The 141,028-nt window shown below is 36.8% G+C and overlaps 1 protein-coding gene and 1 long non-coding RNA gene across 3 annotated transcripts; one reads left to right on the plus strand and one right to left on the minus strand.

Moving 5' to 3' along the window:
* Positions 1 to 29,123: 29,123 nt before the first annotated feature.
* Positions 29,124 to 97,488, minus strand: MEI4 (meiotic double-stranded break formation protein 4). Of its 2 annotated transcripts, XM_053973704.1 has the most exons (5): positions 97,408 to 97,488; positions 88,143 to 88,391; positions 76,381 to 76,940; positions 65,610 to 65,741; positions 29,124 to 29,877 (listed from the first exon to the last, which is right to left on the minus strand). In XM_053973704.1, the coding sequence occupies exons 1-5, from the start codon at positions 97,457 to 97,459 to the stop codon at positions 29,626 to 29,628; spliced, it is 1,245 nt and encodes a 414-aa protein (XP_053829679.1). In that variant the 5' UTR covers positions 97,460 to 97,488; the 3' UTR covers positions 29,124 to 29,625. The 2 variants fall into 2 exon arrangements, with proteins under 2 accessions (XP_053829679.1, XP_053829681.1); XM_053973706.1 differs by lacking the exon at positions 65,610 to 65,741.
* Positions 97,489 to 97,893: 405 nt separating this feature from the next.
* Positions 97,894 to 109,069, plus strand: LOC128805178 (uncharacterized). Its single transcript, XR_008436314.1, has 3 exons — positions 97,894 to 97,942; positions 107,069 to 107,148; positions 108,923 to 109,069. It is a non-coding gene; the product is annotated as an uncharacterized LOC128805178 (long non-coding RNA).
* The last annotated feature ends 31,959 nt before the right edge of the window (positions 109,070 to 141,028 follow it).

Consider the following 141,028-nt stretch of genomic DNA (forward strand, 5'->3'; position numbering starts at 1 on the left):
GCTCAAGAATGTCCATGTAACTGTGGACACCTTCTCAGGGGCAGTTTTTGCTTCAGCACACATAGGGGAGAGGGCCACAGACGTCAGGAAACATCTTGTCCAGGCCTTTGCTACCTTAGGGGTCCCAACCACGATTAAAACAGACAATGGTCCAGCCTATACTTCCAAGGTGTTCCGCAACTTCCTGCAAGATTGGGGGGTTCAGCATAAGACTGGGATTCCCCACTCCCCCACTGGCCAGGCCATAATAGAGAGAACCCACCAGACTCTAAAGCAAGTCCTCAAAAAGCAGCGAAAGGATGTGCGAGTGCTGTCACCGCACGAGAGGCTCTGTAAAGCATTGTTTACCATCAATTTCCTAAACTGTTCCTTTGACAGACCAGAACCACCAGCCCTGAGACATTTCAAACAACATCAGGAGCTCCAGCCAGAGGAGCAGCCTCCAGTGTTAGTGAGGGATCCGGACTCTAAAGAAATCCAGGGTCCATTTCCACTTTTGACTTGGGGACGGGGATACGCCTGCGTGTCTACGCCTTCAGGAGTCAGGTGGATCCCCAGGAGGCATGTTAAACCCTACACAGCAGAGCAGTCAGTGAGTCAGAGTGATACGGTGCCAGTGGATGCAACCTGTGATCCCACCAACTTAGGGGTTGCATCCAATCGCAGACGCCGCAAAGAAGGAAAAGATTCTACCTCTCCCTAACCAATGCTTCCCTTACAGCTACCTCAGCCCAGTTACACCCCCAGTTCCTGTGTTTGTAATAAAGTTGTCCCAGTTTCCCTATCCCTAAACACCCTAAGAAGAACCAGCCCCAGCACCATCTCCAGGCCCTCTCCACCTGCGTAGCAGTCACTGCAGCTGCAGCACCAGAAGAAGCTGGGAGAAGAGGCCACCGCTTGAGAGACTGAATCAACACCACTGCTTTCTTTTTATATTTTATTAAGCGGGGAGATGTTGCATCCCGGAGTTTGGGTTTAGATTAGGGTTTTTAATTTATGTTAAAATAAGTCAAGTTCTGTAATCCCGCGTTTCCCCCGCGTTGCTCCCCCCCGCGGTTTCTGCCCCCATGTTGCCTGCTGCCGGCTCTTACCCCTGTGCTGCTCCTGTAACCACCCTGCCGTCCGGCCCCGGGAAACCCCGCGCTGGCCACACGATCCCGCTCAGCCCGCTCTGGCTCGGCGCCCGCCCCTGCGGGGTTCTCTGGTTGGTCGCTGTTGCTGGCGTCACCGCCACGGCAGCCGCCCCTATTGGGCGGCAGGCCGTGGATCCTCTCGCCCCGCCCCTCCATAAAGCCCTATCCCGCCGGCAGTCAGGCGCCATTTTCTCCCATGCGAGTGCCGGGAGCGGTCGCGTCTTTCCATCGAACCGCGCCACGTGACCAATAAACCGTTCCTGCCAAGCACGGAGTGAATGGACAAATTCCTTACCTCTTTGCCGGATCCCTAGCGCACGGTAACAGCGGTTGGCCAGCCCACGCTCCCGAGACACGGAGCCGTGTCCGGGAACCCGCGGCAGCAAACCCCGGCAGCACGTGGAAGCTACGCCACAGCCGGGCTCCCAAGAGCCGCGTGCGGCCGGGGAGAGCAAAAACCCACGCCGCACAAAACCAACTTTGTTTAGATTACAGACAGAAAAGACACATCCCCTGTGTGACACCTTCAATGACACCTTTCAATATCTGAGCACAACTTCGAATGTGAAAATACCTTTGCATTGCCATTTATTCCATCTTGCATGCGTCAAATGAACATTTTAAAGTATTAATATGCTTTAAAATAGGTCAACAACCAGTTGACAGGGACTTCAAGTGAGAGTCTCATTGTCCCTATGATCAAGATCAGAATAAAAAAAGTCTTACCCTAAGTTCTTAGATAAGAAAATTGAGATCAGAATGAGTATTTGGCAATCATTTTTAAAATAATAAATAAGCTAAACAAGCTGACAAAAAAAGATTATGAGGGAGGGAAAGTGGAAACATATCTCAGTGACAGTCCTTCACAGCAACACTAGCTGGTCTGATTGAGACTCTCTTGAATGTTTTCTGCCATGTGTAAGGCAAATTATCCTTCCATCTCTGTAATCATTACTTTAGTCCTTTTTGTCAGAGAACTAGTTACATAAGCCTTGAGATTTTCAAGTCTTATTCAATGATTTTTGGTTGGCAGAATCTTTTGTAGCCTGTATAAATTCTGTGCACCTTCTTCATTAAAAACAGACAGGCAGAACTATCTGCACTTTGTACCATATCTCCTCTGATGAATTTGGATGACAAACACTACCAACCCATGGATTGCCTCATTGAGAAGGATCCTGGATTGGCTCCTCACCTGGTGCAAGTGGCAGTACCACCTGGCCCATGGATAACAAGCCCCAGAACACCATGCACCAGTCTCCTCAACAGAATAAGCAAACAGTGCATGGGTACATATAAAGTTCACAAAAGTAACTTTTTCATGTATTATTTTCAATAAGCTGAATTCTTTTCCACTAGGTGCCTCCAGATGAAAACCCTAACAACAAGAAATCACATCTAATACTTTTATATGTACCTATGACAAAGGATGACATTCAATATTAAACTCATTCCTTGCTGCCTATTTTATTTGCTTTTTCCACTTGATAATAAACCTGGTAGGTTACAGGGGAAAAGAGATTTAAGGTAAAAAAAAAAAAATCTATAGCTCTGCTGCCCAGAAGTTCCTACTTCTAACCACATGACTCTTAATATTAAATATTCTTTCATTCATCTTTCAAAAGATTTTAAACTGTTTATATTTTTCTAACTTGATTAGAATGTGTTGCCAGAAAATCCTGACTTGTATGTTAAATTGAACTGTCAGAGACAGTTTATAGCTGGTGTGTGATAACTTTAATCAAGGAGGTGGCTATTCCAGTTCAAAAGCAAGATTTATTTCCCAAAAAACTGAAGCACCTGTATTTTCCATTGGTATTATGTAGCACTTATACCGGTATTCACAACACAAAAATTCTGAATTCCTCAGGTAACTTAATCTTCTTGTTAGTGTCCATTCTTGCCATTCAAGCACTGGCTTGCCTGTTAGACAATCTCATTTTTTAGAGAAATGGTATTGTCCAGATAATGTAACATTTCTACTAATGTGAATTAGTAGAGATCTTATGTGAATAACAGTAACCAGAATAATGGGTTATGTGACTAAAGAGTGACAACAGATTATACTCAGTACAGCAAACATGGACTGCATTTCATTTGCCAGGACTCCTTGTATCAACACAGTGCAGGTGATCCTTTGGAGTTACCCAGCTGTGGCTGTTACCTGCTCAGCTCCTGCTTGCTTGGCATCATCAGTATTAACCACAAAGCTGATATTCCACTTATTTTGTAATGCTCTTTTTTGAAGTACACCATAGGCCAACTAACATCTCATAAATTACCTTGTTATTTTCAATCTGTATTCACCATTGTGGCTTAAATTTTGATTATTATACACTCCCAGCAAAGTGAGTTTGAGTCAGCAGAGCTGCTCTGCTGTGATTGCACCTGATGGACCCTGTAGAATGGGGCTTCTCCTAGAAAAGGGTGACTGCCTTGGCTACCATGACAACCCTTGTGCTGTCTGACAATGAATTTCCTGCTCCTTTCAGTTTTAAAGAAGTACCTCTCTACCCTGTCTACTGTAACCTCTGAATTGGTAGTTAAGATAATCTTCAGGACTACAGCCAGGAATACAGGGGTTAAGGAGAATTTTGAACCCAAGACTTCTTTCTTTGAATATCAAACTTTTTGAATGTATAGAAGAAGTAAGCAGTACCACCACATATCTATCCTTTAAAAGAAAAGGGTAAGCCTTGCCCCCTATTAATAAATAATCATAGTCGTGCTCTGAGAAGAGGGCTACAGATGGGGTGACCAGACCAGAAAGAAGGGCTTCCATATAGGTATTTGTAAGCTGTCTGCTCTGGAATATCAGTGTGGGTCTTCAAACTACATTTAGGCTTCTTCTTAACCTTCCCGGATATCCAGCTTCAAACAACCACTCATCCAGTGTTTTACCCATTTGGATCTCATTCTGACATGCCTGATGGTCCTCACACAAAGATTACTATGATTGTGTACTGAAGTGAGCTGCAGGTTGCTTTGTCAGAAACAAAATCCAGACTAAGTGATTACAGTATCTTCATACAGCACATCAATATTTAAGTATTTTATTTGGTCTGTTCCTAATTTAGAGACATCTGGATTAAAGGGAGCTGATTCTACTTCTGCCATAGTGCTATTGGCTTCCACAGAGAGCAGCTGTTCCATTTGATTCCAGTAATCTCCAACTTTTTCTTAAATAACTGTATAATTCCTAGATCCTTTTGTCATCTCATTTCAGATGGTGAATGAAGAAACATCTGTGATAGCTGTGTGTCTTTGCCTTTAGCACCTACTCCAGACACATGGAGAAAAGACTCTCTTTAAAATGCAAGGCAAAAGATAGTACAAATTACTCATGCTGCTGAGACTAGAAAACCTCTTAGCAACTAGAACACTGGGGAGAGATAGTAAAAGGACAAATTAAACATCCTTTGGGAAAATCTGAATTATTGTTCTGTTCCTATTATTCTGCATGAAACTTAAAAGATAATAAAAAAGACACCTCAAACTCCACAGTTGAGACAGAGCTATCCAGCATGGCTAAAGTTTGAAGTTTGCCTGGTGTTGGTGTAGAATAGCTTTCATGCATCTGAGGGATCCCTCCTCAGTTCTTTGAAAAAAGGACATACAGGATAAAGATAGTGTTCAAGCCATGTATCCCAAAGTGATGAATGGGTCAGCAGCACTGAGCTTATTTACATCATCTCCCTGTTTTATTCAGCTGTGCTTTCCTCTAACTCTTGGTGACTCCACACCTCACCTGCTTAAATTTTAAAACTATGTTCCTCTTGCACTGCATTTGGGAGTGAACTATCTAAATCTAGGTCTATTTTGAGTGGCAGGAACTTGCAGAAACAAGAGAGCACTTATTTTATCTTCTATAAGCTGATTTACTCTGTTATATCTCCTTCCCAACTAAATTTTGTTCTTGTTTATGCATCTCAACCAGATGAACTAGAGGGGTAGTCAGTCACAGCATATTATTATGACTTTTTCTTTGCTGAGCACCTTGATTAGGCACTGAATTTCAGGCACTGACTTTCTTCTTAAAGCCCAATTATTAGGAAAACATTGAGAGGCTTTCACAGCTAATATATGCTCTTCTTTCATGTGATTTTTGCTATGAGAAAACCTATCCTCATCCTTGAAACCATACTACAATTAATTCCTGCATTCCCACTGTCTGCTTTAACCATCTCCTGGAACACTTTCAGATTTGAAGTCCTCTTGTCTTGACTGTTGCTCTTAATCTCTCTAAGTCTTTGCAGTAAGTACATCCCTTATGTCAGGTGGCGTATATTTTATATTCCAGAAGCTGCACTTTGTCACTCGCTTTCCTTAGCCTTTGTGGTATTTTTAAATCAAATTAAAACTTTTCCCTCTTCTCTTAAGAATCTCCAGTAGACTTTCTGACCTTCCTTCTATACTCTCCTCCATGCTTATTCTACACCTCTGATCTTGCCCTCCCCTCCCGCGTCTCTATTTGCACCATCCTGTATATCCTGAAGATTTTTCTCCTTAGCTGAACCTCTGATTTGTATTAGAAACCTGCTTTACAATTTAGCCTTTGATATTGAAACACTTTTTACTTTCCCTTTTGTTTCTCATCATGCAAGTCCACTCTCACTAGCTCACTTCTGAAAGTTTCCACCACTGACTCAGAAGCTGTTGAATTCCATCCTACTGTTCTGCTCCTTGCTGTGTCCCTATACTGCCAGAACCTTTCTGCTGGCATAGGGCTCCATCACAGCACACATTTAAACACACGATGTATGTTGCTCTATGCACACAACACAAGGACAATATGTCACTAACACAACACATACTTTCTCATTAACCAGAGAGAAACATCATAGCATGGGATAGTAAATCCTCTCACTATGGCTGAATGATATCCATAAATAATTATGCTGGAACAAGTGACATTCACATAGAAAGCCTGTATGAATTCTACATCTGCAGACAAAAGCAAACAAACAAAAAACCCCCAACCAACCAAACAAATGAAATTAAAAAAAAATAATAAAGCACTAGCTTTTTCAGCACAGGAAAATCTATTTATCTGTAGCAGCTCTTCAATTTTACAGAAATGCAAGCTCTCTTTTACCTTACTAGACTTCCATGATACACTACGTGGTATACCCAGTATTATTTTAAAATTCACCAGAGCCAATGCAAAAATCCCTGGGGTCTGATGGTCATTTCTTAACCAATTTGCCCCTTTATTGAGAGTTTTAGTGAGAGTTTGGAACATGCAATAAACATAAAGTGGGTCTTCTAAAGCACAGTGAATTTTTTTTTGCCTACAAAATTTGGCAGTAGCTCTCAAACATAACTAGGTGAGCTCTTATACACACACAGTTCACTGTAATTTGCATGCATGCTTCATATTGAATCTCAGTTTCCATTGCCACATAGGACAGTATTTCTGTAATTAAACAATGGCCTTTTATGACTTAGAAAACAAAATAAGCATCACATACACTGGCTTCTGTGCAGACACAGTTAGAATAAAAACAAGAAAAAATACTATCCAAGGAAACTGAGTTGTAAAACAATCCTGTTGGTGAACGTATTGCAGTTTTACTCTGTATTTTAAGAAGACAAATAGATTTTAGTAACGTTTTTAAAAGCACATTTGTTTATCCTGTGGGAGATGAAAGTTATTTTTTTTTGGTTGTTCCTTTGATTCTGTTTAAAGGATAAAATAGAAATGGCGAGACATAATTACTGAACAATAGCTTTGCCTGTATGGAATTTTTACCTGGTTGTGTTTCTCTCTCTGATGTGTCACGTGATGTGTTTCTCTCTCTGATGTGTCTCTGATGCCACAGGTCAGAGAAACACTAGACTCATTTAAGCTATGTACAATTGAGCTCCCTCCTGTGACTCGCTAGTGGGCTCTGGAGATACTTTAGTATCTGTTCAGATCCATTGCAAAGCCTGTATAATCACAGCTTAGAAAACTCTATTTCCCCTTTCTCCCCATCAGATGCCACATAGGGCAAGCCCTGGCAGAGCAGCAGCAGGGGTTCAAGGGAGGGCTCGTGGGCTGGGGCTCCCACTGCCCTCCTGTGCCAGGGGCAAGGAGCCAGCAGCAAAAGCAGCAGAAGGGTGCATGGCAAATCAGTACACGACAGCCTGTGACCTCTTTTTCTCTACCATCCATCCACAGCTGGTTCTTTACATCTTTTTCTTGGCTCAGCAGACGGTACCTAGCTGTGATGTCAAGCACTGCAATAGCCTGCCCAGGGAAGTGGTTGAGCACCATCCCTGAAGGTATTTAGAAGACATGTAGGCCATGGTGCTCAGGGAATGGTTTAGTGGTGGACATGGCAGTGTCAGGCTCATGGTTGATCTTGATCTTAAAGGTCTTTTCCAGTCTAAATGATTCCATGATTTGCTGTGGCTTCTGGGGCTTAAAAAGGTCTGGAAGAGAAGTTTACAGTTAGATGCAGGTGCTGCTGCCTCCACAAGTTCATTATAGGCCAAAGACACCTCCATTTTAATTTTTCAACAAATTTGCTGTGGCATTATAATCTCCACTGTCTCAAAAAATCATCTCTTCTCCATTTTTAAAACACAGTTTCCACAGAAGCATTAATGATAACAGACAAACAGAAAAGGAAATATCTATTGATATGTGCCACTAAGTCACAGGCAAAACACAGACTTAGTTAAATGATAGCATTTGAAATGGTTTCAAATGTTAGCATTTGAAATTTGCAAATGCAGTCACTAGAAAACTAAGACTAATGAAGTAGGGCTACAGTAATTAGGAATTCTGAAACAGCTCTACTAAAATATTTGAGAAAAAGACATAATGTTTATTTGCTTTTCTTTGTAAGCCTGATCATGTTTCATCTTCCACCAAAAAGGCAAATTTATACAATTTCCCGTGATGAGGAAGAAAGGGTAAATGAAGTTAAATGAATAAATAAATTTCCCTATTGAAAATCCCATAATTAATTTAGTGGAAATAATTAAGAACATGGTGGTTTAAAAAAAAAAGTATATATATGCTGTTGGAAGAGATAGACAGAGATATATGTTGAGATTCTGCATTATATAGAAAGGTTTGGGGGTTGAGTGTGTTTGGAGTTTTTCCCCCTCTTCCCATGGTATTCAACTTATTGACTCAGTAACAAGACAGTTTTCCAGGTGACAAGCATACTAGATGCCATTCCCTAGAAGAGTGCCTACAGTTGTATCATTAATTGTGAATTAATTTCTGAAGTAATAGAGCTTGTTAAGCTACTCATCAGATACCAGTCCTTCCAATTCTGAACTGCGCTACTGCAGTTTCTGACATCAGTCACAAAATCCATGTGGCTCTTGCAAGGGACACAAATAACAATACCTTTGTTTTGCAATGTTTCCTAATGTGCACATTTATGTGAAGCATAATTTAAGGGTTTTATTCTTTTTGTCTCTTAATTCAATGCCTTTCAGAAATAGAATGGCTTCCCTGTAAAATACACCAGTTTAGCAACCATTCTAAAGCACTTCATGCGTAACATTGTATAGAACACTTAGAAAAGCCTATTTGTTCTACTACAAAACCTTTTTACTGCAGAAAGAAGGGGAAATTGGTTAAGCTTTTGTGATTTCTGCCATTAAAATTGCTCCTATCAAAGCCTGCTAAATAAAATATGTCAGTGTTCCAACACAAATGAGTTTTGCTCCAATAATCACAACATATCCCAGGTGGAACATACTGGAAATGCCTAGAACCAAAAATTATCCAAACCTTTTGAAGATTACTATTTGCCCTAGATTTGCCACATAAAAGATTAAGAAATAAGTTGATATTGACAGGTGCATTTTTCTAAGACTGAAAGGAAAGGAAGTTTTTAAGAGAAAGAAACTTTTTCTTACTTCAGACAGAAGTAACCTATTTCAATTTTATCAAGAACCTATTTCAATATTATCAAGAAAAAAGAAAATCTTAACTAGTGTTTCCCAGCAATGCCCAGAGGAATTAGAATTTATAAATGAACATGTGGCTTGATTACCACTTCTAAGCCAAAAATCATTAAAACTTAAATTTAGATCCAGTTTTTTAAATTCAGATGTTAGTTTTGGGACTGGAAAAAAAAATTAGAGTTATCTTTGTTACATGAGCTTAACCATGCAAAGTTATTTCAAACCCAGCCTAGTAGGAGTAAATTATGCTATTTAAATACAGTTTAAACCATATAATCTATTACAAGCTTTTGAAGCACTAGTTTATGTAAAATTTATTCCAAATCCCTCAACCATCACACTAATAGAGAAACTTAATGCCCTGCAATGTCTCCAGAAAACATTTCCTTATTCCCTCCAAGTAAATAACCACACCTATCTTTACAGAACACCCTGCACCAGAGCATCCCTTCCTTTCTCAAGGCAAGAGTTTTGATTTCAGCCTATTGGAGATCTTATTCTCCAATCATATGGGCATTTGTGGTGATTAGTATTAATTTTTTTTTTAATTTTCTGAGGCCCTTGAAGAGTTGCAGTGTCTCATTTTCTCTGTAGGCACATAGTGCTGACTGGTAATGAGAAGGACAGGTTTGGCCCTTCTTAGCATTAATAATTAGAGCTTTGCTTAAAATACCTCATCACCAGATGATGTTAAGAGGAGACAAGATGTAATTCTCATTTCTTATTTCACACAAAACGTGAAGTGTATTGTTAATTTTAGGTGCATACCCTCCTATAACAGGTTTACAATCCACCAAATGTAACACAAAATATCCCAGTGCTTAAAATTCCTGTTTTTTTTCAAACACATTGAAGTGTGATTGAAATATTAAGAAGAAGACATCAGAGGTGAAAAAGGCTGTACAATTGATACAATAGTAAAAAATAAAAGTACACCTTAAAATAAAATACCAAAATGCTTTTGCATGCATAATTTAATGAAAATCCTATTCAATTTCACTGAATTTTATGCATTCAGTAAATCTACCATGGAAAGGCCATAAGTCAAAACATTTTACCCGAATGTTTCCAATAAACTTGTCATATAAAGTCAGGAATAATATGCCTAGACAATATCACAGAATTGTTTCAGTGCTTTTGAGTCAGGCCAGATCTCCAGGTTTATTTGTTTTCTCAGAGGAAAGAAAAAAAAGCAATTCAGCATTTCTCAGAAATCATAAACAAGTAAATGTCCTTGCATAATAACAATAAAAAAGTAGTTAATGTATTAATGAAGTTGGGTTCCCGTGATATTTCTTTAAAGCAAAGCCACAGCTATTGACCATTCCTCTTCCCTAATTATGACTGTTGAAAAATGGGAATTAGGAACAATGTCATATTTTTTGAATCACATGTAGTAAAACAAGCACAGTTGTGTGCAATCCAAATAAGCCATCAATAGCTGGATAGAAGGAAATCATTGCAGTTGGACTAAAAGGACAGGTGAGGATTTCCTCTGAAGGTTGCTTTCTGGACAAAACTTCCTTGAGGGTTAGACTAGATGTTAAAGGATTTGTTAAAAGTCCCTTCCAACCCAAACCATTCTATGATTATTTAAGAATAGAAGTATTTTTCACAGATTATGAAAGGTGAAATAAATCAACAACAGACACAATGTTCGGAAGCATTGTCACAACAGAGGAATGTACCAAAATTAGAAGAACAGAGGCAGCCTTACACTTGGAATACTGTGCTAAAATGCAGCTAAACCAGCTGGAAACCACAGAGGAGCCCCAGACATTAATTCATGATGACTTGATTTGGCCCAAATGCGGAGTCTCTTACTTCCATAACTTCCTCAAGACACCTCACACCACTCAGCGGGCACCAACAGACTCTGACTGACACAAAGCCATGGTCGTTCAGCTTTGTATTCACCTATGGTATATCTTTCCCTCAAAACATACTCCTTATTTGCTTTTAATTGCTGACTTTATAGTTCATTTGTGGGGGACACAGCATTAATTTAGAAAAAATGGCTTAAGTAACTGAAGTTATTTGCCAGTTTATTGACAAACTTGGAGTTAATGATGCAATTTGAAAGACCAAGTCTCTTCTGTGTGTAGGGATTATGATCAAATAAGAAGTGAAGTACTGAATAACAATAACAATGACTGGGGTTAAATGACTGTAAATTGTTCAGCTAATTAAAAATAAACAATGAATATACCAAATCAAAGACTGAGTGAATCAATCAATGAATCAATAATAATTTGCTCCTGAATTTTGAAATTATCAAGTCACTGAATTAAAACAGAGAATAAATCAGGAAGCTGACATAAGGAAAAAATGTCTTTTTAAAAACCCCAACAATTCATGCATAGAGATACTGCTGGAAGATGTATTACATCCCTTGCTTCAGAAAACATGAAAGCTAAAGACCTGTCCATCTGTCTCGGTTCTGCCCAATAACTAATGCCTTGTCTGCTACTATGGCCTTGACTTAATAGTAGAAAAACTTGAATGTTCATTCTTAATGTAGCTCTTTTACTCAGGGAGTTTACCCAAAAGGGCAGCTAATTGCAGAGAAATAATGAGATTTAAGCACTTCCTCTTCATTCAAATGCTAAAATCTCACTGCAGCTAAAATGAGTTTTTCCTCCTGCTTCCTTCACAGAAATTAACAGAAGTCTTAAAAAATAGAAGTAACTACTGAAAAATTAACAACTTTCACAATTCTTTCATCTTAACTACATGAATTTAGACAGCAGCCAGCATGAAATTATAAAAAACCTCAAACCAATAGAAGAACAGGACAAGTAGATGTTTAAGATCTGAGATCCTGCTTGTTGTTGTTCATGGAAGTTGTTAGGTGCAGGTTCATGGGATCCTGTGCTGTTGCTCATGGGAGTTGTTAGGTACAGATAGGAGGAAGACCTTGAGGCCAAGATGAGAGTGGAGCCAGAAGAGGCAAAGAACATAGGAGATGCATGATCAAGCAGGAGTCTAGGCCAAGAAAATGAGAAAAGAAGGCACTCGCCTAAAGACTAAGGCAAGAGAGGATCCAGAGGCTGAGATGAAGATTGGCCAACTTTCTACCAGTCTAAATTCTACCAGGAAAGAGTGTGGGCCAAAACCCAGACATGATTAATGGAACAGAACCCAGAGAGACACTGTCTAAAAAAGCATCAGACACCTTTATAGATGTGGATGGGAAATTTACTGTGATTTTTGCTTAGGAATTTACACTGCAAAATATAACCTCACTCAGACTGCCTTCTTATTGTCTATCAAAATTGTTGTTCCCTTAAATCAGACTTGAGAGATATATTGCCAGTGGAGCAGTCCACAGAGACACACACGACTGTGGCCTCACTGTGAATGCTCTAATACGCACTCAAGCACAATTCAGTTTTTTTAAAAGTCTGTAAGGAAAAGCACAGAAGGGCATATAATCTTGAATGTGCCAAATAATCTTTTTGCTGTAACTTGGAGTCATTGCTTGTAGGCAACTCTTCCCTGACGTGTCAGGCTCAGAGTTGAACCAAAAGAAAGCACAAAGTACAGCTACAAAGTAGGTCACCCAAGGTCCTGAGGGATTATAATGCCTGATAAACTGCACTTGGGTGGAAGCACCATCGTGGTATGTGTCAGTAATACACCTCCTGTATCATAAATACCCATGGCTATCTCTTAATGGAAACAGCTTTTATTGAATTCTAGGGAGTGCTGAGGATAGCCCTCTTCCTGCTACTCTTATACCAGACCTTGACATAACTCATTTATCTAGTTTAAGAACCTCTAGCAGGAGATAATCCTACATTTACTGCTCCCAATTACCAGCAGAAACAATCTTGGGGACTGACTTCTGTGGTGAAAAGCAATGGGCTTTTGACAAAGGAGGTGCTGAAGAATGAGTCCACTTTTGGGATAAGAAGTTCTTGATAGAATACAGGTAGATTAGCCCTCTGAATTAGATAAATCTTAGAAACTGCAGGGAACCCATGTATTTGCAGAGAGATGATGAACAGCAGAACTCAAACCTTTTCTCCCTTCCTGATGATAATACCAAAAATAGAAAGACACTTAAGAATCAGATGCAATGTTAACCTTGCCAAGGGGTAGAAAAATGGGCTCTCAGAGTCCCCTATGTCTTGAAAGAGTCCCCAGAAAGGGGAAGGCTGCCAGACTGCAAAAGAACAATATAGATAATACATCCTCAGGCCATGGGATTTGTGAATTCATGGGACTATGCTGAAAAAGCTCTGGCTAGAGTGTTACTCAGAGAAACTGAAGGGGGTCCTGATGCAAAGGGGCTCTCAGGACTTGGAACTTGGCTGGTGCTCAAAGTATGACACATTCCAGACAAGGAGCTGAAGACTCATGGCCTCTAGCCCTTCCAGTCAGAGGAAAACTCCAAAAGCTGCTTGTGCAGCATTTTTTTTGAGTTTAGTCTCATTTTCCTGAGAAAATGTTTCTTTCTTTGGCAAAACACGCATAACACAGTGCATATGTTCAGCCACTCTAGATGGAGGCTGGTGGTTGATGACAACACAACAGAACAAAAAAAGATAATCAATGAAACTTTTATGGCCAAGGCAAACCAGTAAGTGATGAAACAGAAACTACACTGACAAGAACAGAAGTGCTACATAGGAAATGTTACATCTGTCTTGAGCCACTGCTGACAAAAGGAAATGAGAAGCACCACAGTTTTTGAATGGCAGTCTTACAAAGAACATTAGAGAAAGGAATGTTTGAGAAATAAACTAAAATATCACAGAAGTCAACAATCCTTCAGTCAGGCATGATTTGGCATAATTATCCAGAAATTTAATGAGAGTAGAAGGTCCACTCTGCAGAATTGAAAATGTCACTTTAAGTAATTTTAATATTGCAGAACTGAGGGTTTTTTTTATTCTGAACATGTACATACTACATCATATCTTCCCTCTGGACATTTTTCAAACAATTTTTAATTCTAAAAATCTGAAAAAAAAACCACCCACTTTTTATTATGTCATCTGCTGTTACAACTGGTCTTCCAGTATTAAATTTAATTTAAAGTCAGAATTATTTATGGCAGAAATGTACATTTTTATTTTTCTGTAAATTCAATGTTAACTTGCAGTGAAGTCTAGTAAGAGATGGTGATACAATTGAGAAGAAGAAATGGAAATTCTGAGTGAAGTTGTGTAGAAATCTATTACCCAAGTAATTGTCTGCTGACCTGGGGTTTTTCATATTTTACTTCTATTGTAGCTGTAAAGGTTAAAAGAAGAAGTGGTGTTTTTCACTCCTACAGGAAAACAGTGTCAGCCAAAATATTAGACTACTCAGTTGAAGCCTGAAATGAGAAATTAAATACACTTTCAACATGGACATCTGGGAATCGAGTGTACTGCTACAGAGATGAATTACTTCTGTTTCTCTCAAGAATGCAGCAAGAAAAAAAAATGACACAAATGCTACCATTCTTGAATAGCCTGTTCAGTAGACAGAGAGGTCTTCTCTTCCAGCCTTCACTTTCTCACTAAAACATGAAGATGCCAAATATAAATTAGAAGTTTGGATATTTTCTCTGAACGGGCCTTATTCTCATTCAATTTTTATGTCTTTTAAAAACAGTGGGTCAAACAGAACAAATACCTCAAACTACTTTCTGCTTTTTTCCTTTTTTTTTTTTTAATTTCAGCTGAAAGATCAAGTTCCTGACAGAGAGTGATGCATGCCTTAGTTCTGTCTGTACTTTAAACCAATCCTTTTTAAGATGGAGTTCAGCTAGTGTATGCTACATCTGAGCACTCTGTTCTGCCATGCTGATTCTTGCAAGCCACTTTTTAAGTTTCAGTGTACATATGAACCAGAAATTCAGAATCAGATGTAATATTTAAGTACACCTTTTATGTACTTTAAAGCTTCTATTAATTGCTCCCCTAAGTTTACTCCTTATTAGGCTAAAGAATTCTACTTTTCCAATGTTCCCACAAACATCATGGTAGACATCATGGTAGATGTCTAATCATGAAGTGTAAAAAAACAACAACCCCACCACCAATTCTTTGCCTACAGAGAGATTATCAAGAGGCCAAAGCCAGGCTTTTCACAGTGATTCCTGAAAAGAAGAGAGATAACAAGAATAAAAGAAATAATAGAAATAAATAATAGAAATAAAAGGCATTAAGACTGAGTAAGGAGCAACCTTACCATTCTCACCATGAGGCCAAACAAGTAGCAGAATGTGCTGACCAGAGTGGTCAGCTGAGCATCCTTGGAATTTTTCAAAACTCAACTGGATAAATCACTGACCAACCTGGTTTGTCCTTCTAGTTGATGCTGCTTTGAGCAGAAGGCAGGGCTAGACATTTTGAGATCCTTCCAACCCAAATTTTCCTCCAGTCCTAAAAATCACAAGGCTTCCTTTTGAAGAGTCACTAAAACTCTGAAAAAAACCAGGTGTATCCAATGCTATTTTGTGATGTTCACAAGTTTAGCATGTAGTGCTTTTTTACTTAACTATAACCCAGTATATTTACCATTCATGCATGAAGTTGCATTTAAACTGTCAGACAACTATATGAAATGAAATGGGTTTTCTGAGCTCTTATTTTTGTTCCAGGGAAGGCTAGAAAAACAAGAGCTGAGTAAACAAAAAAAGCCCTACTCATAAAGAACTCTTTGGACATCTTATTTGTCCCTTAATCTGCCCTTTATTGCTTGCCAGTTGCATTTTTCTTTACATTTAACAAGCTCACTTGCAAGGGCAAACAAGTATTCTCCTAATGATGTTCTGATGGAAGAAACATAATTGCACACCATAAAAACTTAGTAGCTACTTTAATTGCTCCACAAATTATCTTTAAGTGCTGTGGATGATTTATAAAAGCAAAACGTTCCCCTTTTCAGCAGCTAAATAGACCTGACTGGAAACTTTCAAGAAAACTTTTTTTTTTTTTTTTTTGTAGAAAAATACCCACCAGACAAGCCTATTTTTCAAGGCAGTTTTAATTAAAAAATAACTTTTGCTGAGTAAGTTTTCTTAAATTTAAGTAGAATTTTAAATCAGATTTAAAAATACCAAGTAAATGAGATTTTAATCACACCAAGAATATCCAAGTTGTAAGAGACAGAGAGATAGAAAATTTGTAAGCTAAGGCAGACAAAATGATAGAAACAGATTCAAGACCTTTATTCAACCAGACTGCAGAGAAGATAAAAGCTTGAAATTTGGTCTAGGTGAGGGATTTTTCTTGGTTGAAGGTTTGTCTTTTCTACTGTACTGGAAGGAATTTAATGTGAAAGAAAAAAAATTCAGTAAATCAAGTTTTTGTTTGCTGATGAGCCCTATCTTCAAATAACACTTAGGCAGCTGTGAGACAATAAGAAAACACAAATACTTGCATAATTACAGCAATTTCCACAGTTCTCATCACCTCAGCATTTTATAACAGTAAATGAAGTGGCAACTTTGATACAGAGCTGCATCATTTTTAGACAGAAAATACTGCTGAAAGAACTATGAAAAGATCAACATTTTAAAAAGTGAAAACTGTTTCTCTACAACAAAGCTCTACACTAATTAGGCCATAATTTAATGAGTAGGAAATGGAAATCAGTGAGGCATTAGGAAAGCTTTTAGAAACAGACAAACTTTCTAACTGTTCCATCAGAGGACTACATACTGCTATAATTGCAGCTTATGTTTTCAAAGAGGTGTATACTAGGGGTTCCAGCTCATTAATGAAAAATGTTTGTTTCTATAGAATTAATTGTTGATATGTCTAAACAACTTTGAGCTGAACTTAATGCAATCTGATATGCTGAATGAAATCCTTAATTATTCTCACTTTATTGAGCCACTTGCAGTCTAAAACCTTTTCAAACACAAAGTACTGGAACAATCTTGCTGTACACTTATGTTGGATATAATTATTTTCTGAATGAGACAAATCGACTGTGATGTGAAACACACCTACAGAGTTTAAGCTGGAATTATATACAAATGCTAAAACAAAACAATCCTGAAAGGTAATAGGTAACAGGAAATCTAGAAATCCAAGTAAGCTGTGCAAACTTTGTGAGCATAAACTTTATGTGAGAACAAACACTTATGGATAGCAGATCTCTAATCTCTAACAACTGCTACTGAAAAAAAAAATCAAACTTAGAGGCTTTTCTTCTGTGCCCCAGACGTGTCTGAGGAGACAATGACTGCAGAAACATCTCAAGTTTCAAACTGGAGGCACCACAGACAAAATGACAAACATATTTTAAGAAGAACTCAGAAACAGCTGCTTATAAGGTTTAAACCAAAGATGAAGCAACAATTCAAATCATAGAAGTTTCAGTTGCTATGGCATATCAATAGCCATTAATATGTTTGCATAATTTATTACAAAATTACAGCACGTAAAAGAAATAAGTCTAAAATAAAATTAAATATACAAGTAAGGTATATATAAAACATAAGTATATATGCATATACACTTAAAACCAGAAATAAATCCAGTCTATAATTAAAAAGTGAATGTCAAATCTAAGATTCCAATACCAAAAAAAAAAAAAAAAAAAAAAAGGAGAAACTGGTGAATTGCAGAAATTATATTTCATGCAAAGTGAGGACTATCAAAATTTCATAATTCACAGAATCACAGAATCACTGGGTTGGAAGAGACCTTCAAGATCATCCAGTCCAACCCCTGCCCCAACACCTCAACTAAACCATGGCACCGAGTGCCACATCCAGTCTTTTTTTAAACACATCCAGGGGTGGTGACTCCACCACCTCCCCAGGCAGACCATTCCAGTACTTTATCACTCTTTCCATAAAAATTTTTTTCCTGGTGTCCAACCTATGTTTCCCTTGGTGCAGCTTAGCACTGTGTCCTCTCATTCTGTCAGCTGCTGCCTGGAGAAAGAGACCGACCCCCACCTGACTACAGCCTCCTTTCAGGGAGCTGGAGAGAGTGCTGAGGTCACCCCTGAGCCTCCTTTTCTCCAGGCTGAGCACCCCCAGCTCCCTCAGCAGTTCCTCACAGGGTTTGGGCTCCAAGCCCCTCTCCAGCCTCATTGCCTCCTCTGGACACGCTCAAGCATTTCAATGCCCTTCCCAAACTGAGGGGCCCAGAACTAAAAACAGTACTCAAGTTTACAATTCTAAAGCAAATTTTTCTATCAGCACTTTCAATTCATTGCAGATCCATCTTATGCTCAACCTTTTTTCTTTGAAATCATTCACAAGTCAAGTTTGTGTGTTCACAGTTTTTGTCTTTGTAATTTACAGAGTTTCTGTGCTAGAGGAGGATTATCTTTAAAATTTTGGGCAATCTGAAGACTTCAATATGTGAAAGTTGTTACTGGGTGTAGCTGGCCTCAGTTTTTAGAATTTAAAATGAAATTTTCAAAATCTGCTTACTTCCATGTCCTAATCTCATGAAGCTAATTGGTTTTGAAAAAAAATTCTGTAAAACCAGATAAAAATAGAAACAGAATTCTTCTAATAAAGTCTAGATAATTCTAATAAAGTCCAGAATACATTCGTTTCATTACAAGAAATCCACTACTAACTCTAATGTATCTACCTTAATCTCAACATCTGTAAATGAAAACTTGCCCCTCCTGCTTTCCTGATGATATCAGCACTGTAAAGGTTAATCTTGACAGTGCTGTGAAGAGAAATCTACATACATAACATAACATAACATAACATAACATAACATACATTCACAACAATCACAATCACAATTTTATCATAACTCCTAATGAATGAATTAAAGCTGAAGAAGTCAATATAACTTACACTATTAGACTTTTTATTTTTTATTGTTTATTTACTTTCTTAATTTCTTGCACACTACTGAATCCATCTTCACTTTCAGCTTCTCTCTTTTGTAATAATTCAGCTGCAGCTATTTCAGGAGAAAGCCTTTATTGAAAAACGGGTACCTCCTATTGCAACTTTTTGAATTGTTACAGATTTTTATAAAAGTTTCTTTTTTCCATCATATACTTTGAGGCTCTATTCCCACTAAAGCTATCTTTTTGAAGGTCAAACCAAGATACTCTTATTTTCTGAGTGATTTACCCTCCCCTGAGTCTTAATTTCTTTACTGTCAGCTGCTCCCACTTACAGTTACTATTTCCTTCAGGATGATAAACACTGGAGTTGATAAATGGGTAAGATCAGTGGTGTTATCAAAGATTTAAACAGCTGCTGGAGATGGAATCTGAATATATAACAGGACTCTTAGTGTTGATGATTCCCCCCCTCTTAAGCCTGGCTTGTAGTCCTCTACCTTGGGGACCTTATGTGGACTGTCATTTAAATTTCCCCTTGCAAGCTTGCCCGTGGCTCAGATATGCTACTACTTGAGCAAAAAAACCAACAGAAGCAGCATTAGCATCTCTCTCTGCAGAGAGCTATCCTGGAGTGTATTGTGGAGGATGGTGATAGGACTGACAGTGTTCGATACTGTCAGAAGTGATCTGCAAGAAGGAGCAGAGATTTTATTAGTGACACTCTCAAACATCGGGAGGGCATAAGTAGAGACCTTGCAAATCACAAATGTTGCAGAAATCAATCAGAGGAATAAATAAAACACAGAAAATTTCAATTAACAGAAAAAAACCAATGTCCCCAGGAAGAAAATAATCTCGTATATACTAGTGATTTCAGCCCATGACAGTATCTTGTCTCCAGCTGCTGATTTATGCTCTAGCTGTCACATGCTACCTGCTTCAGAATCACAGGCACTAGCTCTACTTTTCAGGAATCAATTTACTCTGACTTCCCTTTGTTCTCCTTCCTGGAAGTTCAGGCCCCATGGCTTGTTACCCATCTAATGCTCTACTCCCCTGCTACCTCTAGGACTTTTCCTGACACCCTCTGCAGATCTGAGAACCTCTGCTGACATTTCCTTTGGGGTAAGGTGATATTTAAAGCAAAGGGCACAAACTCTGCAGTGGAATTGGTAAATACACATAAGTAAATAATAGGAAAAGCATAACACATCTACACAAATTTCTGGCAACAGTCACATCTGTGCAAAAAACATATTTCAGTTTCTGCATGACCTTTGAAACCTGAGGACTTTGTCTGTACTGGTGAATTAGAGAGTGTCAGGACAGAGAGGTTAAATCACCTATTGCTGAAATGTCAGACTGAACAGGGATCACTGATTTTCCACACTTGAATGGGTGACCCACCTAGATACTGCATTAGAAGAACACACAAATATTCTCACTGCTGCCTTCTGGGGCCACCTTTTGAACCAGGAGACTGCAAATGCATTTTGTGAGAAGCCCTACAGGTCATATTGGCTTAAGATAATTCTTTGATAAATCTGTGTGGTGAGTGATGCAAATAGTACAGGATCTATAACAAGAAGAAAATGAAAAAGAGGAAGGGGAAAGAGAAAACTGTTAAGCGTGCAAAGAAGAAAGGAGAGCCCAGGAATCAGTAAGGTTGCAGACACACTTACTTTTTCCTGACTGCAGCTGAACTGTCTGAAAAGGCCACTTCCCAAAATTACTTCTGGACTGGTGCCTGGGATCATGGCAGCCTATTGAACTGATCTTCTTCATACATCAAAACCATCTCAGTTGAAATGAAGAGCACATTTGTGCCAGACTGAGCCATCCTAACCAAACACCAATACCAGTGTGATCAGAGATTGGTTAGAAGAGTTTAGCCACTTCTTCCACTGAAAAAAAAAAAAAAAACCAAACAAACCTCCATGTCTAAATGTTAATGCACAAACCTGTCCAGTAGAGTTAGTGCACTTAAGTGTCTAATGTATCTAGCATGATGTACAGTGTTTTTGTACAAGCAGCTGCAACATACTGAAGGAAGATTGCAATTACACAAAGCAGACCAAGTACAGTCTCAGCTAGAATTACCACTCACCAAGCAGAATAACGTTATCAGAGAGTTATTATCAAATCAGTTCAGGATATCAACACAAATAATGCTGCCTGGAAAGACTGAATCAATAGGGGAGAGCATAGAGAGTTAAATGAAAGCCAGTGAAGAATGTAAGATCTGTCAGGGACGTGGAATATTAAATGGATGTATTCCTGTTTATCAACACTTCGTAGCACATTACCAAGACAACATGTAAAATGTTCTGATATATTTATCAGCCTGGAAATCAGTAAGATATTTTTTCACTTATAATTTCTCATCTTCCTTTAAAGTGCTACTGATGTGAATTCAGTCACTGAGCTTTAAAGTGGATTTGATGGTTTGGTTATAATAAGCCCTTTTCTTCAAATGTTTTTGAAAATAATCCGTCCAGAAGAAATACATAAAGCCCCCCTAAAAACTACACAGGCTTCTTCATCAGCATAATTTATAAGGTTTTTGTCTTTTCTGCACTTTGGGACAAGCTATGGGAGCTTAGGATTCATGTTTCTGCTTTTCTATTAATTCCTGCATCATGGGTGCATCCTGAAATTAAAATTAATAAACCAGGAACAGGAACAAAAAAACCCACTCTAAGTTACCCAGAGTAAAGAATATAGAATCTAACCCTTAGTTAGGTCTATGTGGCTGCAGCCACCAAAACAGAAGTGAAGATTTTGCAAAAATAAAATAGGTAAGAAGACCTTGGGATTGTTTCATTTTAAAGGTGATCACACAATTTCAGAATTTCTTCCTTCTCATTAAATGCCAACCAGCTCTCACTGTATGGGCCGCCTAAGCAAGGCTGAAGACATGAGGGAAGGTGTTAACAGTAAGGGTAGATGTGGTATTGGTGTGCAGTCTAGACACAGAACACAACAAAGCCTTTCAGCCATCAATATTTTCCCTTGTTAAAAATGAAACCCCTTAGTTTATTTCAAAATAGCCATAAGGGAACTTAGTGTGGAACAGGATCATTAACTTAGCAGTGAAATGATTTGTGTACAACCTGCCTCCACCACCTTTTTCAGCTTTACTAAAAACTAATGAGTGGAAAAACCAGAAAGTGTCAAAAATAATTCCGGGGAGATACACGATTGGCACATATTTCTTTAACTTATTTGTTTCACTTACTGCCTTAAGTGATTTTAATACTACAGCATAAACAGTGTTAAGTAGATTTTCTTTCTCCTTTGGAGCAAAAACTAGAAATGCCAAACAGAATCCTAAAGTTTCAGTCTGTTTACTTCTTACAGTTTGGGATGTCAATTTTGTTTTATATAATCATTAGGAAGAAAAAAGTGAAGTTGAGTATGCTCCTCAGGAGTATACATTAATGTCACACGCTGGTGTTTGCAATCATACCTTAGTCCAACAAGGAATTTGTAGTAGTATCCACGTGGAACAGGCTTCCTTTGTGCTTCTATTAGCTTCTAATATATGAGTAGACTTTTGACAGCTCAAAAAGTACAATCTGTTTTCTGAAAAGTAGAACAAATTGCTGCACTAAAAACCTACCAAAAAATCTATTACATTCTAATGGTGGTGGCCTAACATTTAAAGTGTTGCATAGTTTCTTATAAATTCTCTCTACTCACAAGAGCATTTTATATAAAAACAAAAAGAGAAAAACAAAGTCTCCTTTGAAATAGTTAGCATGTTTGCCTTAAGAAGTGATAACTAACAGAAAAAAAAATAATATCAAATGGGACATTAGCAATTTACATTGCCTAGTTATGAGGGGTTCCTTGATTTTTTTTTTTTTTTTTTTTTTTTTTTTTTTTTACAAAACACACATGAAAAACCTGCAACTGACTCTTTATTTAGGAAACAGACTATGCTTAGTTTTATAAAGAAGACCTATAGTGAATTACCTGCTAAGTGTCCAGGTGTCTGCCCTGGCAATCCAAACCAGCTGGGGGAAACATTTTTCTTACCGACCATGCTCCCTCCAGCCTAACAGCAAGGACCCTGAAAGGCATGATTTGTTCATGCTGCTTGGACCCTTAGAAGGATGGCACACTGCTGAAGGATTTTAGAAAATTTCACTGGCACTTGCACTTTCTGGGAGGTCTCATCAAAGTTTATCTTTTTGTTTCTTTTTCTCATCTGTCTCATTTCCATGTATTGCGAGGATAAGACAGACTCAGAGTAGAGTTAATGTGGAATTATCTCAGCCCTTAGGATTGTTTTTGTGGATGGCTACTAAAATAAATTGAAAGATCAGCTGAAAAACACTCCGTTGTTTTTAAGGTCTGAAGAACCTTTGATAGGACTCATTAGACATGAATGAGGAGTACCAGTGAGGTACCACTGAGGTACCAGTGAGGTATCTTGAAATCCTGTAAAAGTCCTGAAAACAGGTATTGAGAATTCCTGTGTGCTGTCTTCTTTCCACCCTCATCCTATTCCCTCCAAAAGAAAAGAGTTCAAAGGAGTCAGTCTCTAAGAAAAATAGTAAGCTGCAAGATTAATCTTCCATTCATTCTTTTTCTGGTTCAAGATGTATTTCCTGATCTCTGGTTCAAAAGACAAAGCTCAGAATACACAATGGCCAAAAGTAACAACTTTGCAGAGGAAGACAGAATGAAGAGCTGTAAAGGTCAGAAATAACCTGGTATCTTCATCAGATAACAAAAGGTGTAGTATAGAAGTATGTTCACAGCCTTCTGTAGTTTACAGCTCTCCTTCTGGTCAATTCTTTATGTCAAAAAAATAATAAAAAATTAGGCTGACACAATATTTTCTTGCATTCAGCAGAAACATAAAGTAAATGCTTCACTAAAGCAATGGAGCACATTTATTTTGCAAGAAAACAGATTAGGCTCTGTATTTGCCTTATAATAGTACCTTTGCTTTCAATGTTTTATCTTCTTTCAGAACACAGAAGTCATTTACAGGAGTTTAAATGTCTGTTGTTTTCTCCAGAGATTTTACTTCATAATATTCCTCTGACTGTACAAGCTCAGCTGAATACATCAAAGAGTACACTTATGAAATTTGTAGGTGTCATCATGCTGGGGTCAGGGGAGCTCAGCCACTCTGGAGGACAGAAATGAATTTCAGTCTCCAAAGGCTGGAAAGAAAGTCTTCAAAGAATATCACTAAATTCAGTAATTATAACTGAAAAAAAAAAAAAAAATCCCTACACTTTAATAGAAGAAAACCAGAAACAGCAGCTAACAAAAGAAAGAAAGAAAGAAATTGCTGGGATGTCTTAGTGGAGCATCATTGCTAAAATCTGTAGCATACAGTTTCTCCTGTATGTGCTGGAGAAATTCTTAATGAATGTGTGGGTGCTGCTTTTTAAACTGCATGTACTGAACAGCTGAATTCTGAAAGATGCCAGAATTGGCCTATGTCACATGAATCACTGGCATTTATGAGAATAAGCAAAGAAAAAAGGTTGTTCCCTTTTAAAGAACCCCAAACAAAGATCTTGTCTGGAAAATATTTCTGTTCACTGGGGGATGTTACTGGTTTGCAGGGAATGTTTCCTTAAGTATAATTTGGAAGACTGTCCCAAACATGAACTCAAGTCTGGTAAGCAGGTGATATGCAAACAGTGCTCTTATCAAGGAGGAGCCTTTCTTCAGTATAACTATTGTAAGGGTGGCATAACCCCTAAAAATTCAAGATGAATTTGAAATCAGCAAGTTTAGAAGAAACCATACTGAAAGAATGGCTTAATTAAAGCAAGACTGTAAACTAACTTTGTTTGTTCAATTAAAGAAGCAGGTGCAGACTAAGTAAATTTACTTATATGCAAAACAGGAAAAACTAAAAGATAAAGAAGGTGAAACAATTTACATAAGGGGAGCTGATTTAATAACTGCCTAAGTGAAACAGACCATCTGGATGAAGTTGCAGAAATTGTCGCAAATCAAGGCAATTAAGAACTGCAGAACAGAAAAAAAACCCTTACTGGCATGTGACAGACAAAAAAGCACAATCCAGGAAAGCTAGAAGTATATAGCTACTGAAACAAAAAATCAATAAAACTTCTTTGAGTTCTAAAGGGAAACATACATACATGAACAGCTGCTCAGGAACGAAAACAAACACAACAAACGTCCTTTGCTTTTCCTGTGTTTGTACATAGCATTATGAATAATTAAAAATACTTTAAAACTCACCCTTCTCTTCATTATTAAACTGAAATACAATAAGATGCTAATGTTAGTGTAGTCCTCTGATTTTACCTGACTGTAGTTTTTAACTACTTCTCTCTCAAGCTGATCACTGAGACTTGCACTTCAGGAAGGACCAATGCAAAGTGTCCAGCCTGGGAAGGAAGTCTCCTTTTCAGTGATACAGTTTGGGAGTGCCTGGCTGGACAGCATTTGTGCAGGCAAAGCTCCCGGGGTGGGCAGTAAACTGACTGTGAGCCTGCAGTGTCCGTGCAGTGTTGAGCCCCAAGGGCATCGTGGGCTGTGCCAGCAGGAGCACAGTTTAAGGGAAGGGATTACCCCCCTCTAATCAGCACCCGTTAATCTGCGGCTATTCTACTGCCCATTTTGGGCCCCCAGTAAAAAGATGTGGATAAACTGAATATTCAGCACAGGGCTATGAAGTGCCTGGGGCTCGAGCATCTGTGCTGCCAGGGGGGTTAAGGGGGCTGGGCCTGATCCGCTGGGACCCAACAGCAGCCTCCAGTGCCTATGGGAAAGGTATCAAGTGGACAGATCCAGGCTCTGGGAGGTGAAAAAGACTTAAAACACTGATCATAAATGAAGTAGCTGTATACCAGTAACTGTATACCAGTTCAGACTGTACACAAGGGAACATTTTTTCACCATGAAGACGGCCAAGCAAAAGAGCAGATCCAGGCTCCGTCTCCTAGCAGAGACTTTTCAATACCTGACTGAATGCTGAAATAGCATCAGACAACATTGATTTAACCAGCATTGATTTGATCCCACAATTAATGTTGATTGAAGCAGGGAGTTGGACTAGAGACCTTGAACTCTCCTCCAACCCAAATTTTCCTATGATCCTGTGAACATCAACTAATGTTGCATCGCAGTAAACTACAAACTGTATCAGACAGTAATGCTGATAACTGAATGAAAAAAATATTATTACAGGATTAAAATAAGCTACAACTCCACTTTCACTGTTACCAACATATATAAGCAATAATTTGTAAAATCAATAAATTATAAACATTATGAAAAGATTCCAAACTAAGTTTACAATAACATTATGACACAGTCTACTTCAAAATCCCACCCACTGCTGCCATTTAGTAGGCATCCAAAACTCTTCAGGGAATAGAACAGTCCAGCAATAGAATAAAAATTTATTTTCTTTGTCTCATAATTTTTTTTCATAAAACAAGACACTCTACCACAAAATTCTTTTTAAAACAGATAGAGACAGGCATGAAAGTCAGTAACCCAGAAAGCTACGAATGCGGCAGAACAACAAATTATAAAATCATAAACTATTATTAGGCTACTAATAAATAAACATTGCTAATTCAACCATATAAATATATAATTTTACTGTGTGTGCATATATATACATTTGTTTTTATAAGGCTGAACAATTTGCATTTGCAGAACAATAACATTTTGCCAACATCTAAAGTACATGTATTTACAGAAAAAGACACGTGCAAGCCAAAAGAAATATCCTTGAACTGTTCATTTTAAAACTCCAAGGGTAAATAATGTAAAACACTCCAGAGAACGATGACAGGTCAGACCAAATTATTTTCCGTGCTTCCTATTTAAGTCTATGAGATGTTATGCTCAGCACATCCAACCTTGAGATTGTTCTTTTGAGACATCCAATAGTCTACACTCAGCAAAGAGCACTTTCTCTGGATTTGGTATTCCCCTCTGGAGGCCAGAGAGGTAAAACTTGGACATGGTCAAACCTACTTAGTACATACTTGAAGACTCAGTTTAAACCTGCAGGCAGGTTTCTTGTAACCTGGTTGCAAATCCTCCAGGGACTATCTCAGTCATCCTGGTAATTTCAAAACTAAAGACAGTGATGTTTACTCAAATTACATCTAATAGTCATTGGATAAGAGCAGAAACTGTCTGAAGAGCAGGGATTTAAACCTATGATTTCCTACTCTAAAACATATAAGGTATCACAAATGTAGGGTTTAGTTTTCAGATTAAGACACCCAAATGCATGTTTGTGGCAGTGAGTTACATACCTAAGCTCATGCTATCATCACTGTTCGGCTGTCTAAGCGGACACTTTCAAGTGACAGTGCCACTAAATATGCTTCAGGGTATCAGAGGCATCTACATGAAGAGGGGAAATGCGACACAAGACTTAGAGAAGATCTGCAGTCCTTTGGGGCAGCAGCTGGATACCCAGACCAAAACACTTTGTTTCATAGATTAGGTATCTCAGCCACAAGGAGACATCTCAATGAAAAAGTCTACCTTTGCGCATTTTCATCTTGAGGCAAGTCCCATCTTAGTGAAAAATCTCCCAGAAACAACAGACAACAATCTGGTAAGTATTCTGATCACAGGGGTTGTTGCCCACACCAAAGCTGAGGTGTTCATTAATGTGGTGCACTGCCCTATTTGATTCTGCACTAAGCAGATAAGGAGAGCCCAGCTGACCAGCTAAGAGCACTTTTGCAGAGAGGTGAGTGCGTGCCTAGACTGCTGCAATGGCATTGCAAGGGGAGCTCTCACTCTGCCTCAACACTTTCAAAGCGGCACAACTGTTCCACATCCCTGTCACAGTGTAAGTGCCATGTAGTTGTCATCTCTGGATACAAAACCTTGTCTTTCTGCATGCTGTGAAAAAAAAAAAAAAACCCTCAGAAATCATGTCTCAAGTGAGCAGTTGCTTCAAAATTCACTAAGGATGAATATATTTCCCAAAATATCCATTGCTTTTTCAGTGGCCTAGAGAGCTTACTTGTGAGAAGGTGCTACGATCTGCAAAGAATAAAATATGTGTCCCTTTTTGCCTGAGTTGCTTTACTAACAACAAAAATATTTTTTGTCAATCAATGAGCAAGTATGGTATGCAATCTAGGGTTGAAACTTTTCTTTCAAATAACAGGCTTGAAACAATACACATTTTGCTGTTATAAAGATGCCAGTATCCTTCTGTGTTTTGTGTCTTTTGGTTACTTACTATATTTGAATGAAGCTTTTTTAAAAAAATTAAAAGGAAAATTATTATATCAATTAAATAATTGTTCACTTTGTTTATCCCTTTCCTTTTTGTTTTTGCAATCATGCTGTGGAGGGAGAAGGAAGAACTGATCCTCTACCAGAATGAAACAAACAAACAAGTAAAGCAGCAACAAAAAGGGCACAGTAGTTCCTGAGTGGCTACCAAACTTACACACTGATTTATTTTCTTTAGTTTGGCTAAACGTATCTGATTTTCTCATGTGACTAGTCAGGAACACTTGGTTTGCAAATCAAACATTTCTGATGGAAGAAAGCTAGAAGAAAGCATGAAACAAACATATCAAATAGGAAGTTTAAGAAACAGAACAGGGGCCAGTGTCTTAACTAAGAAACACTCTCTGGGGAGCCAATTCACCGTCAAAGCCACACGCTTTTTAAATACCAATGTATTTTACATATCTATAAAGCAGAGGTTTATTACAAAATGAATGCATTTAAATTAACATGATACTGGTGTTTAAAAGAATTTTCCTGACATAAAAATTGATTGACAAGTTCAAGGGGAAGGACAAGGACTAATGCTCAAAATGTTTTGCTTTTATAGTGAATATACATTTCTAGGAGACATAATAAAACTAAAATCTTATTTATCTAACAGAAAAAAGGGCAATTCATTATAATAGTTAGTCTTTAGATTTATCAAAGACTATTGTTCAGTTATGATATTGTTGAGCTCACACTTTAAAGACCTTTTAAGATAATTTCTGTTAAAATAAGTTACTTTAATTATTACTATGAATATAATACCATCACACAGAAAAAAAAACACCATTCAATATCAGATATGTAAATATACCAAAGGAGATTTTAGCAATATTCATTAATTTTGAACAGAAAGTTTAAAATAACTATTAAATGAGTTACACTTTTTAAGATTAAATCTCTGAAATCATTACTCAGAGTGAATTAGGTCTATTGTACCTAAAATTGTGCATACACAAGTAAACAGAAGCAGTATACAATGAATGTAAGAAAGGTACATACCGAGCACCAGATTTTATTTTGCTCAAGTAATGACTCATTTAATTATCAGTAACGAAGTCTGTCCTGTAAGATGTTTTACTGATAAGTTATCAGGTTTAAAATAAACATTTTTATTTCAACCAACCAGACACTGTCTCTAAATCACACAGTAGCTATACAACTCTTAAAGGAGAGGCATTACTCTCCCAGCTTGGAAGCTCTATACACATATTATGACTGTACTTTAAAATTCATAGTGTTTATTTTAAACAGCACCTGAAACAACTTTCTTTGTTTCATTTTCACTGTGTGCACAAACACCAACACACTTTTCTATTACAAGAAACAGCATTTATTGCAAATGGCACCTGGATTATTACATTTTTTCTATATTCAGAATTGGAAATAAATTGCATTATCTCTGAAATTGCTGTATAGAATAGTAGTTTGAAGTAAAGGTTTTTCAATAACGACAATATCCCTGTCTGGCTCGAAAATTTTCCAATGCAACCCCACAACAAATGCACGGTTAAAAAGTAGGCTGCTTGTTTTAATCAATTTGCATTTGACCTGAGTTCAAAAGAACACTCACTCTCCACAAATATAAAGAAAACAAAGGGAATTCATCTGAGAGATAAAGAATAACTTGATCAAGGTTCTTCAGAAATTTGATTTTTTCTTCTCCTCCATAGTCTGAGCTCGAACTGTTACTTTCTTCTGTCTCATTTTGAAGAAGTTGTTCCAGAATCATGCACAAAAGAAAAATATTCTCATACTGGGTGATGTCATACACAGACTGGACCTGGGAATGAAGAAAAATCAGTACATAAGTGGAGTGTGAAAACGCTTCTGCAGCCTAACATCTCAGATGACAGTTTAAGGTATACTGTTAAAATCTGCAGTATTATTTATATAATCAGGACACCTATACATTCAGTATGATTACTTCTAAAAAATGTTTTCCTTTTTGTGGTAACAGTCAAACAACTAAGACTGCATCACACTACCAAACAAAAAGTCAACATAACCTCCTCTTCATGAGAGTTTGCTTTACCTAATTATCCACAGGCTGTGACATACCATAGTGATGTACAGAGAAGCAACTACAATAACAGCTTTGTTTGTTTTGGGCATATAATTAGAGTTGGTGGATTTCTGAGAAATAAAATAACAAGCAAAAAAGAATTTTTACTCCTAAATACAGACACTCATCTATTCGAGTGACACCTCCAAAAAGCAACTTAAAAGTCCAAATCTCAATCTCAATAGAAAATGCACAAGCCAGGTCTGAGACACTTAAAGTGGAATATTCAGTTTGTCAAATAAGCTGGACACTGACCAAACACAAGGGCACTGACCAAACTAAAAAAATTTTAGAAGTCTTACAGCTTTATCCAATATAAATTTACCTGTCCTGTATCTAGAAACTGGAATTTTACACAGAAGCTTTCTGTATATAGGAAATAACCAGTAAGATACAAACTAAAACCTTGAAGAATTGTCCCTTTGGAATTAAATTTTGTGTCCTTAACAGCAAAATCTACCAATAATATGAGATTACCTTGTTCTGAAAAAGGTTGCAATTACAGTAGGTAGATGATCAGAACTGAAAGGTAAAATCATAGCTGCTAAAAAATTAATTATATATTTTAGAAAATGGACCAATAGCTCAGCAAATCTAAAGAACTGTTCAGACCTGTGGTACAAAGTCAGATGGGTCACGGCTTCAACATGGGTCTATGAAAACCATCAAATAATTTTCCTCAGTCTAGATTACATCCTGTAAGACTTTCCAAAGTGTGAAATCTATTATACAGTCATTGGTTTCACAAAAAATGTAAGTTATTTTTGATTCCACTAGAATCTAAGAAAAAGACAGCACTTTACCTTCTCCAGCTAAAAATGAAGAAGATGCTGGCTCAGAGATTGCTCATGTTGCTTTCTGAGATAGTAGTTACTAAACCTAGGATCTGTGTTGAAGCACTCTGGGGTAATGGTTTTCAGGTACCTCCCACCTCAGAGACAAAATTAAGACACCAAAGCCATCCTATTGCAAAGCCTCAATGTAGCAAAAGAATTTTGCTGAGTTTTCTAGAAATCTTGAAAATTAAGTTCATTACCAAAACATATCATCCCTAGCACTGCATACTCCTATTCTGTCTCTCTGGACCCTGCTAAGAAAAATGTACAGTTCAGAAGCTGTAGCCAAGAATTCAGTATTGACATTCTTATCAGAACAGACAGTGAAAAATGAAAAAGTATTACATTATTTAATAAAAGTATATTAAGTATTTGTATGTTTCTAAAGTTCAGTTCTGCCTATCAAACTGCCTAATTTGGGAAAGCCTCCTTCCAAATCACAGGTAATATGACAGTCTGTTTCTTCAAATATCAAGCATCCAACTCTAGGACAATCATGACTTTACACTGATTGTTTTTTGACTGTTAACTAATAGCAAGGAGCTTAATATATTTACTTTGCTTATTAGACTAAACTACAGCTTTCAAAGTTGCAAAAGTAAGAGTTATTAATGATTTACTGACTTTCTAGGAAATAGATGATTCTGAAGCCCTAGAAAGTCTGCTCCTAAGACTTTCAGTGGAGGGGTCATCTGACCAAACACAGGAACCAACAAGATGAGATAGTTCCTGTTTCAGCTGATGGAGGGAAGCAAGGGGTGGCCCACAGTTGTTTGAATGTAGATGTCTATTGCATTTCACATGCCCCAGGGTGGCAGCTGTAAGCCAGGAGGAGTACCTTAGGTCTGCTATAGATGCCTGAGTTTTTGCTACTGAGTAGTTCCCAGGGTCCTTCAGCATACAATTCATCCCACTCCAAACTAGAACCACAGATATACCATGTCCTGGAACTCTGCAGTGATGAAGTGTGAGTGTACCCAGAAAAAAATGTCTATGTAGAAACATAATAGGAAGTTCTATGCTCTTAGTTCCTGTAATTTGAAAATTAGATGTACAACACTATAAGCAAAAATTCTTTGTTTGACTCTCAAGTGTTGGCCTTGAAAATTCACTCCTTTTACATGAGTAATCAATATAAAATGCTTTAGAAAAGCAAATTATGTCACTTCACTTACTCCTGTAACCTCAGGCTCTTCCAAGCAGTTAAGTAATTGTGTTACTTTCAGAGGGTCTTAAAAGGTGCAACTAATTGCAGCTTAGTAAACGATCTGATTATAGATAATAGAATCCACAAGTTAACTAATTAGTTTCCTCTACAAATACTACTGCATTAAAGGAAAATTGCTTTAATCACACAGAAGTGACATTGAAGAGAAAGGGTAAGTATAACAGCAAGAAGAAAGTATTTTTTGAGTATTATTTTTCTAGAGACAAACACGCTTTGAAATATTGCATTATATAACCAAGGGGGGAAAAATCAGTCTAGAACATTTTCTAGCTCAAGGCTTATTAATAACCTTTCTAATCCATTTAATAATCTGAACAAAATGTGTCTCTATTTCTTTTGTTAGATGCCTTCTGTAGCACTGATTGATGCAACTACTACCAATACATATTTATGCTGCATAATTGGTAAAGGGATGCCTTTACTGTTCCTTAATGGTACAGAGTCAAATAATAGGCCTGTTAATCTTGCCCACCAATGTGTGTGTTTGGGTAGCTGTGCGTGTATGTGTACACACCAGAAAGTTCAGAGGGTGCATCTATAAAGCAAGTCTCATGTATATATATATATGCATATAGTAGTTCTACACAACAAAATCCTACATAGAACACTGACGTACCAATATAAACTTTAATCAAACTGGAAAGATGAGTGTTTAGAAAGTCATAAATTGACATTTCTAGATAGTTATTTTAGCAGAAAAGTATTCTGCCCAGATCTCCCCAATCCATTATATCCTTACAGTTTTGCTTCTTTTAATTTTTATCTTGCAAGTTTTGCCTCTTCCATTTCTTGGCAAACCTCTACTATTCACCAGGGTTATAACTTATGATAGCAAAGTATCTTTTTATGTTTCAAGAAATTCTAAGTAAAATTTCACTGAAACATCAAGTGGTAAAAGGTAGTATTTCTCCTCTTTTACGTGTGTATTTTTCCAAGAAGCATAAAGGGTAGAACAAAATACACAGTAAGAACTGCTACAGCTTGGCTAGTTTTGCCTTCCAATGGAAGCACAGGGGGCAGGAATTGCAGCAGCAGCAGCTCCTGGGCTGTGACTACTTAGTTAAGGAGCATGAAGGATAGAACAGAACCAAATCTGCCATCAAGTCATTTCCAGGAAAAATCCCCCATGGCCTGTCTGTCCCCTCCTTGGCAAGAAAACATAGCCACCAGAGAAGGTAGAAACAAGAGCATACATTTCTCTTGACACAGCCTATACCAATGAACACCATCTCAGCAAACAGCCCCAGTGCCCCTTGCTTCCTTGCAGGTGGCTACTACAGGCAAGTACACATGCAGACTGAATTCTGGGCAAGAAAATTAAAGTTCATGGGCCAGCAGGCCACAGAGCAAGTGGAAGCTGATGTCCCACAGGTACAGAGGACTTACCCAAACCACTTGAAAATGTCTGAAGGAGAGCAAGCCTGATAGAAAATGTCTGAGCTTGATTTACATGTTTCTAGAGACATACAATCCTGGGTATGCTGTTTAATAGACAATTACCCCAACTCTTTTTTTTGTCATTGATGGTTAATTTAATTTGCTGCCTTGGCTTTCTGGTAAGAGGGGATGCTCCATCTAGAGCTAAGAGGAAGGCGACTGAGACTAAACGAAAAGGAAGTGACATACTAAATGCAGTCACTGATGCTCACATAAATGAAAAACTTATTTCTGTGCTCACTACGCTTGCATATAGGAGGGAGACTGAAATGTTTTTTGGCATTTTAAAACTACACTTCTAATGAGTACATAATTATAACAACAAGTTCCTAAATGGAGCAATATTTGACAGCATCACCTTCTAAGAAAAATGTTTCTAAATCAGCATAATGAAAAACAAGAAAAAAAGTGACTGACTGGAAACTATCAACAAAGGTCACCATTTGGTAAATTTTGTGTTTATGAAGGGAATTCTGAAAACCTAAGTTTTCAGTAGGATCAACACTGTTTTAGTCTACTCATCCCATCTAGGTCAGAGGTTAATGGAAATACGTTTCAAGAATCACTGAATTGTTTCCTCAAGTCAATACACTCTCATTTTATGAATAAGGAAAATTAATTCTCACAGTGAATTCTATTCTTGACCCTTCAGTTTTCCTTTGAGATATCCCTATCCAGGTTACTTATTGCTGTGTTCAAGTGCTAAATACAAGACAAACATTTTTCAGAGTACAGTTAAGAACATTTGGATAGTAGGCATTTTATTTCAAAACAAGACAGAAATCATCTTAATCATCATATTCTTCAAACATGTAAATAACTTCTGATCATTAAAATTTACAAACCAAACAATATCCACAGTATACAACATCACAGTAGGACAAACGAGATTATCTATAATTGTTGTTTAATGCTTAAATAACATGCAGATATGAATCTCTAAAATATTTAAGGCAGGTATGTATGAAAGTCTTTACTAGAAAGATTTTTGTTCTGCTTCTAGTACTACTGTGTTAAGATAAAGGGTAATTACAAATTATCATGATGCAGGGTTCAATTTTTAGCTGATTAGCATGTCTCTTTAGAAGCTTTTTGTTTTGTGATTTGAAATGCCTATTTCCTGAACAACCCTCCCAAAAATCATAATCCTCATAACCATGTCAATTATTCACATGCCAAGTAAATTCAAACCAATATATGAACTCTTTGAGTATCTCAAACAAAATTCATATCATGTGAAATACCTTATATAAATTTCTACTCTCACAGCCCAAATTTTCAAAATATTTTCATCTTTTATTCCATAGGTTCTGAAATTCTGTCTTTACTCATGCTGAGTATCAATTTATTCAAAAGTAGATCCCTAAGTTTCAACTATTCTGCTTGCAGATCAGGATCAATTGTGACTGCAGAAAGGGTCAAGGAATTACCAACATTTGTAACAGCTAAATTCCAGAGGAGAGACCATCAGCTAAACTCTTAGAACAATTTAATCTACAGCATGTGCAGTCATTAGTCCTGAGTAAGATAGTGCCAGCACTTTAGAAGTCCTGGACTACCCCATGCTAGAGAGGTTTCAGAAGCAACAGTAAGAATCTTGCAAAAATAGTATATGTCCAGACATAATTATTTGGCATGCCTGGAAAATACTTTTGAGACAGTTTAAAGTGTTTATTCTCTTTGCTGTCTCCCAAGGGGAAGAGACTTATATCCCTGAGGCATCTATGCATTGTGCCTCTTAGCAAGGTCATCTGTTACTAGCCCTTAGTGTGACACACTGAATTACAAGAAATTCCCAAGGCATCTTAAGCAGTATTATTCTTATCTAGTAATACAATTTCTACAACATATTGTAAAACATTAAATATGTCAGCAGCAGAGCGCTGATGTTTCCCATTTTGGAGTAAGAATCACAATTGCCTTGCAAGCAACATAACGCAGACACAGAAAGCTTTAAAACCCAAATTTTAATCCCCTTTATCCAATTAAAGAAAGCTAAAATATAAATCACAAAGTTATCTCAATTGGAAAGAACAGCCAAAAAGTATGAATCTGTGAACTTTCTTAGGATAATGGGAATTTATAAACACATTTTATTCCAATCTACAAGGCATACACTTCAAATCTGACTTCTCACATATATGTTATTTTTGAAATTTATTCTAAAATTATAAAAATTAATTTTTCATAAGTTGAAACATGAAATATGTTTGATTTTGGTTTTGATTTTTTTTTCAGAAAAGGATCTGAAATAAAGATTGCGAATATATTTATTATAGTGTGGGTCCTTCCAAATCAAATGGGCTACTTAAGAGTATTTCTAACTTGAAAATGAAGTTAAAGATCAGACAATCACATGTAAAGTCTCTACCAGGAGAAAGCAATCAACAAAACAATCTAATAAAATTTCCCAGTTATTTACTTCAGTATTAGAGAAAGGGTTTTTTTTGTGGTTTGTGTTTTTGGAGGACTTGCCTACTTACAAGTGTAGGAGTACTACATGAAATAACCATATAATTGAAATAATACATGCTGTTTGTTGAAAGAAATTAGTAAGAAATTAAATTCTCATCCTGCAAGAAGTGTTGTAAGTGCAGCAAGGCCAGTGATCTAAGCAGGTCTTTAAAATAAACATCATATATGTAACATTTTTATAGGTAATAGGACACCAAGGTAATAAGACTAAGTTTTGAATAATAACAATAATTAAAATTCCTCCATTAATTAAATCATATCAGAAAACAATGATTGCTGAAAAATACAGCTACATTAGTTTCAAAGGATTTGATAGTTTACCTGTTTTAGAAAATGCACAAGAAGCTCTGAAAATAAATAGCAATCACATTGCTTTAGTCACTCCAGTACTGGGCAGGCAACCCTGACAGTAATGCAAAATACACATTTATTTGTACTGAATCATAATTCATTAATTTTTGAAAAAAAGTTTTTCAACATGCTTTTCATCTCACAAGGCTTTTTTTTTTTTTTTTTTTCCTAAAAGCATTGTAACTTTGCCTCACATAGAGCTTGACTTCCCAAAATTATCTCTTCCAATGCTAGGGATGGAAAGAATCAACTGAACCTAGCAAGTGGCAGATGGCTTGTCCAAGAACAAACCAAGGCAGAAGGCTATCACAGAACGTGCCCTTCAATTGCTTGCCACAGGACACTGTGAAAGCTGAAAGCTTGTATGGAGTGAAAGAAAAGTAAACAGTTGTGCAACAGTGAAATCCATGGATACACGTACTCAATCAATCAATCAATCACTCTTCACCTGGAAAAGCACAAACAGATGGATACTGGGAAAATGTTCTTGAAAACATCTCCAAACTCCTGTGAACGTTTACTGTAAGCACTGTCAGAGGCAGAATGGCCATTCCCATGTTTTTCTATCTCTCAGTTTAATTTACTGCCCCACCATCTACCAATAGTAAGTTACTTCGGAGAAAATCTTCCATTTTTTAGTTTGCAGCTCTGGAAGCTTACAACCATTGGATCTACATGTACCCCCCTTCATTTTCAATGAGGTCAGTCCTTGCTCCAAAGCCAGGGACAGAATCCACCACTCCAGGTTCAAAATCACAAAGAAAAACAGCCCATTCATAAGCAAACCTAGGTGGTTTCGGACTAACTGAGAAAAATGTGTGTTTGATGCTTGTATTTATCTGCTGAAAAAGAAAACAGAAAATCTAGGAAAAAAACAAGACAAAACTAAACACTTAAGAATGAGCAAGAGGAGTGAGTCTAGTCCCTGTGTGAGGAGAAGGACAAACCTGGTTTGAACACAAGCTTAATGTTTGTAAGAAAAAAAAAGTTGACATCTACTTTCTGAATCCCTTTCATCCAAGGATTCAAAGCCTCTGTATACTTTCAGTAGATAAACAATGATACTGCTAAGAAGACAGGTCTCCTTCTACTTATGCAGTTATTTTTCCTCTTCCATAATTAGAGGCTTAATATTCTATAACTGTTCAAGGCAATATTTAACTTAATATTGAACCAACCTTTGCATTTGATTTAGGAAGAAGTGTTTTAGCTATCTGTTTATCTTTCCTCTTGTTTTAGAAAAAATCTTGTATTTATTGTATAGATAAAAAGTCTTTAGGAAACTGTTTATATTTCACATATATATGTTTCCCCAAACTATTTTCCTAAAATGGATTAATGTCTCCCTTAGATACAAATGAAACAGGACAACAATGGTTTTCAGTGATTCTACCATCTGTCTTAAACACCCATATTCCACTACAATTATGTCACCAAATCACATAACAACCTCTGAATTTTCAAAGAATACCATGAGAGTTTTCCAAACTTTAACTGTAAAACTCAAGAGACATGGGAGACATGGAAGACTTGAGATATAATTTCAAATGAATAGTTGACAAACAATGTCATTTTTCTTATTTATAGTATTTAAAACTATGTGGAATATATATGTAGAATAAATCTTGAGTGGGTTAATCAAATTTAACAACATGAAAATATTGCTTATTCAGCTTAAAGATATGAGAAATTACAGATTCAACGTATTTAATTGAAAATCACATAAAATATAAAATGTCATGAAATCATGAGAACACCGCAGTGTATCTAAAAGTTTGCATACATGCATCAAAAATTAATTTTGGAAGGAATTAGACCTTTTGACTAAAAACATAACAAAACAGAAAATGGAACAGATTGCTCTCTACAATCTTTTTAGGCTTTACAGAAACCAGATGGGTATGACTGTAAGCAAATACAGTTTTGCTTTCACATTTTACTTTTCCATTAATTATCTGGTAGACTCTTCTGGAAAGATCCAAACCAAAAAGTTGTCTAGACAACTTCACTTCTTCAAATTTGTTTGTTTGTTTCAACTGCTTTAGCAGCACAGTAGTGTAAAACGACAGGTTTTTAAGAGCTCCAGAATAGCAGTTTAGAATGTGTGAGTGTCATGGTGCTGGAAAGCAGTGACATGCAGCTCAAGATTGGCCTTCTAAAGTTCAGCACGCCAGCAGTAAGTCTAAAGACAGTTATATTTAGGAAGATCCTTTTGAAACTGAAAATCTTGTGTGAAAATTGCAGCATCCTTACAGAACACAAAAAAAGCAGAGTAAACTTGAAAGGGATTAAATTCTAAATTGACCGTCAGAAGCCAACTGGTTTTTCTAGCTTTGGAGAAGAAAATATAAGAAATACACAGGAAGGATTATGTACAGGAAAATGCATATAATTCCAAAATTTATTATATCAGGTGAAACAAATAATGAAAGAATTATTGAAGAAAGTTCCATGCTCTGAGTACTATTAAATAGTGAAATTTACTAGGTCATACCAAGTCCAAGGGCTCCTTTTCATAAAACCAGAATAGTTTGACTCTCATTCGAAGTAGTCTGGGGAAAGTTGTCTGCTATGCAAGTACGAGTTTCTACATGGCAAACCTGTCACCTGGATGATTCTGTATATTTCAGATATGTAGGTTGACAAGGGTATAACTGGCTTTGATTAAAGGAAAATGTCTTCAAGAGTGCAGAGTCAAGCCAAAATTTGGATGTACAACACCACTATTTTCAGCAAGCACAGAGTTGTTTATAGCAGGCCTCATTCCTTGTGCTAGAAGGATACTATCAAGAAAGGAATCTGGGAACGGAAGGGCTTGAAATGACCTAGGGGAAAGCTGAAGAAAATTCAAGAATATTTACATATGGCAAGAGAAGTATGTGATTTTTCGCTCTGGTATAATTTCTTATGCCAAAACTTCAACACAGTTCAGTAAAATGAACTAGGACTGAAAAGTCATGGGGAACTGCAGACTTTTTTATTCTTCACAGAGTTTTTGAAGGATAATGTTCTGAGATTGAATTGGACACATTAGAGCTGAATACCCTAGCAAAATTACAGATTACTTTATCAAATGGCTTTGCTAACACAAATATTTAAGAAAAAAAAGCTAAAAATGAGCAGAAGTCCACTCTTTTGCACTGAGTCACCCAAAAGGAAGCTATTACAACCAAATGACAGAGATATTATAGAAGTTTAAAGCAATTAAATTTGAATCAGAAGCATTAATTCTGGAAAAAATCACAACCAGAGGAAAACCAACCGAACTGGAGCTCAAAGTACATTCAAAGTCAAAAAGGATCTGAAAGAAGCCCACTGAAACAACACTTGACTTGAGAAACCCAGCAGATAGTGTTTTAGGTAAATGACTGAGGTGTCTGGTGAATCTGTTACAGAAAGCTGACACAAATGTACCTGTAGGGACCCTGTACTTATGGGACCCTGATAATAGTTAGTAAGCCAACGTTTGCAGAAACACACTGTCATTCATGTGAATGTGGTATGACAGCTGCATAAAAGAAATGTCACAGCACTGAAGAAAACCAGAATAAAACCAGAGAATAACATAAACGATGGCAGCAAAAGAATGGCATGTCAGGGATGCCACTGGAAGTCAAGAACATACTTGCAGTTGTTGGAACTGAATTTTAGAATGGCTTGGTTTGGAAGGGACCTTAAAGATAACCTAGTTCTAGTTATTTGTCAAAAAAAAGGAGCTGAAATCCACCTTTCAGCTAAGGCTGTAATTTCCTCTGATGGCCTGAACCAATGATAATATTACATGAACTGCATCTGAAAACCTCTCCTGTCTTTCTTAGCAGTTACAAACTGCTCTGCCATTCCTTTCCATTTTGTACTCCCATCACCATCCTTTTGGCTTTTCTCTGTTTTTTCCATCCCCCATCTCTAGAAAATAGAAGACAAATGTCCCACTGGCATGACCATGAGACTGGGCCATGTCTCTGATTTTGAAATCTGGACAAAATACAATTTTTTTTTTTAAATCTGAACTTCCCACAAGAAAATGGTATTGGGGAGAAAAATGGAAGAGTGGAAAATAAGCAAGTCTTCAATCTGAAGAAAAAGACACAAATCTCTTTACATTCACTATAAAACCATGAATATTTTGAAGCAGACTGGACTAGCAAAATAATTAGCATTATGTAAAACTCTGCAAGCTGCTTCTATGGGAAGCTGAGTTTGAAAATGCAATTAGGATATGGTATTTACCTGAACAATTTCAAGGCTTAATAGAGTTTCAAGGAGGTTACAGAAAACAGTCCCTAATCCTCACTACCATTAAGACATGACCTTTTGTGTAACACAACAAATAGCATCATCCTACCACAATTAAGATAATCTACATTCAGTAAAGATTCTCAGAGAGAACTCTGGTCTTTCTGCAGCTGCCAGCACACTTGTCAGGTTTACTGTGCATCAGAATGCAATGTTAGATATAGCATGGTATTGATTAAAAAATTGGCCTGAAAAGATTAGAAAAATTTTAACATTTCAGAGGATGACTAGCCTTTCAAAGAGATAGCTAAGTTTCAGACTGGGACAGATTTGGGTTTTTTTAATTATATGATCTGGAACAAGAAATAAAGCATGTTTCTAACTGTGGACCAGATGGAAGAATTCAAAATACCTCTAGTTATTTTATGTACCACATTATTTACAATCAGGTAATAATTACCAGTAGGCAATACATACAAGAATTTAGCTCAGCTTTTTAAGTGCCTCTAGGAATACAATTCTTTCCTTTTTGCTGTAATTTTAATGCAATTTAATATACTTGCCTAGTTTATCAAAAAATATTTAAATCACTGTTAAATATATTAAAATATCATATTAACAAATTATACTAAACACACAGGCCACCTAGCTCTTCAAAATTATTTCAGATGACTGCAGGAATATATTAACAATAACATGACAGAAAATCATTAGGGACTGACTCATTTAAAGAGGAGAGAAGAAACAAAATCAAATCCTATCAGAATTGAGGTAAATAGATCATCTTTGGTATGCTGTAACTGACTCCTAGCAAATTTCTAGTTTTTAGAAGGTCGGGACTATCCGGTATAACAATTGTAGCATTACAAATGAGTGAAAGCCATCAGCTGCAGTATAAAGAAACCCTCCTATTTTAATGCTCAAACTTGTTTTATAAAAAAAAAGTCACTATTCTTGTGCTTGTGCTTTTGTGGAGAATATCTATACATAGGGAAAACTTCTGGGATAATACAGCAACTTGCAGAGTGAACAAATAAGAAAGAGAATACTGCTGGATTTTTATGGCTCTAAGGTAGCCATGCAATTAATTCCTTCAAGATTTCCCGATGACAGCAAAATAACCAATAGGGAACTCATGCTTCGACTGTTTCTGCTACCGAATTTAACTCATTTAAATTGAATTAAGGTTCTTCTATGCCATACAGACACATAGTCATTTATTTAGTAAAGCTTTTAAGATTCCAGTCTGAAATGTAAAAATTTCTCATTTGGTTTTGTCCCAGTTCCACCTCTCTTCCTTAATACTCTGTATTTTATAGTTCCTACCAGAGAGGGAGGAGATAGGATTATCACCATACAGAACTATAGCTCATTAAATGTTCTTTTTGGTTCTCAATCATCTGGACAATAAGAATTTAAAGACTTTGACTTTCTTCACTCTAAAGGGTTATTTAGACTCCTTCCACCTACTGTTCCCTCAGAGGGATCTTAGTCTAGTGTTCAGCAAGGTCAACATTGAACCATTATTACTACTCTGTCTGTTACTTTACTTTCCCATGAAACTTCCTCAACTACTATATTCTCTTTCCAGAATAAAATATGACCTATCATTTGTTCCAAACACTTCTGTCCCCAAGTGACACAGGATTTAGCAACAAGAAGGAAATCTATTTTGGGGTTTTTTCCAACCCAATTTTTGAATGTCTGAGATTGTATATACTCATGTGTACAAATACTCATGCGCAGATGAAGGATCTTAGTATCTTAATTTTAATTCCACTGTCTTTTAGAAAAAATAAAAAGGCAAAAATCTTAGCTGAAGAACCTTCTTTCCATTTATAGGAACTTGCACTTGTTTTTAGGATCAGAAGAAAACTTAACCTGTTGTGAAAGATCTTAATGAGAAATGGAACCACTTCTGGCTGTGATAATACAAATGTACCCACAAAGATGTAGAGTAAATGCAATTCTCAAAATAAGGGATTATAGTCAAAACTGGAAATAGTAATAAATAAGAGGAATGTATTAGGCCTCTTGGGTTTACTACAATATGAGAGTAGGTATCTTATAAAACTTTTCTCAAATTATGCTGTCATGTGGGTGATGGTAGCACCATTATTTAAGTGGACCCAACTCTGGCTGTACTTGTGGGACAGTGAAGAAGTATAGCCCCACTATGTACGATGCACAGAACTGGATTCCTCTGAAAAGTAATCATTAAGGCAAGGGATCTTAATATGGTTCTAAAATCTTTAGTGAAAAAAATACCTCATCTACTCTATCATTTGGAAGAATGAATTACCTACAGGTAGATGACCATAGGGAAAGGCATTTTTCTAGGTAAGCACAGAGACTCAAACTTGAAGGTACACCTTATGAAAACTGTACAACACCTTGCTTGACAGGGAATATCAACACAACCACTGCTGCCTATAACATCCATATGACGAATGAATAAACCTTGGAAGAGAAACTCTTGAAGACATTACAAAAACATTGGTCTGCCCATTGAGGGAGGGCAGTTTAGGCAGAACTTTAAATTTGTGTAAGTACCTTAATAACTAGCTAAAGAAAGTGATGATGCAAATCACTGCAACTTCTTCCCAATTCCAATGTCATGCTTCTGCTCTTCTGCCTAGAACTTAACTTTCATTCACATTTATATTCCACTTGCTCCCATGCAGCCACAGAAGTATCAACCAACCTCCTTCACCCAAATGAAATTAAAAGTAAATCAACATATGTTGATTTTTTTTTTGGTTTTGGCTGGTTGGTATGGGGTTTTTTCTTGGTTTTGCTTTGTTTTTGTTTAATTTATCTATTAATTACACAGATTGAAACTGGAGATTTTTATGACTTTGCCGGATTTAAAATAGCCCTTGTTAACAGAGAGATATTCTGGCCAACATCTGGTGAAAAAGGAAGCATTCTAGACATGGATGTAGCTCTTCTGATATACCACAATCTTTAAATAGTAATAATGAAGTGATGCCAGACACAGAATATGCATCTCCTGCTGGTGTTGAAACATGAAACTGAAGACCTCCTTCTCGATAAAGTCAATGCCTTTTGCTGCCTTTCTTTGGCTTCATTGGAGGTGAATGACAGAGTTGCTACTAACAGCAGAAATTGTGCAAAGCTTCACAAATTTTTTTCCTTAACACTGAAAAAAGGTAGTAGAGCCTGAAAAGTCAGCTTTTTGCCTTCACTCATCAGTTGGAAATCATCATTGTTTGGGACAACCATCTTTCATTTCACAGCTCTGTTTGAATATTAAGTTCATGCTGCTTGACTTAAGACACTGCCTTTTTGTCAAGCAGAAATGCCCAACAGCAAACAAGGTAAACTATATTTGGTGATTAGTGGGACTGTAAGAATTGGGAGATTCAGACAGTCAATAGAACATTCTTCTCAAACCAATGTTTTCTCATCACATTTCTATCAAAAAAAAAAAAAAAAAAGTTTAACAGATCAGGTGGGTAATCCACTTGCATTGCTTCTTTCAAAGGTGGGAGACTATTGTGATGATGGAAATGATATGATCATCTCATCCTTGCCAACAGGTACCACATTCTCCTTCTGAAAAACCAAAACACTTTTGGAAACATTCAGAAACACCATTTTTTTTCCCCCCAAAAAATTCATGTTTTTTTAATTCTTTAGTACATCTATGACTCCTTTTTTAAATGGCAGCAACCCCTAACAGTTTCTGAAAACAAGATATATGTTGGAATCTCAGTACTGCCAGAATTTACTCTTCTAACTCAGTCTTTAGGATCCATTAGATGTGGATCCTCAGAGAAGCACAAAGTATTGGCTGAAAATTCTGCCTTAGAGAGAAGCACATCTGCAGTGATATCAACAGCCAAAATGTGGCTTCTATCAACAGATAAGAGGTGAATTAGGAAGAAAGATTACAGAGAATTAGCTCATATGACAAGAATTTTTATGGAATATTCACACATTGAATGGAGATAGAATGTTCTTGTGCAGGATCTGAAGATCAGGAAAGAAAATATACTAGATATTATCTTTGAACAAAGGTGTCTCTTTCTCAGATGCAAGGATTTTTCTTACCTTCAAATTTCAATTTAGTTCTTGCACAATGATAAAGGGCAGGAAAAAATACTCAGTTTCTCTTCTTTATATCATACACTGATTTATATACTTCTGTTGTAACTCTCACTTGTTTGCTCTTTAAGTCATAATCTTTTGTTCTCTCAGAATCAAGGATTTTACAAGTCTCTAAATATGTTGTGTTTATCCAAAACACTCTCTAGTCTGTTATGTAGTTTCTGAGAAGACATTATCATGTGACCAATTTTGCTGCCACTCTCATTTATATCTTTACTTGTTTCTCTTACAACCTTAATAAATATTTCAGAACAGTTGCTCTGCATTGGAACAATAGCTATAACCTTATTTTCTGTACTTGGTTAATGACATTGAAGAATTAACTCTTGAGAGTTAAACAAAATAATCATTCATTACATCAATGAATAAAAATTACAGTAACCACAATCTTCAAAATTTAAATTTACAATAGCTAGTACCACCTTGCTACCTTAATTGATTTAAGAATAATGATAAAATACTTGGAGTGCTTTTTAATTTGCTGCTCTTGCATGCAGTATGATTTATCTCAGGATTTAAAACTGTGCTTAATTGCATAATAAGTGATGGCAATATGTGCAACAAGTTTTTATTAATATCACTGCCTGTCATACTTCATATTGAAAACAATCTACATTGGCTCACCTATAAATTGAACTTACAACACAGGCCTACTTCACACTAAGTAGCACATTAGTATTCTACACAGACTGTAATTGCCCTTCTACTGCTTTTATAATACTTGTGTTTTGAAATGCTCTCCTTGCATTTATATTAAAAGCATTTGAGAAGACAGTCATTGAGTGGTGGGAATAATTTTGCAGGAACACAGGAACATTTTTAGATTTATTTTGACTTCATGCATGTCTGAAAGTATTTCTTTGGTATTTGTTTTTAAAGAGAAGTTAACTAATTCATGTACAGTGATTACTCCAGTAACTGCTGTATTCACTGCAGAGACAATCAAGCTCAAAATTGTTTTAGAAAGATATAGCATGATAGTAACATGATTAGAGCATACTGACACAGATGATTAAGAGACTTATGCAAATTCATAACCTCTTTTAATAATGAACTCTGGATGTTAACATGGTTTGAAGGCAAATGAAAGAGGAGAAAATGTGATACAAACACAAATTATCTATAAGAAAATTAGCATAACACAATACTTAAGGATAGTTTTGGTGAGAAACTGAGATAGCAAGATTGAGTCTCCTGGTTCAGAATGGTATTCTCCAATTTAGTGCTCCCACTGAAACCACGCTGCCACTTGCTCCCCCTCTGCCCCTTCCCTTTGGAGGGCTGGAGAGGCAAACTGGAGGCACAAAAGCTAAAGATCATGGGTCGAGATAAGAGCAATTTACTGGAAATAGCAAGGAGATATGAAAGTGAACAGTAACAGCAAAAATAGTAATCACAGAGTGGACAAGAAAGAGGGGAATGATTCACAGAAAAACACCACCACTGCTCCCATAACTGCTCCCTCCCCACACCATGGCTATAGGAAAGGAACCCCTTTCTCCTCAGAAGAGACACCCTTCCTCTTGCCTCTGGCAATGACTTGAGGTGGTATAGAATAACCTCCTACTCCTGGCCATGTCCCCTCCTGGCTACTGTAAAAATCAATCCTGTCCTGGCTGGGATCAGGAGACTGGGAAAATGTAATGTGTCTAATAGGTGACATCTTGTGCTGATAACCCTTTCATGTTGTCCAAGTGCTGTGGAAGGCAACACAACGACACAAATGTTTTTCCTGTTTATTCCCAGACTGGTTTTACTGTTCTTATTTATCAAATGTGTATGTTATGTAAGGGGTATGTCAAGTGGTATGGTAAAGAATATAGTAAACTGTGAAGAACAGCACAATCTGTTAGTCTAAGTCAGCAAGTAGGCTGTACAAATCTATCTCTTCACAAAAATGTAATTCTTTGTAAGAAAATGAGACATCAGGAGCACTTTTATGTACTGACTTCATTTAAAAGGACATATACAAATCTCCTTCTCATTTCCAACTTGAAATAAATGGTTTAGGTGCTTCACTATGGAAACCACTTAGGGTTTGCAAACTGCAATACTGCAGGTGAGAGCACAGAAAAACAAAATCTAAGATGCACCCTTTTCTTTAACTAACAGTTCAAAGAATACCTGTTGGGGTTTTTAAATCAAGACACAAATATGAATATTTACTAAAAATTAAATGAATAGCTGTTTAGCTTCCAAAAGCAGTCAATCAAAAGTATGAAGTTCTAAAACTAGAAAAATCAACAGTCTTAAAGCAAACTGTATAGTGGAATAGTAGGGGAAAATTATTAATAATCCAAAGCTGATGGAGTTTCAAAAAGATTTGAGAAAGACAGCAAAAACTGGCTGACAGCAAAAAGCCAAGCAATGACAGTGACTCACAAGCCTACTCTGAGCTAGGAAAACACATCTACTGCTCAGTCTTAAATATTATGTACAAGCAGGCCCACAAATTAAGCACCAGAAATAATTAGGTGGTAAGAAATCAGTTACTTTTAGAATTTACAACAGACAGAGCTCGGTTGTGTATTATCTGTAGCATCTCCTTAATTTTGTTATTGTTTCTATTTTTGTGTGTATATCAGGCTGCAGAAGGCTGAAATTTTACACAGTCCGTAAAATAAAAAAAAAGTAGAAAAACTTCCTTGCTTACTTAAAAATCAATTCTCAAAGGCTTTCTTTTTGCTGTACTCTTATCTTATGACATAAGACATAACCTTCCTAATTTGAAATTAATACCCATTCATTGGTATTTCTACAGCACAACTGCCCTTGAAGGGTTGGAAAGAGCAGGTAAAACCAAACTAAATTAACAAATTCTGATTTTTCCAAACAAATATTTTTACTTAAAGCTCTTACAGCAAAGAAATACAAAAACAAACCAGAGAAGTAATTCTACCTCTATTAAAAAAAGAATTCCAAGTTCTTAATGAAAGAAAGAACCAGAAAGTATCTGAAAGTATTAAATAATGCATTACAAAGTTTTTACATAGTCTGACTTTTAAGTCAAGAAAGGACCACAAAGACCACACTGCTTGAAATGCACAGAAAGTGAATTGAATTGCCTTTCAGAAATATACATAATTTTATCTTAAAGATGACAAACTAGAGAAGCTGCTTTTTATTTCCATGTATGTTGCTGGTACAAAGGCTGAATTTTCCAAATACCAACACTGGAAATGGAAAATTATGCCCATGTAAAAGTGAATCTATTAAAAGAAAATGCGAAAGCACTGATAAAATATTAAAAAATCTATATGTAGGAAGTAGAACAGGTGGCAATGAATGGCACTGAAAGTAAGGTAAATATTGTCATGCAAGTAATTGATGAGAGGAGCTAAAAGGATCATAGAATATCATTAAGTGCTAGAGTAAAACAGCATGTTCAACTGAACAACTAACCAAACAAAACAACCACAAACCAGAAAAACCAAACCAAACCAAAAAAGTCCCAAAACAAAGACCCCCACCAAAAAAAACCCAAAAGAAAGAAAGAACTTTAAAAGATATTAGGAGTAAAATAAAGATACAGATAAAAAGAAAGACATCCTACTAAACCTAAGCAGGAAAATAAGTAGTTATGAAAAATCCAACCCAGAAATAGTCCAGAATGGTTTCTGCTCCAATCTGAAGTGGAAGAAGAAAACAATATTTGTATTCCATATGATAGTGTGGATGGAACTAAAAAACTGTAGATATGAAAAATCATCTGCAACCACACAAGACTACATTAGGAGATGCTCTCAAATTCCTCCCAGAGCACCTTTGCAGTATATCTCACAATGAATATATGTCAAATCCCATATGATAACATCAAATTTGTATATTAATTCTAGATTAACTGTTTGGAAGATCTGTTTCTACAGAATAACAGGCATTTGCCAAAAAGGCAGTGGGTCCTGTTTGCTAGTGAATTTCCTTTATTCTAGTACAGTTCTGAATCGATTGGAACAGAATTCTGGCTCCATGTTCACATTGAATGTTATGAAAATATAAATTTTCTAGTGTAAAAAGTGTTATGTTCAATACAAACATAGTATTTCATGGTTTGGACTTCAAATAAAAAATATCAAAGGAAGCAGACCTTTCTTCAACCCCAGAAAGTTCTTGGCACTAACAGATATTTCATTAAATTACAAAAACATATTTTTACTGCTGCATAGTTAATTAATTTTAGAATAGCATGAAGAAATGGAAAAATAAAATTTATTATTATGGCTAATCATTTCAGGGACCATAATTATTTTTCAAACAGTATTTGTAAGATGCCAATTTATTTTAAGTATCACAGTTCACTGCTTATGCTCCTGGATACAACTGGAAACTAATATAACCCATCTATGTTTTATTTATTAGCTTAGCAGACAGATGTGCACCGACTGCATTTCACGTTAATTGCTAATATTTCCCTATAGCAACAAAGCCCTGAAGGCCTTGTTAGAAATATGTCAACTGAAAGTGGAGGTCTGTTTCTGAGTTTGTTTTTTACATGCAAATGCTTTCACACTTAAATATTCAGACCTTGGGGGAAAAAAATCTTTTGCCAATGATAGAAACAATTATGATTGGATAAGAGAATTGTCCATTGCTGCTCCAGCATGACCCTCAATATACCATAAGGGCAAGTAAATCAATATGCTTCAATTTCAACATAATTAAATCCATAAAAAACCCACAGACTGCACTGTCAACTTAGTTCCATAACTACACCGATAGCTACAAAATTTCTGATATTCTTTGTATTTCATATGATGCATTTTACTGCAAATCATCTGTCTTTTAAACTCCTACCGGAGAAACAGGTTCCTTATGAATAAGTTAGTATTTTAGACTCTTGGATTTAGATTTTTTAAATTACTTTTTTAAAGTCTTCTTTGGAATTTGGAACTTAGCATAGGGAGGTAATTTACAAGTAAGATATTACTGATCAAATGGCTACAGGCATCTTTGTCAGTGAAATTCCAGAAGTCTGTCTCCTGCTGAGTCAATTGCAATAAAAAAAAAAAAAAAATTGGTACCTTGCGCACAGATTACAACAAAATTTGCCATGTTTATTTTATTCCAATTCCTGTATGTGTAGAAATTCATTGGGAGCCATCACTTCTGCACACATGAACGGCACTCAGTTGCTCACAGAGAATTCTGTGAAATCTGCAAATGGATACTGATTAAGGTGCAAAAATAAAGTCACACTCTTTCCTAACACTGAAGTGCTTATTTGAAGAAATAGCAGTCGTGAGGAATGCACCTTTAAAAACAATAGAACCAGCAGAAACTTGAGATCTTTTGGCTGGAGAGGTGGTGGTTCTGTATGTAGAGTTTAAAGCAATGTTGCATGCTGCTTTCTGACAGAATTTCTCATACTTGCAACAGTCACGGTAAAGTGTCTAAAGCTGCCAGCAAAGAAAAGATATTTAAAATGCCCTACATTGGTTCCTCTGCCTTCACTTTTCAGGCAGGAGAATCAATCAGGAAGCAGCTCAGGATGACGAAAGATGTGCCAGGGGGCCAAGTCAGCAAATGATCTTTTGGCTCCAAAGGGAGAATGCTGCTCTCTGGCTTGGCAGCAGCTTACCAGGGTGCTGTCCCACAGGACCAGAGACTGATGGACTACCAGGGTCACATGGAAAAGCAGGAGCCCTCCCAGTTACTTCCCCTGTCACAGAAAGAATAGCTTTGCCATGACAACTGTCCTATGAACTTTTCTATGTTTAGTACATCTTATTTTGGATATATCTTCCTGGGAGTCGGGCTAAAACAAAAAAATTTCTTCCCCATTCCAACAGTGTTAAGAATCAATAAGACTGAATTGCTGGAGCAATCTCAAATACCCTTTTCTTTGTATCCTGGTAGCCCCTCAAAATCTCTACTTAATTTCTTCTTTGAATATCTTACACTGCAGTTTAAAACTGTTCAAACAAAAGCAGTGAGAGAAGGAAAATGTGGATGGCATGAAAACAGTCATAAAGTAGTACAGGTATCTTACACTACTAAGATTTCTTTTCTCTTTAAACCAGACATTTGTGTTGGATACTGAATACATATTACTGTAACTGATGCTTTCTTACAGGAATCATAACAAAAGTGGAGGATACAAAGTTTGAAAGCGCAGTTAGAATACTTCAGGTTTGCTAAATGTGGTACACTTCATGAATGAGGAGACAGAGGAGAGAATTGTGTTTCAGAGCATCAGGTAGAAGAGACAACAAGGGCAGACATCACTGCTAAGTACAGGTAACATTAGGTAAGAGTTTGTTTCATAAATAACAAAAAATGATGAAGCCATGCCTTACATAGAGCCATAGTAAAAATCAGTGATACAAATTAAGGGCTATGTGAAGAAGAGGCAAGAATTATAAATCACTAGGAAGGATTTATAGAATCCTTCTGTGTAGAAGGATTCTATATAGATTCTAAATAGAAGAAAAGGAAACTCAATTATACTTACATGAACAAATTCTTAATTCTTGTCTTAAATATTATTAATTCTAAGTTAATTCTATTATTTCAAAAGTACCCAAACTCAGCAACTATATAATGTTATCACAGTATAACTCCAAACATTTAATGTAATTTGACTGTAAAATGTCCTCTAGTGATTGCAACAGGCTCTGGATCTGGTCTTTAAATTTTGAATTTAGTAGTATTCAGAATTACTATTAGACCATGAGCTCTAGGAAAAAAAAATAGTTTCATGCAGATGGATTTCTTCCTCAAATAAATATTTTAACAAATAGATAATACATAGCAAAACAAAAGAATATTTAGTCAGTACTACTGATTTGAGTTGATTCAACATAAACCTGGTTGGACAATTGCTTACAGTTCATTCATAATTTCTCTAATTTACTATACAATTCTATTTTATATATTACCCTATATAACTTCATGCAGCTATAATACTATTTCAGCATATTCTATCAATATTGATTAGGGATTTTTCTTGGGTTTTGCTTTGTTTTGGTTTTTTATTAGCTGTTACTTAATTTTAGGCAATAAAATTCAGATAGAGAAAGCTAAAACTCATAAGCTATTATTAAAGAATGAGGCAAATAATAATTGTAAACTAATAATTGTAAACAATAAACAGAATAAATAACAGCTTTCAGATTTGATGTATTAACACATTCTTAAATTCAGCATCTGGAAAAATCTGTGCAGAACGGTGTTTGGACCATCTGTCCCTCTGACCTCAGAATCCATGAATCAATAGCATAATTTAACTTTCAAATGAATTTAAAATATTTTGCAAAGAGGTTAAAAAGTAAGTCCTGAAATTGAAATGTATGCTAAAATACATTTTGAAGAACAGCTCTTATGATAAATAGACATATTCAAACATGAGAAAAAAGGTTCTTGAGTATTATTTTGTCATTAGCATAAAACAAGCCAGAAGAGTTGAAATTCTTTGAAATGCTATTCAGTGAACACAGCTGTAATCTCCTCATTACTCAGATCCTTATGTGTAACTGTGCACAACTCTAAGGTCTCGATCAGTGGTGCAGGCCAGTCTTCAGCTCCTTTTTTTTCCCCCAGTTTCCAAGCCCTCTCTTAAGATTACCATTTCCTTCATCTTTAGAGATAAATTATAGTATACACAGGTGTTACAGTGAATACTGAATATTAGCAGGGACATCAGAATCTGTTGGAGAAACACAGAATTCACAGGACTCCAAATACGAAATCCCCAAAAGGCTTCCTCTGATGCAAACCAGTCACTTTCATGCAAAAATTACCTGTTTAACATGCCTGCCAGGCATGTTAACATCTAATCTACATCCTGAATTTTTATTACTGCCTGAAGAAGAGAGTTTTAACCTCCTGCAATTTGAAATCCTGAGAGTGGGATGTGTTAGTAGTTTTCTAAAATGAGTCAAATTTTGTACATTTCTTGTAAAGCCTCTTTCCTGACCTATTAGCATTAGTTATTACACCCTTATTATACCAATCTCCCCAAAACTAGCATTCACACTCTTAGAACAGTATTGCAATTTCTTCTAGAACTCAGAAGTAGGGGAAATCTTCAGTGTAGTTCTGCCTCCTTTTTCCCCCTTTGTGAAAATTTTGACCATAATTATTAATGTTAATGTAATATATAAAACAGCATTTAAGAGCTCAGATATATGGCTGAAAGGGTGCTGAAGTGTTTAATCCCACCTCTCACCCTGAGATAGGTTCAAGTATACTTATGTCACCTCCAAAAGCTACTCATAATTAATGTATTCCAGTACTTCAATAAGTTTGACATCTAAGCTTAATCACCAAGTAAGTTTCTTCTTGCTCACACCAGTACACAAAAGGATTACTCCTTGTTTAATAACTTTTCATGTTCTGGGAGGCAATTACAAGTTCTCTTCCCCCTTAGTCCTCTCTTCTTCCACATTATTTTATAGAAACTAACATTTTGTTAGCAATAGCTCTAAATACATCGAACATGCACACAAAGAATCCCATGAAGATTACTTATAAAAGATGGAAATGCCCTATTCTATGATTTATTGCATTTTTAAATAGATACAAAACTTTAAAAACAAACCCAAACCACAAACCAGTAATAATTGGTTTTAGTAATCATAATTTATTTTTGACATTTTGATCAACTCTTGCTCACACATCATATGTTGCCTAGTTATATACTAGCACAATTATAAAGAATACTACATTACAATTATAATGACTATTGGGCAAGATTTCAGAATCCTCATCACAAAACACCTTTTACTACTTGGCCTATTTAGCAACACTTTCTGTAGAAAACAGCTGAATTTTGAGAATAATATTAATATTTTTTCCATTATTTCAAAAGTTACACTTTAAAGGTAATTAGTTATGCTGTATAGCAAATAAAAATATTATTCCATAAAAAAGATAATTCTATAAGTAGTTTAATTCCCATGTGACTCTCTAAAGTCATTAGGGGAGCAGAAACTGTCTTCCTTTTTGTTAATCTTAGATCATGTATAAGGAGAATCTTAGCAGCTTTATGCTTTCCTGGAAAGTTAACTTCCTCTACTTTTTCTACAGTGGTATCTACACCCTAGAGAAACTGACGGATCTAGAAAGAGCTGTCTTTTGCATGATAATTAATTTTTAAGAACCCATGACCATGAAAGACTGTATCTTGAATAACCCACAGACTGCAATTGGTTCCTACATTACAAAAACATAGGTACGAACTTCTAATTAATGAAATCCAGACACTCAAATTTAAGTAGATTCTTCTTCCAAGCTAAGCAGAGTTGAGCAGTTCTTGAGCAATCACCATGCAGAATAAAGCAGTGGGACACATTCCAAAGGTTGGCCAAAGCATTCACTCGCAGAATCATGAAATGTAGAGGAAATAAAGGTCTACAATTCAGACAATGTTCTTTAATATGCAAATAATGATGTTATTTATTTTATATAGTTCCTTAATGTACTACTAGCTCCCTGTGTTTACTAAGAATGGCAATTTTAAATCCATATAATGACACTACAATCCTAATTTGTTTCTTTATGCCTACAGGTGTTCAGCTGTGATTTGGCTTTTTTGGTTTGTTTTTCTTTTTGAAAAGGGTTCTTGTTTCTGTTCCTATAGAGAATGGATGATGCTCAATTAGAAGAAATACTGTTCAGTGTTTTTTTCTGTTCTTGTTATATGCATGGGCATGAAATGTGTAGCATTCAGTCTCTACTCTGAATACAGAATTAATACTTTTTTATGACAATAATTTTTATAATACCACACATACTACAAATATTACTTTAACTTCATAAATGCTTTTAGAGTGAGGTAATGCTTTCCTACTATTAAGAAAGAATATTTTCAGTGTAGCTGCTAATGCATTCATGGCTGTCTAGGACATGATTTTACAATGCCCGCTATTGCACAGAAATGCATACATTCAAAGCCCATGCTGGCTTCTGTGAAAACTGTGGACACTTATGTCTTTCTTTTCACATACAAAAATGGTCTGAGAAAGAAATCTACAGAAAAAAAGTTTCAGTCTGAATGGTAAACATTTTCCAAAATTTACAAACTGAAAAAAAGCTCTAATGATAAAAACCCACTATCATTTACCTGATCTACAATGTGGGCGAATTTTACCATGCGAGGATTGATTATTTTGCCTTGCTTCTAAGAGAGAAAAGTATTCTTTTCACATTATACCTGAAAATTTATTCTGTTTCCAGCAGATGGTACAATAATGTCTTTCAACAATACAACATTTATCTGACAGAAGCACAACCCACTAGACTAATCTTGCTATCAATATTGGAAATACAAACTGGAATTATACAACCATTTACTTTTGATAAAAACATACCAATTATCTAGAATTACTTCTTATTTTAAGTGAGAAAGAGTTTTCAAGCTTAAAAATGCCTTGCCCTCTTCAGCCCCAAACTTCTGGTGTTACCTTCTCCTGGCTACTCTGGAGCTAAGAGTCTGTGAAAGATATACAAGGTTTGATATGTAATCAGGTTTGAGAAGTAAAAGGAAGGCAATTGTGATGGGGTTTAGGTGGCTGAAAGGGAGGTGTGATGACATGAAAGACCAAGCAGTAGCACAATAGTAGCAGACAATGAGAATATCTAGATGGATACAGAAGGGAGGTTAATCACAGTGAAGGATCACCATGTTGATGACTCCTGCTCCCGGCAAACAGTGCTCTAGATGTAATTTGAGTTCTCAGTAATCCCTGGTGATTTACCTGTTCCCTCTGCATGGCCTAAACAGCAGCACTTTACATCCCACAGAAGCAAAAAAAAAAAAAAAAAAAAAAAGTATATTCTCTGCCATGAGTGAACACAAAGAAAGGTTCATCAAGCTTATAATATAAGCTGCATGCTTCACAACTAAACTACATATCCAGGTGAAAAACAAAACAGCTCCTAAAAGATCTAAGTATTACAGTTTCTAGATAAATATTTTTGCTAGCTTGCTCAAGTTTTTCAAGACCCTTCTTAAATCAGGCAATTTCTAAATTAAACAGAGAGAGAAACTAATGTGTTGCTTTCCTTGAAACTTCTTCCTTCATTAAAATAATTTAAAAATAACAAGAAAAAAGATATGGAACATACTTAAATATAATTAGTTCTAGCGGTTATTCAAAGTCCCTCTGAAATATCTTTCAGCCCTGGAAGGCTAAGGGCTAATTTAGTGGGTTATGTGCTATCCTCTAGGTTTCTTAGGTGTATGAAAGGTTTTCTACAGGATGTTTGAGAAAAATTAGGAGTTTCAGAGCATGTCTCAATATTCACCTTATGTTTCCATAAACTGATAATTATACCTTCACTAGTTTGTAACTCCTAGTGTTACTGAAGCTCCTATAAGCTTTCCTGCAGAATTACTCCTTCATAGGTAGAAAAATGACTTGTCTCTCTCTACATGACTTAACATCTTTTCTTTTAGGAAGTAACTAATTTGCAACTATAATCTCACTTCTAGAAAATTTATCAAACAGTAGGTTTAGAGATGACACAACAGCAGAAGTGATGGACACACCAGAGGATTGTGCTACCATTCAGAATGATCTTAAAAGGCTGGAGAAACTGGCAAAAAGAAATCCTGAGTTGTTGCAAATAGAAATGCAAAAAATGCTTTGAGCAGGTTGTTATACTAGATAATTTCCAGATGTTGTTTCCAACTTTTTCCATTCCATCCTTTGACGATCATTCAATGAATTTACTCTGTTTAAGTTAATCAATAGGACTGAATCCTAGTTAAAACAATCAAATTGTGTAGGAAGAACTCAAAATGGTTAACTTATTCAGTTACTCTAAACTAAGTTTTTCTATAATTTATGTTAATAGGCAGAAATGCTACTTAAATTTTTAACTCTATTACTCCACTCTCTTATATTTATCATACACAATTCACTACAGTATTCTGTATAAAATGTTGTAGCTAGGCTTAGTAAAAGATCTTTGATTAAATTATAAGGCTCTATAAAGCATTCTTGAAAACTGCAAGTTCAGCTAGAAGTTTAATAATCTGAAAACTCAAGAGGCACTAGTACTAACTTTTAATGAAAGAATTAATTATAAAGATGAAACAGAGCCCAAACGATCTTGTTTCAAGACAACACACATAGAGGTTTAATTGGGCTTTGCCAACTCAATTCTAGGAATGACAGATGCCACGAAATTCTAAACATAGAAGTTACATCTTCAAAATCTGCACTATAATCATGCAACCCGGGGTGTCATTGTCTATGAGAAAGGAGAAATAAACATATATTTTTCTTCTACTTTTCTCATTTTTCTGCTCTATGCATTTGACTTCTCCCTGTGTGAATTACTATCGCAACCAAGTGAAAAATAATCCTTTCTTATATAATAGGAAGCTAAACTAGAGTGGATTCAAGAAAGTTATTTTCTAAAACTACTTTTAATTCTGTAACATTGGTGCTACGTGCATTTCAAATGGATACTTTAGCAGAAAAGAAATAATTCTACAGGACATGCAACACAAATTGTGCTGCCATAAATTCTTCTGTAATAGTATATGTGTACAAGTGTGCATTGACAACTGTGGTTCAACTCAGCAGAGATATCTGGTTATCTGCCTTTCATACAAGTTCAAGACTGCAACCAGCAATGTCTTAATCTTCAATCTAATCAAGCCATATAAATCATATATTCTGCCTGAGAACACTTCAGCTTCCCTTTTAGGAACACTTCCAACTTCAGCAAAGTGACCTCTGCTGCGCAAATCCTGGACACCCAAGCCTTACACGAATCCAGCAGCTCACATAATCAATACACAGATCTAAACACACTTAGCTGCTGCTCTCTTTCTACCTCACCACAAACCTAGTCCAGTATCCCATTCCCATATCTCCAAAGTCCCTATGAGTCCCAATAAACTCACTCTTACTCTGACACTCAGGTCCACCATATTAGCTGCACTGAATCAGTTGCGGACTGAGGCTACATCATCAGTGCCTACCTAAAACTGAACCCTCAGATCCCTAAGTCCTTAGCACAACAACCTTAAATCTATCTCTGATACCTTGTATAAAGATGTTCAGCTCTAGGTCATCCCAACCTATCTCCCTAAATTAAATCTACACCAGAAATACTGTCAATGTAGCAATGAATAGGAGTTGCTGCTGACGCCAGTTGTGGAACCCACTTTCCCCTCTGGGCACAGAATTAATAGTGGTTTGCTGTCTTGCCAGATCAAGCCTTAACCAGCCAGACAGAGTGTGGTCACCCAAAATACATACTAAGTTTAAAATATGTTATGGAACCAGATTTCATCTTCCACATGTCTCAGCCATGCAAACCATAATTTCAATCTTAGCTACAAAGCAAACTCTATGCAGCTAATACCCTTCATCCCTGATATAAACCTACTCTGTTAAGAATTTCCGCATCAGTTAAATCCATGAGAGACAAATTCTGCTTGTTTCAGAGCCAAACTTGGAACAGCAGCTCCTTCTGACTGTGGCAGCAGCACCTGAACATTTTAGAAAGCACCAAACAAACATCAGTTAATCTTCCTGGTCTTTAAAGTAGTGATGGCTGTGCATAAGCTCTATAGGTAGATAAACACTGCTTTAAATGTATCTTTAGCAAAACCAAATGAAACCAGCAAAAGAGGTTCCAATGGGGCAAGCTGATGTTCTAAGTCATTATGTACAGATCTGTCATACGTGTTTAGAGAGAAAAGAGTATGCAAAGCTAAGAAATCCAAGATATTGATGTGTCCTGTAAAATGAAAAGAATGTTTTGAAAGAAAGATGAAGTTATAATTTTACACTAGTATCCTCTATAATTCCATAGTTTCCATTTACATTTTACTATATTTATCTAGGGTTTTAAAAAGAGTTTTAATTATAAGCTGTAATTACTCTTCAAACAAAAAATCATTTTATCAGTGATTCCCAGTTAGAAATCTAGGACTACAACTCTTTATTTTTCCATTTTATGAAGATGTGGAATACTAAAGCAGCAAACAGACCGCAAAGCCACTGACACAGGAAGTGTGCATTTATAATGTATCCCAAAAAAGCTTTTAGTGAAACTGTGTTAAAAGCATGCATAATGAAGACGTTAAACAAGTCTCCAAAATCAAAAGCCAAAGGTAAATCTGTAACAAAATCTGTTACCTTTCCTGGAAACTGAACTTTTAAGAGCACATATGGTATATGTGCTGTTCACATTTAGACAACTGCAATACTCAAAAAGCATTAAGGAAGCAGTGCTCAATTTTCACGAACATCATTCCATTTTGCAAATCATTGTCTGTAAGCAGGAATGATCAATGAGGAAGGGAGCTTAAAAGGAACATTGAAACTATCTATTTGAAGGCACAGGTTTAAGTAAAAATCAAACGGTCTTCCAGACCAGCAGGTATACCACACATGCCACAAAAAATCTAACGCTTTGTCCTTATTCATGTTCTGCTTTCAGGCATGCAAAAGAACTAAATGAGCTGTAAAGAAAGCAATAGGAAAGGGACAGTATTAACACTGAGAATAAGGAAGCAAAAGCAGGAACAACCCACATTTAAAAAAAGGTGTAATGAAAGCTTAACTGCACCAGAAATTCAAATAGGCAATTTCATTTAATTTATAATCACGTTATTTTTGGTTTTGTTGGGTTTTGGCTTATGGGATTTTTTAGTTTTGGTGGTTTTTTTTCTTTTTTTAAAGCCTGAATTTTGTGCACAGTTTGAAAAAAAGATTTCCAGAGATATTACTTAGTAACTTTTTGAGACATAATATATTTTGGTATCTTTAATTAAGCTTTTTTTCTTTTTCCAGTATTATTTTTCCATGAATGACATGATTCACCAATATTAAGAGTAATAATACCCTAGTTGACAGTAATCGATATTTGCTGCTTCTGTTCCCAAACACATCTGAGATTTTCTGATTACATGTCATCCTCAGTTTTGCCACGCACCTAAGTGTAGTCAAAGCCCTGCTACCTTTTAGTTCTGTAGGAACACTTTTAAACTCCTTTCTCCTTAATGGTATCATTTCAAGATAATATGAGAGGGAAGAGAAAACTGCATGAACCATTTGTCATTTTCCAGTTCTGTCTGACATGTAAGCATCTTAAAATCTAATCTGTAATAGGGGATGACATGCAGCAAAAGCAGGTATACACTTCAAAGGTGTATGGCACTCTTCTGGCATATACCAAGTCTTGACTGATTCTCTCATTCCTGCCTTTCAGGGAAGAGATTTACATATTCCCAAAACTGTATCTCCACACTAGGCATATAAGAAAAAAATGCAGATCCACTAATTATTCTATCCATCCATTATTTCCTTTGTTATCAGTAGCATTATCAGTTGCATGGAACAAAAATTACATTACATTTACTGAGAGCACTATTTTGCAGCATCTTTAACAATTTACAATTTGAAATACACTACATTCTCTGCTTACAAGCATAACAAGGAAAGAAATTACAACTTAAAAAGGATGAACAGATGTCCAGATGCAAGTTAAATTATTTTCATAAGGTCTACATAACTCCAATCTCTTTTTTTTACCTAGTAAAGTATTATTAATCTGATGCATCAGCAAAAGTCAATAGTAGAAATTTTAAAAAGCCAAATATACTTGATAGTCATTTTAGTACCTCAAACAACAGTAGACTGCCAAAGGTATTAGCTTCTTTAGCAGCATAATATTCTCAGTCGTTTTTTCTTATTAATTATTTCAGCCATTTTCTATCATAGTTGGAAAAAAATAGTATAGCTTTTTTTCCTAACCCATAGAAAACCTTTATTGCAATGTATATAAACTTATGTTTGAAGAGATTAGACATACTGCACAAATGAAGTAAACTTGCAAAGAGGAGCTTGTCTGAAGAATTATCTACATCACATCAGACACACTTGCCTTCGGAATAAAGCATGTGGTGTGTACCACACCTGCCCAGAGCAACCACTGGATACAGAATGGATACATGGAGAAAGGCTTATGAAGACAAGCTCTGACATTAATAGCTCAGTTCTCAGTACTTTAAACCTTTTGATCATCTAGCTAAACCCAGCTACAGGAAAACTCCATTTTCCCTGATGAACTGATTACCAACTGAGCTAGTCCAACCTGACATTCACAAAGTCTCTAATTTGCAGGCCAGCTAAGGAAAAAAAAAAAGGCTCTCCAGTCACAGGAATATTTCAGCCCTTCATTTGCTTCCATACGGAGCTGTTCCTGTGCAGTTTGACATTCCAGTGACATGCCTGTTAGCTATACAGTGCTGAATAGCAATGAAAATCTTGGGAAATACTCAAAATCATAATGATTCTGTGCTCCTCTTGGTTCTTCTTCTGCAGTGGCCTGCATAGACCGCTGGTTTTACAGGTTTAGGGGCACATGCATCAGACACACCATGGCTGAAAGCATCTTACAAGAAGCTCCAATCCACATATCCTGTACAATCCACCATCATCAGTCACCAGCCTCTTGTGGACACTAATTAAATTCGAATAAATGATAACTAACTTAACTTATTAATTACAGTAACTAAAATATAACTTGTTCCCAACATCTAATAATGTTACATAAGTTTGTCAGTGTACAGACAGACGTATGCTTTGCATGACGACCTGTTACAATGGTCTGCAGGATCAGGTCTTCGCTCAAGTAACATCTCTTGCCCAGATCATCCAAAAAGGCATTTTTTGCAGAGATATTATGGGATTTTTGTCCCTTAACTTTGGAATTTTTTAACATAAATATCTTCATTTCAGGTTGTCAACTTACATGTCCTTTCTCATAGCCAGAAGAAAAAAGCAAACAACTCTAGGACCAATTATCATAATTATATATGAGAACACAGGTTGGACAAGAAATTACTTTTCCCCTCCCTTGACTACAATGGAAAGTTAAAGTAAGAAAGTCAGATGGAAATATCATAGAAATCTGAATTCAAGTGAGCCAAATGCCTCTTTATGTCTAACTCCTTTAGCTCTTTTGAGTCAAAGCTGTTTTGCTGTAATGAGCCCGATTCTTAAGAATTTACGTAACATTCAACAAAGCTTTGCATTGACTATCTATCTTCATGTTGGCAAATTTTTAGTTAATCGTAGCTGCTTGGTTGACTTTTACCAGAAGCAGACAGCAAGGACTATTACATATACCTAAACTAAAGAGGATTAATCTCATCCTTTATATCCTCTGTCATTCATTTCAGGTGACAAGTCAGTACCCACATCTGATTTTGGACTTAATGCTTACATATAATATTGAGAATTACATATAATTTGGTGCTTTGATTACAAAACCCCAAACAAAAAGCTATATAGTGTACAGCTTTTGTGATAAAACTATTTTAAAGTGTCAAAAAATAAAAATGGTATATAGAAAGTAATGTGATATAAAACTTGGGTAATGCTACCCAAGCTACCCAATTGCATCAGCAACTACTGAATAACAGAGCTTTCCAAAACCTCATAGTATGTCTTTCTTTCCTATTTCAAAATCTATTTTCTGGTTTCTAATTTTCTTTTACAGAATTATTGGAATTAATACTGGGGGGGTTAGCAATGAGCAGTAAACTACTATGTGCCTTCCACTTCTGAGCTTCTGTCTTTGAAAGTTATCATAAAGGAAGATCTGCTATCATGAGAAGAGCTCAATTTGAAATTTAATCCATCTTCCACAGTACCTGAAATCTTTGATTCTGAAATCTTAGTACCTTACAGTTCTATCTGTTCTGCAGTAGAAATCCAACTGGGGATCAGAAAATTTCTATTTCATAGTAAGTTAAGATTCAATTACAGTATTCTTGTAAATTTTATTTATGAAGCATGAAAGCTTCTTATTATAGATAAAACTCAAAAGACCGTATACAACATCTGTAAAAATAAAGAGATCCAACTGAGTCTATATTAATATGCTTTTGCCTAGAATTCAGCATACTGGTGTCATCAAAGCACTTAAGTATGAGCTTTACTTGGATCCCATGATAAAGTACTTAAATGAATTAAAGCAAACTACTAACTTGCTTAAGAGTTTAGTAACATAAAATTCATCTTAACTGTGTGGAAAATCAGGATAACTATACCGTTTTACATGCTCCTTAATTACTTTTACTTTCCATATTAATATGTGGAAATACTGTATACAAAATTTTATGATTCATGTATTTGACATTAATTTGCCTATTGTAAGATTAAAGGATTTAACCAATTAGGCAACAACATAAAAATATTCAGAGTAATCTCTGTACTTTTCTGTTGTAGTTTATTAGAAACACTCTCCAGCAGACAACCTAATTTTTTAATTTGTAAAGCATGGGACACAGATAGTGCTTTGGAACTGTGGGTCATAGACTGACAAGCTCGTTCCAAGAGAACACAAACTCTCTAAAATCAGTCAGAATTCTAATGCAAAATATTTGCAGTATTTATCAAAGATGTATACACAAACCTGCAAGGCCTTGAGCTGAGCACACTTCCTACTCAAGACATGATGGAATATCAAGTTGCATATTCTTGAATTCATGCATTTGACAAACTACTTGGAACTTAAGTCTTAATGAGGAAATTAAAACAGAAGTGTTGAGCTATCTAGATGATTAATTTAGAAAAATTAGAAGGAATCTTGCTTTTATTCCAAGTCAGTGTTGGAAACCATCTTCAATTTAAAAAATTATTACTATAAAAAATAAAACAGAAATTTGCTTGGATGAATAAGCTATTTTTTTTCAATTTCTGTTTTCCATCAAATGTTCAAACATTAATTGCAAACTAACCTGGATACATGCCTTAGATAATTATTTCTCCTATGTGCCAACAACAATAAAACTAACTAACAGTGAAGCAAAGCAAACTTCATGTATTTCCACACCTCTAATCATAACTGAAATTAAGAATCTCTAATTTGATTGTTTTAAATGGGAGATACTCTTTGCAATTAACAGTGGTTTTGCTTAAGTAACAAAACACAATTAGAATACTTGTCAGCTAATGATTATATGAAGTATTATCTTTCTCCAAACTCTAATTTAAATATTTATGAAGAGTGTTTTTTTTTAATTTCAAATTGATATTGTACAATTAGATTTAATTATAAAACAAGAAAAAATACTTTAATTACTTTTAGAATCATATCTACCAGAAGCCATGCTGCACAAATTCAGAAACATTTGGAACAGGTCCATAAAACAGAATCATAAATCAGGCCATCAGAATTGAGTCCTATTGTGATATATTTCCAGAATATTATCGCATACTTAATATATGAGGGTTTGTAAATGAACACAATACAACCATTAGGACTAAATGCAAGAATGCATGAACTTTAAAAACATTGACTTCACCACAAGCTAAGCAAACCAGGACTTCAGTTACTTTCCATACAGGTACTGCAGCTTTTCAAAGTCCTAGATTGTCAGCTACAGATTGACAGATGCCCAGCTCCTGAGGCTTCACCAAATATGAAAGCAATAAAAATAATTACAGTAGGGTAAGGTTAAGCAGTTCCATAGTAACTAACTCAGCAAAACACAGTGCTCAGTATGAGCTTGACATCACTGTGGAGAACTGAAAGGTTCTGTGCTGCCACTGGCAAAACTCTGAAAAGAAAGAGGACTGATTCTGTTAAATAGGTGAGATTTAATAATGTTAAAAATGAACAACTGCTTTAAACTTAAAAAAAACAATTATTGTTTTTAATTACACACTTCCCTATCCTTACAGTTGTTAAAAGTTTGTTGACTTTTGGTTGCCATCAATAAATCTTGTATGCTAACACTGACCTAAAATAAGGCATAACTCATTGTCTAATTCTTTCAAAACTGGCATTTTCAGACTACGATTCAAACATCCTAGAAATTTGGGTGGGCAATTACATACTCCCTCTCCAACAGTCCAAACTTTCTACTACATCATATCCTAGAGAGTAAAAGAAAAAGTTAAGACTGCTGGAGCAACACTTAAGCCTTTTGTTAAATTAAACCACTGCAAAATAAATCTATGGTGAATGTTTTTGATATGTATCAATAAATTTATTTCCCACCAAATAAAATGTTTTTAGGATAGTGTAAAATCAAGTCACAATCCCAAGTGAAGCCGAACATTTTGCATAAAATACATATCAACACATACAAATATATGAAAAATCTATGAAACCCCTATTTATTTCATATATCTCTTTTTCAAACATCCATTCTCTCTCTCTCTCTCTTTCCTCTATACTTTACTGGAAAAAATTGAATTTAATAATAAATTTTACCAGAAGTTCTATTCTGCTCTTTAGCTCCTACTCTTTGTAAAAAACTAAGCACAATACTATGTGCTGGATGACTTTTGCATCATGAAAATTAATAATTTGAAATAATGTGAAACATGAAATTTAATTCTGAAATAAAATAAAGTAGCTGACTTTCCAGTTTTACATGAGCTAGAGAGAGAAGACCAAAACTGTATTGTCTGTTTAGCTGAATACCAAAGTTGCATTGCCTGCATAGTCAACAATTTATACATTGCACTAAGTCTTCTAATTCATTATTTCAAGTATTTTGCAAATTATATAGTATGATCTAAAAACCTATACAGTCTATTTATTATCCAGTCCGATAACTTTACCTTTCTGTATGGAATTTTCTCTTACTTTATGCCTCTCTTTTTGGATTTGCTGTTTAAGGTAGCTCCTAGCATTTTCTGGGTTCTTAAATCTGAATATTCTGAATATACAATGATGCTTTTTTTTACATTTTAAGAAACAAATAAATACAGCCAAAACACTCCCCAACACCACTCTTTGGCCTCTCTCAAAAAGAAAGATGACAGTACCTGGTGAGCCTGCAACAACTGCTCAGCAAACTGACGGACTCCCGACAGGAGAAGGGATATTAAAGAATTTCTTAGTATGCTGTTCCTTCCTAGCAAACGCAGCGTTTGTGATACAGAATGCAGTGCCTGAAACTAAAGAGAAATAACAGCAAATTTAATCTTTCAAAATGCATCTCAATCTTTTTTTATCCCAAACGATTACTTTAAGTAGAAATGGGATTTACATATTAAAATGTTAAAGGAAAAAGTCCAATTCAAAATTCTAGTGTTTAGAATTCTATTGAATACAGACATATGAGATCTATGAGAAATCGACCTCCATCCTCACAAGACTAACACTACAGGAAACTGTCATGGGAACAAACTCCTCCAAAAGTGTGAACTCCCCAGGACACCACTTTTCAGGATTAGATGTCATCATATCCATCTCCTCACATAGCAAATTTGTGACTACTCTGCACATACAATTCTTCTGCTTTTCACAGCTAGACAAATAAATGCATGTAAGCTGAGAACTGTACTAGGGTGTTCTGTCAATACAGTATCTGTATGTATTTTCAAATTCAAACAATTCACTTTCATATTGTTCTTTAATAATGCATTTCTCCTGAACCACAAGAGGAGTAATGTAGACTTACATAAGAAATATGTTAGTAATTTTTTGCCACAGTTTCTTCTACTAAAAAAAAAAAAAAAAAACCTGTTTTCTTTGTTCCCTGAAATTGAAATAAATATCTATTATGTAATGAAGCATACTTCTCTACAAAGTACACAAGATTTTTCTATATGGAAATATACTGGAGTTATTTCAAAGGAAAAAGAAGACACATTAATTACCATTACTATAATTTGTGTTTTTATATAAATGTGTATCCCCTACAACATTAATATTCAGTAACTCTTTGTAAATGAGTATTTTTGACTGACAAAAGGATATTCTTACACAAATCTGTATGCCTAAGAATAACTATGATGTCTTAATCACTCAAAACAGATCACTGCATCCTATTAACAATCTAGATTATACCTCCAGCCAACTCACACGTGTATCACATGCATACATATATATATATACAGAGAGAGAGATAGATAGATAGATATAGATATAGATATATAGATATATACATGCTATATATGAATAAAAATACTTGCCCACCATTTACAAGTTTGCATTGGATGAATCCTGCTGGAAATCTTTTCCAAACACACAAAAGGCAGAAAGATGTTCCAGGAGCAGTCAGCATGATTTTATTTAGGGGAAGCATTTACCTCGACTTTACCATGGTTTTCAACACTGTCTCCTGTAAAATTGTCACTGACCAAATTTTGGGCTAGGTAAGTGGACAGCGAGGTGGACTGAAATCTTTTGACGTAAAACCCATTAATTAGGCAGCTTCACCCATTTAGAGTTCTTGTTTTACTGCCTGATCAGCAGTTGATGCAATGTCGATTTACCAGCCTCTTCCAGCTGAAGAGTTGAACCAGCTTGCTTATCATCTGCCCAACATGAGACTCCTATGCACAGTCAGAACAATTCAACTTTAATAAAACTTTGCTATCAATCATCTAACTTCTGCATGTAATCCCAAAACACATATCAAAAGAAAACTACAAAAGACACACAAGTCTCACGTTCAGAATCAAATCTGCATACAGAGATACAAACTCCTCCTATTAAAAAGAATTAATAAATTGTACACATACAGCTTTGAAAACCTGTGTAATTAAAATCATTCATCAACATATACACCACAGAGTCTATAAATATGAAATGTGAATGAAGATGTGATAAAAATAGGTTTCTGAACAATTAAAATTATATGAAGGGATAATGTAATGCATGCACCTACCTATGCTTTGAGGATATATGAATTAAAATGAGACTTTCATATACTGGAAATATATACCCTTCCAAACAAAACAATGACTTCTCTTTCTAAAAATAAAGTAGAAATTACCATTTTGAAAGTGTCTTCCACAGTATCTACTAGAAACAAGTTTGCAGCAGCTGGACAGTTCTGCCTTGACAGCACCCATGTTCCCAAGGGTACAACTGCTTCAACTCAAGGTTTAAAAAATGCTTAAAAAATAGCACATTTTTTCAATAAAGTTGCCATTCATTTTTATTTCTTTTAATAAATTAAGGAGGGATACAAATTTTATAGTTCTGTATTTTCAGAGCGTAACATTGAGTATACTTGCTAATTTGCCTTTGGCGAGCAAGTAAACTAGGCAATCCAGAGCAGTTTTCAAGGTAACCTCTCCCAAAGGTCACAGTAAAATATGAATATTGTTGTTCTTGTTTAAGCTCTCTTCTATTTGCTTACATAATTTTTTGATAGATAATAAAGCAATGAAATTTTTTGGTGCAATTATTAATGCTAGCAGCTGAGATTTAACTAAATAGAATCTTCACAAAATTTCCATATCTTTTATGGTTTGGCAAGAGTTGTCATTTTCTATTTGGATTTTTTGAGGACTAGATAACAGGGGACCTTGAAATTTAAAGACTCAGCCTCTACTAAGAGAAGCAAATAGGTATTTTGTATTTTGTAATGATGCCACTTAGGGTACTTGAGATATGAGTATCAATGGCACTGAAAAATGCCACTGGTGAATTTACTAATATTTAATAAACATTGTTATTAAATGTATCCTTAGAATAAAAATACTTCCCAGTAACATATTATAAAAAATGTATTGTGATTATATTTAATAAATATTAATACTGATTTTTAAAATGCTGCTGATTTATTAAAAAGCACTGGTTTTACATTGTATCTTGGGGGATCTCTTATGTTTTTATAACAATATTTTAAGAAAATAAGAGACAACAAAGAAGGTTAAAATAATGCTCATAGACTATATGCATTAAATGCATCCAGAACAAATTTATAGCATATAAGCAATGAATCTGCAAATAGCAAACAGAAGTAAGATCTTGTTGTACAGTAATGCTCACGCATTGCTAATTATACTCTGGAAACATTCAAACAAAAAAAATCTAATAGTATATAGTTTTATTAAAGATAAAAGCATATGTTCAACTCTCTATCCAATGTTAAAAAGGAACAGAAATCTTTAATCCCTTGGGCTTTTTTAATGTTGTAGATTGAATAAAATCAATGCATTTCAGGAATCCTCAGGTAAACGCAGTCACAAAATTAGATTGTAAAAAATATACCATTAGAAACAGGAAATAATGGAGCCTGCTTCACTGTTCAGGTCCTGCATCACCTCTCCCTAGCCCTCCTCCTACAGCCCAGGTTCTACTGTCTTCCCATGTTACTCAGGATGCAGAGCAAGAGAGGGCAATGCTGTGACAGCAGCTGGGAAGGATGTGTGCATTGTCAACCTGGCTGTTGCCAAAATGAAATATAATGTCAACATTCAGCTTATCTCAAGCATACTAACTTGGTCTCTCCTTCACCTAGCTACAGATTTTAAAGCCCACTTGAAGGTATTATTGACCTTTCACTTCTTTCCAAGTGATTTCAAGCTGGCTATCAAAAGTTACTTGCAGAGGAAATGACTGATAACCAAAGCAGACAGCACACACACACACTGTTTCCCAGGAAACAGCATAAAAAACTTCAGGAATTAGTTTTTTTAGAACTCATTTATCCGCATGTTATATTTTATTTAATAGTGGATATCTAAAACTTCTCAGTTTAATTCCTTTGTGAGCTGCGTGATTCATTACACCATGCAGCTGGGACCACTGCACCTTTTTGTGCTAACAGCTCTCTTTCCCAATAAACTGACATATTTGGCAATACAGAACACACAAATAATTATTGCAGGAATCCTCAAATTATGAAGTATTACAAACAAAACTTATTTTCACCTTTCATTTCACATTACCCTTGCCCATTTAGTCCAACCCTAATCATCAATGCCAGTTGAAAAGCTCACTTTTATACAGAGAACATTAGCACCCCTTTTCTTATCTTCACATTGCTTCCTTTGTTAATTGATAGTTCTCATGTAACTCTCTCTTCCTGTTTACATGCCAATATTTCTTCTATCAGTCTCAAAAACTGATTCATATTATTTCAACTCTTTGCTCTGTAGGCCACATCTCCAGCCCTTACTCTGCCCTTACCCCTTCATAGAATCATACAATCATGAAATGTAAAGGTTGGAAGGGACCTTAAAGATCATCTACTCCCAACCCTCTCTGCCATGGGCAGAGACGTCTCCCATCAGACCAGGTTGCTCAAGGCATTATCCATCCTGACCTTGAACAGTGGCAGGCCTGGCACATCCACAACTTCTAAGGGCAACCTATTTCAGCTTCTTACTGCCCTCACAGTAGAGAATTTCTTCTTAATACCCAGGCTAAATCTCCCCTCTTTCATAATCTTGTTCATGCTTTTCTCCACTCTTCTTAACCTAATGTTCTCCAGTAGAACTATGAGTTGGCTTCACTGCTGTGGCTGTCAGTGTCAAGCTTGTCCCTGGCAAGCTGTGGGGTGATATGCAAAGATTAGAGCCATAGGGTGCTAGTGAGGATCCTCTGCCACTGATTCTGAAATGTACTAGCCTTACTGAAGCACACTTGCAGTCTTAGGGAGATGAGCCAGGGACTCCTGAGGTAACAGAAGCCAACAGGGAAACACCAGGGAGGCAAATGTCTCAAAGGAATTCATGGGTGCTCCTCTAGAAAGGTGACATGACTGAGAACTCAGCTGAAGTGCCTTTACACCAATCCACACAGAATGAGCAAAAACTAGAGGAGCTGGAAGCCACTGTGCTGCTAGAAAGCTACAACCTTGTTGCCATTACTGAAGCTCAGGGGGAAAAATTCCATGACTGGAGCATGATTATTGAAAGCTAAAGAGTGTTCAGAATAGACAGGGGAGAAAGGAGAAGATTGCTCTCTGCCTCAAGAGCTAGATTGAGTGTGGAGAGTTGTCTTAGAAGAACATCCATGAGCAGCTTGAAAGCCTGTGGGCCAGAATCAGAGACTGAGGCAACAAAGGGAACTTTGTGACTGGGGTTTACTACACACCCCTGATCAAGGGGAGTCTATCAACAAAGTCTTTTTGCAAGAGGCATTAAGCTCACAGGCGCTTGTCCTGATGGGGAGCTTCAGCCCACTCAGCATCTGCCGGACAAGCTAACTTTGTCCTATATTCCTTCCATAATTGTAGCTTTATGTATGATCTCCATCAGCTGAGGCTGGCTGAAAGGGGAAGATGGACAACATTTTCTTTCATTCATTCTTTTCTAGTTACTTCTATGATCCACTTTACTGAAGCAAATGGGGGTCAGTCAGTTTGGTGATTGCTTTAGACAGTAGCAATTTTCAAGACAATGGATTCTGATTACCATTTGACTTAACTCTCTACATAAGGACAACAGATTGCTGAGAAAATTTAATTCAATAATCAAGAGATTCAAACATTGACTCTTACTAGACCTCAAAATCCAGACAACATGTTTTAATATACATACAAATGAAGTGCTCTTCCCCTATAAAAGCAAAATCTTTTGGCTGATGAAAATGCACCCATAGTATTTCCCTTGGGACTCAATTAGGAAAACTGAAGCCTGCTCATTTTACACTTGAAAACCACCAGTGACATGAATAACTATTTTTAAATCTTACTTGTCCCTAAGCAGGAAAGACTCTTGCAAACCAGTGAATTAAGTCCTGTCTTGGCTGTGGCTGACAAAAAATACTGCAAACCTATACACAGTTGGGGAAATTTATTGTCAACCACAACCAGCTGCAGCATGTATTAAATGCATACTGTTGCATGTATTCAAGCATCAGAGTAAGTTTATGACTACTCTCTTCCAGGAAAATTCAGTCATTAATGAATCATACGAACTGTATCCTAGATAAGAAAAGATTCAAAACCATGGTTCTGATGAATGTGTGCTGTTTTAACTGCATAAGCACACATATACATTTCATTATATAATTGCCACTGAGATTTAAACATTTCTCTTTCTGCTTTTCAATGTATTGCTTTTCAACTTGTTATTTTCATGAAGAATTGTGAATTCTTTCTCACACAAATACCCAGTAAAGGCAGTAAAATACTACTTCAGAACTCCTGCATTTGCTTTTCTGTTCAATGTTATCAATCAATAGTAGTATTTTGAGCAGTGGAAAAAATTTTACATAAAGGCTTTTAGATGAAATGAGAGAAAAATTAAAATGAGTAGTAAAGTCCCAAACAGGATAAGAGAATTTCCTAAAACTATGTTGATGTCTCAGTGTCCCTCCAGATGCTGTTAATGCTAGTAACTTCAAAACAACTACCCTAAAGGTAGCCAATTTCTGGAAAATAAAAAGGTTAAAAAAAAGGAAGGAAATATCACATAACCTTTGTGTGTGTGTGTTGCTTGACTGGAGCAGCAATTCATGACTTAACATCATCTTCAAAGTCAGCACTGATGATTTAAACATAGCATGAGAAGAAGTAAACAACAACAAACCACTAAAACACATCTCTCTTCTTTCTAGGTCTTGCTTGAAAGAGATTATGAGTGAGATGGGCCAAAGAGATGAGGTCCTTGTTGAACAGGAGGTCAATGTTAGAATCCCAAAAGTAGTGCCTTTGTGTTTTGGTTAACTCCGTAAAATATGAGGTCCAAGAAACACACACAGATCTCTGTAAAAAACCCAGGGTGAAGGCCAGGATCTTGTGGCCTGTAGCAGATGCATTAGTCAGGCTCTGAATTACAGTATCAACTGCACCTAAAAGAAGTACAACCAGTGAACTGAGTTGTCTACAGTGCTGACAAACTGGTGTGACACCACTAAGGATCACACCACAGAAATCCCATGTAATGCAGCACCCTGTGACGTACTTGGCCATGACAGCTTTGAACACAACTGAACACCACTGAAAGAGGCTAAAGATAAACCTATTTTTCTTTTATCTTCAAAGTAATAAATGACACTCTGCATTCCCTCACAATAACTGTTTTGAAGTTTCACACAGTTGTATAGACAAGAGATGTAAATATGACACATACAAAGTGTCTTAATTTCTGTTAGACGTATTTGACTTTTAAAGCTAATTCCATATATTATGAACCTACAGCAAGCCTAGATTCATCACAGAAGGCTTTCAGGCAAGCTCCAGGATGTCATCTCTTAAGTGCTCTACTACCATAACCAAAACCTCCACTAGAAATACAAAACACATATGCTACCCTAAACAGCCCAGGCAGTTGGGAATCCCCAGTGCCTCCAACTGTTGTATTTTTCTGATAGAGGAGAAATGATCTCCTGTTTGGACACATTCTGGACAACAGATACAAATGTCAACAGAACAGGCACACTGCAGTGCCAGTGAGTGAGTGATGCAACTAGGAGCAGGAGAAATGTACATTTGCCTCTGTGGAGGTGGATGAAGACAGACATTGTCAAATCCCAAGCAGGTAGATTAAGCAAAAAACAACGTTCCAGTTCTTCCTTTCTGAAGTTTCTACTCCACTGGGGCTGTAATTAGGTACCATAGTTCCTACCAGAGTTTTCCATGCAAAATGTTTTCCCATGTTTTGTCAGGTAGTAGAGTCCCTTTGAAAGCCAGAGCCAGCAGCTCTGCCAGCTGAATACAATCTCACAGAGTTTTATAGTACACTTTGGTCTGCTTGAAAGCAGGACTTGCAAGGAACCTACATAAATACAACAGTGCTTCTGCTGACATAGCAGTGTGTCAGTGGAGTGACTCAACACAGATAAACAACTTGCAAACTGAAAGGCAATACACACCCCTACAAATTACAAAGGTCTCAGAGCTGAGGACTCAAAAATTGGTGATGAACAAAGCACTTGTACCACAGATCAGCAATGACTGTCATACATTTTGCTGCATGAAAGCAACAGCTCATCTGTACCAGAGTTAGATACAGAATCCTCAAAAACTTTTCTGTGGCAGCCATACAGGGATGCAAAACCATGCCAGCAGAAAGTGCAAAGTTAGGCCTTGCACAGACGGTTGAACCTCTGAACATTCATACTTCACCCTGAGCAGCTGTGACTTGAGGCTCCTTTTTTGAGATATTTCCACAAGGTTTATTCCAAAAGATTGTGTGTCTAACAACTGTGTGCATATTTCTGAGCTGCTCTCCAAACGTGGAGGGAAAAGAGAAAATTTAAAAACGGAAAATCAAAGAGGCTATTTTTAGTATTTTGACATAAATAATTTAATATTCTAGATAAAATTACCTTTTATTTTCTGCTAAATATCTTAATTGACTGACTTTTTTTTTTTTTTTTTCTTTTGATGCCTATCTCAGTTTGGAGTTTCAGGTCAGACTCTATCCAAGAGTTTAGGCAGCTTTACGCAGCTGAATCCAGGAAAAAATTTCTGAATACACATCTTTGCTGGTTCTTACAGCTTCCAGTGCTTTATAATTAGAAACATTTAAAACAATAAGACTCTACAGTTACAGCAAGTAATTCTGCTGCTGTTTTTCTTCCTTTACATCTAAGGCAGAGATAATGATTCCTTTTCCAGTTCTCAAAGATTATTTAAAGTTATTTAACTTGTTCTGAAAAAAGCTGAGATTGCGCTTGAAGATGTAATTAATTAATTAAGTGTAATCCACAGCCACTTCTCTCTGTGAGGTTTTTGAAGGTGTTTCTCACAGACCTTTGTGCTTCTTGCAAGATCTTAACAGTTTTAATGATGAGGATGATAAAGGGAAAGCCATGTCAAATACTACATTGCTGCATGGCTGTCTATAAAAACGCTTTCTGACAGTAAGGTTAGATACAACAAAATTCTTAATATTTTTATGCTGGAGGGATTTAAGTATTTTCCTAGAACTGAAATTCATACAGTTTGCAACTCTTTCTAGAAGATAGCCTTGTAAGTAATGGTAAATTGTTTTAAGACCTGTAATTGTGATATTTCAATCACCACCTGTATGAAGTGTTCCTGGGAGATATCTGGTACACAGCACATGAAGAATTAGTTATACAATTTACACTACTAATTCTGAATGCTACACGTTTACTTCCATTTGCAATTCAGTTTAAAGAAAACCAAACCTCTAATCTGGGAACCTCCAAGATTATCCCTTAGTAATTGGTTTATACAAGTTTTAAACTCTTTGGATCTGTTTGACTGAAGTAATGGCTGGCAGTAGTAATGACTCTTACATCAATATTTTGGTGGAAGCAAGATAGAACACATCTCATAAAAAGCCATCTGTTTTAGTGAAGTTATTCAGAGAAAATATGCCACTTTCAAATTATGTGGATGTACTCCATCTCTCCTGAATGATTCATAAAAATATTTTGCAGCCTGAAACACCTCTGATCTATCAGAGTATTTTCTCCCATTTAAGATGTGATACCTCTCACTTAGACTTTGCCAGATTCCTGCAATCAACAGAAAATCCGTCTCCGGATAATCTCTGAATTGCTCTTCCACACTTAACAACCTTATTTCAATTATTTACTGACTTCCCATTCAAGATGGGAAATTATGGAAACAGTGGACATCATCAATTATAAAGAAATCTTTAATGAAGGACTGTTTAAACTTTTTATTTTGTATCCAGTGATCACACACACACACACAAAAGGAGTCACACCTGTATTACTCCATTCCTGATGCCATACAAATGGAGTGTACGGTCACATCCTTTCAAAACAATGACCAGGGACACCTCTAATTAAAAACTGAGTCTTGCACCATGCTGACACTAAAGTGGAAACGTTTCTGGTACTAGAAACAAGGCTCTACTCCTGGAAAGATTTCAGTATGAATGCTTCCTAACCGAAATACAGGTACATCCTTTTCACCCAATGCCCTCTTAATTTGGTGACAATATCTGTTTAATGCTCATGTTCTGGGGTAAACACTCAATACACAGTGAGTTGGATTCATTTTAAATTAAGACAAATGGGTATATCCATCCATAGGCATACCAGGTGTCCAGGCTCTCATTTTCAGTGAGGCAGCTTTAGAATATATCCTAAAATAGGGACCTAGTACCCAGTAAACATCCTTTAGGCTCCAAGGATTACAGGGATAAAATAATTTTCTCTTATGGTAGCATAGTTACCTACATGGGGACACTAAATTGGTACATCTAAGTGTCAAAAAATACCACCACTGTGTCTGTTCCAAGATACTCTAAAATCCAGAATAAAAAGCAAAAATCCTAAGACAGGCAATGAAATTCACTACCTGTAGTGCATCTTGTGAAGAAAGACCAGGGATATTTCAGCTGAATGAGGAAATTAACAAGATGACACATGGAACAACACACACCGATGAATACAAACAAAATGCAATTCAGTCCTGCTTGTTGTTTGTGCTGGGGACATTATTTTTGAACTCTTCACTCATTTGCTTATATATTTTTAAAATACAAATTTGCAAGTAGCTAGAGAATGATGGATATCTGAACCAAACAAATTATTTTATTTAGATGCTCAAGAAAGAATAAAAGTTCATTACATATGAATGAATATCCATAGTCTATCTCCACATAGCAAGAGAAACAATGTGTCTTTCCTGCATATTTTCTGTAAAGTTGCTTTAAACTGCATTTTTATCAGTTATTTAGAAGTCCTGTACTTGGCAATAGGCTAGAAGTTCTTGCATGCATGAGCAAGAACGTTTTCAAGTGCTTCAGAACATTTATTATCCATATTGCAGAAAAGAACAATCACAAAAATCTCTGGTACTCTTCAAAATATAAGACAAACGGGTATTTTAAAGTGCATAAAAAGAGGAGAATATTACAGTATATGGAAATGGGATATGAAAGAAAGTTTTAAACTTACCCTATTGACACTCCTATTTTTTAAAATAATTTGAATTAGATTTTTCTTAAATTCTTCTATCTTCCTGAAACACTTCTTCAAAACATGATTTGATAATTTAGTATCGGTTATTAAACTGATCAAAACACCAACTCCTTCAGTAAGGAAACTTGGAGCTGGGAATTTAGGACTGTTGTAAAAAACAGTCAGTCCGTCAAGCAACTGAGACACTGAATTGCATATGGTGAAGGAATCATTCTCAAGCTCTGAGAAGTCTGCTTGAAGAATTCCTCTTTCTGACAGTTTTCTTATTTCAAGCAAACATTGCAAAAACTGCATGGGAGCAGTCAGACATTGCTCCTTGCTAGTATGGCAAAGATTCAGTGGGGTAACTCTTTCCAACCAATGTTTAGAAGTGTTGACATTATGCTCAGATTGGTGAAAAACTGAAGCTGTGCCTAAAGAATCAAATGCAGAGTCATTACAGACATCACATCCAGAGTCTTCTAGCTGGCTTGAGTAACTTGTAGGGTTTATAGATTCCTGACCCAGAACAGTTTCAGCAGAGGTATCCTGATTTCCTGAAATGCAAACACAAAAATTACATTTGTGCAATGCTTAAATACATGCTTATTGAAAGTGCCATATATACTTTCTCCTTTTTACTTCCACGCAAAATTCATGTTAGATATGTGTATGTTAGCTCCCCAAGAACTTCTCATGACTAGAATTTAGCTGTGGAAGAAGATATTTTTAAATAAAAGTAAAAAATTTCAATAGTTAATGTCTATTTGTGAACAATATGTTTTATGCTCATAGTAATATGAACAGTAATTTTGAGTTTAATACTATCAGAAATTTTAAGTATTCCTATATATACTTTAAGTAGACATAAACCAAACAATCTAAGTGAATATCTATACTCCATTAATTTCCACGGAAGAAAATGCATGTAAATTTCTGGTCCCCCAAACATTTTCACTGCTTTTATTTTCAAAAACTCAGACTGCTTTTAAAAGGCAGTGAAAGTCTGTTACTATAACTGCATCAAATAAAATATTCTTCTTTATGTATACTCTCTCTCCCCAGTCAGGTAGGAAATTCTAACAACAGTCAAAGTTGAACAGAACATTAGGTTTGATTTTTTCATTATTTAACAAAGAGGAACATTCAGAATCAAAAGCTTCTTCAGTCATCACATATCTTATACCATCTCCTTCAAAGACACACAAACTACATTACAAGAGTATACAGTACATTCACACCAATAAATTACTTTTGTGTGCTACTGTAGAATCGCTTTCATCCCATTTCACACATTAAATACATTTAAGACAATGCCTCTTGACATAAACTCAGCTCTAGGTGACAAAAAACACCTGTTCTACATGCTACCTATGCCAAAAGATCACAGTCAAAACAAGCCAGAGAGGTGAAGTGGTAGTCCAACACCAATAAACATCTCAGTGCCACAAGGCCAAGCTAGAACCCCCACATCTGCCCAACTCCTGGCTCAGCCCTGCTTACTGGGGCAGTCACAAACTGCTTCCCCTCTCACTCTTGGAAAACTTGCCTATACCGCTCATTTTCCACAAGGATCCCATGCAGTACCATCCTCCCCTTAAATTAATTAAAACAAATTACAGATGGTTTGGTTGTACAGGAAATAGATGCTATATTTCATAGCAAGTTAAAAAAAGCAAAAAAAGCATTCTTAACACAGAAAACATCCCTAAGCAGCAACCTACAGTATTCTGTATGTTAATAAAACACTACTCAAAAATTTTAATATGGACTTCATTAAATTCACCATTTCTAATTAAATTCTGACCATCAATTCAGTCTCTGAAAACATACCAGTACCAATGAAAGCACTATTATCAAGATCAAAACTGGAAACGTGGGTTATTATTTATCGTTGAGTTTCATGTCTTTAACATTCAGACTTAATTGAAATTGCACGGTATTGGCACACAACTGACTCAAAATGAAAAGGCTAACTGTAGGGAAATCAACTGCCATTTCCAGGAGGTAGGAAAAGGCCTGGAAGGCCTTTTAAGGCCAGCTTAGCATTTTATAGATTAACACTGTTTCCAAATGTCCTGCATACCCAACTGGGAAAGCAAGCAAAGAAGCAAAGCACACTTCCCATGGTCTGACTAACAAGATCAGGAATCCATCTTTCATGTCTTCTCTCCCTAAGGTTTTGAGCAAAACCCATTTCAGAAGAAAAAAAATTGAAAAGTGGTTTTTGGTGCCATTTAAGGAAAATAAGCCCTTCCAGGGAATCCATCTACTGTGAGTTCCACTATGTTGTTATTTCGTTCCTGTTCTCAATCCCATGGGACAACATGAAAATTGCTTATGAGGATTTAATGTCAGAAGTAACAAAGCAAGAACTATGTACAAAACCCCTATATGTATGTTTTCTGATTCTCTTGTGGAAGTGTAAAGGGAAAAAAAGAAAAAAACAAACACTGAAGAGGTGAAAGAAAGGTGAAGTAATGAGAAGAAAAAGGGAAGAATAGTACAGCAATATCCATAGAAACCAAACTTAAGACATTCTCAAATAAAGAGGTAGGGTATTCAATGAAACACTCCTTCTACTAGGAGACAATACTGCATTTATGGTTAGGTTCCTAGCCACTGCAATATCAAACTCCTTTTCCATGATGAGCTTCCAGAAAACCCTGTTACAGTAAGTCTCCAATATCAGTGTATTTCCAGCTAAACGAATAATACAAAATGCTTAAAATTGTTAAGTTATTTACATGTTCCAGTCATTTGGGAATGAGGTAGCAGTTATGTTGTAAAAAAAACCAAAAAAAACCCAAAAAAACAAATAACATTTCCCTCAAAATGTCTAGAAATAGCGTGTAATTTTTTTCTTGAAAGAAGTTAAACTCATCACTTTGTACTTACCTACTATTCAAATAAGAAAGCAGTCTTGCAGTCTTCATGTTCACACCATGTGGTTATCAAGTAAAAAAAAAACACCAAAAAACCAGAAATGGCATTAAGCCTGCCTCAGACTAACAAGAATCTTTAAATACTAATTTCAAGCACATTTTACTATAAGTGTATTGGAACAAGAAATATGAAAATTTAGTGTGTGTGATAAAGTGACCACAAATTTTACAACACCATATGCAATGAAATATCTGGTCGTGAACAATTTTACAGTCTCCTTAAATTTGTCACATCAAATTCAGGAAATATTTAAGTTCTTAATTCCTATTTAGTACTTTAGTTCCTTACTAAACTAAGAACCTGAGCTAAAACACAAAGCAAGATCCTGAGCCCTAAACAAAGCAAGATGTGGTCCCACAGAGAGCCTTGGAGTGCAAAGACTGAAGAACTTACATCCCTCTACACATATCCACTGCTGCAGAAAGAGTATGGACTGAAAATCAGAAGCCACTCAAGGGATGAGGGAGTGACTTACACATGGCGCAGTGTGTCAGCAAGGTGTGCAGGCACTAGAACTCAGAACTTACATATTGCTGTGAGACCACAAAAGAGGCTTTCATCTGAGCAGTGAGACGCCAACCAGCCCCATGATTAGAGAATAGGGAGCCTTCAGCTAGTCCTAAGGAAGCAAAGCTCTAGGAAACACCAAGGACAGTCCCATCTCCCACATTCGTTCTCTCACTACCCAATGCAGAGCAGAAGAGGCAGCTTGTATGAGATCCGTGTAGTAGGAGCTGGCATGGTGGAAGATGCTTTCTTAAGAAACTCTGCTGGTGGCTACCTCAGACTGGAGAACTTTCGAATAAGAAAGGCCAAATGCTACATATAGTTCTACATTTAAAAACTGGAAGAAGGGTCCTCAACTGATGAAATTGCTGTGAAATGGTAAAATGATCCTCAAGTCTTTTGAAAAACTTAATCTACCTGCAGTTTCACCACCAACAGGGACTGCAGAACAGAAAACAGGCTTGAAGGTGGCAGAGGTAAGAAGGAAAATGAAGACAGGATCTGAATTCTGCAAAGAAAAAATTATTTCAGTTTCAAGCACTAAACATTGTTTATATTCTCTCATTTCATGGGCAGACACATGGATTATCACTTGAAAATCAAAACCACTGACATCAGACCCGTAAAGTTCTCTTAAAACTCAGGTACAGTTGATACTCTCAGTTCCACTTCTAAAAGAAAAAACAAGAGACAACTAAAAATGAGACATTCATAGCATTCCGCTTTCCAAGTAGGTGTTCAGTCAATAACCTCTAAAAGGAAATGAAAACATAAGTGAAATTATGTCCAGATCTACATTTTTCAGGGCTGTTATTCTTCATTTAATTTTCATTGATTGGTTTGTTTGAAGTGCACTTTCCATGAACAATACATCAAGTTTATTCTCTTATTTAAAAACTCATACATTTTCTTTGCCTTTCTTTCATGTGTAACTCTGCCTCTATGCTGCTGTTTTCATTACTAACCAAGCTGACTGGTTGAGGAAAAAACAACTCTTCCCTCTTCATGAACACTTATGTGTTTACCCCACTGTTGTCCTGACCTGGAACCAAGCCAAACTTCTATTGTTATTATTCCTCCATAATAATTCCAAAATATTATTAGAATATTATTAGAATTCTCCAAATAAGAAGCCTTGTATCCCACACTTTGCTTCTGCATTTCCATGGGGTTTTTTTTGTAAGTGGCTTGGAAAAGAAAGGTCCTTTGTTTGAATGCAAGGTGCTTTTTTATGCTTTTTAATGCTAAAGGTGCATGCTGACATATTTTATCCAATTTAGGGATAATTTCACAGAAATGAATATAGGACTGAGTATGTAAAATTCTCAAATTGTTCAATGCTAGGATTTAAGTGCTTCTCTAAAGGCTTAGAAGCATATACTTCAATTTGTTAGGGATTTTGCTTACATAAAGCACCGAAATGTTTAGAATTCACAGTAAGAACAGAGAAAGATTTTGAGGATACAAACATTCATTTTTAAGGGATCTCTGTAGATGACAGCACAAATCTTCTGCAGTTCCAGTCAAACAAAGCAAACTTGCAGTAAAGATATGAAAGGATACATAATCAGGTGACAAACATAAAGATTTGGGTTGGTTAATGCTCACCAAGAAGCTTTGACAACAAAAGATCTGACAAGCTTTACAATATTGACCATCTCAATGATGTGACTGAAATTTAAGTTCTAAACCAGATAGGGGATATTTCAAAATACTAAATGAATAAATGTTATCTCTAAAGACAACCTGACTGAACTGGTAGTGCAAAACTGTAAGCATTATGTCTTATTAAAAATGCTCTGCATTATGAAACAAACTGAGCTTTGCTAAGAGACAGGAAATAGCAGCCAATGAAGACTGCAATGATCTGGATTCAACTTAGTGAGATGAAGGCTAAAGTGAGGTGGACTCATTAAGAAGTCAGCTAAAGTGTACCTTCCTAACATCACTTTTCTTGACTACAATATGGTATAAATGCTTGGCTTTTCTGTCTATATATCCAGAAGGACGCAAACAAAGATCTTGAGGAACTAGATTATAAATTTAGTTGGGATAAGGTTGTCCAAAAGGGTTGTGAAACCTCCATTCTCAGAGATACTTAGAAAATGTCTGGACACAGTCCTGCACAACTGGTTCTAGATGACCATGCTTGACAAGAGGCTTGGACAAAATGGGTCTTCAGTAGTTCCTTCCAACCTCCACCATTCTGTGATTCTGTATTTCCAGGAAAAAAAATTGAATTGACTGATTCTTAGCTTCCCACAGTAGACTTAAAGGCAAAAGGATCCTAATTGCCACTTCTTAACCTGTTTTTACCATATACATTCAGTTTTCCCCAGAACTATCATTCTGTTACCCAGAAGAAAATAAATTAATCTACACTAAACTATGAATCCCACTTGCTTTTATGAATCTTATTCCTCATAATCACTACATATTTTATAAGAAATTAATAAAATAATAACAAACCCTATCTCTTGCTGGAAAAATTGGGTCGCTTTTGCCTCTGAATGGGTTCCTTACACAGAAATCTGGAAAGTAAAGGATGTTTCTTGGGTCCTTTTGCCCCAAGTATGTGCTTAGAACAGCTGTAGCAATGCCATCAGATAAGACAGGCAGCACCTGTTTTCCAAGGGAGAAAGTTTCCACCATCAAAACAGACCTGTTATCCATGGGAGGAGCAGCTCTCTGAGATTTCAATGAATCATTACACTCCAGCTGGTGCTTTTTACAGATTGCAAATTAACTTATTTAATTATCCTGAAAAGGCCTCAGCTTTCATAAAGTTCCCCATTGTGTCAATACAATTATGGAGAACAGATTTATATCATCATCATATTCCAAGAGCCATATTCCTATAAATCTGTACTAAACACAATTTAACTTCATTTTTGCCATCTCACAGATCTGCTCTCATTTCTTTGTTCTCTTCATAAAAACACTTCTTTGGTTGTGAGACATTCCTTGCCATGCTGCCTACTTGCATTATTACCACTGGCAGATGCACGGGAGTACACCAGTACACTTAAGATGTCAAATTACATTTCTGAAGTATTATGTGTCTGACACCCCTAAGTCTTAGAGAAAACATGTTGAGATGACACACTAGGTTGCCCTTATGGATCTGAATGGAGAGAAAGACACCTATTTTTATTTGGGGGGATGGGGAAGCAAGAAGTAGGGAGGTAGAATGTCTTTATGAAGAAACATCAGATCCCTAAGCACTTGAAAAAATAATCAGAACTGTCTTCCATGGCAACATCAAATTAAGAGCTGACTGCTGCCCAATGGAGAATCCTCTGACCTTAGAAAAAGGAAGATAGAAAAGCAAGAATTGAAAGATACCCCTCAGAGGCTGACAGTTCCTCTGCAATTGTCATGCTTTTATATTCCTTCCAAATACCAGTGGAGGAAAGTGATGACAGGACACAGCAATCTCTGTAACAGCAGCTCATTTAAACACACCAACCTGAAAAAATAGCCTTTCCTTAAACATACCATGGTAACTTAGAAATTCTAGTCTGTAGTCCTCTACCTTAGTTTCATGTCATATGAACTAGGATTGTTGCTAAGTGCTATTTACAACATATGTAAACATTTCACACTATATCATCTAGCTTCTGGGGAGGGAAATAATTTCCCCTAATAGACTAATGTGTTTGTATGATTATTATTCAGTCAGATGTGGACTGCTGTTAACCCCACTAACAAGGAAGACTCTTTTATGAGGCTGCAGATAACATATTCACTGAGGAAATCTTCAGGTTTTGGCCTGACCTTTCTGAATTCATCTGATTGGTTTCTCTTTGAAAATGAGCTTAAAAAAATCTATTATCAATTATGTTTTCCCACCACTCTTTTTAATATAAGGAGGCAGAGGAAACATCACAAGCTATATTACTTAAGTCATGATGGAGAGCTTTGCCCTTTCAGAAGTTTGAAATACAATTATTCAGAAAATATTTTGACTGGCCATCATTTTTCCTGCTATAATCAAAGCAGGACGTACCTGATATCCTGTCTCTGCCTACCAGGGAAATCCTGGGGTGTAAGATGAGCACCCAGAGTTTCTGTCTCTCCCTTTTGAGCAAGAAATTCCCAAGCCATGACTTACAGGGAAGTGGAAAGGGAAGAGGAAGTTGAATTCTGTGGCCCAAAGCAAGGCTGCTGGTAAACTGTAGCTGTGTAATGTTTATAATCAGTTTTACTTCAGCTGTTGAACTGGCTAGTTCCAGTTCTATAAAGCTCCCAGTGAGAATAAATGAGACTGAAGTGTCTTCATTCATACTAATCTACAAAGGAAGTTGCTCCCTTTTTTCCACACGTACAACTGGTAAAACTACAAAATGGTAAAACTAAATGCCTCAAGAAACACCAAGTTAAGGAGTGAAGCAGGAGATAAAAAATTCTTGTTTTCTCTGGGTATTATTCCCAAAAGAGATACAAGTTGCTTCTTTGACACAGAATACAATTTAGAGGACAGTATCCTGAAAGGTGAAACACAGACCCAGGATAAAGTTAAAAATGAGACACTCAGGTTAATCACATTGTGACTCAGAGGTCAGCATTTCCCTAAACACACAGACACACTGTGGTAGGGTGGCTGGCACATGTGCTACTGTGGAGGCTAAAAACAGGAGGGAACTCCAGGGCATGGCAGAAGACATTGCACTGTAAATGACCTATAAAAGGAAAAGTAACATAATTCTAAAAAGGTACAGGATAAAGAGAATCTGGTTTTTATTTTAATTAGAGGAGCAAGCAGTTCAGTAAATTCCTACCCACTGCATAAGAAGGGAGGAACTTGAACCAAGTTTGAAGGTGAAGCTAAGGAAGAGGGAACAGATACTTGAGACAAGTTTTGCTAAACATAAACCCTGGATAATCTATCTAGAACCTTCAAGAGTATCAGCTGGAAGCAACCAAGGTAATAAACACCTATCCTCCAAATTGTCATTCCTAAAATACACACTTGGCAAAAAAAGGGTAGAATACTGCATTTATGCCTTCCTGGGCTGGAGTAACAGCTGCAGGCTTTTAACACAGCCTGCCAAGAAACAATATGATCACTGATTTTATGAACTGATAAGAGTGAAGGAATTTGTCTTGGAGGACAGGTGCTTCAATCAATGAACCTATCAATTCATCAATGCTTTGTAAGAACTTTTCTCTTTTCTTGTTGCTCCAAAGCAAAGTGACAACAGAATGCTCAAATACTTTAAATGCTTATTCTTGAAATTACACCAAGAAGTTTCTATCCTCCTTTCTGTGAAATTTTAATCTGAATCAAAGAAAGGCATGAAACTTTGATTTAACATGAGATTTGACTTTTTTTTTCTACCCACGGACTTAGTTGTCAGGACAATACCATCAAGGTGAAAAATAACAGATAATTGCAAAAAGGTTTGCTTCTCCTCCTCCACATATTATGGACATACAGCCAAAAGCACCACCAAGGAACAGAGTCCTTATATTCAGAAAGACAACTGAACAGTAAGTCAAATAAGGACCTTCCAGACACAGCACAGTCAGTGAATATTAACCACTGCACTTTCATAAAAAACACATTCATTTGTAAGAACTCATACCACCAAGTAGTTTACCTGCAGCAAAGCATACTTCTCCCCCTAAGTTAGGAACCCACAACTTTTTTAGTGTCTCTGAGGACAAAGAACTATTCAGGTGGAACAAAGAAATTTAGGCATCATTTCTTTTAAAAATGGATTCTCTGTTCTTTATGCTTCATGTATTTGCACGTCCGTACTGTGTTCAACTGTATGTGGAGGGGGAAAACAGGTACCACAGCTTCAAAGAGCTCACAAATTTCTCACATCAAGGAAATAAAACTCCATGGGCAGTTTCTAATCATTCCTGAAGTCTCTGAAAGAGCTCCTACTATTATTACAAACAGCATGTGGGAGAGGAAAGCTCTCACATTCAGGATGCAAAGCACAGAATATACAACTGCAAAGTGAATCTTATCTGGAGAACTCAAACTCTTGAGTTCTCAAGAGGCACCAGCAGGAACAAATGCAGTCTTATCCTTACTGCATGAGATTTTCTGGTGGTGGATTTTGTGAAACCCCAATATTCCTGTATCTAAAGTTGTTAATCAAAACAGAAGAAAGCCATCGAAAGGCTGGGGGTTTGAAATATTTTTATGAGGCTACATTATTTTAAGCAGAACACCAACTCTAGAAATGAGGCTGTAGAAATGAGTGGAGGAGGAAAAGGATCCATATCTGCAGATTACTTGGTGCTAAGAGCAATCCTAGTAATCATCCTCAGCCCTAAAGAGCATACCTCTGGTATGATATTAGGTGGTAAACCTGGGAAATCCTAATGATGGCTTGATGGATCTATAGTAGTTTCACTTGAAAGGATAAAACACCACTTATTACCACTTCTTCTCCTTACTTAGATTCAAGCTCCGTGTGCCTTTGTATCTCAGCAGTAGCCACCCTTTAGCTTCTATTCTCCATGGGCTTGAAAAATCTCAAAACTGGCACACAACACACAAGAAAGGTGTTTTTTTTTTATCTTGGGGCAGAAGATGTCAGTGGTGTAGTGGCCCCTATTTCAGGTAGGCCTTGCTTCTACAACCATCTTCCCATTCATGTCAACAACAGATGCTCTACTACTAACATACATCATCAACTTGCTATCCCAAGGAGTGCATAGATCTCACCAACAGATATTCTATCAGGTACCAGCAACAACCTTTCTTTACTCAAAGCAAGAACGAGCATTTGTCTCCAGTGGAACTGTAATCATGAATGCACACTCAGCAGAAACAATGCAGGTGTAAGACATCTAAAATTAGAAAATATTATCACATTTTAAGTCTGTGAACAAACTTCAGTGTGACTAGGGTAATGAAAATTAACATCCTTTGCAAGAGGTGTTATCTGCCAGGGACAGTTTTCTCTGCCTATCTCACAATTAAAATTTAGAGTTTAGACAATCTTTCAAAAATTAGACTTAGAATACAGAAATCGCAAGTGAATTGATCTTGTTTGCTATATTTTGCTAATTGGTAGTGTTTTCTGTGTTCTGCTTAATGTAAAATTAGAATATCTTCTCCAGACATTAGATGTTTATAAAATTCTCCTGATAGTATGCAGCCAGTTCTTCAAAACTGTTGGAAACTGAATCTGAAAAGTTACTTTTAGTCTTAAATATCATGCTTGCTATAGGTTGCAGAAAATAAGACACACAGACAATAAAAAAGCAAGAATAGTCATTAAATCACTTCTCTGTAGAGAAAGGTCTATTATACTAATTAAATACATAAACCATTAGAGCTTCTAGCTGAAGTCTAATGCTCTCCCCATCAGTCAACATTACAAATTAGAAATCTTTAGGCATGGCAATAAAGACGCTGTTTCAGTACAAAAGCAGTGTGGTAAAGCCTCATCAAGTTTTCCACCAGGGAACCTTCTAAAAATCTCAAGTCATAAAGCAATTAGCTATACATCTTGATTTTAGAGATCATTTTAGATTCTCTCCTTCAGCCCACAGTATTTTGACCACATCTCCCAGGAAAGTATCTCCCCAGAGACTAGAGAAATCCCCCACTGCCTGATTTCCAAGCTCACACAGTGCCACCGATATCTTAAACTGAGCATGACTTACTACGCATGCACAAGTCAGAGAAACAGTGCTGTTTGAGACTATCTTTTTTTTTTTTTTACTCTACTTTGACTAAAAGCTTTCCTGAATCTAATAGTATCAGACTCACAATATTTTATAATATGTCATAAAAAACATTCACAGCATCCACTGTCTCAATACACTCTCAGAAACAACAGATGTACAGTCCTTTGCCTACCCTACCTTCCTGTTACACATATTATGGATTAGTGCTTCCAACACATTAGGCTTAAATTCTGATTTTAAAATCTGTAGGGTGGTTAAAAAATATGCATATTTTTTAATATACAATATGTCTTTAAGACATGTTCCAACTGTAAATGCAAACTAGTTCTTACAAACTAGTATTTCCAAGGTTATAGAGTAACATTGTGTATTGACACGTTTTGTCTGCAATTATTTTGTTTAATATGTATAATCAATGTGTACATTGATTCTGAGGTTAAATATATAAATTCTGCATAAGCATCAAATTCTCAAGCACAATCCCATTACAAATGAATTAAGTGTTCCACTACCTCAGAACTTTGGGAAAACAAAAAACTGTACACTGAAGGCTCTCACATCTAGGTACAAGAAATGGTACAGGCAACATGAAAGCTGTTTGGGTCCTTGCTATTGCAACATAGACAGAAATTATTTGAGGAACTTACTATTTTCCAAGCAGAATCTTGGAGAGATCCTGTTTAAAAGAAGTTCCTGTCGTAATCGAAGAACTTCAGCTTCCAGCACTTGCACTCTCCATTTCCATCCTAAATCTTGTTCAGATACAGTTCTGGCAAGGTCCTCTGTGTATTCTTTGGAACTCTTCCCTGGTGGTTTTGAGTGGATAATTGCAAAAGCCAATGCTAGTTTTGATATTTTCAAATATGAAATCTGTTTTTCTCTTCCGCCTTTGATTTCTATTGCATTAGAAAAAACAGAAAACAAAAAGGTTACTTCACTATGATTCCATAAGGAAATGACAGAAAATATTTTCTTGGCTTTGAAGACTGTTCAACAGTGAGACCAATTCTTTAATTTCTAGTGCATTCCTAAATCATCAAGAACAGAAATACAAGCATCTGTGCACAATGTGAGAACAGAACATACATGAGCTGCACTCAGCTATAAAAATAAAATTCAGCCAGTGTCTGAGAATAACTGTGGAAATAGTAAGCACTTCAAATAGCCTTATCCTAGCAAAATTTTTAATGCAAATGTAATCTCCACTAAAGCAAGGGTGAAGAAAGTAAAAATACTAACCTCAAAAAACCCACCCTGACACTCTCTCCCCCTCAAAAGAATTCTGACATGACAGAAGAACCCATAACAATAATCAATTTCGAGTTATTTATACTTAAATACAATGCATATAATTTCTTGATACCATAAGGTCTCAGTGCTCAAAAGATAAAACTTTGAGGTTGTGTCTGGTTTTGGACACCTGGTTTTGATGCCCTTGTAGTTTTAAGTCTATATTAAGCCTCAAGCCTGCAGAAAGCTAAGCAGACAGCATCAAAGGGATGTAAGTGGCTAGCAAGGTAAGTGAAGAAGACAGTTTTATAAACTTTGTTACAAACAGTGAGAATGGGGCAAAAGGCATTAAAAGAGTCAGAGAAATAAAATCTATTAAAATAGATGATTACATCATGTGCAACAGCACAGGGCCTAGGAGCAGAGAAGGAAAAATTAAATTAAACCCAACTCTATCTAATTAGCAAAGTTACTTTTTTTTCCTAATTCCACACCATTTTCATTCAGTTGTTTGATGTATTCTTTTCCTGAAAAAATATCACTCCCAAAATAGTAATTTAAGAAAAAAAAAATCACTTTCTACACTTTTGCCCTGACCTTGACATCTACATTTTTTTCACAATGTTGTTTTTTTCTTGTTATCCATCAAAGCTGCAGGTTAAGCACTAATAAGTTGTGTTGAACAGCTCTGAAATAGTCACAACACAGGTTTGAAAAACGTATTTTAGGTCATCCTTTCACCAGATCATCTGCTATCACTAAGCTGATTTCTTCCTCTGGCTCTACTCGACATTAGATAGTAAGTCATAAATCATCATATATTCATTTATCCATCAGGGACACTTACAGAAGGCACTGGTTTTTATGTATTTCTTTCATCTTTCAAATACTTCTGAAAAACACAAACAATCCCTTTGCACTCCTTGCACTCTGTCAATTCAAACACAGCAGCCAGTTAACACTTTATGTAGAACAGAGCACAAAGGACAAGAGTGCAAAAATTCCTTGGGATCTAGAAGGACAAGAGTGCAAAAATTCCTTGGGATCTATTTACCCACAGTTATATTTTAAGCTACTCTTCTCCACTTGAAACACTCAATTTCTGTCATGTGTCAGGGCAAAATCACCTAATCTAAGCCACCAGTGCATTCTTAAATTAATTAAACAGTAAGCCTTTAGAAACTGAACTATACTATATATATCCTTTACTTAAAGCATTTATACATTAAATGGTACTTTTGCAAAATTTCTGATAAAGAAAATCTATTTCACACAACTTTTCAATTCATATCTAGAATTTCAGTGAAGAGCAGAAGTTGCTTCTCTCAATCTCAAAGGATTAGCACCTCTGTGGGATGGCTAACTGGTGTAAGACTCTTGCTTGCCTTAAACATCAAAGGAAATGTTTACAAATACAAAGCATGCAAATAATTGAACTGCCTTCAAAGCTGAGAATAAAATGAAATATGTGGGATCACACTGAAAGAAGATTAACTAGTAACAGTAAGGTATCCAAAATATTTGGCTTTGAATATGAAAGGTGCTTTCCAGATTATCTCATCAATAGAAATTTCACCCAGATATTACTCAAACAGGGTCTGTCAAGCTCCATTCTTACAAAGTCTCTGCACAGAGCAGAACGATAAATTAGGGCAGGGAGAAAAATGTCTTACACTGTTTGTTTAACATTGTGGTACCTCTAGAGACCACTCTGCCAAAGCTTTCTGATTCATCTTCCTTTTAAGGACAAACACATATTTACTATCTGCTTCATAACATGCTTTGTCAGTTTTAGTATTTTCCTTTAAACTACATTCATAGAAGTTGCAAAACGACCAACATTCCAGTATGGGCCAGGGAGTGGTATTTATGCCAGCATTTCCTGAATGCTCAGGTGTCTTTTATCATCAGAGTCACCAACAACACCTTATTCATTGTATTCTATTTCTCCTTACAGGACATACTATTACAAAGAAAATACAGAGTTTGCTGTCTGACCACTGACATATTACCACTATGCTACCAGTATGAAATGCTACTTTGGTATCATTTTTTGACCAACCATTACCAAAATAAGGAGAGTCACTTTTTCATTTTATTTTGAAAGGGACTATTGTGTTTTAAGCATAACAAAAACTTTAGTGCACAAGGCAACAGTACAATGGAGACAAGTAAAAGGATCTTTCAACTGCAACATTCCAAAATGCTATTTTCTAAAGTAGACGTATCCCTAGTAAGTCACTTAAACCACATAAATTATTACCTCATTTTGTTTTGAGAATCTTAAATAGCATTCCAGCTTGACACTTAAGACATACATTTAATAAATGAATTAATGCAATTTGGAGTTTGAGGGATGCCTTTTCCTCTTTAACATTTTATACAGACTCACTTCTACAGTAGGAGTGCCTTACACTGAATGAGTTTAGGGAGATATTCTTATTCTGGAGGAAAAAAATCACTGGATTCCTGGATGCATTTCCAGAAAGAATGGATTTCTTAAAGATTTTATGGAGAATAAACAGCTCTTTCACCTGCTTTTTCTTACTGACACTATCACCATCTCTCTTTATTTCTTTTCTGATTAGGAAAAGAGAAGTCTATGTATCAAAAAAGCAGAAGTTCTAAGAGCTGATTGAGGCTTTTCACCATCTCCCTAAAGGGACAACTGCTCTCTCAGAAATTACTATGTAAGTCTTCTAGAAAAAAACACACCGGATGACACTATTAGAAATATGGTGATGCTGGCCAACTGTGCATTAGTAAAAATTGCACAGCAATCTGTTGGTCTCAGGAAGTGCTGAACCACCAAATATATTCCACTGAAAGCATATTGGCAGCTACAGAGTTTTATCAATAATATTTTTGCTATCAGCACAGAAATTACACCACTGGTTGGGCAGAAAAAAGTTTTAGAACCAAACCAAAAATTTTCCTTGATTGAGAACAGCACCCAACCAAGAGCAAAAAGGAGTCACCATTCTAATTCTAGCTGCTAATGCCAAAATATGTCTGACATAAAGAGAAAGGTTCAAGAATTATCCAAAGCTCCATTCCTGTGATTACTTAGCGTTAAGGAGAGAACCAGTAATCCCTTGCAAACTCTGCTGGAAGCAGGGCTCAGCACCCTAACAACAGATACCACCTGGTGACAGGTTCCCTATGCAAACACCTCAATCCACAAACTGATATTGGAAGAGCACCCAGAGGACATGATGGGTTAACAACAGTGTTGAACAGGGCTAAGTCTACAGATTTCCAACACAAGAATGACATTCCATGCTTCCAGCTCTCATGCAGAGAGAGGGTACTGAGAGCACAGACCTGATGAGATCCTGGCCATGGAAGGCTGCTGAGCAATTATTCACCTGCTGAAATAATTACAAAAGAAGTGATGAACTGTCCTGTACAGCTTGGTGTAACATAATCAAGGGGAACTGAGATTGGTGCAAGATCCACTGAAGACCTTTGATATAAGCAGGAAACAGGGTAACAGGAAGAACCAGGATAAATCAGATCCATAAGCACTACCCTAATCCACCATTCTGCCAGTGCAGTTTTGCAGGTGCATTTGATGCAGCAGCTCATATGGAGAGATTGAAATGTTGAGAGTTAATGACTCAAAGAATCAGACATTTACAGAAGGTGAATTCTCAGCTCTAGAGGTTTTAAGAAGTCTTTAAGGAATGTTTATAGGTAAAGGAGATGAACTTTATATATTTACTCTTCTGAGTGGTACATACAGTTTTCTCACTGATCATGGAAACAGGTAAATCATAGAGAAATGGGGGGGAGGTAGCTAAGTTATGGTATGATTTAAGATTACAGGTTACCTCAAACCAAACCCAAAAACCCAAACCCAAAACCTAAACTCACTTGGAATAATTCAACACTGGAGTAATACTCAGACCTTAGGTGTGATTTCCAAGTTTGGCCATGAAACTCATGGCTAATAATGGAGGAAACTGCTGCAAATGTCATAGACAAAACCTTATTGATTTCATAAGGACACTCATTTGTTATTCACTAGACCACTATCATATGAATTTAAAAAATAATTTCAAAAATTAATAGCATAAGATACAAAACAGACTGTAATTCATTTAACTTACAGGCCATTCCAGGGCTCAGTTTTCTCCACATGTGAAATTTTTATTTAAAAATAAGAGCATCTGTCAGGACAGAAACAAATCACCATTCACCACTACTACAGAGCTAAGAATCTTCAGACAGCCCTAAATATACAAAAAAATGCTTTTCCTTCAAAATTTAAGAGTATGGTCTGTCCTTAAAGGTACAAACATTCAAGGAAAAACTGTTTTGTTGCCATGATTTTTACTTTAACTAGTCTGTCAATTACACAGTGCAAATAAAGGCGAAAAAATTATCCACATCTTTGCAACCTCATTTGCTTTATACAATAGAAACCAAGATATTGACTCATTATGATGGAGCACAAAATGCTGCAATTGCTGTAGTGGAACTGGGCTGAACTCAAGAGACATATGGCCACAACATTAAGCAACAATCAAGTAAACTTGATTTAATTGGTATGCCTAACAAAATGTCATTTGTGTATATTATAAACAATGATAATGCGACAGATACACAATCAAGATCAACTGAAGTATGCCTCCAATTACGCAGCTTTTATTGTAAAAATGTGTATTAAACCAAGGCTACTCCATGGTGTCATCTTTAAACAACCTGTGCTCAAACACCCGAAGATATGTAATGTGGACATACTCAGTGAGGGAAGAACTTGCTTTTCCTACAACAAGCCTAACAATAACTCCAGCAAATGAACTCAAAATGGTAAAACAATACTGAAAATAATAAATATTTAAAATACTTTACGTCAAAAGCACAAGGAAACTCAAATGTAGCATTTTTTATTCCTTCAAACTCTAATTTCTAAATAATTTCAGCTTCTAAAATCAAATTTTATAAATTCTCCAAATCCAAATAACATGAATGAGTTGAAAAAAACATTTTAGAACTTACTAATGTTCCCCAATTATAACCATTTCAGAGAATTTAAGAACATAAGCAAGCATAATCCCTCAGGATTTCAGTAACATTTCTGACGTAGGATTTATCTCCTCTTAACTACAGAAACCTACAGTTTAGATGGCTACAACTGAGCTAGCTGTCTGGACTTCTTTTATTATCAATGGGCAGAAACAGAGATTTCTAATGTTAAAAATAAACCAAGTCATTTGTACATTTTATGGTAAAGTCATGACCCAGAAACATTTGTTTCCCCCCATGGACTACAAAGAGTGTTAAGATGACTACATCAGATGCACACACGTATCTTGTGGACAGCCAACTGCACTGAGATGAGCTGATGCACCACAGGCAGCTAAAGCAAAGACCTTCAAAGACCTATTTAAGGTACCTAACTAATAAGAGAAATTTTGCAAGGCTGAGAGCATCACCTCTTAAAAGAAGTTTGTAAGTCTAGATCTTTTTGATACCTCTGGGGAAGAAATAAATAAAAAAAAAAAGGCTTTCTAGAAAAAAACCCAGAAGTAATGGAAAAATGTTTGTGAGAATAACTTTGTGAACATATTACAATGCATAAAATAGCAGACAGGTGCAAATTAAAGACATAGGAAACATCAAGTATGCCTGGAATTATATGAGCATAAAAAATTGGTTTGGCTCCTCGAAGTTTCTTGGCCTCACTCTTCAGCAAGATCATTTGAAAATAGTAATTTATGCCTGAGTTTTATGGTAGTTTAAAATTGTGCATATATTCTCCCTACAAGCTGAGAGTTCTTCCTTTTGCACTCCTTTTTCTCCTCCAACAGGAGAAGAAAACATTTTATGTGTCACTCACAACAATATATAGTGAATCTGGCACACAGTACCATTACCATCTTTCTCTTTACTATTCTGACTACTAAAGACACAAATATGTTTCCAGAATAGGGAATTTATTCTATAAAACCTGCTGTTCAGAAATTAAAGTATAACTCAGTGGTGTAAATTTATCTATTCTTATGTCAGCACAGATTTCTTCCGCTACCAAAACAGAACTGTGCTCACTTAATCAGCTGGGTGTAAATCCCTTTGGTTTGGGAACTGAGGATGTACTTTTCATTATAGCTTTATGAGACAAAATTTATGAAACCATGCAATTCAAACCTTTATTCTTTTACAAAGTTTCACATATGCTAACAATAATTACATAAAGAATAAATTTACCGTTGGCATTAGAGACTGTGGAAAACAATCCCAGCCTTTATACACCGCCAAGTTACAAAAAGAAAGCAGCCCTTATCTCCCCAGTTTTACCTATTGCAGTGACTGTATTAGCTTTTGAATGCAGAATTTCAAAGCAGAGTTCAAAAAAAGGCAATCATCAAGAGTTTGGAGTTTTATATGAAGACTCTTTTGCATATCTCCTCTTCCTATGTTAAAATATAGTGACTAAAATATCACCATAATTTCAGTTTCACACTTTCAGCCTTTACCTGAACAGTTCAGTTTCCACAAGTTTTTAAATCTACAAGATCTATATCTTTCAGTGATACTGATTCATTCAGGTAGCCTTCCAGAATGCACCCACTGTATTTTAAAAACCTTGGGTTTGGGTTTCTTACAGAATTTAATATAGGCAGAAAGAAAGATGAGATTGTTCAGAAGGAAATGTCTGTAATAGAGGACAAGGAAAAGAGGGACTACTGCTAGGAATCCAGTACTCTAAAAAGCATACATCATGTGATAAAGAATGAATCCCTACATGTACTATAGACACTGACGTAATTATAACCACATTTAAATATGTAGTGTCTAAATATTAACTTATGAAGCACTGGAAGTTGTAAAAGACAGCGAACCACTGAAGAGACTTGCCAAGGATTCACAGCCAAGTCCATAGACAAGTACTTTTTTACACATTAATTTGGCTCAATTATTAGTTTATTCAAATTAAGACAACATCTAAGCCCCGAAGATGATCAGAAAGCTAGAGCACCTCTCTCCTCTGAACAGGTTGAGAGATTTGAGGTTGCTAAGCCTGGAGAAGAGAATGCTCCAGGGTTCCTCTCAGCACCTAAAGGGTATTACAAGAAAGCTGGAGAGGGACTCTTACAAGGGCAAGACAAGGGGAAATGAGTTTAAAAAAAGAGGGCAGATTTAGATTAGATATGAGGAAGAAATTCTTTACTGTGTGGGTGATGAGACATTGGAACAGATTGCCTGGAGAAGCTGTGGACGCAAGTCTTGGTTTTAACTGGGACATTTTCTTCTTAGTAGCTGGTACAAAGCTGTGGGTTTTGGATTTAGTTTGAGAATGATGTTAACAACATACTGAAGTTTTGATGATGCTATGTAGTGTTTACCCTAAGTCAAAGACTTTATAATATCTTGTGCCCTGCTACTGAGGAGCTGCACTGGAAGCTGGGAGGTGAGCAAGGCCAGGACAGGTGACCCAACCTGGCCAAAGGAATACTGGGACCTCTGTTCAGAAATGGGCTGTGCATTGGTTATCAGGAGCTGAGCAAGGCCAGGACAGGTGACCCAACCTGGCCAAAGGAATACTGGGACCTCTGTTCAGAAATGGGCTGTGCATTGGTTATCAGGAGCTGAGCAACCATGTTCATCACTTGATTCTCTTGGGTTCTTTTACTCTCTCTTCCTTTCCTTTTGACAATTCTTATTATTACTCATGTTATTAACATTCTTAGTATCAGAATTATAATATTTTTATTTCAATTATTAGATTATTTTTATCTCAACCCATTAGGTTCATCTTTTCTCTATGATTATCACTGCTGGGGTGGGGGGACTGAACAAAAGGCTGTGTGGTATTTAATTGCCAGCTGGAGTTAAACTCCATCCCTGGAACTGTTCAAGACCAGGATGGATGGACTTTTGAGCAACCTGGTCTAGTGCAAGCTGTCCTTGTCCATGGCAGGAGGGTTGGAACTAGATGATCTTTAAGGACCTAGAACTCCAGGCCATTCAATGATTAATACAAAATTAATCATTACTTTCTTCTGTCAGTCAATGAGAGAAATGCAAGTTTCAAGCCATATGATTTCTGAATTCCTAAGGTCAGAGTGATCAGAAGCTATCATTTCAATTCACTGACATTGGAAATAATCAGGTAAAAATATTGCTAACTTTGATAATTCTTTGATACTCTATTATATCTACATATTCACACAACCTTTTTTTTAACGAGAGCACTAATAACATCAATTGAATCCCAGCATCCATCCAACAAAACTTCACAATAGTGTTTTTCTTTGTGACTTACGTGAAATGGACAGGAAAAAACTTCAGATTTGTAACTAATAGAGCCAAGTAATTAATAACCGATTCATTATTATTAATAACCAAAGCAGTGGAACTTTCATGAGAAGGCTCCCATTTCCTCATAAATTCAACCCTTCCTCAGGAAACCACTCTGATAACCTGAGGCTGCCCACATAAGGCCTCCCCACGGAGACAAGGCAGGTGTCCCAGGGGAACTAGGTGGTTGTCCCAGGGGAACCAGGAGAACCAGGGGGCTGTCCGAGGAAGCCTTTGCACATGAGGGATGTCCCCAAAGGCCACTGACGCCGCGGGCTGGGGGCATTTCCCGGGCCGTGCTCCCCTCTCGGAGCCCCCTCGCAGCCTCCCTCAGAGCCTCCCCGGAAGCCCTGCCGGCCTCGCGCCCCGACCCACCTGCAGCAGCGCCGCGGGGGCCGCGCCCCAGCTCCGCGGCCCGTGGCTCCATGGCCCGGGGCCGGAACGCGACCCCTCCGCCCCCGCTGCGGTCGGGCACAGCCCCGGCCCCGCGGCGCACTGGGGGCAGCTCCTCGTTGCGGGCCCTGCGCTCCCACTCGTGTTGATCTGGACCGAACACGGCTGTTCCCTAAGGGAGTAGGCAGAGCCCGCGGACGCGCGGGCCTCGCTTCCCGCCGCCGCGGCTGGGATGAGAGGGAAGCGCGAAGGCCGGCTGGCTGCAAAGGCCGTCTCAGTCGGGAAGGTGCTGGAAGGGGGAAGCCGTGGAACCCCGCAGGAGACATCTGAAGGCCCCTGCCAGAGAAGGAAGGGAGCGGAGCTGTGGGCAGGTTTTTAGGGAGCGTGGCCTGCCTGTCTCAGCCCTGGAGTCCGGCCGCACGCTGAGCTCAGGGTCCGGGTGGCAGAGCTCACCATCACCTGGGTCACCCGAAACCACCGCCCACGCTTTTGCACTTCCTATTGCTATGAATTCCATGTAGGTCTCTCAAAGTGTTTTGCTGTTTAACTTATGCCTCTTTAAACTTTTCTTACCTAAAACATAGCCCCATACTAGCCACTGTGCAGAAAATTAACTCTATCCCAGCCAAAACCAGCACAATATCTTAAGAGGAAATGGGATCATGAAACTTCTTTTAACAGTGCATTGGAAATAGAATCTGCCTTTTAGTGGAAACTCCGTGAGCCAAGCTCACCAGTTAATAAATTATCCTTATATGAAAAATTACGTTCTCTACACAACTGTGCTGAAAAGGCTGTGATAAGCCTTCTTGGCCAGAAATGGAGTATATAGAGGCATAGAATCAGAATAATTTTGGCTGGAAAAGACCTTTAAGATCATTGATTCCGACCATTAACTCAGCACTTCCAAGTCCACCATTCAATCATGTTGTTCAGTGCCACATCTACACGTCTTGTAAATTCTTTCTGGGATGGTGACTCCACCACTTCCTTGGGCAGCCTGTTCTAATGCTTGACAGCCTGAAGAAATTTTAACTTGGTTGAGAAGGCTGAGGAGGGAGGACAGGAGAGATAAAAAATGCGTAATGAAGTCAGATGCATTAGGTGCAGTTAGGCTTATCACAATACATCTGGTTTTTAAGTAGAGGGTGGTCAATCTTTCTGAACACAGAAGTATTCAGATGTGACAAAATACGCTTTTATAACCCTCATCCCCATTTCTTGGACAATCTAAACAGCATTATTTTGATAATGCTCTTCAAAAAACTTTTTTTTGAAGATCAATATACATAGTGGAAAATTTCTGAGCTACTACACATTTTCTTCTTTTTTTGGGGGGGGGGCTTGGGTTTTTTTGGGGTTTTTTTGTTGGTTTTTTTGGTTTTTGTTTTGAAAGATTTGCCTTCTGAACTACAGAAAACTGTTAACACACTGGAACTTTCATTTTAGTCTTTAAATGATAAAAATGAATTAGATGGAATAAGTTAGAGAGCATTTTTATTCTGAGAGCACTACTTATTTCTCAGTGAAACTCAAGGAGAAAAAAAAAAAACAAACTATTCTCCAATCTTCTATAACTGACATAGCAGCAGCTACCCTGTCATTTCCTGTGCATCTTTTGTGCACGTAAGTAATGCAGATGCTTTGCAAACTGGACACTCATTATGTATATTGGAACATCCATGTTTTCATTTAATCTTTTCAGCTAAGACTGAAATAAAAGATTCAGAGACATCAGTGCTTTTACCTGCAAGCCTGTCACCTGTATGCAGAGAGCTGAATCTAAAAAGTAGAATTAGGCAGGGGCAACATTATTACTGTTCTGGAAAAGAAAGTGGCTTTGCTTTTTCTGAGAGTACCAGTTCTGCTTGCAATTATAGACTTATTGAGAGGCGCCTAAAACTACGGAGGCCTTCAACCGTTAGGCAGCTGCCTGGAGAGATGTTTTTCACTTTATTGTTTTGTACTTAAACTACATTAAAAAAAAAGAGAAGAGCTGTATAAATTCAGTTTTAGATGCACTGTTCCCATTTTTATATTTTTTTAATTTGGAGCTAGCAGTAGTTAGAAGGAATGTTTCTTAAACTTGCAAGTTTAAGTAACTTGCAAAGTTACTGTGCACCACTTTGAGAATACCAACCAAAGTACAACTTACTACAGTTTTTAGGTTTGCTTTTAAAATAAGTTGAAGCATCCCAATATCTTCAAGGTGGAAGAAAGCTGGTGTACCCCCACCATTAACAGAGCACCTCTAACAAACTTTTTTATTCATATTTCATCTGAAAGCAGCAAAATTTAGGTAAAATCAACTGCAGAATCACTGAGATGTGTGTTCCTGTTCTACTGAAGAACACTTTTCAAAAATAATGTGTAGAACTTACATTAACTTTATTCAGTGAGTATTCCCAGTAATTACATAGAATCATAGAATCATTAAGGTTGGAAAAGACCTTCAAGATCATCAAGTCCAATCTTCGGTTAATTTGACCAGGGTCTAATTAACAGCACCCTGTTAATTAGACCATGGCACTGAGTGCCACATCCAGTTATTTCTTGAACACCTCCAGGGACAGTGACTCCACCACCTCCCTAGGCAGCCCATTCCAATGCCTGACCAACTTTTCAGTGAAGAGTTTCTTTGTGACATCCAGGCAGCATAATCTAACATACTTTTTTTATAAATGAACAATGTCTGTGTGCACATGCATTGGTGTATGGTGCAAATTCATGTTATATCCAACAAATTAAAAATAAGCTATCCAGACATGGGGTGATTAGCACTTACGTAACCTCAACAGTGAAATGAAGCTTCAGTTTGAAATAAGCAGTTTGTAGTTTGTGAAGAAAGATGATTTTACTAGTTGCACATAAATTATTTTGATCTTTTTATGAATATTTCTTTTGGTCTCAAGAACAGTCAAAGGATATCTTTGTGCCAAAAAGTCATACAAAATAATTAGCTGCTTTTGTTGTTAATTAAACATAAAAGCAGTGAGGTGTTTAATCACACTAGAGGTCACGAGTTCTCAGTATTTAACCAATCCACATGCTGAATGATTTCAAACAACTGAGTGGTCGACTAAGAGCAAAGCCAAACAATACAGGCTTCAATCAGTTTTAAAAGTAAGTGGATTACATTACTGTCAAACAGGCATGCCCTGCTTTTAGTGGATGGTTACAGTATCAGCAACAATTTGAGCATGGAAGAATATATTTTCATTTGGAGAACTACAGGCTGTTAGAATTTATAAGACATCTTTATATTTTAATGCATGTCTTCTTGCCTGAGAACTAGAAGTGTCTGAAAACATATGAAACATGCTGTCTTAACTATCATTGCTGCAATTGTGTTTAACTTAGATGGGGCAAGAGATACAGTGTTTTTAAAAAGCATGTGAAAATCATGAGCAAAAGCATCAAAATCTTCTCATCTGACCCTTTTTTTCCTGTGTTTCAGTGCTATATTCAATTAAAAATAAAAAAATTGGCAGCATGACTCTTCATTACTCAGCATCAAGCTGTTTTCAAAACAGATTATAATGTGTTTTTGATGGGTCTATTTTCTATGTAATTCTGATGGGACCAATATGGCTCAAGCAGTCCCTTTGAGCATCATCTGCAATTCTAAACAAATCATCTGATCCAGGATGTTCAGTGAGTTATGCAATGACATCTTTTTTTCTGTTCAGAAACAAAGCATTATCATCAGGAAAAAAAAGGATCACATTTCAGAGTCTGATGCAATGAAAACCTTGTTCTATAAAAACAATATAAAAAGTTAGACATGATACAAGAAGAACAAGGAAACTAAAAAACTTGTTACCATTTATAGGCACCATACCACTTATGAATAGATACTTTATAGTGCTTTGTCATCACTTACATAAAATTAATGACAACAGATTCCATTCCTTTCTATACAGTATATCCTGAGAAAAAAATAAAACCTTTATCTCAAAGAATTTCACTGTCTGGGAATCAGTACTGAAAGATTCTCACTCCACTAGGTATTAAAAACAATAAAAGCATGTTAGCAAGTAGTCAGAATGATACTTAAAAATTAATGTGACAATATAGCAGATAATTTTCTGCATTTAAATTTCATCATTTATCTAAGGGTAACAAAACAGTGTTGTGAGACCTTCCTTGTATACATCAAGAGATGTCTGAGAAGGAAAAACATATAAAGAGTTTTCATTTAATTTAGTACTTTTTATTGTAGTTCCACAAGGTTTTCTTCATGAAGTTCTTAAAAAGGCAGAGGTAAACGAGTAATTGCTATGATATAGCTGTCCTAGGATATAAAACATACTGGTTACACTTCTATACACAGAACTTTAACCAAACAACATATGAGCAGTCCTTGCTAACTGCCTCATAATATAGAAAATTGAATGCATTAAAATATCCACATTATTGTAATTGAATCCTGAGACATTTTGATTAGTATTCCTCTGTGCAAGCATGAGGTGTCAGCTGAATCATGGGTTACAATGTCCATTTTTTTCTGTTGACTCAGCTGGATCAGGCATAAGTTTCAATGAAGTGAGTTTCATTTCCTGGAGTGTACTGACTTAATCACACTTCACACACTAGAAAAGCCAGGTGCCCACTTAAGACACAGTGGTTGTGCTATTGCTTCTAGCACCTTGCCTGTGTAACCAGCTTAGAGCTTAAAGGATACAGAGTAAATATTTTTCTTCAGGTAGTTTGCACCTTGTTTCCCAAAGGAGCGTTGCACCCAGCAATCACGGTGGCGTTATGGAAGAGATTTATCTCAATACCTTTTGCCAAAAATGCTCTGCTTTGGGTGAAATTAAATAGTCTTTAGGCTACAGGGAGCTTTAATACGGTGAAAGAGTATTTAGCAGGCAGGAAGATGAGGTCTCCGATTTTGATTCCCTGGTCCAGATAGCATTTATTTTTCGTTAGAGACAACTGAAATTTGCCCTGTTTTCAGATAAGAAATCAAATTACCTTCATTTGAGGGGTTATATATGATTTCATATGACATGCAAATGTGGTACTTCAAGACATGGTTTAGTGTTGGGCTTGGCAGCATTGGGTGAATGGTTGGACTCAATGATCTTAAGAGATCTTTTCCAATGATTCCAAATGATTCTATGATCCTGTGCTGTCTCATCCAAAGAGTCATTCCTTCGATGGAAGAACTGTAATAGCAGTATTATCTTAGTGATAGTCTTAGTTAAGTGGGACATAGGATTGACTAGATGCCTTCTAGAAGTTCTTTCAAACCAAACTAAACCAAACCAAACTCAGTATTCTGCTCTGACATTCTACCTGACCACCCAAAGACAGACTGTAACCTGGTGAATTGGGTTGTAAGGTGAAAGAGATGGGCTTTAACACTGACACCAAAGTGAAAGGCCTTTGTGTGTGCCAGCCCTCTGACCTACTGAGTTATTGAACAGAAACTGGTTAACATAGCTATTATCTATATTTTGTAATAATTTTGGTATTCCAGATGTAAAACCACAGGAGAGTTTTTGGAGGTTGTTAGCTATATATGGACATACGTCTGATCTACACTGGAGGAAATAGCAAGCATGTGGTCTGGCAGTCTTACACACAGGTAAGACTTTTGATTAATGCAAGAATCTCCCCCATGGCACCTGCCTTTGCCAGTTTCATCCCTCCCAGGATGAAACTCCCTCAGCTGTAGTGCTGAGAAGTCCCCTACTAAAAAAATCCACAATCTTTGCACTGCATAGCAACATGGAAGCTGTTTTAAGGACCTGTGCCATATTGTGGCACTGTCATGGTCATGCGCTGGCATGTTAGGCTAGGTGCACACATAAGTAGTGCGTAATAAATCTATTCTTATAGACTGAGCAGTCCAGTTTAGTATTCAAAGTTATGTTAATGTGTTTCTTCAAAACGACCATGTTGTACTGCTCTTGTAGGCGAAGAGAGGGAGTGCCATCTGCTCAGCCATGCAAATTGTTACCATTTCATTCACTTAAAATGAGTTTTGTCAGTTTGTTCTAATTGTAAATAGGTCCAACTGAATTTAACAAGCTTAAACCATTAATTCATTCATTTTTCCAAGTGCAAAATGTAGGCTTCAGGTTAATTTTAAAAATGTAGATTCTTGAAGCCCAGAATTCCTTGTATCTGGCAACTGTGTAAAGAAGATTGGAGAAGGAAAAAACACTCCTCAGAAAAACTTAAATATTTTAGACTAGTAAAAGGAATTTCTGATGTAAGTGCTGTATAAATAGAATAGGTCATTTATAGATATATCCATGTACAAATATATATAAACATACATGCTTTTAGACAGATGGATAGATAGATACAGAAGTGACAAGGTAGCCAGGTTGTGATTAAGAGGCAAAGAAAGTATTTTCATTTATCTGATGAATATGTTTCAACTGTAACAACAGGCTTCCTAAGATTTCCTTTACATGAAACTTTCCTTCCCTCAGAAAAATCCCTACACATATCCTGGGTCAGTGGTTACTCAACTTTACAGCTGAAGGGCTGTAGATAATTCTAACAGATCAAGGTAGCTGTAATCAATATTGTATCTGCTTCGAAACTCTTAACCTGTGCTCCGTGGCTCCAGGCACTTATCAGGGAAGGGCCACAGACCGACATAAATCCTTTCTCCCAGCAGCTGGGCTGTTGCTTCAGAGAAGAAGAGCATCTGCTTGCAGCATGAGAGGGTCACATTACCATGGTTCCCATGCTCGATATAAAATAGTGGTGATATACAAATGCACCAGTAGGTACAAATGAAGATGCCATTTAAAAGTTGCATGATGTGACTCAAGTGATACAATTTAAAATTCAAATCAGTCTGTACCAGTTATGTCCTCATGCAGCTGTCCAGAAATCTGAAAGTCCATATGTGGGACTCAGGTTGCACATTAGAACTAGAAAGATTGGGCTGTGCATATTTTAAGGGGAGAAAATTGCATGTGCCCATAAGTTGCTACAAATAGCCATTCCATAGGAGGTTTTAAGAGGTAATCACCCATCTGCTAAAATATCTGTATTGTCTTTAATCATGTTTCTGCTGAATGAGTAGAAAACATAAAAAAAAATGTATTAAAAAAAAAAAACAAAATAACATCCCCCCTCCCCCCAAAAACCCCACAAAACCAAACCAAAACCAGGATTGCTAAGCCATATAATTATGAGGAAAACAAGCGATTAAAAGGAATTGGCTGCAATAAAAGTAAACCTAAATTTTATTACTTGTGTAATTTTGGGACTAGACATAGCTGTCATGACTTACAACAACATAAAACCCCTTTTAAAGGGAAGGACACTTCATTTAAATCCATAGAAACTACTGTATAAGTGTAGTTTATAAAATGAACTAAATTCAATTCTAACTAAGTTCTATTGAGTTTAGTTCTAACGAAATTCTAGACTTTTGTTAAGATAATTCACTGTTTGATCTTTCAGTTATGTAAAATATATGCACAGTTCTTCATTTCAGCTGTGACATTCATTTGCTCTCTAAGCTTGATTGACTCTATAACTTCTTGTCTCAAGGATTTAGGAAACAATGAAAGCAGCAGAGTGAAATTCTTATGTAGGCTACTTGGATAATTCATATCTGAGAATAAAGAAATACGAGTTCTGTGGAGTACATGTGATACTTGATATATGTGCTTTATATATAATTTCCTTAAGGTCTGTAAGAAAATTAAATTGAAGTTTAATCAGAAGTTTTGCTCCAGACTGATCTGTGAGAACGTAAGGTGAAATTGGATAAAGAAATGTATTTATGGAGATGATCCTCTTGTATTCCCATGCACCTTGCATTTGGAGAGGAGTTGTTTTCCAATTGCATAATTTTTGTTTCTTCTTCAACTCTAATATTTTATTTATGCTTTATTCCCATATCTGACACACAGATAATGTGCAGGAATACATTGAGAGCCATGCACATATGAATATCATTCTCTCAAGAGAAAATGTATGTCAAATAAGTATGCAATGTGGCACATTTGTGACCAGGGCAGGCAGTTTTAAGATGCATGACTTGATTATTTCAAAACCAGATTCCTTCAAAGATACCAAAGGCAGATATATGTCAAGATAAAAGCTACATGAGTTAGAGTGTAAAAGGGCAACCTAAACATTTTTCAAAGTATTCAGAAATCTGTTTGTTTGTATTCCATACCTCAGAACTAGCCAGACTGGATTTTTACTACACTTTGATAATAATTTATAGTTGGGTAATGAACAAACATGAACAATATTAGCACAACAGATCATGTTCTTAAACCTCTGTGTGTCATAATAGAAATTAAATACCTTCTCAACCAGAATTGTGGCCATTGCAGGTGAGATTCTATTAAAAAAAAATGTTTTCCTCTTTGTTTCCTCATTTGAAATATTAATCTATGTAGCCCTCAGAACACTATTCCTTGCTATTAAATGTCTTCATTTAAAATGCTTCAGCTTTTAAATGCTTCAGACTGTCCAGAGTTTTTGAAGTACTGTCAAATTTTGAAGAAACCTGTGCTGCCACTGGCATTTCTTCATATGCTAAGAAACCCTCTCTTCCTCATAAGGAATTACTTCTACACTTGTTTTCAGGGCTAAAAGTTGTTCTGCCAATATTCATGAAGATGAACCTGTCCTTGCTACTTACATTTTATTTGTGGAAAGCGGATCAGATAGACTGCCTGAATGCTCTGAGAGTTCGTTCCGTTTAAAGTCAATACGGAGCCAAAGAGATGGTCCCAATGTCCCACAGATCATTCCTTGGACTGTCAATCAATATATTTCACCTGGGTCTCTCTAACTAGTAAGTCAAGTAGCAAGTAACACCAAGGAGGGAAGCACACATTGGAAACATAATGAACATCTCAGTAAGTGAGACCAAGGGTCTATCTAGCCCAATTTTGTCTCTCATATAGTGCAGTGGGAAAGGCCTGTTAGAATGTTTTTTAGAGTTTATTTGCTGGCATGTATTTTCTCCATTGTGTGCTGTTTCAGCTTGTAGACACTGTTGAGCTCTTCATTGCTGCTGTAATGATCATCCTTCATTCCTGGTCAGTATTTTTTTCCTGTACTGCATCCAGCTCTGGGGTCCTCAGCATAAGAAATACATGGACCTATTGAAGCAAGCCCAGAGGAAGCCGCCTCTAAAGATGATTAGAGGGATGGAGCACCTCTCCCATGAGGAAAGGCTGAAAGAATTGGGTTTATTCAGCCTGGAAAAGTGAACACTTTGAGGCGACCTAATTGCAGCCTTCCAGTACTCAAAGAGAGTCTACAAGAAAGACAGAGAGGGACTTCTTATAACAGCCTGTGTTAATTGGACAAGGGGGAACGGTTTCAAACTAAAAGACAGTAGGTTTAGATTAGATATCAGGGGGAAGTTCTTTACTGTGAGGGTGGTGAGGCACTGGTACAGGTTGCCCAGTGAAGTTGAAGATGCTCCATCAAAGTCAAGTTGGATGGGGCTTTGAGCAACCTGGTCTAGTGAGTTCCAACCTCCCTGCTGTGCCTGCACGCGGCGGGGGAGTTGGAACTAGATGATCTTTAAGGCCCCTTCCTATCCAAACTATTCTACAATCTTATGATTCTATGATCCTTCTGTTTTGCTTGTATATTTTTGGTAAGAATGTGCCATTGCTTCAATTTTATTGAACAGAGTGAGACAGGAGATCAACCACGGAGTGAGGGAACTAAACTTTTGTCTCCAGCTTCTCTACTAGCACCCTATCTAATGAGGTCAGTTACCCTGTTTTACCCATGTGATTAAGAAAAATACTGATTAGCAACTTACTTGGTCTTAAGTTTTGCCAATTTTTTTTAACCTAGTTGCTTTCATAGATGTTCATTTATTTAGCCTTCTTCCGTGTGGTAATACTTATTTCCAAGATCATCCACTAGGTTTTCTTGTCGGTTATGTTCAAAGAAAAATGCAGTTTATACACATAGTCTTTACTAATATAAGTAATGTTTTTTAACCATATCTCCTTCCAAGTGTTACTGATCATAGTCAAGATGATTTCAGCTAATTGTCCACAGGAGATAAGTCACCTGATAGCCATTGGACACTCCATTAGCAGAAAATACCAAACCCTTTTAAATTTAGATTGTAAGAGTAAGAAAGATAGTAAGATGAAACTGTCTTCAATAAAGAAAAAGAGAGGAGTTCAATAGGGCTGACAGAGAATTTGAAGCAACAAAGAATTTGGAGACATCAAAGAGGAGTTGGTTTTTGTTAATTTGCCTTTCTCAAAAGTGGCTGCTTTCCATTTTTATTACCCTCAAAGCTCATCAACTAAATTTTACAGAGCCTTACTTCACTTTTTTGATAGAGGACTTATTTTGATTGGTTGAAATTATGCATATTTTTTTTTTCTCCTTCTTTGGTGAAATGACAGCTGTAAGTCAGGCTGCAGCCATATACAATATCACTATTTATATTTTCCAAAAATATATATATTTATGCATCAGAGATGTTAATTCAGTTTTGAAAAACTGGGTGCTTAGATAAATTGGCTATAAATTGAGTAGGTTTTTACATGTGTCCAAACCACTATTCCTCAAACCTAAATTCTTTGCATGTTTCCAGGAGATTTATATTTTTCTAACAGAACTCACAAGATACTACACCATTTGTAATTGAAAGAATTGCTATTGAGTACTGTGTCAAATGTCATCCCATACAGATTTTCTATGCTTAAATTACAGTTGCATGACTTTAATGCAGTTAGTTCGCACCACAAGGCTAAGAAAGCCCCTGTGAAATATCTAAGTAGCTCACAGAAACCTTGCAAAATCCTGCCAAATATGGGAAACTCTAAAAAAATAATTCAATTTTCTCTGAATGAATTAAAAGATTATGTAAATTTTCTTGAAAATAAAACTTTATAATTAAAAAACTGATAAGTCCTTCACTATAAAATCATAAATGCCACTCAAATTGGACTTTTATAAGGGCTTAGACAGTGAGATTTCAAAGGAAATAATTTAAAGGAAATATTGAGTTATTAATATCAGAAAATCATGAACATTCGATTGCTAGGTGACTAAAACAGTTCAAACTAAAATGAAAAAAATATAAAGAATGTGTTTGTATTTTCATTTTAAAACAAAGAAACAATAAGATTATAAAATAATTTTGAGCCTCCACAAAACCTACAGGGTAAATCTGTGCATTGGAAATTTTCACATCCTGTTCATTATTTTCCCCTAGTTTGATTCTTGATTTCTGGGATCACCTAGAAGCTAAATTTTCTTGCAGGATGATTAGCACATAGAACAATCTGCTAAACATTTCAAAGAAAGAAAAATAAAGTAAGAACTCATGCTTTTGGTAGCGAGTTCTTTAATGTCTTAGTTATAAATACTGCCAAAAAACATGTGACAGAAATTATAAGGGTAAATGCACCTTTGATTGTGAAAGATGCTAAAAATATTTGATAGTTGTGATGGTTGACCTGGGCTGGGTGCCAGGTGCCTTCCAAGGCACCCTATTTTCTTCCCTCCTTGGCAGGATGCAGGTGGAGAAAATAAGAAGCAGGAAAACTCATGATTCAAGGTAAAGGCACTTTAATAAAGCAAAACCAAAGGTTGTACATGGATGCGAAGGAAGACCAAAAGATTTCTTCTGTACTTCCCATCAGCAGGTGATATCCAACCACTTCACAGGTAGGGCTTTAGTATGAATAGCAGTTGCTTTGCAAATGCTGTACTAGAAGTTCCATCCCTCCTTCTCTCAGCCTTTTTGCTGAGCAGATGTCCTATGGTATGGATATCCCTGTGGCTACTTTGGGTTAGCTGTCCTGGATATGTCCCCTCCCAAGACCTTGCCCACCCTCAATCTATTGGGTGCAGTAAGGGAGTCTTAGAGGGACAACACTGGTGCTATGTTATCAACACCTTTCTAGATCCCCTACAGTGCACAGCACTATGAGGGCTGCAGTGGGGAAAGCTAGCCCTGTCTCAGACACACCCAATACAGTAGCATCTCATTTTAAAGTATGTTTTTTAATCTGTTGAAACAGGTCATTGTCTTCTGATGTCTAATATTAAAATAAACCCCCAAGGCCTCATAAAAAAGTGTTTTCTTGTTTAAATAGTCACTAATAATAACAACTGAAATTACCATCAAGACTCTGAAACTGTATAGAAGTAACTGTAGAAACTTCTTCTATAGGAACTGGAAACAAGAATTGTTACAATTCCTTTCATTGTTTTCCTTTATGCCAAGTCTCTGCGCAATATGTTTAAGCCCAAAAACATGCTACTCACGTACAATTGAACTGATTAAAAAATAATGATACGCATTTGTAAGATCAAGGCAAGCATCCTTTCTTTTAAAAAATAAAAACATTACTGCAAAGACTTAAATGTAAACAGCCAGTTGGATGAAAAAGAGCTGAACCTGCTTTTTTGATACCATTTTCTGGGAGGGTTATTTCCAGTCACTTCAGCTACGGGTCAGTGAATAAAAAGTGTCTGCCCCTCCTCTTCCCCTCACGAGGAAGTTGTAACTGCAGTGAGGTCTCCCCTCAGTCTCCTCCAGGCTGAACAGACCCAGTGCCCTCAGCTGCTCCTCACACAGCTTCCCCTCAAGGCTCTTCACCATCCTTGTTGCCCTCCTTGGACACTCTTGAATAGTTTAATGCCTTTTTTACATTGGGTTGCCCAAAGCTGCCCCCAGCACTCGAGGTGAGGCTGCCCCAGTACAGAGCAGAGCGGGACAATGCCCTCCCTTGCCCAGCTGGTGATGCTGTGCTTGAGTTAACAAAAGTGAGGTATTACTAGCCATCTTAATTAAATCCCCCTTCATAAATTCCTTGCAAAATCTTTATGACAAGTAAGGATCAGCCAGGAATCTCCTGTGAATTTAAAAGAAGGGGAGAAGGAAGAATACAGAAATTTGAAAAGTAATGTGAAAATGGGAATGTTTTTACTGATATTTTGGAGGCAAGCCAAATTACTCATTTGGATTCCTACTTGCACAATTTATTTTGTCAATCTTCTTTTTATATTGCATAAGAGATTAATGGGAAAAATAAGGACACAGAAGAAAGTTTTAAAGTACTTAAGCTGACAATCCAAGTATCATAGATGTTGAGTTTGCAGGCAGTAAATCCCTCCCCCTGCAGTGGGCAAGTCTCTCTGCCTCCAAAGAGCTTTAGGAGAGACATAGGATGCTTTGGATTCAGCAGGATCACTTTCATAGCTTTCTCTGACATAAGAGAACAGTAGTATGCATTAAATGTAAGCTTTGTTGGTGGATTGGATTAATTTTACTAGTGACATAAACTGAATTTAGACGTACAAACTGTTTAAAAGTTTGAGCTTCAAAGGTAAACCCTGGAGCCAAATTCTGGGGTTCCTGAAGTGCTAAAGATTCTGCCAGGTTTGGTTTAGAGTTTTTTATAGGCTGTAAAAGACAAACTCTGAAAAAAGTCTTCAAGATTTGATTCACTGTACCAGTTAATATGCCACATCAGTTCCTTTGGTACTGCATTCTTTATAAATGAAAGCTTTCAAATTGAAATCAAGTTTCTGGCAATTGCCTTTCTGAGGACAAACAAAAGAACCAATAAGGAGCTGTGCAAGACCCTTTCAGGAAGTCATTTAGGAGCTTCAAATTCTGCTTGAGAGTTTTCCCTTTGTTATTGAACTGATTGCTTCCTCCTTTGGTATCTGCTCCTCTACCCTGCAAATGAAACATCCAGTTCTGTCTTTCTGGGGAGAGTTGATGGATGAAACTGTTTCCTACTATGCACTGCTACCCAAGCTCTTTTTATCCCAAATGGATTCTGCATATGGCTGATTTTCCCCATACAAAGTAAGAAGTAAACAGAGAGTGATAGATATTGGCTTTCCATCATCTGATCTGTCAGCTGCTGTACATTAGGAAGTTATCTATGCCTTTAATTGTGAGTAGGAGAGGGATTTAGAGCTTGCAGGAGCATAATTGTCTCACAGTAAATCTACAGATAAGCCCCTCTTCCTTACTGCCCACACAGTTCCACTGATTTTAGAATATTAAATTGTCCTTTTCCTTTCAAACGCTGCTGCCTGAAGGAAGATCTATTATCCTGTAGTCTTTGTAGCTTAGACTCTAATGGGATGCTGATATTGCAAACCAATAGCTAAAATGAAGAAATATTGAAATGAAGCATAAGGCTTCTTTTATTACTGCCATAGTTCTTTACTACATTAATTTTGAAACATATTTCTATTTTCTGTCTAATCGCGGTCTTAGAGTTAAAAGTTTTGATAATTGACAAGTTTCTTTCTCATGTGATGTATTCCTGGAGACAAGGTGTAAGCATCTAGGGGAAGGTAATGAAGAGGAAGGATTTCTGCCTTTGACTGTGCCAGACACTGTGACATTTTCTTTTCAGTTTACTTCAGCAGATAAAACAGACTTGTTTTGATGTCTGATTCTCAAATTTCAGTGAATTGCTTATTCCTTATTGTGAATGGTTTCAATTCAAGTGAGCAAATACCTTACAAAAATCAGATAAATGGTCCTGTGATTAAATAAATACCTGCAGTCCCTCTAGGTTTGTCTTTGGTTTTTTTTGATCTCCATCAATCTTGTCTTTTCTGTGCAGTGAGGATACAAGAATATGTGCCTATTTAGCAAAGACTATTTGGGTAAATGAGATAATGAACAGCCACAGTTACTTGTATTCCTCAACTGTGTTCCTCAACTGTTCCTCAACCTGCCTAAGAAGACAACTGATGTTGCTCATTGGTATTATTAATAAGACAAAGGCACAGGAGAAAAATATCTGTGTTTTTCCATCCTCCATTCACTGGCAGGAATTTACACTAAATAACACTGCTCATGGATGTAATGTGAAGTGGTTTCATATTTAGTATTAGTCTAATTACATTCTTTGAATCAATGGATGGCAAAAGGAAATCATGATACAAAAAAAAAAGAGACGAACATCTGCTTGCACCAGCCCCAGGTAGGACTTACTGTTCCTGTCCTACCTCTCTAAAAAAGCACAAGTTACTTCATGCTGACCTTGAAGATTTCCTGTGACAAGAGTGACCAGGTCAGGGGACAGAGATGTGGATTTGCAGCTGGAACTGGAACTTCTCTCCAGGTGGACTTTGGGCTGCATGGACCTGAGAAGGCTGGAATGAAAGCCCAATGAAAGTCCATACAGTTTGTGGTGAGGTAGTGCCTCCTATATATCCTTTGTCACAAAAAGCAGCTAATTATCCCAGTGCCAGGGATATTTGGTATTTTTACAGAGAGATGCTGATATACTATAATAATGAATAAACTATAGATAGTTTATTTTTGCCTTGACTTCAATTTTTATTTCTATTGTCCTCATTTTTTCCATTCATTTCATCAGCATAAATCTTGTAATACATACAGACAGGCATGATGAAAAATAAAATGTCAGCTACATTTTGGGAATAAAACATTTAGACATTGTGCATCTTCTTTAAAATCAGAGGGTAGAGCAATAGTATTTGGCTTGGTATTTCCTCCAACAAGGAGGTAATTTACTTTCACAGCTGCCGAATAGAACAGGATGATGTTGAAGGAATAATTGACAATTTGTGAGATTTTTTTGTGCTTGACATTTGTGTTTCCATTTTAATTGAGCTTATACAATTCTCCTTTCTGTTCTGTGTGTATTTCAATAATCACTCAGTGCTAAAATTTTCACGAAGAACTTCAGATAGGTTGGAGTAACATTTTGTATGCTGAACAGTGATGAACAAAACCCACAATTCTCTTTTCTTATTTTTTTAAGATGGTAAAGTGGAGTGTATACTGTTACCAAACCAACAGAAATTATGAATGTGATCCCAGTATTCTTTTGAATAATGCAATCATATGATTCTGTATATGTACAAACCTAAGTAGAAAAATAAGGAGACTTTGACAATAGCACCAGAGATTGGCTTGACTCCTTATTAACTGGCCTCTGAACCCAAGCAATTTTTGTGTGCTTAAGCAAGTATTCATAATGACACTACATTTTAAAATTAATAGGATTCATATTATTCTGTGGGTACTTGGCTATAGGGAACAGAAATATATCTGCATAGTGAGTAAACAGGCAAATGGAGGTTCAATACAGCATTAAGCAATATTGCTAATGACAACCACAAAATAAAGAAGAGGGAAAAGAAGGGAACTGACCACTGACATTGTTCAACAACCCATAGAAGTATAAGATTAATCTTGAAACACTGACTTGTGGACCAATCAGCATAAATTACTTTAAGGCCTTCAACATTGAAACATTTAATGATTTCTGTCATTTGCAATGTGCAGCATGTCACATCGTATTGCAATACTCAGTATATTATGTGTAATCATCTATCCAGAATATTGTTGCTAAACTTGCCTAGTTCCTTCTTGGTATATGAGAGAATAAAATTTCATTTCCTTATATAGTTTAAGGAAGCAAAATAAAAATTTAAAGCTGCATGGAAACCATTTGTTATTTTGACATTGAAATATCTCCTCTAAGATCCTATCTAGACTGATGAGTTTTCCTAATCTGACCCCAGGGCTGTTGTTACAACTGGATATGCTGACTCACCAAAAAGAGGATAGCTTCTGATAGTTTATTCACTTAGCTTAATAGCTTTTCAATTTTATTGAGCACTGCTAAATTGAGAAAAAAAAAGGCTTTTAGAAGAAATCCAGTCTTCTAAAAATTTTGGATGTTTTGGACATTTAAATTTAAATTTCTTCACTAATTCTAATTTTTTAAATCAATCAGTAATACTTTTATAATTTGATTTTTACCATTGATCTCTAAATTTTTGTAAACAGCCCAAATAAGATCTCCAGATTCTTTGATACTTTCCTCACAAGTGAATGAAATCCAAACTGACAAAACTGCCTGTTTACTGAAGTATTATATGAAACTTCAGGCCTCCAAAGCTTTTGTTTAAATCTAGCTTTCACCTACAGCAATTAAAAAATTAATTGATGATAGATAGGACAGCTCTGTCAGTTATATCAGTGGTGACAGTAAGAGGAACAGTTTAAAAAATATCTCCCCACCTTTTCAGTTCAGTATAGGCATTTGTATAGTCTTGTGTTAAACAGTTCCTCTTTGCAGTTTTGGGTGTAGATATTAGGAGCCTGACTGATGTTGCACGTATGTGCTAGAGCATGTGTGTACATAAGAGAGTGTGTGTGTGTGTGTGTGTGTGTGTGTGTGTACATTCACATTCAGACATTTGTTTTGCATCTTCTGAGATGAACACAATTGTTGGGTTTTTTTTTTTTTTTGGTTTCTTTTTGGGGGGGTTGTTGGTTTTTTTGTTTGGTTGGTTTTTTTGGGTTTTTTTTTTTTGTTTGGTTTTTTTTTTGGGGTTTTTGTTTGTTTGTTTGTTTGTTTTGTAACATGCTGAAAACCTTTACTCTGATGCCTGGAACTGGCATTCTGTGTAGAGTTGTGCACGTCTGGTACAAGTCTGCTGAGTTGGAAAACTGTATTTTGCAATTCCATTGAGATTTTGCCAACAAAGGTCTGACTCATACAAATTGATAATACACACTCTGAAATCTTTGTCAGTTGAACATTTTTACAGTAATAATCTTCTTGCAGCAGTAATCAACATAGTCACGTTGTTTCAGAAAACAGTACGGAGGAGCCACTGGAAAAAGCAAAAGATATGGAAGTATTTGACTGAAGAGCTATTTTTCCTCTCTTCAGTAAATGGTCCCTATGCTAACCCAACTCTGTCATCAATCGGCTCAAGCCTCTCCATCCACAAAACACAAAGTGAGAGGGAGAGTTGGTCTCCTAAGGATTTTAAGGAGAAATGGTGAGGCTTTTTTATTGTTTTTTCTTGTTTTTTTCCCCCTGCCTTTATCTTCTGTCACAGAAAAAGCCTTTGTTTTTTTCCTTCACTCCTAAATTCTTTGCTCATGAACAGGAAAAAAAAGGTTGATCTAAATGTTCTAAGAGACATTCTTTTATACCTGTTTCAGGTTTAAGAAGAAAAAGCAATGCCTAATCATGGCTTCCACTTCAGTGAAACAGATTTTTCACTGACTTTTAAAATTGTGACACTAGTCAAAACAGCTCCATCATGAAAAAATAAGGTACAGAAGGTGTATTTGTAAAAAAGTAACTGGTAGTGCTAGAAAGAAAGCAAGTAACTTTTTTCTCCAAAAAGAGCTTAAAATCTATTCAATAAACTGCAAGGTTTTTAAAATTGCCTCCTGATAAATGTATTTAATCAAAATTTAGATTATTTCATATTTACAAATGGCTTTCTATTCAAATATATCTTCAACATAAAAAAATCAAAGACTACTGACAGACAAAAACTGATAAAGTTTAATTTGGCACTAAACAAGAACTTCATGTTGGACACTGACATATTTTTTTTGTCCCACTGATTACCCCTGTCTTCTTCTGTGCAGGTTATGAATAAGAAGAATTTGTTCAGTGGTTCACTTACTTATTAGGAAGCACTTCACATAATGAGAGCACAGATCTATGCTATATGGCTTTTAATTGAACTTATACTCATTGGAATTATATATGTAATTTTACTTTAAAAGTACTGAGATATAAATAATGTGATTTTCAATTTCCCTTTTGTACTTAGAGACATAAATATACTTCCACCAATTATCTTTGAGAAATATACATAATTTTCTTCTACTCTTCTTGGTTCCAAACTGTAATTTTGCTCAGGTAATCTTAGTATTGTTTTATTTATGTTACTAATTTTCAAAAATCAACATTTGTAGTCCTTTTGAGTTAACTTAGTTTGCACCTGACCTATTGGCAAAATGGTTTTAAATGGTTTAGAAAAGTATTTCACTAGCTTCTAATGATGCTTCTTCATCACTGAGAAAACTACTTGTTTGTATTGCTCTTGCATCTTATAATCTGCAACATTTGAAATATTAGGCCTAAGTACTGGGAGGACCATGTGCAAATCTTTCCTTATGTAGAACAACGTGCTTGCCAAAAATGGTTCCGTTAATGCTAAAATCATTTTGGTGCACGTTAAGGTCAAGCTGTGTCTGCAAACTCTTGAGACCAGGCAATGCCACATGCAGTTAGCGTTAGCCAGCTGATGTCCCTGTAGGTGCAGGACAGACACCTTTGGAGAGCGGTGAGGTCCACCCAGAGAAATCTTGGCCAGCTGTTCCTGTCTCCTTCCATTAGTTGGGAAGGGAATAGAGTAGGATCTATATTTCTAACCTTCAGAAAGCTGAGGTTAGGTGAGAGGAATTGCAGCCCCGGTGCAGACACTGCGCTGCACTCTGGGGTTCAGGCGTGGCCAGCAGCGTGGTGGTACCTCCGAGCACCGCACAGAATGGGCACAGAAGGGCTTGGGTGAACATCACGGGTGGGTGAAGAGCTGCAACTGAGTCACAGTGAGGGATGCTGGGGGGAGACCTGGGGACACAGATTGTGTATCATCATGAGAGATCCACAGCCGCTGGGTGAGAAAGGAAAGGACAATGACGCATTTTTCCTGCGTGGCCTGACAGGGAATCTGAAATTGCTATTATTGACACCCCAGATACTACCGATACCTGAGCAAATAACATTCAAAGTGACCTGCTATAATATTTGCCATGTGCCTCTCACTCCCAGAGTACACATTAGGACCAAAGTTCATTTTCTCTCACTGAAAATTCGTGACACATTTGGGATAAAGTACTGCATACTAAGATTTCATTAAATAACGAAGTATTCACTGCCAGAGCTGAAGTAATTATTCAAGAGTTGTGTTCTCATAAAAGGATTTTTTCTTGCCTTTAGATCTTTTAATGATGTACTTTTCATTTAGTTATAAGGAAATTACTTGAATTTTCTCAATAAAACTTTAAGCAGTCTTTATTCTGTAACTAAAAACATGCACAAGAACAAATAATTTCAAAGATATATATCAAATATGTGCAAACTCTACAGAATCAATTCTTTTGAAACAATTTTGTGAAACCACTTAAAATCATATAGTGAGACATGAGTCTTATAAACTGAAGAGTAAAAATTAATTTAAAATATAGAGAACAAACTTAATTTGTGCTTGTTTGTGAACATTTATTACTAAAAGATATTAAAACAGAATTTTTAATTTTTGCAACTGACTCACTCTCATCCTACCATTTCCAACATTGCTGTAATGGAGACAATTTTCTGAAAAAATATTACTGTTTTGTGATTAGTTGTATGAATATAGAGGAAAAATATGGTTGCTTTATTCATTCAGTCGTAGGATGGAGAGCAGGGTAGTCATCTCTATGTAGGCTCATGTACCTTTACCAGGGCCTTATGGAGAAATCTTGCACAACTGTAGCATTGTAGCTCTGTCTGTGGTTCCCAAAAACAATGGGAAGTATGCATACATGCCCTGCAATATAGCACTGAGAGGGTCAAGGCTCCCTGCTGTGGAGGAAAGTCTTCACACAAACTCAGAGAAAGCCAGCCAAAAAGCCTAGGTACCAGACATTTTTAAATTATTTAGAGACCCAGGATTCACTGGTAATAGGCAAAGGAGGGATGTTTGAAGCTTTTTGTGGCTTTATAACTTGTTTTGTTTTGCCCAACATAATAGCACAAACCACGAACTCAATACACTGCATTAAAGCCTGAAGGTTTTTGTTGTACTGAACTGTGAGAGTTCTCAGGAAATTTAATGGTGCCCCAGACAGAAAACAGAAGAAATCAGTCAGCAGTGCACAGGCCAGTGTAACAGCAGTGGATGGGCACCTGTGCTAGGCAGCAGCCCTTCTCTACTCCCATTCCTCAGCTGAGTAAGTGACTGCCCTCCTGTGCTAAAAGTGCTTTTGAATTCTGGAGCAAGTTGCCCTTGGAGGTAGATGAGCATGAGTAGTGCCTACAGAGACCATACAGTGCAGGCTCTCTGGTCATCCCTGCTGTAGCCCCTGTCTTGAAGAGGTCTTTGGCAGCCACATCAAACTAGTTTTTGGTACACGTAGCTCATGAGCAATGGCTATGTCACTTCTAGACTGAATAAATCTCTCCAGCTGTGGCAAATGCCTAGCTTGCCCCAAGACCTTGCTTGATTTTTCCAAAGAAAGAGAACGTCCTCCAGCCCTGTGCACCCAGGACCATCTGTCACATCTCTGCAGCCTCAGACATGTTTGTGATGTTGGCAGTGCTGCCCACGTGGCCAGCTGCCCTGTGCTGCACAGTGCTGCCCTGTGCTCCTGTCCCAGAACCAGCTCTGTGTCTTTGTGAGTATAGCCAGCTTCATTCTCAGGTATGACTATCTCCCTCACAAAAAAGGATACAGAGGCAGGAGTTTAATCTCTTTGTATTGAAAAATTAGGACAGGCATAGGTGATCTGTTAGGTGCTACCAGGAGGTGAACAAATTAAAATGTAGGAGTAATGACCGTGTCAGACTTTTGAGTCTAATTCTTGCCTTGAGCTGACATGTGAGCAATAATTATACTCTCTGCTGAGCTGCTCTATGGACACGAGTAATTATAGTCCTCGATACACAAAAACGTGTATCTCATTATAATGAAACACAGAAGTAAACAAAAATAAATGGACTAGAACTAAATGTTCAGGAAACCATTTATATGCTTGGCTTTAGACAGTCACCCCAGGTTTTACATTCAGAGGAAATTTGCCTGTGGAATTCTGGTCTTATAAGTGCAGCTTGTGTGAGGAGTATTTGTTAGAGATGTTTGTTCAATACATGAAAAGAAAATGGTTATTCAACTGAAATATTTTATTTGGTAGAAATCAAAGGGAAAATTTTGCAGAGATACCCTGCTTGTAAAGTTAAAATACAATTCTCTGCTCATGTTTCTGTGGTAACTGGCTCAGTAACACTAAATAATTTAGTATTCCAGTCCCATTTCATTAAAACCCTAGAGTACTTACAAAGAATAAGTATAAAAGTATGATATTCATGTGACTAATTGTAGTCAGTTACTCCTAAGAGACAATGCAGATCTAGGGAATAACTCAATTCATCCTAGAATAGATATCTTAAATACACTGTGGATATGTGTATTTAACCAAAAGAATCTAACCTAGAAATATACAAAGTTTAGACTTAGAAATCTGATCTCCTTGTGTTCAGATTTCATTAAAGTAAACCTGCTACCAAACTTTCTAGGTATTCACAAAAAGTAAAAAGCTTACCATGCAAAAAGCTGCAGTGGAAACCCATGCTGGCCATCCAACTTCCAAGACAGATTTGGAGATCAGTCAGTTACATTCAGTCTGATTCTTCTGGTTTGGTAGGGAAATTGACTACATGGCTTCAGAGATTCATGTCATATCCAGCACTTCACTATTTCCTTACCTGAAAGAACATGGCATTGAAATATCTATGTGGTGGAAATCCTGGTTCCACTGAAAGAGAAAAGGGAAGATTTCTTTGATATCTTTGACTTCATAAATGCCAGGATTTCACCCAAGGACAAGGATGGTTGTGCCACATCACCCCAAGTGTTCACATGAAATGAAGATAATTCCTCAAATTTCAGGAAAAAATCAAACAACCCCCTCCTTGTCTGGCAGGCTCCTCATTGCATGTTCCATCAAGGCACCTGCAGGCAACTCTGTGGTAGGGAACAGGTTGTCTTGTGCTTGAAAGGTGAACAAAGAAACAAGTGCTGGAGTTCAGCAATGACTCATCTGGCAGTGCATTTTCCTGGCACTTCTGAGTGGCACTGCCTTGCTCTGCTCCACAAAAACATTTTAAATTATGTGGGAGACATCTTATATGGAAAAGCAAAGCATGCTGTATGGAACTCAAAAGGATCTTGTTATTATTTCATCCCTTATTCAAATTACTCTTTAGATCAAGATTGTATTAATGCTCATAATTAATTTGGCCTTACATAATGCATGCAATCCAAGTATCTCACAACACTTCTTGAGCATTCTCTAATTAAGTTAGTCACAATCTCTCAGTGAAGTACTCAAGCACTTCACTGACTTGTTTCATCCAGTGCCAAAAGCAATCACCTCTAGGGTCAAGTAAGGCACAGCAGCATGTTCAATAATGCATAGCAGCATTGTGCCACACTTTGGGAGGCAATTGAGAAGTAGAATCCCTAATTGGAACTACAGGGGGTTTAAGGAAGGAAAATGTTTATCTATAATTTCAGATTTAAAGGTGCTAACTTGTTCTCTCCTCTGAAGATTGTCAAATGCCCTTTCATGTCCAGTTGGCTTTTTTAGTTCACAAGTCCAAGAAGAATGCCTTATCATATCATGGTTTCATGACCTATTATACTTTGAAATTCTGTATCTACACATAGCATTTACTTGCCCAAGGTAAATAGCCAGTGTGATTCTTCTATCAAAGCTGTAAGCAATTGCCAATATTTAACATTTCTGCCTAAAAGGCTTATTTGAAGCAGTTTCATTATCCCCACCATACAGAAAAAAAACTGAAGCATTGCGAAAATAAGTGATCTTCCTCTACATACTGAGAAAGTCAGTGATTAAAAGGTTATCAAATCTTGTTTTCCAAGCCTATATTAGTTTGCTAAGCTCTCACTCGTCATTCTTTCTGCCTGTTAAATCATCCCTAGCATTCAGTCTGTATGACACTCTATTTTTGATACCCTTAATTAAAATACAGCTTGAACACAGAGTCTATATTATTCTGCCCAACAGGAGAGCTTTCACATATCCATTCTCATTTGTTCTTCAACAAAAACAAGCTTTAAACCCCCAAAAGCTACTAATCCCACTGATGCAGAAACTCCCCAGGTATCTTTTGACAACTGCTCCTCAAAGGAGCACCCCTTTTGTGCCACTGGGGCTTCATCCTCATGGAGAAATGCACCAGGCTCTTTGGGGCTCCACAGGATGAGGCTGATGGGACACAAGCTTCAAGGATCATTGGGGGACAAATGACTTCACCTGCAATTCCCCCATGAACAGGATTGTCACTGGTAACGGCTCTCAACTTTTCACAGGTTCTTGCAGCCAGATCAGGCTGTAGTGATCTCCTGTGATGTCCTCTCTAGCATGCAAAACAACAGATTATCACAAAGGCATTTTTACATAGGATAAAAACCTGTAATTAATTTAGATCCTGAGAGAAAAATTATCTGCTGTGTCTATAGGTGAAGTATTGTAATGGAAAATTATACCACTGAATAGCAGAGGCTTTACTGTCTCAATTATAAGAAAACATTTCCCATGTTTCTTGCTGAGACAGGGGAGGAGCCTGAAAAATCTAGATACTTTTACCAGGGCTCAGAAAGCCAAGAGGGCCAGAAAACTCACCTTTTTCCATAATGCTTGTAGTGTAGCAGGAAAATTACATATATATATACTTTTCAAACCTTGACTTTCATGTGCATACCTTTCTTTTAGTTCTCTGTAACATAACATGTATTCTTATAACGAAAACAGAGAAAAATGATAAGGAACGTGTTAAGGATTTCTGATTATTATTGAATTTTGAGAAAGCAAATCCATTACTGTAGCACATGAGCAATACACATATTAAAATACATAGAAAACTATATAAAAAAAATCTATAAACCCAGTGTTTTTACTAGGCAGTAATTATATAATCTGCAGTGATTTATACTATCCTCCATTTTATGAAAACTGTGAGAACAGATGTACATTATTATTGTCAAGGGAGCAGACAGCCAACATGACCATTCTCAAGATGAAAACACATTTGTGAGATGACACTTTAAGTAGAGCTCCTATAAGGATTAAAATTCCTCTTTCTGAATCATTTAATTACTTGCCAAATCTTGATGCTTCCAGATTTCTTTTTTCCTGGAATGTTTCTTTCATAAGAGAATGGCATAAGAAATTTTTCCAGTTTTCTGATCATAGAATTATCACAATAATGAAATAATGTTATTCCTGAAGGTAAAAAAAAAAACAGTTTCACATTTCACCAGAACATCTGTCAAAGTTTTAATGGCTTTTGTGGTGTTCTTTAAACAACTTTACTCACTTTGAATAATAATAAGAGAAATTAGGCTTTTCATTTCAGGAAAATTCTTTAAAATGGAATTTATATTCTCTTTCTGATTACACAAAAAAGTCCACATCTCCTTCACAGTAGATAATAAATACCAGATGACAGTATGAATCACATTCACTATGGTGTGCATCATTAACAGCTGTAGCTGCATGGTCACGATAGCTGCACTTATATTTTCTATGTAGAATGATCCATGCACTTTCTCCTCAAGAGAGAAAACAAAGTAGTCTCTAGAGTCAGATACTAATTGCTGAAAAATACTGAGTTGATCACATTGCAGGCCAAGGAAACATAGGGGAGCAGTGAAGTTAACTTCAAGGAATTAAAAGAGAAGTTAAGATGTAGCTCTTCATAGAGATGAGGAAGGTGGGCTCCTAGGTGATATACCTCACTCCAAATGAGGTACCCAATTACACAAAAAATTACTACAAATTGGAAATTCAAATTGGAAATTCCTTGGTATTATTTGCTGACACTAAAGGGAGTGAAAGGCAACTCACTCCTTGATAACTAACTCTTTGTATCTAAATTTTGGTGATACGTTTCTATTCTAAGTGCCTACAATTATCATCAAATACTAGTTTTAAACTGTTTATGATAACCATTCCTAAAATCAGCCAGAAGCCTGGAAACTGCCAGGTTTTATATGCCTGAGAGTGATGCTAGGGCAGTGACATTAGCAGTGCTAAGTGTGCAACAGGGTGTCATAAACTGTTATTTCTTGTTTAATTTTTCAAACAATATTGCATTTAAGTGAGTAAGTTGTTTGAATATTGATATAGCTGTACTGTAAAGTATAGTTGTAGAGTGGGTGAAATGTCAAAGAAAGCACGGTAGATAGAAAAACCCACATTGCTATAACCAAAACACAATGACCAGATGTCTTGGCTTGGCACAGATTTGTAAATACTTTGCTATATGCAGAGCATTAGAGACCTTTGATCTTATTTGCATAAATTTATACAAAGAAGTGGAAGCACTATTTAGAGCCAGATTTAAGTTTTAAATGGGTGTGTGCTAATGCAAAACTCTAGCTAAAGCCATCACTTGTTGTTAGAATTGTCAAACAAAAGTATTGCTGCGTATCATTGCTCTGTTAGGATTTAGAGGCACTTAGAGGGAAAAGTGTAGGCAGCCAGCTGCACTGATAAAAAGTGACTGAAATCTGCTCTTAAGGGTATTGGCACATCACAGCTGGCAGAACAGCAGAAATACCTAAATTAAAAGTTAATTTGGGTATCTCCACATTTTGTAGCAGTCTGGCATGTTCTACGTTACCTTTGGTGAGCCTGCACAGATGTTACCGAGGGGAAAGCAAGCCAGTTCTCATAAGTTTACAGCATATGTTTTGCTGCACTGCTCAGATCTGTTTGGCTTTACTAGCCAAATTCAAATTGCATAAAATGGTATGATTTTTCTCTAGTTGTAACCATTTATTCTATGGCAAAATTGGATCACTGATAGCAAAAGAAAAAAACAGGTGGGGAAATATAAACAACAGAAAAGCAGTGAAGATTCTCCTAGGAAAATGCTCAAGAGAGTTATATGTACTGAAACAATAAAGGGTATCTCAAATGCAAAACAGTTCAATATCCTACCCTAATCATACTTAATCTGCTATACTGATTAAGACCATTATAAATAAATTCAGTCCCCACCCCCATACAGAGTTAATCAAATATAGAATCAAGACAGACGGAACCTCAAGCACAGAAGGAAACATCTTATTTCTCAGTCATACTCAGTCATCCAGGAGAACAGATGGCCCTTAATAGCATGCCCTGAAACATCTAATTACATGAGAAACTTTGTACAGTTTTTGTGGACTTTTAATTGGTCCCCCAACTGTGTGTGGAGACAGCCAAATGTTTTAATAGATTAAATAATAAATATCAAGATAGACTGTGTTACAGCATGTACAAGACCTGGCTGATTTACTCTTAAGGTGGATGTAAAAATATGGCAATGCATGGAGGGATTCAGCCCTGTGAATCCAGACTGTCATGCAGACAAGCTCTACTAATTTCTTTGGAAGTCTTCCTCATAACATGTTGGGTGCCTTGACATCTCACAATATAGAAACAAGGTGTGTATGATAACAGATTTAGGGTCACTAAGAATTTAGCCTCTATAAATGACATGAATGGAGCAATGGTCAGTAACTATAGCAACCAATAAAACCCTAACAGGAGAGGGGAATGGACATTTACACATCAGCATGCCAAGCTGAAATGTAATACTATAACAACAAGATTGTTGTTATTGTTGTTGTATTCCAACAATATATTGGAAAGATATAACCTACTGAAAAAATATTTTTCAAAAAATTTCTACCAAAATATTTAGTACATATTTAATGATGGAAATGTTATTAAGTACCTAAACATTAGTAAAGCCAAAGCATAATCAAGTTCACAAGTGTTGTTAATACACAACAGACATAGAAACTAAGCATTAAGTGAAGTGCAAAAAGTCAGCAGTAGCAAATGTGTTTTGAACGCAGAACTGAACTCAGAACTGAACTCTAGGATATAGGAGCTATACATCTATTGCCCAAAACCTTGTATTATGTTTCCCTCTAATAATAAAGGCCATAGGAGAGCATAGGAGTTCTGCTTAGTTGGTCAATCAGATAATTTAATCCAGGTTGTCATTGTGCTGTTTAACCACATTAAATTTTGTGCTGCAACTAGAAAAGCTGTTCCAAAATGTTGTTGCTCTGATGCTTAGAAACCTTCTTTTCAGGATAAATTTATAAATAGCCAGATTATACCCATTTGTTCTTGTGCCAACAGTGGCTATTGGTTCAAATGGCTTTTCTCTGGTGTATTAGCATGCAATATTATAGACATGCAACATTTTGTTAGGCAGTGAAAGCCAAGTTCCTTTTGAAAGATGGAACCACAGAATGGTTTGTGTTGGAAAGGGGCTTTAAAGGTCATCTAGTCCAACCGCCCTGCCATAGGCAGGGATGTCTTTTACAACATCAGATTGCTTTAAGCTGCATCCAACTTGGCTTTGAATACTTCCATGGAAGGCGCATCCACAACTTCTCTGGGCAACTTGTGCCAGTGCCTCACCACCCTCACAGTAAAGACCATCTTCCCTAACATTTAAACTAAATCTCTGGTCTTCTAGTTTAAACCCATTCCCTCTTGTCCTATTGCTACTGACTGTGGCAAGCACTGGTCCAGGATGGTCAGGACAGACGGCGACGAGAGATCTCTAGAGCCCGGTCTTAGGATATCTGGTTTATTGTGGGGCCCTGCTCGGAGCTGCCAGGCACAGCCCGAAGCAGGCCCCAAGGAGTGGGGGCAGGGCGAGATAGCAAGAGAGTTCCAAGGGAGGGTCCAAGAGAGCAGAGACAGAGGGAGGCAAAAGAGAAAGAAGAAGAAGATGGAGAGGAAGAAGAAGAAGAAGATGGAGAAGATGGAGAAGAAGAAGAAGAAGAAGAAGAAGAAGAAGAAGAAGAAGAAGAAGAAGAAGAAGAAGAAGAAGAAGAAGAAGAAGAAGAAGAAGAAGAAGAAGAAGAAGAAGAAGAAGAAGAAGAAGAAGAAGAAGAAGAAGAAGAAGAAGAAGAAGAAGAAGAAGAAGAAGAAGAAGAAGAAGAAGAAGAAGAAGAAGAAGAAGAAGAAGAAGAAGAAGAAGAAGAAGAAGAAGAAGAAGAAGAAGCGGCCCCGGCTACTCAGGTACACCTTATCGAGGGGGCTTGAAGGTGTCTGCAGAAAAGGACTTTGGGCCAATGGGATTACAGATACATCTTACTTCAGGGGAAGGTTACAAGTGCAAGATAAACTCTACATTTTTGAGGAATGAAACAGAACACTTTATCTGACCCTTTGCTTTGTCTGTGGGTCAAAAAAGGGAGTTATCTTCCACCAGCTACACCATTGCCCACCAGCTACTTAGCAACCAAGGTCTGTCATCTCAAAGCTCATTTTCATCTCAATCTGGCTCGCATTCTCTGCACTTTCCCAATCCCCCACTAGGCAATCGTACCTATAAGGCCTTCTTGTTTCATCTTCCCCAACAACTGACTCTGGTAAAAAGTCTCTTCTTTCTTATAACCCACTCCTCTATGTATTGAAAGGCTGGAATAAGATTTTCTGAGAGCTTTCTTTTTTTCCACGCTGAACAACCCCAGCTCTCTAAGCCTGTCTTCATAGGAGAGGTATGATCAAGCCTCTGATCATGTGAAAACTTTCTTCCCTCTAAGCATCTTAGATGACTTTCTCTGCTTTTCAGCATGTTTATTTTTCTTGTGTGAGCAGCTGTAATTGTACACTATACTCCAGGTAAACTCTTGCTTGAATACTGTTTATTACATTTCTATTCACGAGAAGATGTTTTCATATGGCTGCATCGCATCAGGATCTCTACCAGACTTTTTTTTTTTTTTGTATTGTTCCAAAAGGTGACTTGATTTGATGCAGAAACTCTAGATAGTACTCCACAGAATATTGTCCCATTTCTATTAACTCAATCATCAACTCAACTCATCAGGGTGCAAAAACCTCTATCCCACCTATGGTTGGCATTCCATTGTCTTTTATTTCTCTACATGTGGCTATGTTGTAATAACTGAGCTTTATCGTTATTATTTATACATGTCCTCCAGTAAACACCAGGAAAATAGTAATCACAGTGATAAGAATTTACTGGAAATATAGAGGTATCTATTCACCTGCCTGTGCAGTATTTCAGAGATTTCCTCAGTGAAATCGCTTTTGCAATCCTTCCACAATACAACTGACCAAAATCCTTTCTATTTTCATCCATATAATCTTTATTTCACTGTTGGTTATTACCACAGTGTCAGTCCCACACTTTAATCTTGTTTTTCCTGGAGAGCACAAACCTATGACTGTATTTTCAATATGCTTCTGGTTGTTGCACAGGAAAGAATCAGTTGATTAAAAGAGATCCAGACTGATCAGCAGTATTTTAGGCACATTTCCAAGAATGCAGGAGGATACAAGAAATGAAAGACAATAGGTGATCATGGCCATGAGGTCTGAAAGCAAATCCTGTTCTGCACAGGTCCCAAGTGTTGCAGATGTGAAAAACTATGTAGAAGGTCTAACATCTAAAAGATACTGCTTTCCCTTTTGTAGTTAGTCAGTATGACACACCTTTGTATAGTTAGTCAGTATGACACACCTTATTAACTGTCTTTGCTGTCTCCTTTTCTCTGTTCACAGGTAAATCTGGTTGAATCAGATGCATGTTTACAGTGGTCCATAAATATGTTTCTTTTCCTCTGAAAGAATGCAAAAATCTTATGGAGCAAGAAAATTTACAGTGCTAGGCCTGTTACCAGCCAGCAGTAACCCCAAGAGCTCCCTCTCTGGGTAGAACAGCAGATGTTCTCTGGAGCATCTGTGGTGGTTTGTGTCAGAGGTTCCTAAAGCTCACTTCCCAGATACAATGTCTCTCTATAAAGTCCTCTCCTTGCCCTTTCATGCAAATTCTAGTTGCTACCTGCATATTGCAGAAAGCCTGGATTTTCGGCTCAACCCTCTCATGCCCATTTCAGGGTGACTTCTACCATGAAACGGTTAAGTTGCAGTTGCTGAGGTTGTCAAATGAGATGGTCAGACCCCACTGCCCTGTCCTCCCTGGGGATTTTGTCCAGCTGCAGTTCTGTGAGGCATACTCAGCTGCTCAGTAGACACAATGGTTCTATACCACTAAACATACCGGTCCCACCCATATGCATATATTTTCCTTTGCACTCCTGAGAATTACCCCTTCTCACGGTTGGATATTAGAAGTAGTGCCAAAATCTTTATTTGCTGCTATCAGAAGGTCTGGGAGTTCAAGAACTTCTAATATTATAGCTCCTGAAGCACAGAGATTTATGTCAAGCAGTTAGCATTTTTGTGTCCCCAGACCTTTCACTGGCATACAGACAACCTACTCATGGTGCAGAGGCTGCTGCAGCATTTACCCCTTTGTGTAATGATTTCCAGATGCTGGAAAGTTTCCTTGTATTTCAAAAATTCTACAAAAAAGTACAAGAAAGATAGCCTCATTTAAAAGTGTAAAGAGCTAAAAAGTAACTTCTCTGCTCTTTAAACATCTTGACAACTGCATTGCTAGAGGCAGAGCTGTACTGGAAGTCTTCCAGGGTGCAGAAATAGGATAAGAAACAGGATAAGAGAAATGGCATTAAAGAACCACAAAACCCCATATTACTCACAGGATGCTGGCTCTGAAAAATATCCAAAGACAAGTTTGCTGAAGTAATGACACGGGGAGGTATAGGAAAGTCAGGCTTGGGGGGGAAAGAAAACCAGGAACTACAATTCCAGGAACTTCAAAATACTTAGTAATATTGTCCAGGTTGTCCTGTTCTTAATGCTGAAGGAAGAGTCAGACAATTCAAATAAGAAAATTTTGAAGCAGCCAGAAAGGGCCATGAGAAAGCAAATTATAGATAAGAAATGAAGAAAATTATTTGGAAACACTGTTTTGCATGATAATGGACAAGTCAAATAACCTTCTGGATGGAATCACCTAACTCATATAGGGAAGTGAAATACAAAGTCCTGTAATTGAATACAGACATAACCAAGATGACTACTGATAAGTATTCAGCACACAGGACTTCAAGCTCAAAAAGAAAAGAAGAGAAAGCACATCCTAGGAAGATCTGCATGTGTAATCACTGTTTAACCAATCAAGCAGATGAATAAATCAAGTGAAGATTAAGTAAATTAAAATTCTTAGCATTCGATCAGGCAAAGAACATAAAAACAACCAAACCAAACTTATTTGCAAGAGAACAGATATATTTCTTTGGAATAAGAAATATGAAGAAATCTTCATTTAAAACTGTGAAAACAGTTCTAAACTAGCAATACATAGTATAGCTCTGCAGTGTTATTCTGCATTTAAATTAGATGTATGCAGCAGTTAGGAGTTGCAATCAAAATAGAATAAGGGGTCTGGGTAGTGTGACAGTTTGCTATTTCCTATCTAGTTGTATATTTGCTTCACTATTTTTTAGCTTTCATTATGTATCTCCCCAATTTTTGTTGTCTTCAAAATAAAAATAGGTAGATGGAGGAAGAAGAATTGTTTACTGGGAGCTTATTACAGGGTGGCTGTTAAACTGATTAGGGTTTTGGAAACCATCAAACAACTAATCTAGATCAATGCACAAGGTCACATAGACAAATTAAGCTTTATTTCCTGTGGATTTCAGTGGTTACCTCTGGGGTTTCAAATTAGACTACTAGACAAGTAATCCAGTTACTTCAACCAGTCATAATGCAAATAGATATTATTTAAATTGAAGTGTCTGTCCACATAAAGGCACTTCATGCATTAGGATATTTTCCAGACTGGCACATTGTGAAAAATACTATTTCTTCCCCATAGAAATATTGAACATTTTTCAGTATGAGACCTTGGTAGCAGAAGTTCCAAAAAAAAAATAGTTTTATATTCAATTTTATATCATGGAAGGGGAAGGCAAAGGGGAAGGGGAAGGGGAAGGGGAAGGGGAAGGGGAAGGGGAAGGGGAAGGGGGAGGGGGAGGGGGAGGGGAGGGGGAGGGGAAGGGAAGGGAAGGGAAGGGAAGGGAAGGGAAGGGAAGGGAAGGGAAGGGAAGGGAAGGGAAGGGAAGGGAAGGGAAGGGAAGGGAAGGGAAGGGAAGGGAAGGGAAGGGAAGGGAAGGGAAGGGAAGGGAAGGGAAGGGAAGGGAAGGGAAGGGAAGGGAAGGGAAGGGAAGGGAAGGGAAGGGAAGGGAAGGGAAGGGAAGGGAAGGGAAGGGAAGGGAAGGGGGAACAAAAAAGAATGGATGGTAAAGATATTCTCATGTACTTTAGGTTAGGAACCTGTTAACATTCCAGCCATATCTCCCTTAAGTCTTTAACCCTGCCTAAAACTGGAGAAACATGAATTACAAATCATCTCAACTGCCTGGCCAAAATGAGTTTGACCTTTAGCTCACTTTGAATCAATTCAAACTACATGATCAGGATCTCAACCTACAAATAAATAAACAAACAAGTAACAAAATGTGATGACCCACAATTATCTGTGCCTTTCCCACAGTACCAAGGAGCCTTTCTGGATGACCCTGCCCAGTCCTCAAGAATTCATATTTGTGGTACTTGTGGAGGAAGTGGAAACAACCACACAAACCTAGTGGGGAAGAGAGGAAATGCTGTGAAGGAGGAGATAAGGTGGGAGAACTCCAACAGAGAAGCAGGGGGTCAGAGTCCAAAACCAGCACAGTTTTTCCAGAAATTGAAGTAGATCTCTGGTTTGAGAAGGCTACTGAAGCTAATAGTGTAGATTTTGAAATGCATGGACTTCATAAGTTACCTAATAACATTCCCATGTTTGTAACAAAATACTTCACAAACTCAATAATATTACAACTGTCTGGGATGGGGGAAGGAGGGGTCGAGAGAGAGAGAGAGAGAGAAGGGAGGGGAGTATTTCTGTAAGCGAAAATCACTTAGAATGTTTGGAGATTTTTCCCAAGTTCCTGGATGATCTAAGACTAAATCCAAATTAGAAAAGCAACCTATTGGGAGAAAACATAAATAAATCCTAACAAGAGTGCTCCATAGTGTCAGGATTAAAGAAATATAATAACTATTAAATAATTTGAGGAATTTCTTTATTTGGAATTTCTTAAACTAAGCTAAATATTTTTATAAATGACATATAGACTTTATTGGGAGTTTTTCAAAACTAAGACCCAATGAAAAGACAAACTCAAACCCAAAAGCAGATGTTGAAATATTTCAGCTTACCACTGGGTGATTAAATAATTACTATGGGGCAGCATTACACAACACTGAGACAGTTAAGTTTCACTTAAAAAACTTAGAGTTGAGTTAAAGTGGCACAAAGACCAGCTCTTCAGGAGTCAGTGCAGCAGCTCAAAATCCAGAGTAAATTAGAGGAAGATGAAACTAAAGGCTTCACTTAAACTCACAGTGAACCCCGTACATGAAAATGTCAAGAATTGTTGTTTAGCTTAGAATGACAATACAAAAAGAATGACAAGCTGTGTAAAAAAAGTGTCAATGTTTCTTCTGCCTAACAGCACAAATTTTGAAACCTTGGCATTTTCACAGGATGTAAGTACTAATTTGCAGTCAATTATGATAAATTCAAATGCTGCACACTGTTAAGCAAAGGATGTGTGTGCAGTGGAGTGAGAGGAGAGACAGGTGAATCTCTGAGATGCATGTCTCTGAGATCCCTGCCTCATCGTGGAGACCAGAAGACCAAAAAGCTCTTTCAACTCAAAGCCAGATTTTATTAAAATATAAACTAAAATAAGAAGCCTTTTAAAGAGAGAATACTAAGAATAATTAAATAAGACAGAACAGAAATAAAATTCTGTATAAGCAAATCTGTTCCATCTATCATATACTCACAGGCAAATTCTTGTTTCTCTGCTTGGCTGCTGCAATCCCAGTATGGTTTGAGTTACAGCCAACTCATTCTCATCCCTAAAGCCTTTCTGTCTGCCACAGCAGGGCTTGGGCTATGGGTGACCCAGGTCTCCCTACTCATTCCAGTACTATCTCTGTGGGATACAGTTCCTCCCTTTTTGCCATGTCTCTGTCACCCAGGGGTATTTTTTCCCTTGCCCTGGGGCCAGTGACCATCTCCCAAGCCTCTGGAGGGACAACCTGAGTCCACCACTCAGTTGAAAGGCACATCACATTACAGGCTATCTGAGAACAAGCTGTCCAGAATGTGTCCCACAATCTGTTTCTATTTAGTTTTAGAATCTGGTATTTGGACCACACAACTATACTGCTTGGGAAGATGACAGCTTTCTGATTTAATGAGTAGAAAAGTATCTTTTTTTTTGACTATAAGAGAGAAATTTTGTTTCCTCTTTGTGACTCCATTACAATATTAATTAGTTTTTAATGCATACAAGTGTTTTTCCCTCTAAGAAGCTCTTCAGATAAAGTCTTTTAGAAATCTGAAGACTTTATTTAAGCTGTGTTTAATATTTAACATTTTTTACATGAGCACAATACCTTTTGACTTTTTGATGGGTACTACTTTTTATAGCAAAAAATTAAGAGAAAGGTTTAAGAGCTTTCCACTCCAAAGGGGAAGAAGTTTTAATTTTATTCAAAACAGCCCAAAGAAAATTGCCTGAACCAAGAAAAATAATGTAGATGCATCAGATGTTCATACTGGCAGCTTGGAGGTGATGACAGCATTGATGAGCACCAATATTCTGTTCATGGAAGGAGGCACTCAACTAAAGACTCAGAGACAAAGAGGTCTCCCTGCAGTAAAGACTTGCAACATCCAGGAAGATATCTTGGATCAATAACATCTAGGTTCAGTTCAGGCCACTTAACTACAAATAGTCAATTACAATAAAAGCTGCATTTTTTTTCCTGAAAAAACTGGTTACATATGTTAAAAATATTTTCTTTCTATTGTAGATTAACTCAGCAATTATTTGTAACTCTTGTTCAGAGCACAGACTAGAGCCGTTACTATTGTGTATAGACATCCTTAGTGAGACATTCTGCATGCAGTGTGTTTAAATTAAAAAAAAATAAAGTTTCTGTGATATTATTCACATAAATAAAATTAAATATCTGAGTTGAAAATAGAGTTCCAAACTGGGAACATATTTATGCAGTCACCAAAAATTATTTGCAAAATCTAGTGTTCATTCACACAGATTTCCATTATAAAGGAAAATTATTTCTGCATGGGGACAAGATCACTTACTTTTGCCATCTGATGATGACATTTGCATACATAAAATCAGGAATGTGATAGATGGAGAACTCAATCTCATTAATATTTTGCTCAGTGAATGGACAAACCTTTTGTGTTTTCTGAGAATATCTCTGGAATTTCTCAGAGGATGCTGCATTAGTTGAATAAGGTATCAGAATTACTTTAAAAGAGATTATGAAAAAAGACATTAGAGTATGAAAATGACCATGAATTGTAACAATTTGGTTATTTCACTGTTTTGTGAAGTCATTAAAAAAAAAATGTTGTGTGCCAAGTCTAAGTAATTAAAAGGTATAAAAAATGGACATATGGTGATAAAATCCCATAATAAATATAAACAAGAGACCTAGGAAACAAATACTGAAAAAAAAAAAAAAAAAAGAATTGAGAAAGAGCTATCTGTACAGCCATCTGGTTAAAAGAATTAGTCATGTTTAGAATAAATCCAGTATCTATGATCAGCTTGAGTGAACAGCTAACCTGTGCTCCAGGCAAGCATGTTGTGATTGAGTAAAATAGCACATGGAGATAGATTAGAGGAGCTTCCACTTTTGTTGCACCTAATTCTGTCAAGAAATCCATTATGACAATAGAATTAATAAATAAGTAGCAGTTTTAGCTTAGTAAAAGTCATATTCTTTACTAGATTTTTCTTCTAGTGTTGTTCCACCGTGCAAATCTGGTTTTCTCTGTTAGAATGAAAAATGGAAGTTGATTTAAATTGTCCTTCTATATACACAAAGAAAATCTACACTTTGTAATAGAAAGGATTTCAATAATAAAAGAGGGAAACGAAGCCACACATTTAAAAAATGTCTTTATAATCAGTTAAAACCTCAAAATCCTTAAATTGCTAGAGAAATTTTATTCTCTCTTTGATTTCATTTTAATAAAGTCAGAAGGTTTTCTTTAGGCTTTCTAGCATTACCTTATCATCTCAGCCTTTATGTGACACCCTCATGTTTCTGTGGGTAGTGTCAAAGATAAAATACAGTCACATTCCTGGCTGCTTCTGAGCCTGGATTTGCCATCTGCATCTGACATCCTCCTGAGCCTTTGCAGTGTATTGCCACAGAAAATTCTCCAGGCTGTTCCGAATAGCAATGTCAAGGAGAGGTGCAAACTGAGATCCTGTGGTCAGACACATTGGTGCATTTTCAGAGTGACTGTCCCATGAGGGTGGAATGGCCATTATGCTTCTGGTTTTAAGACCAAGCTGACATATCTGTGCAGCACTGCACAATGTAGCTGTTTTGTTTACTTTCCACAGTCAGTGAGGAGAGAGGTGCTTTCCAAAGGCAATGCACATTATCTGTCTTCATGCTTATCTCAAGATGGGTTGAATCATCCTCTCAAAGATTGTGCTTCACTTTGGGTCCTCCAGGACTTTTCCAAAGCTTAGGAAAGCTTGTCCCATTTGAAAGAAAAGGAAACCATGTGCAGAAAAATTATTCATTGCTTAGAATGAGATGGAGTAGAGCTCTTTGTAATAAGATGTTCTGGCAATTCAAAACATGGAAAATTTTTAATTGGACAAGAACACATCAGGGATCTGTAGAGATCAGCATATTGGGGTGACACGTCTTGACCAGTTAAAACAAAGAATATGGGCATTTGTTTCCCCTTATAAAAATGGCCTATTATTATAGAGGCAAACTGTAGGCAAAGTGTGATCTAATGTTTTTATTTCCTACTTGGCAATTTGATTTTTCTTTAGTCTGACAAGCCATTCTGCCAGTCTTTAAGACTGTTCAAACTGATGGTTTATAGTCATTAATGAAACTTTTTCTAAATCAACACTAAAGCAGAGAGTCAAGCATTTTATACATGCCAGTGTGCTTTAACATGTTCTTCAGTAAGTGAAGAAAAATAAAAGGCCCATGTCACAACTGAGGGGTCCCAAAGAAAATCTTGGCTAAATGTTAAAAGTATTTCTCTTAAAAGGTTGCTGTAACTGAAAGCATTAGTAGTACTGAGTTCCCCCGTATGGCTACCGTGTTCTAAAAGATCAATACAACACCATGTGGCATCCCTTTTAATGACTGCACAAATGGCTTGCAGAGAGGAAACTTATCCACTGAATGCAGTAAGTTTCCACAATGCCTATATTTTATGCTGCTTTCTAATGAGAAATAAACCAAAAGCATTAAATTTTCAAAAGCATTTATTCTTATTCAAATGCAATGTTAGTGCCTCATAAATACATATTTCTGTTAGAATAATTTCACCTGATCTAGTGGGGGATTGGACCTACATGATTTTTAAGGTTCCTTCCAAGTGAAGTCTTTCTATGATTCTATGAATTTGTACTTTGTGAATTGGTTATGGAGATAATATATGTCCTTTGAACCTTCATGGCCACATGGCTCAGTAAGGGCAGATATGCTAGAAGGGTGATCCTCTTACATATTTTACAGTCTTTCAAAAAGCCAGGAAAATATTTATAAGAGAAGGAAAATAATTGACGTTACTTATTTAGATTTTGAAATTGTCTTTCATAATATTCCTCACATTGATAATGAAATTTAGAAGGATCAAGGCGAGAGGCAGTTTGTTGATATGGACTGAAAACTGTCTAGAAAAGGTGACTGCTGAGATACAACAAATATATCCATAAAGTTTTTATGGTTGTCTGTGTGTAGCAGGTCTTGGAGGGGGGGGGGGGGGTGATAAACAGCAAGATAGCAAAATTAGATAGGTCAAGAAAACCCAGGCCAAACTAGGACCAATATGGGGAAACAGGCAGTGTAGTCAGGTAGCAATAAGAAAATCAATGCAACAAGAACTCTGGATGCAGCTGTAAATTACTAATCACAGCTCTCTAAGGATCACTGCATAAAAAGATGAGAATCAGACAGTAAATATTAGGCTACAAATATTAGGCTGGTATGAAGAAAAAACAGATTGTAAGCCCATTATAAATCGAGTAGGAATACTGTCCTGCTGTGCTAGGAATACTGTCCCCAGGTTAGCCTATCTCAAAATATAGTTATTCAAAGAGTACAGATGGGAGTAATAAGAAATATTAGAAAGAGACTCAGAATTCTGCACTAAGAAAGTTCAGAACTGGAACTCTATGCTTTACTTCCTAACCTACATTGTCTTATCCAAGTGAAGATTGGTGGCAAGGAAGATAAAAGGAATTTAATCTTACAAATAAGCATGCTTCTCCTTTTCATGCTTCTCACAGAGATTGTGGAGGAGAAATACGTTTTGTAAACAAATAAAACAATGTGATGATCTATACATATTAAATACAGTCTTGTAAGGAAACCAGAATTTTTGATAAAGAAGGAGCATTTAATCACTTAATCCTTGTCCCTAAGGTAGCAGGTACCATGCAGAACACCATTAAGTATGAAATACAAGTCCCCATTAGGATTCCCTTATGAAATAGTGCCTATTTGGGAGATTCCCTGAAGGTAAAGAGGATGAAAAAACCAAACTTGGACCATGCAGACCAATGGTGGCAGGGAACTGACAGATAACCATGAAAGGTTGCACTCCGCCACTTTTTTACACAGAGCTGATCTTTTGTATTTGAGCTAGATCTTGCATCCTCCATGAGCTTTCCAATATTGGCATACACACTCTTTCCTGCCCCTGGGTCGTGTCTCTGCCAGCATTCCAAATTCCAAAATTCCAATTCCAATTGGCAAACTCTCCAAGAAACTCACAGGCCTGATTTCCTTCTTAACCTCTCTCCCTAAGACCTGCTTATGTCTTCCAAGCCACTTCAGATTAGTTTACCCTCACACTTGCCCATTAAAAAAACACACCTCAATGTACATTTCACTCGACTCTTTTTTGTTTGTTCCTTCCCCAGTTAACACAAAGGTCAGGACGAGGTGAGTTCTTTCTGTACAGATGCTCATACTCCTCACATCAGGGGGAATAAATCAAATACAAGAGATCCTGGGGAAGGCATGGGGGGTTAGGATCCCTACTCTGGATTTCATGAGCTGGAAAGGCACACCAGTGGCTGAAAGGTGCTTTTCTTGCTCTAGTATGGTATCTTGACACTTAACTCCATATTTTAGGAGGAGCAAATCCAGGCTTTAGTTCCTATTTTCTGGCATCATACAATTCTTCAATGGAAAATGAAGCTTCTCCTGAAAAAAAAAAAAACAAACTTAGCTGCATTTGGATAGAACTTTGGGATAATTCTAAACTAATACTGCTTAATCTTGTTCATTTTGCACTCATAGTGCAAGAAAAGAAAAATTAAAAACATTCATTTCCCCAGATCAAATTTTCAAGACTTCCCTCTCTGCATGTTCCCTCTTTCTACTTCAACTCTCAAATATTTAAAATAGCCTCCCCTTTTCCAAAAGAGTGATTCTCCTCCCCAGCCTGAATCCTTAGATTTAGATTACAAAATTAACTGGGAGGAAGATGGTATAAATGACATGGAAAATATAATAAGTACATTAATGCTAGGACTGCCTACAAAACATCTTTATACTACATCCCTTCTGTGCTTCATTTTCCACTGCTCATTCTGCTGTTAACCTTTGTCCTATGCTGCTCAGAAAGTGCCCACATTATCTGAGTAGGGCTCCAAGCTTTAATAATTTAGTTATTGGTTTGAGCTGGCACAAAATGTGGCAGAACTGATGGCAGAAATAAGACCAAAATAGATTTGATGGATTTAATGGAGTGCTTGTGGACAAAAGTTGGCTTAACACATAAAAGATGGATTTTACTAGCTTGACAGCAAAATGAAAGACTGTATATACAGAAGATGGAGTTAACAAGGACTGATAATGGGAAGTGTAATGCAATAGACAAAACCACAGCCACATGGGGAAGAGCCTGGGCAGGTCCAGGACTGTGAAACACTTTGGGCAGTGCTGCTGGAGGTGCTCTGCTTAGCCACGGTGAATAAACAGGCAGAGACAAGTGTGCCCATAAGCAGCCTTTTGCTGCAAGCCACAAAAACGTACTCTTTTATTCCCACTGGAGCATGGGACAGAAGAGAATTGAGCTATCCATCCCCTGTCCTTTGACTCAACTGCCCCATAGGCGTGGTGCAGGCATTTGTCTCCCTGTGAGCAAGAGCTGCAAAGGACGTGGGGACAAGGGTGAGCCATGGACTTCGAAAGCTCCCAGATATCAGGCATCATATGGCCCCACACAAACGTGGGGAAAGCCTCTGATTTGTCATATTTTGCTTTCTCTTCTCTTCTCTTGTGAGGTTGTTTCTTTGTTTGTTTGTTTGTTTTGAGAGGGAAAGTCCTGGCTTAATTTCTGAGGGAAGTTTTACTTAGTTTTGTGGGAACTCCTAAATACAATGTTACCCTACATAAGTACAGCTTGATGTCGAGGTTGCAGATTCATCAAAAAAAAAAAACCCAAATTTTAATACTTGTATAGTTTTATAAGTTAATCTGCCCCACATACAGATTATTCTGCAGAGAGACTTCCCTCTTGCCTTCTTCCTTTGAGTAGGAGAAGCAAGAAATAGCATTTCTAGCTTTAAGGAATTGCAACACATTTCACTAGTTTCAACTGTGACTCCCTGAGCTGCAGCTCCAGGACAAGCAGTACCCAGCCTCCAGCTTCTGGGTGACTCTGCAGCTTTGGATCAGTACCAAAGAGGCTCAGGGATGCTTTTTCAGGCATGAAATCCTCCTGCATGCCTCAGTGAGCTGAGAGAAGAAAGGTGTGCTTTGAAGGAGGGAGTTCTTTAGATCTACTTCTTCATAAGTCATGCTTTCAGCATATTTTATTCTTCATAAATAACAAAGTAAAAAGAAAACAGAATAATATAATAGTCTGTCATTCAGACTGAGAATTTTGAACAAATTCACTTTGGTAAAATACCCCATCCATGCTGTGGCACACCACCTCAGCAGGCTGGATGGAAGGTGTGGCCAGTTTGAAACCCAGAACTTCAAGTGACCCCTGTTTTTCTGCTTTTGAGTACTCTTGTCTTATTTTCCTCACTAAGCATCAGTTATGCAGATTTGACTAAACACCATGGAAACAATTTTGCTGAGGTTTCTCCCAGTGTTTATTGCACAACTATTGCACAACTATCTCTAATTGCTGGCAAGCAAAATTACTTTGAGCAACAACAACAAAAAAACCCTAAATCAAATTTGAGATAGTAATTAAAAGAATTGGAATACTCAAGAGAAAAACTTTCTTTTTATTTTTACTTTCTGAGGAGATGGAAAGCAGGGAAGAGATTCCCCTATTTATTTTAATTATGAAAAAGTTTTTGGAACAAGACCTTAAAGAATACTGGTTAGAAAAAAAAAGCAACAAAGCAAATTTAAAAAGTAAAGACTTTTTAGCAGAAGCCAAAACTACAAACTACAAAGCTTCCAATAGAAAAAACCTGGACTGATGGAATGACAATACCTGGATGAAGCAATGGTTTAATTGCTCCATTTTTATAATGAAGGTAGAATTTTCATATTTACTTATTCATACTGATAAAATATTGTCAATCAAAACCTGCAATTTCATATTGATCAAAACATGGCAAAAACATGAATGGTGTGAAGGGATGAAGTTTTTCTTGTGAAGAAAAGGTGAATAGAAGTCAGTTCTGCTTCTCAGGGAGAATGCAGGTCACCACTTAAAAGAGAAGTAAGAATGGCGTGTTAGAAAATAGCTCAAGTCAAAATCAGTGATTCCCCTATTTTACTCCTTTTCACGAGAATCTGTATTTACATTCTGTATACGATGTTGAAATTGTTCCTAGCAGACATGGCAAAATACTGATATAAAAATCTTCCAGTGGACTCAAGGAACCCTGGAAAGGAGGTGCTGTTTGACCTTCCTGATATCCTTTTATCATTTGGTGACCTGCCCAGTGGATGAGGGAAAGACTGTGGATGTTGTTTACCTGGATTTCAGTAAAGCTTTTGCTGCTGGGTCCCACAGTATTCTCCCAGAGCAGGTGGCAACCCACGTCTTGGACAGGTGGATTCTTTGACGGGTTAAAAACTACCTGGATGCCTGGGCCCAGAGTGTGGTGGTGAAAGGAGCTTCATCCATTTGGTGGTTGGTCACTATTGGGGTTCCCAAAGGCTCAGTATTGGGGCCACTCCTGTTTAATGTCTTTATCAATTATCTGGATGACGGGATTGAGTGCACCCTTAGTCAGTTTGCAGATGGCACCAAATTGGGTGGGAGTGTTGATCTGTTGGAGGGCAGGAAGGTTCTGCAGAGAAATCTGAACAGGCTGGATCAATGGGCCTGAGGCCAACAGTATGAGATGTAGTATAAGATGAAGTCCTTCAGTTCCTGCATTTGGGTCACAACAATCCCCAGCAGCACTACAGGCTGGGGGCAGAGCGCCTGGAAAGCTGCCTTGTGGAAAAGTGTAGGCACACAGTTTGTGGTAATTGGGAGTGGGGCTGTGATCAAGCCTCATCCTAATGGGCTACAGCTGTGCAGGACAGGTGAACAGTATTGAAGGTAATGAGAGGGAATGATCCCTCACATGCGTCCAGCGCTGAAATAAACATACTGTCCCTACAAATCTTTATTGGAATTGTGGGGTCTTGATTTTTCACCACAATTTAGTTTAGTTCACATGATGGTGTTTGATGATCTTGGAGGTCTTTGCCAACCTAAATGATTCTATGAATATACAAGCATTTATTGAACAAGAGAATAGATCAGGAAACAAAAATACAACTCTTCACACACACTCCTATACCCTCTTGAAATGAGAAGAATTAAAGGGCCAGTGCCTGAGACAAAATACCCTTATTTTGCAGGCTGAGCCTTCAGGCTATTTGAGTAAGTTGCTCTAGAGGATAATACCCCCCAGTTTGACTGTCTCTCAGTTCCTTATGAAAAGAGTCCAGAAGGAAGCAAAAGAGAATCCCTCCCTCCCCCTCCAAATCTGTGACAAGGTTTTTTATGATTTATGTGCTGTGCTT

Source organism: Vidua macroura, chromosome 3 (assembly GCF_024509145.1).
Source record: "Vidua macroura isolate BioBank_ID:100142 chromosome 3, ASM2450914v1, whole genome shotgun sequence".
NCBI classification, from domain to species: Eukaryota; Metazoa; Chordata; class Aves; order Passeriformes; family Viduidae; genus Vidua; species Vidua macroura.

Bases quoted from the DNA above. Each gene is read 5' to 3' on its own strand.
- MEI4 (XM_053973704.1), bottom strand. From the start codon at position 97,459: ATGGAGCCACGGGCCGCGGAGCTGGGGCGCGGCCCCCGCGGCGCTGCT. The intron at 76,941-88,142 runs GTAAGTTCCTCA...TTTGCATTTCAG, and splicing joins AAGATTCTGCTTGGAAAATA to GAAATCAGGATACCTCTGCT. The intron at 65,742-76,380 runs GTAAGTTTAAAA...ATTTCTCTTTAG, and splicing joins AAAATAGGAGTGTCAATAGG to TTTCAGGCACTGCATTCTGT.